Source organism: Vicugna pacos, unplaced genomic scaffold (assembly GCF_048564905.1).
Source record: "Vicugna pacos unplaced genomic scaffold, VicPac4 scaffold_19, whole genome shotgun sequence".
Classification (NCBI taxonomy): domain Eukaryota; kingdom Metazoa; phylum Chordata; class Mammalia; order Artiodactyla; family Camelidae; genus Vicugna; species Vicugna pacos.
The window spans coordinates 36,995,418-37,115,855 of record NW_027328740.1 but is presented as its reverse complement, the minus strand read 5'-3'; the positions used below and the strand labels follow the sequence as shown (position 1 = coordinate 37,115,855).

General features: G+C 44.2%; 1 protein-coding gene and 1 long non-coding RNA gene across 2 annotated transcripts; both read right to left on the bottom strand.

Moving 5' to 3' along the window:
* Nucleotides 1-3,388: 3,388 nt before the first annotated feature.
* LOC140692925 (uncharacterized) lies at nt 3,389-31,773 on the bottom strand. Its single transcript, XR_012068557.1, has 6 exons — nt 31,739-31,773; nt 28,381-28,554; nt 4,940-4,998; nt 4,590-4,742; nt 3,930-4,053; nt 3,389-3,669 (listed from the first exon to the last, which is right to left on the bottom strand). It is a non-coding gene; the product is annotated as an uncharacterized lncRNA (long non-coding RNA).
* A 7,669-nt stretch (nt 31,774-39,442) lies between these two features.
* Nucleotides 39,443-118,562, bottom strand: LOC140692914 (uncharacterized). The gene is made up of 18 exons (XM_072957123.1): nt 118,287-118,562; nt 113,631-113,849; nt 90,283-90,404; nt 89,028-89,252; nt 82,796-82,995; nt 82,366-82,492; nt 72,204-72,330; nt 54,182-54,302; nt 53,719-53,917; nt 51,494-51,608; nt 51,224-51,315; nt 47,914-48,000; nt 47,420-47,579; nt 44,391-44,508; nt 43,904-44,036; nt 43,463-43,516; nt 41,114-41,223; nt 39,443-39,717 (listed from the first exon to the last, which is right to left on the bottom strand). Exons 14-17 carry the CDS (start codon nt 44,431-44,433, stop codon nt 41,220-41,222), a joined length of 234 nt encoding a protein of 77 aa, XP_072813224.1. The 5' UTR covers nt 44,434-44,508; nt 47,420-47,579; nt 47,914-48,000; nt 51,224-51,315; nt 51,494-51,608; nt 53,719-53,917; nt 54,182-54,302; nt 72,204-72,330; nt 82,366-82,492; nt 82,796-82,995; nt 89,028-89,252; nt 90,283-90,404; nt 113,631-113,849; nt 118,287-118,562; the 3' UTR covers nt 39,443-39,717; nt 41,114-41,219.
* Nucleotides 118,563-120,438: the final 1,876 nt, after the last annotated feature.

Genomic DNA, 120,438 nt, shown 5'->3' with positions numbered 1-120,438 from the left:
GCAGGGCCCAATAACACTACACTTGGGTATTTACAGAAGTGAGAATCCCATCTCCAAACCACAAGGCATCCCTTCAGAGCACTGACAGTCTACATGGGGCGGTCATAAAGCCATCACCGCAAAAGCTATGCTACCCTGCACTTACGAGGAATGAGCAGCTGTGCTCAGGCTGCCCACGCGCATCATTTACACCCCACAGCACCTCTACGGGGGGGACGCCTAGCGAGCCCCGTCTCTGCAGGACAGAAAACCAGTTCTGGAGAGGCTAAGCCGACTTACCAGTTCTCCATCTCACAGGACTGGTCTCTCCAGAGCAGGACACGAACTCGGACCCACGATTGTAACCATGGTACTACAGTGCTTTGTGTGCTGTTTGTGTGTATAATACATTTGTTTCTATCATGAAAGGTTATTTAATAAATGATCGGTTGTCTTGTCTATCTCATTAGCTCACAATCAATCTTTATACTGTTGAATTGTACTCTTTTCCCCTGAAGAAAGGAACGGAAACAGCGGGGGTCAGAAAGAGGTGGGGCTCCATTCTTTATCTGGGATCTCATCTCATCGAAGTCTCCAAACAGGGAAAAGGAGCAAATGTTCTCTTTATCTTTTAAAGAGAGGGCTCCAGTGATGGTGACTTATTCAATTACAAAATCAAGGCTGGGGAAAGGGCACATGCAGCAACTAGAGCAGTATCAGCTGTAGGAAGGTCAAAAGTGCTCACGGGAGGGCTCAGGGGGCAGCCTCATTTAATTTCAATCAATAAAACAATAACAAACTCTAAAACTACTGGCCTACAATGGATTAGCTCTTTCTTGACATCTAGCAAGTTTCCACAGCCCACATGTAACATTATCGGGAACCAGTGAAAGGAAGAGTCCACAGACAAGGAAAATCAATGCCACAGGCAGGCTGAAACCCAGGCTGGAGTTTAGGAAGAGAAAGGGCATAGTTAAGAACTGGGGAAAGGCTGGGGAAAAAAATCATCACAAGGACTCTCAAGCATCATCCAACAATCATATAATCATTCATTCAAGAGAGAGTTACTGAGGTCGTATTCTGTGCAAGATTGTACAGCGGGTGAAGCAAGAGCGCAGCGTCCATGGTGGCAGCAAGTTGCGGGGCTCAAATACACTTCTGATCCCGGTACCTTGCACACTTGTCCTCAATATAAAGGCAAAGATAATTAAAGTAAAATAATACTCTGTAAACTCAAAGCATTGTTGAAAAAAAAAGTTAAAGAAGACCTAAATACCAGGACAGACACTCCACACACATTCCCCTATCAAAAGAAAGTGCTCTTGGAATGGCAGTGCTCCCCAGAGCGATCCGTATATTCAACGTGGTCTCGATCACAATCCCAGCGGGCTCCTCTGCAGAAACTGACTATCTGCTGCTACAATTCATATGGGAATTCGAGGATCTCAGTAACCAATACGTACTTGAAAAAGAAAAATTTGAGAGGACTTATAATTCTCAATTTCAAACCTTACAACTGTATCTCCAGGTGAGATTAGAGGCCATTGTGAAGTTATTACTGTGTTAATCCTTATTTACTAAATTCTCTACAATGAATATTACTGTTACAATAAGAAAAATAAAAAGTAAGTTATCCTTTAAAACATGCACACCGATTCGTTCATTGGGAAAAAATTATTCTATCAATTAAGAGATAAATATCTATTGAAAAAGGACAACTTAAAAACAAGAGTGCATTTGCATTTTTCATAAATTGAAAACTGAAAAGCACAAAGACGTCAAGTTTCTAGGGAGACCAATGCAACATATTAATAGTTATTTTCAGAAATTCTAATTTAACAATAAAAACTCTGGAAAGGGAAAATCGTGACTGAGAGCCAACTGCAAACACATGGAGAGCAAAGGCCTAGAAATCACAGTTCCTTTAACTCTGCTCCTAACACAATAGGAGAGGAAATTCCTCACTGAGGGGACAGTGGAATCCCATGCATAAGACAGGATACACAGTACAAACTGCACTAGAATTGGGGGTGATTTCCATAGAAGAATTCTAAAGTTACAAAATTGCTGAAAAACTATTAAAACACTGACAGAAAGATTAAAACACACAGTCATATATATTATATAGAAACATATGTAGTCTGCTCCCATGTTGCATTTAAATACAAATATATTTGTTCATTTATGGGCACTTATGACTTTATCCCTGGTAGAATATTTCAACTAAAACAAATAATCAATATAACACTCCTTTTGTCAAATCTACTTGATAAGTTACTCTGCTATGTAAACATAATGTGTCTAAGATAGATCTAAAATTAGTGAAAAAGAGCTTTGTATGGCTTCTTGAACTATTCTCAAAATTCAAAGCTTAATTTTAAAACAGATCTGAACAGTAATTCTATATTACCTTTCCCGTCGTGAAATGAACAACACAGTCTATTGTCAAAATTCTGTCCTTACAATGATTCACGAGCACCGTATCCTCACAAAACTGCTGGACAGCAAGGCACTATCCAGACACTGTGACCCAACAAATGAAACACAATGAAGACTGTGACCCTATTCTGGAGGGCTTATAGTCTGTGTCAACACCAGGGTTTTATCTGATTGGTTTGATTTGTTGGCAAAATAAAATCAATCAAGTACTTTCTTCTTTGAGCATTCTATAAGTCATGACTCTGCTGTTAGTGTCATGAGCAGGAAAGACTTAAGCATGACTTGATTAGATCAACTAGCAACAATCATCACTGGAGAGTGAGTAATAAAGAAGTTAACTGATAGCAATGCTTCTCCCTACATGAGACCTAAAATAAATCGACACTGATATCCGAAAAGAAAATGAGAATTTGAGGTCCCCAATAAGAAAAAAATCTAACAAGAAATCAAAAAAGTAAAGATTTTTTCATTAACGTTTCCTGGAAAGATTGGAGCATGGTGGTGTTGAGCTCAGATGCTAGGGAAAAACATGAGGGTCTGAATTCCCACAGCACTAGGTAGCTTTGACACTAATATGTCAGTCAAATTCTCTGCATCTCAGTCTCCGATGCATAGACTGGGGACAACAACCGCACCCATCTCCTAGAACGGTCCTAAGAATTAAGTTATTTTATATATACAAGTTTTAATAAAATACATCAGATATTAAATATTACCCCAAAAGCACAAGGAAAAATGAAAACAGAGATAAATTGGAGTTCATTAAACTTCAAAACTTTGCTTCAAAAGACACCATCCAGAAAGTGAAAAAACAACACTCAGGAGAAAATTTTTTCAAATCATTTATCTGATAAGGAATTTGTGTATCAAAAAAAAAATTCCACAGCTCAACAATAAAAAGGCAACTCAATTAAAAAATGAAAAAAGAATCTGAAAAGATATTTTTCAAGGAAAATATACAAATGGCCAATAAGCACAATGAAACGGTGTTCAATAACATTAGCTCTAAAGGAAATCAAGTCAAAACAACTAGGAGAAACCGCTTCACATTCACTACAATAGGTTAAAATCAAAAAAAGATTAACAAGCACTAATGAGGACACAGAGGAAGCAGAGCCCGCAGCCATTGCTGGTGAGGATGTAACACAGCGTGACCACTTTGGAAAACATCCTGGCACGTCCTCAGAGAGTTGAACATTTGGCTTCTGAATGATCCAGCAATTCTGCTTCCTGGGCACACAAGTAAGAGAACTGAAAACAAATGTTAACATAAAAACTCCTACAGGAATATTCACCATTACTTTTCGCCATTAATTTTCAGAGCCAAAAAACAGAAACAACCCAAATGACTATCACGTGATGAATGGGTAAATAAAGGGGCCCAGCCATACAGTGAAATATTATTCAGCAATAGCAAAGCATAGAGTACTGACTCAGGCCACAACATGGACAAACATTGAAAACGTTACTCAGTGTGAAAGAAGTCAGTCAAAATAGACGGTTCCACTTACATGAAGTGACTCGAATTGCATGAAATGTTCAGCACAGGCAAATCCACAGAGACAGAAGAGTGGCTCCCTGGGGCTTGGGGAGGATGGGGAAGTTGATAATGTCTGCTTATGCGTACTGGGTTTCCTGTTGGGGGGAAGAAAATATTCTAAGATTGACTGGGATGCACATTTCTGGGCATAGAGTAAAATCCGCTGTACATTTTAATGGGTGATTTGTATTAAAACTGTTAAGAACAAAAGCACCTCGGATTAGTACCTTCCATAGTAAATGCAAATTGCTAACATTTATTACAGGAAGAAGAAACTGCCCTCAGCATGAAAGCAGGAGATCAGCAAATATTAGTTAACCGAAATTGGACAAGAGCATTTCACTTGAAACTGTTGCTGAGTGTACAAGAAATATTCAGACATGACAAGGAAAATCAGTTTGACATCACGAAGAAGCATTCTGCTTCAAATGCAAATCAAGGATTCGGCAAGCCCAGCTGCTACAAATGACCAGAGAAGAAACCTGGTTCTTAAAACAAGCACCAGAGCCAACAAGGAAATGGTGGTGAGGAAAGCAGGCGGCCTAAAATCTGGAACAGTGTGCTACAAATAATTTCTCCACTGAAAATTCAAAAATAAAATGAAAGTGATGTAATGCTGTGTTGAACTCACGTGAATGGGCTTCCTGCAGTGCTTGACAGTTCTGTAACCCCGAATGACTCAGGAGAATCAGCATGGCTCCTGGGAGTCCCCAAGTAACTGCCCATCAGCACGCTGACCACCATCACACGTGCCAGGGTTGAATTGCAGAGAAGAGAGCAACCTCTGAAAGGCACAGGGAATGTTGACAAGGGAATAAAAGGCTGCGGTCAATCCTGGGACAGAGGCCCTGTGAGCAGAGGCCAGAAGGCTGCAGGTGAACTGGAGTGGCCCTGGGGCAGGAAGGGACCACAGGGGAGCATATCTCAATTATCTCCTCTCTCTCCCTCGGGTAGGAGGGATAAAGCCTGCATCCTTCTCACCTGGAACTGTGGGTTCTGGCTGGCGGAAGTCTTACCGACACGGAATGAATTTCTCAAGACTGCGGAAAAAGGAAAGAAAGCGAGAGGGATTAGGGAGCCAAATCCACGAGTCTCTCAAATGCTCCCATATTTATTGTGTATAATCAAAGTAAAAAGTCAATAACAGTTGTGAGATAGTAGGCAGGAACTTGGGGAAAGAAGGGATGAGACAGAGATTGTAGACTCCACCATGAGTACTAAGGCTTAGTTTACCTTTAGGGAAGTCATGGGCTGAGGGGAACAAGATACATTTTTTAGACATGTTCATTACAAAGCAGACCACCAGACCAGCCTGGTCCCTGTTTTGGGGTTAATAGACTATCTAACACCACGCAGGCCTGGCGTTTATAGCTGAGGGCCTGGGTCATTGCAGTGCAATAAGCAGTGTGCTATCTATAACCTCAAATATGCAAGCAAGGCATTGTCTCTGCTTTTTATGGCAAGGAGACAGGAGTGAGGATGCACAGGTGTTTGCTTTAAAGCAGTTAATAAGCACTTTTTTTTCTTAAAGTTGACAGGCGGCTGGGAAGTGTTACAACTTGTTAACTCAATCATGGGCTCCCACAGGGAACCATTATGGAGGACATCCTAGGATGAAAAATCCTGGCTCTGGATCTTTTCCTGCCAGCTTCAGCCACTCCAGCAGGGTCTAGACACATCCCTGAATAACGATCCCACAGAACCACCTAAACTCTTAACTCCTGGTGCTTGAAACTTAATTTTAGCTCTACACAACTTAATGTAGAAAAGTTTCAGAAATAAAAGATATTATATTCTTTTTATATCTCATCATAAGACTGATTTTTCTGATTGCTCTAAGCTGCTTCTACATGGTAAAGCACCTAATTCTGCAGGTGAATTCAGTACTTTCCTTTGGGTATAACTAGACAGTCTGGGCTGTCTGACTTCTATTAGTCAAATACCAATACACTTAATTGATTTCTTTGTTCATCAATTTCAGCCTGGAGGTGAGGGTCTATCACTATTTTCCTCAGCCCACCCTCTACTCTTTTCTCATCAGCATCTCAGGCCTCCTGAAAACAAAACAAAGCATTTGTTTCCCTTCATCTACACTTTCCACAAAGGCAACAGGAATCATCATGCCTAGAGAATGAATTCAACACAAATGTTAAAACAAAAATCTATAAACCTGAAGCAACTCCATCTCCGACTCATGATACACAATGACATGAGAGTAAGTGTGTCAGGTACAAAGCATGCGTGAGCCTGACCACCTCATTTCTATTCTTCAAAGGAAGGAAGGTTTTCGTATTTTTTATTATCATTCTTTGTCATTGTTTCTGATTAAGCCAAAAAATTTTTTATGAAATAATTAAGCACTGCAATAACAGATTTTCGCTGTATCAATTACAGAAGGAATTCAGAGGGGATAGGAAAACCCACCTCTGTAAAAAATGCAAAATTCCTTCCCCTGTTAAGAACACGAATACAAAATGCAACAGAATTCAAATTCTTGTGGAGAGGACAAAAGCCACAGAATCAAAGCAAAGTCATTATTATGACTCAATCCAAAATTCACTGGACAAACATGCTCAATGCATTCAAATAATTTTTAAGGCACACTGCAAACCATTCACTTAATTATCTACAGGCTAGAGGAAGAATTTTCCTCTATAACAGACAACATAAATCAATAGGTTGCCCCACCAAACAAGGAACAAACATCAGGTTTTTTGCAGTTCTGATAAATCAGCAAGTTTTAAAGATCAAAATCCAGAAATTTTAAACATTCATTCACACCAGAATGAATCAAGCACTTAAAAAAAATAAATAACCCAAAGAAACTAAACACATTGATCACGTACCTGGATCAATGAGAAATTCTTGTACAGCTGGAAAAAAAGAACAGTCTATAGACTTATACTTGAAAAATAAAACTACTTTTAAAGATAACTGCTAAAACACATTTCATCATTCATGTTGCCTTGAAAAATCTGAGGCACTTGTCTCTGATCAGAAAAGCAATTCTGAGTATTAGTATGTTACAATTCAGTGCCAGTTTGCTTTAGAAGAAAAAAGAAAAGCTACTGTTTCTCATCTTGCACAAAGTTTAAAGAACCTCCCTGCCTCTATCTCCTCCCATTTTCTAAGCTCATGCTCCCCAACCCTTCTGAAACAATTATGAGAACCTCTTATTCCCACCAATATGCCAAATCACAAAAGAGTATCAATTTATTTGTGTAAATATATACCTACACCTTGAACTGGAGGAGAAAGATTTCAGAAGGCTATATGGAACTTATTGCTACATTCCTGAAATCACACACATACACGTTCACAGAGACACAGACATATACAAACTGAATTACTGGGCACTTCACAAGCTAAGGACTTACAACTTCTAGAAGATAACTTTGTAGTTAGTTTAAAATACAAAACGGTCAAGGCTTTTGAAAGCCTTGAACATTGCAAAATCATCCAAATATCAATGAGATCCAATTAGCCTTCTCTGTAGAATGTAATTCCCCATGATGGCAAAGCAGACCCTAAGAAGTAGTGGATCCAAGACTCGTGTTTTTCACTAGCTATGATCGTTTTAAAACATGTAAACAGATTTAGAAAGGTATGTCCCTATGACATTTATTCTTATTGAGATGGCATATGTATTCAATTGTCTATGCAGAAAATAGGACCCATGATGGTGTTTAAGAAATATTTTGTGTATTGAAATATTTATTTTTAAGTGCAGACAAGGAGGGTGGGTATTACTCCATTGTAGAGCACCTGTTGTGCACGCACATGTTCCTGGCTTCAATCCCCTGTACCTTCATGAAAATAAATAAATACAAGTGCTTACTTAAAAATAAGAATAAATTTATATAAAAACATAAATGCAGACTAAAAACCACTGCAATCTAGGAGCCACAATTATAATAAAAAACAAGAGTTTCTATCAAATATTGACTATACGCCAATCACAGAGACAACCACAAATCACACCTGACAACCATCACGTGTGATTCTCAGCAATCCTACTAAGTAGACACGGATGAGAAACCCGGCTCTGCGGATGAGGAGACGGAGCTCGGAGGAGCCGGGGACACTGACCGTCCTGCTCCCCGTGACACCGCGTCAGCCCAGGGCAAGCGCTGACAGAGCTGCACTGAGGGGACACCCAGCTGCATGGAACCATGGGGGATTGGGGAGTCCTAGAAAATACTCAAAAGTGTTCAATGAAAAACCAGCTCAAATATGTTACTCTGTGCCCCATCCTCTAAACACAGAACATGTCTGGGACCTTTTTGATGCCTCCGTGTCCTTTCTGCCATCATCAGTTACGTGCCCTCTCAGCGCGACCAGTCATGAACTGGACCCCATACGAAGTGCACTCAGATGGAAGAGCTTTAAAAGCTGTTTTATGAAGTTTGTAAGACTCTGTCTATTCCTCACACAGGCGGTCATCCGGCACTACTCACCGGTGCGGATGTACCACCTGAAATCACACCTTTCTGCTTTTTAAAATCCCTTCATGTAATACAGACTTTTAAACAGCAAAGAAGCAGCTCAACCACAGACAGTGGACATCTTTTCACCAAACGGACTCAAACAGCCCATCGGACTACCTGGAAGCCCTTTTCTTCTATTAAACCCACTTCCAGGTACTTCATCTGATTGGTGGACTCGGCCTCTGAATGGCCTACTCAGAGAGATCCCATCCTCACATCCGGGGGTGGGAGAGGACCCTGCTGCTGGGAGAAATCAGTGAGGAAGTTGGACATCCTCCAGCCATTTCTGCACGGGTAGAAATGCCACATGCTCAGAAATTATACCGTCAGCACCCCTCGGCTCCCATGGACTGGTTTCACATTAAGCAAACTTATGACACACTGATGCAAGAAAACCAGAAATTCAATTTATTAATGTAACAGGAGATGTGAAACTACAAACCAGATTGAAATATCAGAGTTCAACCATGAGTACAGATTCTCCTCCACGGCCCAATCTCGGGCAGGCAGTCACATGGCAAGCGTGGACAGAAGCAGAGCAGGAAGGGTTTCTAGATTAACTCAATGGACTAAATTTCTGTTATAAGAACAGATCTACTGCCTGGAAAACAATTAATGCCAATCACGGGGCACACTCCATGGACAGTGGCTGAAACACGACTGTGAGTACCTGTATAACTCCACTTTCCCTGTCCTTTCTGGTCTAACTGATGCAGAGGTACAGAGATCCAGGGATGCAGATACCTGTAAACACCCAAAGCCCATCCCTGGGAGCCTGGAAACCAGATAGCCAGGATTTAATCAGCTCTGCCACTTACTAGCTCTGTTACCTTGGCCAAATTACTTACCCTCTGTGTGCCTCAATTTCCACACTGTAAACCTGGGATAACAATCAAATCTTTCTTACTCACTTGTTGTGAAAATTGGAGGATTCATTTCTGTAAAACTCTCAGAAAAGAATGTAGCACATTTTTGGTGCCCAACAAATTTCAATTTAATAAGAAAGTGATTTACAAGTCTCCCATCTAATCATCTTCTGTGTTTCATGACTATTCTGAGTCCCAAAGGAAATCCTTATTTCCCCTCTTATAAACTCTTGAGGAGCACCCTTCTGTTTCAAGCCACCACCTGTTTAATCTGAGGGGGGATTCCCTCCTCCCCACTCCTCTGGTCCATGGGAGACTGCTTCTCCCTTCACACCCCTGACCACTGGCCCACGGCTAGCCCTCCTCACACTAACAGATTGAGGTGTGAGTCCGGGGAGACAAGCAGGGCATATGAAAGCTTTCCTTCCCCTCCAGTGTTGGCCACCCTTAGGAAGCAGCCGGGATGCTCAGTTCCATGGCAAGACAGTCCTGTGCATTATGGGTCAGAATCTCTCAAGGGAATGCTCGCTGTGGACCAGAGTTACCTGGGACTGCGTAAGTCTCTAATTCTGGGACATAGTGTCATGACACTCACTCTCCCACAGCCCTGAATTTCATGGAGAACGTGGCTTCATCAGTAATAAAGGAGACATTTATCGCCTGCCTGTTCTTCTTTGTCATCTCTCAGTTGGCTGCTGGACACAACATGTGTATAAGTATTGGGTCCCCTTAAGCCCCAACTTATATGAAGTAACAAAAATTCTGTGGCTTAACATTGGTTCAGGGCGACTGTGTAACTGTCCTGACTCTGCTGATGCTAAATTATGTGTATAGGAACTATGGAACCTCCTCAAATATCTTTCATCATAAAACCAGCTTTTCTTATTTTCCTGTTTCTCAGTAATTGCCAAAGACTATCAAATGATGGCTTCACACCAAACAGCAGTTAAGATTATGAGCCCTCTTGTCATACACACTGTGCTAAACACTTTACATAATTTCTAATTCTCACAATTCTACAAAGCAGAAATGAGTGTCCCCATCTCACAGACGAGGGAAAAACTCAGAAAGAACTGACTCAGGATCACGTAGCTCAGTGGCAGCGCGTGCACGCAAACCCAAGTCAAAACACCACACCCCTTTGTATATGTACCAAATCTCCTACCACCCATTGACACACAGCGGTGGGGATAATACTTAGGGAACTCAGTACACTTTTCAGCTTTAAGGTGCTCCAGAGGCCGCTTCTAGCTCTTTTATAAAATCCCGGCTCACTGGTTTCTAACACTGCAAGAAAAGTCCGATGTTGCAACTGTTTGCACAGGAAGTCTGAAATGTTCACAGCGAGATGATAGAATAAAACTAAGACATAAGCAGAATAATAGTTCCAGGTAGTCAGACATAATGGACATTGTGCTACCCTGAAGCACTAAGCAAAGGAATCAAAAAAAAAAAAAAACGTTGTTTAAGACTTCCTTTACAAACAGGAAAGTTAAGACTGTAAGAAGGTGTAACAGCGCCACCTATGGCTTAAAAGGCCTTCCTGGTTGCCTGGAAAGGTGCAACACAAAAATTGCCTGTGGATCAGAAACAAGAATCAGATAACTAAAAGCTTATGTAGCACATACTGCTCTCCTAGTCCTCATGTCTTGCACTGTAGCAAAAACCAACAGAACTGTACTAGGCCTATATTCATAAAAGTCATGTCTGTATTTTTCCAACAGGAGGTAATCTAAGTATCTTGCAAAATACTTCTCAAAGAGCCAGGAAATCATAGAAGTGTATTGAAATACAAAAACATTTATTTACATATTAAAACAGCATGAGCTTTTTTCTATTAAAAAAGCTGACATGTCAAATCAATGTTTTGATATTTTAAAACCTATTAAGAGTGCAGAAAAATAAATCAAAATTTTCTTTAATCACAAAAGAGAGAAGCTTATTCCCTGAAAATGATCAATGTGGATTTTTCTAAACTTAATGCTTCTGGTCAGAGTCCTACGAATTTAAATGTCTGAGTGTATAGTTACACGGCAGCATGAACACTGAGTTGTAACAATACACATTCTGTGTAAATAATCTTCAAGGTCGTCTGCTTAAGTCAATTTAACTAGTCCCTGTCTCAATAGAATGATACAGATTTCATTAAAACTTCATACTGCACGCACACACACACACAAAACCCTGAATCCTTGTTACTTTAAGCCATATTCATATATATCCATATTGAATATGCATCAGAAACAAGCCACCCTCTTTAGTATTCACAGTTGATCCTTCTAAACTATCTGTCATTGTGACAGCACATTTTTACTAAGCAGCTCTTGGATGCTTTGTATACAAGGCGTCTACCTCTCACAGTCAGACATGGTAAATGGCATCACTCAAATTTCACAAATGAGGAAATATACTTAAGCCATGGAAACAACGTACATATTTATCATCAGGAAAGAAAAGAGTAAAGATTTTACTTTCAATATGCACTGACAAACTTTTCCTCCATACTAAGACTACATACATAAAACAAATTCAGTCATTGTAAATTATTCTGTCAATAAGCACCACTAGAGAAAAACAAGCAACATCATTAGCAATGATTGGACTTTCAAAGCCCACTCCTATTTTGCACTATAATCATTTTTAATGTTTTGTTTTTAGTGCTTACATAGCACTAATATAAAGAAAACATAAACTATTTAAGTCATTACCTGAGAATGCAACATTTGTGAAAATGTACAATTTTAATTTATGCCGCTCTGTCTCACATTCTCACTGGTGTCTCTCCTTTGAAGGCCTCATCAGGCTGAGATCGCCAAAATCGGTCATTTATGGACTCACAGGAGTTCGGGAAACCACTCAACGGGAGGCTGATCAGAGGAGAAATTGAGAATGCATCCTGTGCAGCCTGGGTTCCAGCACCGAGCTAGGCACCGCCAGCTGCGTTTGATTTGGGACAAGCTGCCCACCTCTCAATCCCTCAGCTGCAAAAAGGAGACATTGATACCTACCGTCAAACACCTGCTTTGAAGTAAAACATGAGAAAAACAGTTTAGCCTTTGGTAGGTGTCCACTCACAGCAAGCTTGGTCATTATGATGATGAGGATTACTTTTAATAAGTTAAGCTAGACCAAAAATTAGAAATCACCATAAAGGAGAAACATTTTAACTCAATAAGCATTTCCTTTTGAATGGATTGATAAAAGTTCTAATGATTTTTTTAATAAACCAAATTTTGTCCATTAATTTTAGATTTACCGGTTTATGGACAAGTCTCCAAAAAAAGAATTAGAGGCCTCTAACCTCTGAATACTAAGAAAGTAAAGTTTAAAACAATTATGGGGGAGAGTATACCTCAGTTGAGAGAGTATGTGCTCAGCACGCATGAGGCCCTCAGTTCAGTCCCCAGTAACTCCATTTAAAAACTTTTATTTAAAAAAAAGGAGAATTAAAGGAAAAAGATGGAGGACTACAGAATTTTTTTAGAGAATCCACTCAGATTTAAGATGGGGAAAAAATATCCATTTCTCACAGGAAATCTTGAGAACTATGTAAACCGGATCTGAGTTGTCTAGTCTTTAACATTATTCATGAATTCATATTACCAAGTCTTAAAACTACCTGATAACCCACAGTGGTGATAGTGATCATAAAACCTGCCAATGCGGATCGAACTCTGGCTAGGACTGCTCTGTTCTGACATCTCTGCCCCTGAGGCCTCACCAGGCTGAGAGCACTAAATTTTGTCATTCATGAGCATCTCGTGTAAGTCTTCCATTTGTGCTTCTCAGTCTCCTCTCACCAGCCCCTCTGAGGGAAGCACTGTTATCATCTTCCCCACACGCAGATAAGGTCACTGAGGTACAGAAACTAAACCTGCTCCAGGTCACATCGGCATTAAAGGACGTCTGTATTTCTGCTGTTTTGCGATTGACAAAGGAATCTGAGATATCAATACAAGATAGACTGTTAAATAATCAAGTCTGTCAGCTCTTCACCTCAAAGAGCAGATACTATAAATTCCTGATGTAGGATGAGGCTGCCGCCACAAAATGACTCAGCTAGAAATTAATATCCAAGATGAAGCAGCGGATACACATAAATATTCATGACTGTCAACTCCTCTCACGGGTCTTGGCCCTTCACTGCCTGAATGGGGGTGAAATCCCCACCCGTGTCTGGGAGGGTAGCGCGGCTCTTCCAAGTCTCACCCAGGCTTCACAGGCTGTTTCCCCCTACAGACTGTCCTAAATGATTAAAAAGCTCACAAGATTTTTACACCAGCCAAAACTGAAAGACATTTCTGCATATGGAGCACTTTCTCAGGCTTAAACCATTTTTGCCTACACTCAGCAAGGGGGAAAAAAGAAACATGACTCTGCAAAGTCTCTTAGCCTTACCACTCACAGGAGTTGAATGGTCTCAGCACAAGATGACCCTTCACATTACAGGATGAGAACAAAATAAAGCCGCCCCAACAACAAGCACTCCCAGAGACAGCGCTCAGCAGTCTTCTGCACACTCACGGTTGTGCAGCCCTCACCACCATCTATTTCCAGAACACTTCATCACCCCAATAGAACACCCCTGTCACTAGCAGTCACTCCACAACCCCCCTCCACCCAGCCCCTTGCAACCATCATCTGCTCTCTGCCACTGCATGAGCCAATTCTGGGCATTTCTAAGATCACTGAAATCAACAATATGTGGCCGTTTGTGTCTGGTTCCTTTCAGTTAACGTGCTGTTATCAAGGCTTTCCCATGTTGAAGTGGTATCAGCATGTCTCTTTTTTTTTGAAAATGTTAAACTTTATTAGAAGGTGGTAAATACTATCAAAAATAGTTAGAGTGGGGTATAAGGGGTGGGGTTTCAAAGGGAAAAGGCCGGGTTGAGCAGTCAGGGTGGACTACCCAGAGCAGATGGCTTTTTTCATATTCCCCTTTATTTATTTTTTCTGTTTTATTCACTCTTATGTCTGAATAATATTCCACTAAATGGAGATACTACATTTTGTTCTTTCATTCAGCAGCTATATATGGACGAGGTCCAGAAGAATGAGTGTAAGTGGTGGCTAGCAGGGATGGCATTTAAGCAAAGGGCAAGATGTGCTTTCAAAAAAAAAAGTGAACAATCAGAGGCACAAGGAAATTCAGCGCGTTTCTGAGAAAGTGCATGGTTGCTTCAGTAGGACTGCCATGCAGGGCTGTGGGGGATAGTGACAGGAGACACAGTGAGGGAGTCACCTGAGAATATTCCCCACTGTAAGCAGCTCAGCCAATTCTCCTCCCTCATCCTGTATTTTAGAGACATTTTTGCTAGCTTTTCTCTTATTTCAAGTAACAGTACTTTAGTTACACATCTGATCATCTGCATCAGACCACATTAGCTCCAAGCCACAGAAAATCATTCACTGACCGGAGCAGCTCCAAGACATAACATTGATGGACCAGGGAGTCCTGCAGCATCCCATCCTGCAGGCACAAACCACACATGTTCCCTGGTGATGTCCGGAAAGTAAAATGCATGGAAATATCTCACTGCTGCTGCACGACATCTGCCCACAAATTGCCCCCAAATCATGCTGGCACAGCACTACTCAACCCTCGCACTACCCAAAAAAAAAAAAAGAGAGGGAGAAAAGAAAAGAAAAGAGAAGAAAAGAAAAGAAAAGAAAATATAAGAAAAGAAAAGAATAAAGCTAAGAAAGCAAATTTAGGCTCTTCCATTGAAAACCAGCAACCATCACTGCCAGTATCTGAGCTGGAATGATCCTGACTTCAAAAACCACTGTGCAGTTACTATTCAAATGTGACAGACATATATGTATTTCACTTAGATGATATTACAATAGGATTTTTCTTTTCAAAATTTCCAGTTGCAACAATAGCACAAGAAAGTTTATGTTTCATTTTTTTTAAAAAATCAATTATTTTCCACTTTGTTAATTTTGAATCTATTATTATTTTATAAAGGGAGCTATGCTGCAGATTATAAACCAAATATCTGGCTTCTGCAAACAAGACCTATATGACTTCACTATTTCAGAGCAAGCTTTAATGATGCTTTCAAATTGGGGGCGCTCACTAACAGCTCTTTAAATACTGTCAAAGATGTGCTATTATGTAATGCAAAGGGTCTACCTACACATCAACTCAGAAACCAAAGAAACTACACGAAAGCCTTAGTTTATCATTTTAAAATATTCCTATTATTTTGAATATTAAATTTCTTAAAAGATAAGATATTTTTTTGAGAAAGACATCAGTTGTATTAAAATTCCTCTCACCAAGAAAGCAATCTTTATCAAGAATTACTACCCCTATGAAAATCCAAAAGACAGGACGTTTCTAGATAAGTTAACTTACAGATCTCAACACAAGCCTAAATCCTATCTGCTCTCACTTGAACGAGCCCAGCAAAGTCCTGGGCTACTCTGGAACTTAGCTCTTCTGTTCCATATGTTGGCAGAGCTAAGATCATCACACAAGGCAGGGAAGGAGAGAAGAGGTAAGTCCACCTGGCGGCCTCCATCTGTTTACTTCCAGCCACAAGGTGTCGCTAGAGCGACCCCGCTAACAAGCCCTCCACATAAGGAAACCCGGCATCCACTCTGCCCCTGCGGTCCCCAAGCAGCCCCGACGCCCCTCTCCCACTGGTGGCCTCCGAGCCTGTGAATGGTCTTCTAATGACCCTCCCAGTTGGTGACACTCTCCCCCTCTTCCCCGCTACACACACACACACACACACACACACACACAGCCAAGGCAGCCTTCCCAAAGCACAAATTTGATTACATCTCCCCCACTTCAAACCCATCAAAGGCTCCCTGGTAGAGTTCTAGCCCCACCCCCGAACCTGCTTGTCCATCCTCACCTCAGTACCAGGTCCCCAGTGACCTCAGGGGCCCCGTGACCTGCTGCTACTTCCCACTAGCCTCCAGGCTCATTTTAACTGTTTGTCAAGGAAGTCTTCCTTCCCTCCAACCTCCGCACTTTGGATTAGGTGCCCTGCTGTGTTAATAAAACATTTTAATCTAAGTCAACTTCTGACACTGCTAAGCTCTCAAGAAGCAAGTACATTTTGCTTACTACTGTGGGTCCACCCCCTCTCCCCTAGACACTCAGAATTGCGTGTGTTGTGAATAAAAGAATGAAGGGGTGGGACTCAAAAGGACAGGCAGAGCTGCTCTCCTAAGGGTCACTTCCTGCTGACACCCTTCACTGCCTCTTCTGTGTCAGTTCTAGTAAAACCAAGCTCCTCCAAAGCCCTCCACCCCTAGGCCCTCTCCAGTGTCCTTCAAAGCAGGATCACCCACCACCCTGGACCACACAGGGCAGTCTCCCCGAGTCCCCACCCCACAAGCCTCCAGGCCTCTACCCGGGCTGCTCCTGCCACCTGAGTCACCCTCTTGATTCCTTCCCCTGGCTGACTCTTACTCTGTCCTCAGAACTGAATGTAGAGCCAATTTCTTCCAGGAAGTCCTCCCTGATGATGTCCTTTAGCTCTTGGCTGGGCTCCATCTACAGCAGCACTGCTTGGTGACCAACTGGTATTTGTCCACCTGCTCCTATGAGACCATGACCTCTTGGAGGCCACGTGGGAAAAAGGAGTGAGGTGACAAGAGGGGTGGGAAGAGCAAACAGGAAAGTCGCAGCTCAAGTCCCAAATTCAAGGATTCTGTCTCAGATAAAAAGAATAAACTGTTTCATACGTGTGTCATTTGGCTATGATTTTTGTGGCTCATGGAAAACAAGAGCTTGGTGTTCAAGCCTGAAATCCAAGTTACATGCAAAGAAATGTATATATTCATATCCAAAGGAAACCAGAGCTGCTCAACAACACTTTGCAGTTAAAATCCAAAGGAACTTTGATAAAGGCAATCTCCCTCTCTCTCTTTATTTTTATTTATTTATTTTTTTTGGTATCATATAGTTTTAGAAGTATTTGTATAACTAAGTGATGGCTACAGCCTATGATTCTGCACTGGAGTGTTTGGGGCTAAGGAAGCCCAGATTACATGCACTGTGTAAATGCAATCACACCAACACAATGACAGGCGCCCTAGTGGCTGAGCTGAAGTTCCAAAGCAGAGAACTTTATGTTGGAAGACAGCTCTCAGTAGAAAGTAAGAAATGCAATGTTCTGTACTCAATTTCATTAGCTTTATGAGCCATTAACAGATAGTATGTCTTGTCTAATGAAACCCCAAAATATATTGTCATCTTCGATTTTCTCCATCTGACTGTTTTATGCTAAATTTGGATATCAAACCCTCACTCCATACGGAAAGCTCAGGCCTTAGCTGCAGCACAGTTACATCCCGTGGAAGAAAGCCGATCAAGGGAGAACAGGAGAGTTTCCCTTCAGAAGCTGCTAAGTGTGGTTTTGCACCTGTATGTCATTTACAACCACGCCATCGTCAAAGGAGTAAGACCTTACATCTGTGGGGCAAAAAGCACTGCGGTGGTTCCGAACCATGAAAGAACACTGAGCTTTGTGCAACAGTCCTGAGGCACTTAAAGCGTACTTTCTCTGAAAGGCTCCGAAACTGACTCACTTCACCATTTCAGGTACAACCGGAATTAGTAGAGAGAACATGCCCTTGAAGTCTGACAAGGCCCTGCTGGAATCCTGCTACAGCATTTACTAGCTGCTAAATGAACCAATTCCTTAAACCTCTGAGGAGGCTTCCCAATCTTCAAAACGGGGCTGCCACCGCCCACTTGGGAGGCATGGATGTGAATGCAACACGCAAGTAGGGCGGCCGACTGGTACGTGACACGGGGCCTGGCAAGTTTCCCTCCGCTGCCCTTCTCCCCCTTTAAACTTGCACTGTTCCCCCTGGTAAGGGTGAAGCCCCAGGAACAGACTGCCCGATTCTTCTGTATATCCCCGGATACATACCTTACCCTTAGGAGGTCAGAAAAACAACTGCCTCCTCCCCAGTCACTATCAATATTCTTAAGAGTCTGGGTTTTTTTAACTCTATGTTTCAGGGAGACTATTCAAGAATTGTTCAACCACCGTTCTCCAGGATGGCTCCTCTCCCAACGCCCATCCCTTCTTACCTCAAATCTTCTGTCTGATTGCCTTTTGTTCGTGGGAAAGAGAGTCCGCTAGGGTGCGGACTCCCTAGGCCTCCCTCCCTTCATCACAGGAGAGTGTGACTACATTCTCCCAACTCCCCACTCCGACTCCAGCTTCTGAGGAGTTTCCCCTTCTGGACCCTGCAGCTTCTGGATCGTCCCAAGACGCGCACACGTGGCCAAAACCCTCTCTTCAGATTTCTTCCTGTGTGGCCCTGCCCACCCCCCAGAACCTTAAGGATAAATGCCATTGCTCTGAAAATCACAAACGCCGCTGACTGACACACCAAAGCTGCATGGTCCGGGCTTTCCTCCAAACCAGGCACAGCCCTGCCCCCCCTCAGACACAGTCTGCACCTCTTGAGATGAGCTGATCCACTTGCACGGCTGTGAACACCAGCTAAGAATGACGAATTCCAATGTGTATCTCTAGTCCAGCTCCTTCACCTGAGCCCCAGGCTCATAGACACGAGTGCCTCTTGGAAGTCCTAACTTGGATGACAAATGGCATCTTAAAAATGCCATATGTCAAAAAAAAAGGCCTTATGTCCACCATTTACTCTAGACTTCGATTCCTGGCAGGTACCTCCCAGGCTCCCCATTTTAGTAACAGCCCCAGCACCCACCTAGGTGTTTGAGGTCACATTCAATTTCCACTGTTCCCTCCACCTGGCCCTGCCCTGGAATCAGTCTTGTTATTTCTGTCGCTAAGCCAGTCTCAAGTCTGGTTCTGCAGGGAGCACGATGGAAACCCACAAGCTCACAGCAAGGTGCACTGAGTCACAGTCCTCCGAAGGGAGTTCCCTGGAGGGGGAGGCATCTCCTGCTGCCAGCCACCTCAGAAGGCACTGGATTCTCACAAAGAAGGACCAGAAGAAGGGACTCAAGGATCTCCCGTGATCTGAGGTTTGAAGGGCCCGAGGTCTGGGGGAGCTCCTAGTTAGCTGACACTCCTGTCAGTGAGCAGATGAGGATGGTAGGAACCCAGGCAAGTCTGTTCTCGCTCCGACCCCTTTTCTCTCGGGAGCCACGGGAAAGGCCAGTTTCCAGGGCACAGACCGGCCATCACAGATCCCAGCCTGCATTTGCCAACCCAGACAGCCTAGACTCCTACTTGCGACTCTTACTTCTGTTCTGTTCCCCCCCAGAATGTGATGGACTCTTTCAGAAAGTCTGGACTGTCTCAAGCGAGACCAAGTCAGTGAAGGATGAAGTGTCCACATTTGGACCAGAGCATGAAAGGAGAAACAAGGCCTCATGTCCAGCATGACGGTGGTGGCCAAGCCCTTTCCCTGGGTGAGATGAACCAGGGTCGGGGTGAGAATGCAAGGTCCCTTCACGGCTGACAGGGGTGTTGGAGACTCACTACCGCAAAATAACCACACGGCCGTCAGTGGTGGACATCAGCTGCAACAGACACAGAGTCAGCTATTTACTGCCAAAAAGGGGTAAAAGTAAAGGCCGGTGCAGGGAGGCCTGCACGGCTGCTGAGGCAAACCACAGACCCGGCTCTGAATGCCCACTGGCTGAAGCAGAGAGGAAGCTATGGTCCCATTTAGGGGTCCCTGTGTCCACCAGATCCAAGTGAACCAGCTCCTTAGGACAAGGCAATGTTTTCCTGATACTTAGAAAAACCAGCCTCATAAAGGGAACAAAAGAGTGGCATGGTTTTAGGCCCGCGCCTGCCCCTCTATGAATGCAAAGTAAAGTAAATGGCACTGGGAAGGTGAATGCAAAAAAAAAAACCAAAAAACAAAAAACCGGTGACTGCTTCCTCCAACAGCGTCCCCTGCAGCTGCTCACCCCCGAGCCGGCCACTTCCTCACCAGTGACCGCCGGCCAGGAAGCGCCGTCACGCACGTCACACAGCGACAGCCAGGAACCGTGTGCCGAGCACGTTTGTGTAAAAGCCAGAATCAAGCAAGGTGCTGCAGATTTTGACTTTCCAAGTTTAAATACTCCATGAAAAAAATCCCTCAGCAGCCGCCTAAATCAATTCGCATCTCACTTCTTCAAAACAAATAAACAAAATTAGTAAGAGAGCATTTGTTACCAAATATAAGGACGAACTAACAGGTTCCTCAAAGCAAGGACTTTAACAGATATCAAACTCCAGTGGGTGATGTGCTAACATAGCAAAAATTCCAAAAAAGTAGAAAATAAGATGACTAGGATAATATACGAATCATGGCAACTGTTAAGTTTTTGCTTTTTATAGCGATGGAGACGGCACAGAGGGCGATCTGGCTATTCCAATGCAGGGTGTGCACAGCCCACATTTTCAGACCGAACAACATGCTCACGGGGTGGTATAAGGGATAAAGGAAAATAGAAAAAGGAATAGAGGAACAGCCAAAATTAGAAACACACGAGAACAAAAATGAATTTGACAGCATTTACAAGAAATTACGTGAGTGTGATGAGGACAGGGACGCGGGGACGGTGAGACCCACCCTCACCTCCTGATCCAGGGAAGGCAGGGGCCTGAGGGGAGCGATCCTGCCGGGGGACCCCAACGTGGTCAGCGCCCCAAACCAAAACTTCACCTAGATGCGTGTAGACAGCTTTTGAGCTACAAAATGTGGTCGCATTTCAAGCTGGACAACTTTACTCACTCCCACCAAGAGGAACAGGGGAGAATTAGGTTCTGCTCCTGAACCAAAGCATTGTTTAAAAAATTAATGACTGTGTAATAGTAAAAGCAACAATGGAGTAAAAGTCACTGGAGGAGAACGTGCTTGACCCGAGCTCACTGGCCACGTTATCTCACTGACGTTCAGATGCTGGCTGAGCCCTTATGGTACCAGAACAGACAGACCCACCAGGAGGGAGGTTTAATGTGCTGCTGTATTTTGATGCCGGCAGCCATGCCTGGTACACGAGGTTCTGGGTAAACAATGGTGACAGTGTCAACCACTATGGGCTAAGCACACATCCAGCTACTCCGCCAAATCCCAAGGGCAGACTTCAAAAGGCAAAAACAAGCTGGCATTCTCTGTTGGCTCTGCAGAATCAGAGCCAAGCAGTTGCTGAGCAAAAATGTCACCAGTGCCTCCTATGACAAAATAGGAGGCACTGGCGTGGGGCTGGGGCAGGGCTCCAGGCTTCCACTGATCACCCACCAGTCTGTCCAGGGGGTGAAGGAGGTCCCTGCTTTCATTGCACCGATGCACCTACCTTGAATGACGCCTTAGGACTCAACAGGAGGTGACAGGTGAGGTGAACGAAGCCAGTCTTGGTGTAGCACGGTTCTGGCAGCTATGCCCTCAGCAGTGCCCAGTTTCCTAAACCTGACACCTCATCTCCAAGGAGCAGAAGTGTAGTGTGGGCATGTAGATCACAGGGCCCTGTGAGGACAAGTACAGATCATGGCCACGACATGCCTCTCCCCTTCCTTAAGCCATAGAGGAATGTCCGGGGAGGAAGTGAAAATTATTCCAGAGCCTGCCAGGCACCACACGCAGGTGGGACACGGATCCCCTGTGTCTGTCATTCACAGGACTGGTGTGGATTTTCTTTTTATCAATTCTCTGGCATCTTCTCCTCCATCTTACCAACAACAAGAAAGTAGAATCTGACCTTAGAATCACAGAGAATCACAGAGCCCCTCCTGCACAGCGGGCCCGGCAGCACGTGCCATGTCCTCCGACCGTCACCTGTGGGACCGCCATGAGCGCTCTCCAGACTCAAGGCCCGAGGCCGTAGGCCGGGGGGACACAGCTCACCTCACTCTCCCCAGTAAAGGGGGACCACCTCTCGGCAAAGACGTCTCACCCTCTTCTGCCCGAGGGACAGCTTGAAAGATATACAGGGAAACATAGTAGAGGGTGAGGGGTTAGGCAGCCCAGAAGAGATCATCTGCACTTCCAAGGCAGAGTGGGGTCTTTGACCTAATCACAGGGACAAAGTGAGGACGAATTTTTCCCTGCTGTGTCCCATACACCATGACATGCCTTTCCCTGCGTAAGGAGCTAATTCGGAAGCCCCTGGCAGTGTTTCTGATGCCCTAACTTGGCATGGTGGCTGTCAGGCAGGGGAGAGGGCCTGAGACGTGCTGGTGCTGGGCCTGGGAGGCAGGAGACATCGGCTCCACCCTGAGCTCAACCAGCACCTCGTTCTGCGTCTCGGGATTCAGAGTCTCATTTACAAGCAAAGGGATGAAACTGTCCCAGGACAGGCTGTCCAACAGGAATGAAATGAGAGTCATGTAAATAATGTTTCTCAGTTGCCACGTTTAAAATGTAACAACAAAAAAAAAAACCAAGTAACTGATTTTAAGAACAGACCTTACTTATTCTACTGTATGTAAAATACTATCATTTTGACGTGTAATCAATATAGAAAGTAACAAGATAGTTTATATTCTTTTTACTAGACAAGTTTCAGCGTCTGATGTGCATTTGACCTACAGCACATCTCAGCTCAGACCGGCCTCCTCCCCAGCACTACTAACAACAGTAGCTGTGGCTACTCTATTGGACAGCAACTCCAGGGGTCCCCCCAAGTGTCCTGGCTGAAAGAGGGGAGTAAGTGTCCACACTAACCCTAAAAGGATCTCTCTGAAACAAAGGCGGATTTAGTTTTAAACGTCTGAAAACCAGCGGGCTACACCTCCTTCCCGCCTTGGCTACAAGAAAGCCCTCCTCCTTGATGATCCCATTCTGGATGTAGGGAAGCAATCTGTCACACAGCCAGGGTGGCCCGGCCTTCAGGTTGACTTGCCTGCTGTCTGTGTCCAGTCCCACGAAGTCCTCCTTCTCAAATAGGATGTAGAGGAGGGGGGTCTTCTCCCCAGAATTTTCGGGGTCCCCATCCAGCCACTTGGACTTGGGCAAGATGAAGAGTGACTCAGTGAAGTCGTCGATCCTCTTCTCCACCACCCTGCAGTCCTCGTAGATTGAAGGCCACGTCGGTGTGCGGCTGCTCGGCCACCTCCCCATACAGCATAAAGACAAAGAGCTGAGAGTCGTAGAGCGTGGTGCCATACAGCTCCTCTGTGCGTGGAGCTTCTAGAAGGTCTTAGCCAAGAGGCAGTCAGTAATGGTGACAAGGCCCATGACATTGCGGTGGGTCTGGAAGTCACTCCATCCATTCTCGGGCGCATAGAGATACCTATAGTAGATACAGAGTGCCCACTGGGAGCCGCACAGTCTGATCTGGCTCACCAAGGAGATTCCATTATAGATGCAAAAGAAATTCTCTAAGATGATCCCCACGGGTTTGACCACAATCGGGAGAGTCTGGCGGTCCTCAGCGCACTGCATGTAGTCAGGGGCGTTCATGTTGCAGGCGCTGCCGAGAAGGGAGGGTAAATCGATGTACATAATGTGCTGTGGGCTGCGGGCCTCACTGGGATGCGGCGACCTGGTGTGCACCAGCCAGAAGGCAAGGGAAGTCCAAGCAAATCGGGGATAATTTTGTCCTCAGCGTCTGCACATGTCTACTGAAGCTCAGATCACATTACCCAGCTTTTGGTCTAGGCTTCCATCCCCTGCAGAAAAGGATCATTTCTTGTTTTCTGTTTCCAAGCACCTAGGCAGGCCCTGATGCAAAGTCGGTGCTCAAAACTGCTGAATAAATGAATGAATAAAGGAACTGCTTCCCCACCCCTCAGCAGGATATAATGCAAAGAACCATAGTAGGATCAAAATATCTGGATTTCAACGCCAATTTATTTGAACTCCTAAGGTGCAGAATAATGGGTAAGAAAACTTGCTTTGGGGAGGAGGGTACAGTTCAGTGGTAGAGCACGTGCTTAGCATGTTCAAGGACCTAGGCTCAATCCTCAGTACCTCATTTTAGAAAAATGAAACAAATAAATAAACTTAATTAACCCCCTCAAAAAATATTTTCTCCATTCAAAATTCAAAAAAAAACCACCTTGCAATTGACACAACATTGTAAACTTGACTATACTTCAATTAAAAAAAAACTACTTGCCTTACAAGAATATATCTGGATTATGGAAGTTTGCAAATGTAAAATGCCTAGGGTACCATTTGCATAAGAAGAAGGAACTGTACAAATGTACTATCCCTCATTTATGAGCTATTTTTCCTTTGGGGAGATTATAACCTCTCAGAGATATTTTTCTCATATTAAAAAAAAAAAAAAGGAAAACATTACCTGATTCTCCATATTGCTGAAGAATCAGATAACCCTATGAAAGCATCTGACCCACAGAGTTTATTCAATAAATGTTTGTTGAATGAATGAATAAACAAGCAAAGTGAATGCTGCTCCCTGCCACAGACCATCATAATGGTACTGCTTGGAAATGCCATGCCCACGTTCCACCCAAATCTTCACTAACCACGTGGGTGACCTGGGCAGACCTGTGTGCTTCTCTCAACACCAGTTTATTCATAAATAGAAATGAGGGCAATAACACAAACCTAAAAGGGTTAGTGAGTCACGAATGAATAGTACCCCAACTTTGCAAGATGGAACTATTAAAGAAAATTGGGCAAAGAGTCCATAGGCCCTCTCCATATTATCTCTTACAACTACATGGGAATCTACATTACATCTAAAAATAAAAAGTCTATTATTTTAAAGAGGCTATTGAGTTTAAATCAGCTCACCATCTCAAATAAGGAACACACAGTACAAATAAGAGAATGCGCAGCCCATGAGATGCACTCAGTAAATATTCCCACTGAACCCACTGGTCCCTCCAAATTCAGAGCATGAGGATGTGTCCTCGTGGCCAGAGGCCACTGCACCTGAAGCTAAAAAAGCTAATGGTCCCCACTTTCAAAAGCCCCTGCCACCAACCTAGGTCTAATTTTGTATTTGTAATTTTTTTTCTTTTTATAAAATAGAAATCCCCAATTGCATAGCCTTCAGGTCACCAAAACCTGACCACAGAGATCATGATGGCAACCCTCCTTGGTGAAACAATAAAATGAAAAGCCATTTCCACAAGACCTGTGTGTAAATCTACTAGGGAACTTCATCCTGGACTGAGAGGAAGAGGACTGGGGAGGAGGGGGCAATCTGAGGCACACAGACCCATGGGCCACCTGTCCCACGATGGACATTACACTCAACCCTCACCCTCCAGGAACTTCAAAATACACACAGAGTGATGTGGACAATATATATGTATTTTTAAAGAAATTCCGACTCTCTAGCAGGTCTTGTATCTACCGAGACACAAATGGCTTATGTGTATAATGTTTCACAAAAGCCTTAAAACATTACCACCCCAACTTGACACATTAAGAAACTAGGGATAGAGGTTTATCACATTGTGCAAGATTAGAGAGATGCCACATCAGACACTGTATTTAAACCCAAGCCTTTGCTCCAGTGCTCACACAAGAAAGTGTGACATACTGCCCCTTTCCTGCCCTCTCCCTGCAATAAATCTCTGAAGAGTCTTTTCTGTGCCACGTGGAATCACAATCACATCAATTTACCACAAAGAGCTATGTGACTCCTTGGAGGACGTGTCAAAATCTAAAGGGTTGTGATGGGAGGAGAGATTTGAATTTTCTGTTTCTCAAAGGAAACATGGCTTTAAAAGAAACTGAAAAGCACTTATCTAGTCTAAGCCCTCATTGTGTAGAGAAGGAAATGGAGGCTCAGAAGAGATGAGGAAAGGGACTTATTAACAAATATTGCCTCAGTGCAGCACCAAGCCAGCCCTGGGCCCTTCTGGGGGAGTACCTGGAAGGCCCAGGAAAATGATTGTTAGAAAAAGGAAAGAGAAGAAGCATACAAGGCCCTGTCTCTACACCACCATACCATGAAGTTCCACCAAATTATCCAGTATTGGGTGCAGCCAAAATTTAGGTGGGCTAAAGAGGTTATAGAAACCTGGAAGTCTCAACCATAGTGGAAATTCCAACATTTACTGTTTTTTTCCAAGTTCAAGCATCAGTTCAGTGGGCGCTCCATACGAGGGACTACACGAGGCCTGGAGTTCTCCCAAATACAGATCTCTATTATCACGTGTGCAAACCACACACAGGCCCACCAGAAGAAAAACGCCCACACATAAGATGGAACTACTGAAACAGAAAAGAGCCAACCAGCATATATTGCTAGCAAAAACGGTGCTGCTAGAAATAGACTCATGGACATAGAAAGCGAACTATTGTTAGCAGGCAGGAAAGGGAGGATTAACAGATACACATTAATAAATATAAAATAAATGACAAGGACCTACTATATAGCACAGGGTACTATTTTCAATTTCTTGTAATGAGTTGTACTAAAAACAATCTGAAAAACATTTATATACATATGCATAAGCTTATAACTGAATCTCTGCTGTACATCTGAAGCTAACATGGTAAATTTACAACACTTCAATAAAAAATAATTTTATATAATAAGTAAAAATAAAAGCAACGCCATAAAAAAAAAAAGTAAAAGAACACGGTAATCCCCTTAGCTGTAGGTGGTGGAGAACTCTGCAAGCACCAAGTCCACTCGAATACTCCAGCACTGGCGGTCTCTCATTCTAACCATCAGAGAATCACTTGGCTTCTACGAGGTTACTTTTCTCTTCAGTGAAAGGCTACAGTTGCATCTAATGATGTATTGAATCTCATCATTCACAAACCCAAGAATTAATGAGGATTTCCCATAGGCCTGGCTCTGGACAGATGAAAATATAGGGTCCCAGATATATTCATGTGTAGAAGAAGTTTATGCCATAAAGACATTAATTCTTCCTGCTTTGATAGACAGATTCATTGCAATTCTGATTAGAATTCCTCCCAGATATTTCATGGAATGTAACAAGTTAATTTATGGTCAGGAACAGCCAAGAAACTTCTTTAGAACCACCACTGGGAAGGGGTGGATAGGTCATGCATTTCAACTGGTCTTTCTGATGTGATGAAAACGTTCTGGAATAATAATGGTTGCACAAATGTGAATATGCTAAAAGCTGCTGAATTGTAACATTCAAGTGGGTGGACTTCATGGTGTGTGAACAATATCACAATAAAGCTGTTATATGAAAAAATCCTTCTTGCCAATTATTTTTCCCTCTATACTACTAGTCTGTCCCACAATTTAAGTAAAACAAACAAACAAAAAAAACAAAACAAACCAGATTTTGCCAGGAGCTCTTTAGGAGTGCAATGTCCCTGGGTCTCCAACGCCTCGGGTTGTGCTGTTCCTGTTAACACACAATAGCTGGGCTGGACTAGTTAGGGACTATAAGTATCTTTTTAAGATCGACGGTCTCACGTTTCACCCTGGGAGAGTGAATGATGGAGGATGAGACAGCCTCATGCCTTCAGCTCATTTTTAACTGAACCAAGCCCTGCTTTCACCACTGTAATCCCTCTCAGTATAAAAACATGTGACATCAACAAGCACCGCCATCATAACACCTGAAAGTGTTCAAGGTACTTATCTGGGGCAGAAATCCTGATCAAGGAGACAGAAGCTCCCTCAGCACTGCCGCTCCCTTTTCCCGACTCCACCAGGAGAAGCTGGGAGTTACAGCCGCGGGCTCTCAGCCTGGGGAGCAGCGCCCACGCCGCTAATCTGGACCTCAGGGATCGGGAAAGGGAGAGGAAGGCAGCCCCGGGGTCGCGGGGCAGGGAGAGCGGGGTGGGGGACGCGGGCTGCTGCCCCGCTCGGAGGCCAGCCCCAGCCCCAGCCCAAGCCGCCCGCCCCGTCCGGGTGTGCAGACCCCGCCCGCCCGGGACACAGCCCGCCCAGTGGTGGGGACGGGTCGGCGGCCTAGGAGAGGAAGCCCGTTAGGGGAGGACTCGCCGGCGGGAGAGGGGAAGCGGATGCCAGCCGCGGACTGAGGGGAGCCCGGCTGGGTCAAGAGGCGGCAGGGGCACACCTGGCCCTGGGCAGCTGTGGCCGGTGCGCCGGGGCAGGTGGCGCGGGCAGAGGGGTCTGGCCCGAGCAATCCAGCTGAACACACGCTGACTGGCGCCCTGGGGGGCTGTGACACGCCGACCGCCCTCCCGCAGCCGCCTCACCCCTTTCCCGATATCCCCTCACCTTGCACTTCCACAGCCAGAGGCCCCGGCCCCAGGCAGTAGCCAAAGGCCTACAGGGCGACAGAGCTGAGAAGCCATTGGGGCCGATCCCCGGCTCGGAGCTGGAGCTTCCAACCCGCGGTCCAGCTGGCAGCAACTGCGCATGCGCAGGAGGGCCAGCGATCCCCTCTGGGTCCTGAGAGAGAAGGGGAACCGAGGGAGGGAGAATAGGGGAGGAGGAGGGGAGGCGGGGAAAAGTGGAGGGAGACACATGGACAGGAGGAGCAGAGGGAAGGCAGTTATCTGGAATTGGGAGGGGAGTAACAGAGATGGGGAGAAAGCGTTTTACCTCTTGTGGCACCCCGAAGGAGGCAGCAGTCCTGCCTATACACCCTTCTCTTACCCGTCATTGCCCACAGCTCATATTTTACGTCCCTGGCCCAGCCCTCCAGCTAAGGTCTCTGCAGAAACCCTACGGGTATCATACCCGTTGCCCCCACAAGGAGCTAGGTTTACTGTTGCTCAGGGAACCAAGCACCCGCAGGTGTTGTTTCTCAGAACTACCTTGGGAAGAGTACATATTCCCCTTTTACACGCTGGGAAACAGGCAGGCACGATCTCTGCCTTAGCTCCACTGTCCCAAATGTTGGGCTGGCAGGGAGCGGGAGGTAAAATGTCAGAGCCCCAGAAGGAGCAGACTGCCTGAGTGTTGGTGTAGAGTCCCCATCCCTCCTGGGTAAACCACACCCCAACCTCGGGGAATAATCAAGGGCTCACCGTAGGCCCCTGTGTGTGGGAGAGCTGCCCTCAGTCCCAGTGTCCAACTTGCTAGGTAGGTAGAAGTGTTATTGAGTCCAAATTCATTCTCCTCAGTGCAGGACAGGCCAGTAAGTTGGGAGACCAAGTGTTGGGGCATGGAATAGCAAGTTTCTGTAGACCTAGATGGCAAACTAATGTCCTGGAAAACCATCTCCCCAAGTCAGAATTCAGGCTGCTTTCCTATGTGCTTGGTTTTTGCAAACTTCTTGGTGTAGGAATTCCTTCTTGTTAGAATCCTTTGTTCTTGCAGCTATCTCCCTGGGTCAGATCCCTGTAAACCTCCAACAAAACAAACGTTATTTTCTATTCTGCAACGTGTTATCTTTATATGATTGGAAAAGTGTTAAATACCCTTAAAGGTCAGAGCCTTCAGAATAGGCTCTCCTGTATATTTTAGGCTCTAGGCAACATTGTTTTACAAGCAAGAAGAAGCCTAGGAGACAGAGCACAGGGTTAAAGTCAAAGGAACAGATCTAATATGGAGTCAGATTTCTTCTTTTCTATTACTGTGGCAGAAGCCACTTGAGGATTTAAATCCCTTAAAGTTAAAAATAAGTAAAACTTTAAAGGAATTTACATACATTGGTGGGAACTTGCATAGCATATCTGGAAAAGCACACAAAGGATTGTAAACATTGGCATCTCCAGGGAGGCATGTAAGAACAGAGGATGAGGGAAAACTTCTTTCACTTGAGTATTTTTTGCTCTGTTTGAATTTTTTTAACCATATGCATATATTTCTTTTTCAGTTAAAATAAATGTGTAATGGAGCAAAGGAGTAACTAGCTCAGCAAATACAGCAGCCATAGACTCACTGAGTCATCATTTTCGATTTAAGCCAGGAAGCATTGATTGTCTCTCTCCTATGTGCCCAGTGCTGTTTTAAAACTCTTTTATATATTTTTTTAATAAAATAATAACATGCTATCCCTCACCCCTGCTCAGGGCTGGTGGGAAACCAACTGAGTTTTTATTGAGTTGTTTTCCAAGGAGTAGAGATGAGTTATAAACAGAACACAACTTCAGGGCAAAACAGGCGGATTGGTTTTCCAGCAGGCCAGATAGCGATGACGGGTTTTCAATAGAGGTGCACAGAGGCTGAGAGAGAAAGCCTCCAGGACCCTACAGAAAGCTGCCCACAGTGCCTTCTCCATGGCACTACTGAAATAGGAAAGAACAAATCTGACTCCATATTAGATCTGTTCCTTTGACTTTAAACCTGTGCCCTGTTTCCTAGGCTTAGTCTTGCTGTTTCTGCACCTTTTGTGAAACAATGTTGCCTAGATCCTGAAATATACAGGAGACCCTATTCTCAAGGCTCTGACTTTGAAGGATATTATCACTTTTCCATTCGTATAAAGATAACAAGATACAGAATAGAAAATAACATTTGCTTGTTGGAGGTTTACACGGATCTGACCCAGGTGAAGAGCTGCAAGAACAAAGGATTCTAACAACAAAGAATTCATACACCAAGTTTGCAACAACCAAGCATTCCCGCTTCCCCTTTTTAATATAAGAAGAGCCTGAATTCTGACTTGGGATGATGGTTCTCCAGGACATTGGTCTACCATCTTCTCCGCTGGCTTTACAAATTAAAGCCGCTATTTCTTGCCCCAAATCCTTGTCTCCTGATGTGTTGGCCTATAATGCACGAGTAGAACAAGCGTGGACTCGGAAACACAAACATACATTGAAAGTACGCATTTGGTATATTAAATGACCTGCTTCCACTCGTATTCCTGAGGTTTTCTTCTCTTGACCACTCCTACTATATTTATGAAAAACCTGTCATGTGGACACATTTCCTTCTCTAGCCACTACCCTTCCATGTAAAAACTGATGCCAAGAAGGCAATGGAAGTTGCTAGAAGGTATTACCTGGCCAAAAAAGAGCAGAAGTGGGTTCTGGCTGATGTTCAGGAGCAGGCCGGGGCACCTGACAAGATGTCATAAGTATGGATAGACAGCTGGGCACCAAAGGAGAAGCTTCTAAACTTCCATGAGGGAATTGTTGGATAGGAAGGAACAGTCCCAGACTATAGCTCTGATCCCACCACGAGCTTCCTGGGCAAGGCTGGGCAAGTCATTTAAATTCTCTAGACCCGTGCTGTCCAACACGGGAGCCACCAGCCACATGCAGGATTATGATGTTATTCTGTAGCCAGACAGAATTATAAATAAACACTTTATTGCAAAGGGTCAGCAGGTATAATATTTAAAAACATTATTGGTTATCTTGCCCTAACAAGTTATTTTTGTATGTCTAGCTTTCTGTGGGTTGTAATGCCTGCAACTAATGTTTCCCTTACAGTGAGGTATTTTGAAATTATAAGTTACTGGACACAGTACACTCATATCACAGTTGAAAAAAAACTGATCTAAATAAGCAAGGTGATCTGACTTAGTAGTTATGAGCAGGGGCTCTGGGGCCAGCCTGCATAAGTATTAATTCTCACTCTCCCTCCAGGGAGTTCTGTGTGAATCTTGGACAAATTATTGTTGCTGTTGTTGTTGTTGTTGTCATTGTCATTGTTATTATTTGTGCCTCTTTTTCCTTACCTTTTAAATAGCGAGGAAAATGTAGACTCTATCCCCTACAGTGTTGGCAGGATTAAATGAGTAAACGTCTGTGCTGCCCACTTCCCTGGGTTTCAGCATTCTCCAGGCAATCAGTGCCAAACGCAGTGGCATTCTCCACTGTCTTCGTCAGTCTGGGATTCTGTAACAAATTACCGTGTGTCGGGTGGCTTAAACAACCAGCATATTCCTTATGGTTTGGAGGCTGAGGCTTTCAAGGTCAATGTATCTGGGAGAGGATTGCCAGCTCGAAGATGGCTGTCTTCCCACTATCTTCATGGCCCAGAGAGGAGAGAGAAGCAAGCACTTTGGGGCCCTGTATAAGAACACTAATACCATTCATGAGGGCAATACTCTCATGACCTCATTTTATCCTACTAATCACCTCCCAAAGGCCCCGCATCCTTATATCATCAACCTGGGAGATGAGGTTTCGACATATGGATTTTGAGGGGATGCATTCAGTCCACACATCGGCTAACTCTCCCAAACATGCAGTCATCAAACCTGTAGCTAATTTCAAAATAATGTTTATATCTCTCTGCCCATTTCCATTCCTACATCTACTAACACTGAAGCCCTGCTACATTTTATTTCTTATTTTCCTTGTAGAGGTTTAATTGATTCCTCTAACTCCAAGGATTCGCTCACTCCAGTCTGCTTGACAGCCCTGCCAGGTAGGACTTCCTTAAAACACCTTCCCACTTCACCTGGTTGTTTTTTAGGTGTAAATGTCAGAATTCTCTCCACACCCCATCCTAGACCTTTAATCCCTTACACTACCGCTCACTATGTTATTTTCCTATTACCACTGTAACAAATTCCATTAAGCTTAATAGCTTAAACCAGCACAGACTTATCAGCTTATGGCTGTGGATGTCAGAGATCCAACACAGTTCTCATTGGGATAAATTCAAGATACCAGCAGGGTTCCTTCCTTCTAGAGGGTCTAGAAGAGAATGTTTCCTTTTTTTTTTTTCCAGTTTACAGAGGTCACCCACCTTCCTTAGCTTGTGCCCCTCAACTTCCTCCATTTTCATGGTCAGCAGCCTTTCTGAACATTGCTCCATCGCTACACCTCCCTCTGATTTTAAACTCAGCTGGGAAATATCCTCCATTTTAAGGACCCCTGTGATTACATTCAGCCCACCTGGACAATCCAGACTACTCACCCTATTGTCTCATCTCAGGATCCCCTTGTCCCATCCCACTCAGGCAGTATGTATGTGGCTGTGACATTCACCTTGTGTAACATTTCCTCATGAGCAATTTATGGTTCAAGGCACTTATAAGTGACTTTTTGTTTTTCTTCCTTATCCTTTCTACATTCAGTTTGTCTGGTGAGATTATATGAATCCTTTTTATTTGTGCCCCTGCACTAATCTATAATAATGTATCATGGGTTTAAAGGCTAACTAATAGACAATTTAGGAGACAGAAATCCTCTAAGATTTTTAATCCTAAAATATCTGTCATCCCTTTTGCCATGTACAGTAACATGTCACATGTGGCTACCCTGTGGCCGGGGAGGGACATGATTCTGCCATCACACTCCCCTCATTCTTACCAATGTGCTGATCAACTAACCAAGGATCTATGCTCTCCAACTCACTCACTTCCTCCTCCTTTGCATTGACTATCCTGTTCCCACCGCTTCCTTCATTCACCACATCAGGATTTCATGACCACATTCTCCCCTAAATGAAATGGGTATCTTGCATCTAATGCCTGACAGCTGTTCTCATTGTACATGCACACACTGACCTACACATAATCCCGTCCATCTCTTTATTTTCCTAGAATCTTCCAGAAGAATCAGTTCCATGATGATAATGATGATACTGACAATGATGACAGGGGCCTCTCAAGGATTCTGATAAAGAGGGAATCGATAAAGGGAGGGAATCATTGCAAAATTGCCCCAGAAACAGGCTTAAAGGTAAATAACTCTTATAGTGTTTAATGAAATTGACTAATATTTAACTATTTTTAAGACTTTATATCACTGAATTTAAAATTTTAACGGGAATTTTCATTCACCACTAACCAAGATTCAACTCTGGGACCAAAATCTAAGGATTTCTGTCTTCTAAAAAATTGTCCACTAGCCTTTTAAACACGTGATCCTTTTAAAAAGTTTAGTGCTGGGCTGAAAATAAGCAGGATTCATATAATCTCACGAGACACAGTGAATGTGGAAAGACTAAGAAATAAAAATAAAAAGCCATTCATAACGTCTTGAACTTTACGTTGCTCACAGGGGAAAATGTTTGCCAATGTGTGTGTCACATCAACATGACGACTGAGTGGGATGGGGAAGCTGATCTTCCTCATCAGTCATTTATGCTGATTTGTTAGATGCCAAAACAGTTTCCTCATTGAAATTGCTTCTAACAAGTATGGAAGAATTTAGGTTCTACCAAAAGCAGGCTGAACATTTTCCCCTGCTTTCAGGTCTCTGGACTGAATGTCCCCACAAGAAGGACATGATTATGTTTCATAGGGAAGTCTTCCTGAGAAGCAACAGGCTTTTCTAGGGCAGAACTGCAGGGCCCCCCATGGAGGGCTGGAGGAGGTCTAGAGGGGACACTGGAAAAACAGCAGGAGTGAATTCAGATACTGCTGCTCAGGTCGCCAAAGACAGCATTGCTATCTCTAAGGATATGACATTCTCCCAAATTTTCCATGAGTGAAGGAGCCTGTGAACACTAAGCAGGTTGTTAAGACACAGCAGCACATAATTTGCGTGACAACACAATTAGAGTATGATTTGATATTTGGAAAATAACTAGCCCATTGTTCTTTGAAACTGCAGCAGTAGCAATAGAAATAAAAAAGACTGAGCCGTCTTGGAGACAACAATCAATAAACAATTCTAAATCTGCAGAATTCCTTGACAATATTCAAGCAATGAGCTAGATGTGTGCTGCAGATACCTCTTACTGCAGGGCTCACTCCTGCAAAGCATAGAACTAGTTTCTCAGCACACAGAGGGAACCAAGTCAAGATTCCTAATCTTTTGAGATTTACTAAATGGCTGGAAAGGTCAGACAAGTACATACAGGCAAATATGATTAAATGTAATCAAATAATATCAAATGTGATTTGAGCACAGACGAAAGAGAAATTCCTTTCACCTGGGATCTAGAGAGACTTCTTCAGAAAATGTGGCTCTGGAGACGGCCAAAGACATGGGTGGAATTTTGGCAGAACAGGATGTAAGGAATTTAAAAACTTATTCTATAATTCATATAAAAATTCAAAGGATCCCAAAAATCCAAAACAACTTTGAACAAGAAAAACAATGTTGGAAGACTTGCACTATCTGATTTTCAAACTTTTTTTTTATAAAGCTACAGTAATCAGAAATTATGGTGTTGGTGTAAAACAGGAAAATAGAATAATGGAACACAATAGAATGTTCAGAACTAAACCAAGACTTATACAGACAATTGATTCTCAAAAAGGATGCTGTGGAGAAAGGATCTTTTCAGCATGTAGTGCTGGAACAATTAGATAGTGATACGCAAAAAAAAAAATGAACTTTGATTCACACCTCACAAAATATACAAAATTTACCTCAAAATGGATCATAGATCTTAATAGGAAATCTAAAACTATAAAACAGCTAGGAGAACAAGCATAGGCTTAAGCTTTATGGCCTTGGGTTTGGCAAATTTTTCTTTGCTTTGACACCAAAAGTATCATCTATTTTAAAAAGAAACTGATAGAGTGAACTTTATGAACATGAAGACTCTTCAATGCTCTTCTAAACACTGCTAAGCAAATGAAAAGACAAGCCATAGACAGAAGCTATTTGCAGATCATATATCTGATAAAGGTCTCTCTTTGTATCTGATCCAGAATAAAGAGGTCTCAAAATTCAATAATAATTCAAACACCTGAATGAATGAGGCCAGAAAACACACTTCAGTAAAGATATCCAGATGGATAATAAGCATATGAAAAGATGCTGATTAAAGGTGTCATTAGTCATTAGAGAAATACTTTTAAAAACCACAGTGAGATACTAGTTCACATACATACTAGAATGAATACAGTTAGAAAGACTGACCTTACAAGGTGCTGGCAAGGAAGTAGAGCAACCAGAACTGATACACACCACGAGGAATTTACAATAGTACAACCATTTTGGAAAAGTCTTTAACAGATTCTTTTAAAAAGGTAAACACCTGTGTACCATATAATCCAGACATTCCTCATCTGGTGCTTTAGAAAGGAAAAGCATATGTCCATACAAAGACTTGTAACCAAACATTCACTGCTATTTTATTTATAATAGCACAAGTTGTAAATAACCCATGCATCCATCAAGAAGTAAATGCAGAAAGAAATGATGGTCTATACAAACACTGCTCACAATAAACTCTTCAGTAAAAACTCAGCACTAAACAATACTCTACTATAAGACAAACAAGCTATTAATACAGCAACACAGATGATTCTCAAAATAATTACACTGAATGAAAGAAGTCAGACAACATAGAGTAGATACTGCATGAATCCATTCATATAAGGATCTTGAAAATGCAAACCACTATGTTGTGATAGAAAGCAGATCAATGGTTCCCAGGGGAAGAGACGGGGAGGGAGGGAGGGACAACAAAAGTCAGGAGAGAAGCTTTGTGGGTGATGGGTATGTTCACTGTCTTGAGTGTGGTCATGGTTCCTTGGGGATATACTTACGTCAAAACGTATTAAGCTGTACACTTTAAACGTGTGAAAATTATTTTGCCAAGTATACCTCAAAGCTGTTTTAAGAAAAAAGGCACTTTAGTCCTGATCCACCTCAGCGCCTGATTGGAGTGACATGATCAGTCCCTCACACTGTCTGCCTAACGGGAAGGTAGAAAAGCTCTCACGGAAGATAACATGGATTTTTCATTTGCAATGTCTGCCATGTAATAAAGAATTTCTAGACATGCAACATGTCCAGACTATATGACAGATAACATGAGAATAAGGAGCATTAGACAAAGGATGCAAACCCCAGGTGATGTAGGCATCAGAGTTACCAATAAAGGCTATAAAATACTTTTAATATATTCAAGAAAATAAGGAAATGATGGGACAATAGATAACAGGGTAGAGACTTTCACCAGAGAAATATACTGGAATGTATTTTTAGGAAAAGTCAAACTGATACTCTAGAACTGAAGCTTTCAGCTCTGGAAACAGGTAAACAGAGCTAATTAGGATCCCTTTTAAGTAAAACTTTCAGTAATTCTGGGTAAAATATAACAACAAATTAACACAGAGCTAACTATGGAGAGAGAAGTTCCCTGATGACAATACAAAGAGGACACTTAAAGCCCAGAGTGGTCATCTTGTGAGCTGATGCCACCGCACCCTGGAGGGAAGGGGTTTTCATCTGCACATAAATAGGGATACAATGTCCATGTAGGAAAAAGGGTCCATACCAGATGTAGAAGACTCTTCCTCTATATCTATATAGTCAGAGACAGAGATGTAAAGTGGCAGCAGAGGTCACAGTGACACAGGGCCCTGGGCCAAGGAGTGTGAGCACCTCTGCAAGCTGGGAAAGGTAGGATGACGAATCCCTCCCAAGAGCCTCGGTGTGGAACTTAGCCTTGGCCACTCGTTGGTTTTAGCCCACTGACATTGACTTTGCACTACTGCACCCTAGAACAGTGAGAAGATGAATGTGTATTGCTTTAAGCCACTGAGTCTGTGGTCCTTTGTTACAACAGCAATAGGAAAGGAACTCAGGAACCAATATGAACTTGAACCACAGGCTGCCTGCTGTGCTGGCAGGAAGTCCTTTGTCTCTGATCCTGGGGGAGTGTCCTGTCCTCTGGCAGCATCCACAAACTACCTCATGCTAACTTGGCAGTTTGCAGAGGGTTAAATCTTATCCCTGCACAGTTCTTGATATTTAGTTAATAAAAATGATGGTGTCATCATGGGTATTTTTCCATCTTTTAAATACCCTTCAGTCTTCTAATAAAGCTACTTCTAATTAAGAGACCGTGTAAATAGTTTTCAATCTTCATAATAAATAACTGTGGTTTTATCTGGTTACTTAAATTATGAATAATAATGTTCACATTTGTAAAAGTTATTAAAATCAACATTGTTTAATGAAAATATCATTTCTTTTCGCATGAACATGTATTAACTACAAGAAATGTTCCATGCTTTCTTCTACGATTTACTGTTAGAGCCTTAAAGAATAATATTTTCCTCAAAAGATATTACGGCAAAGGGATTTCTTTTGGTGGAACTGTTCCGGCATCAAATCTGGTGCATGTCTCAGGCCACTGGCAACATAGAGATGATAGAAATTAGGAGGCATTATAAACACAGAATCATTTTTAAAGGAATTAAAAAAACTGGATGTGTGTAAACAAAGAATCAGAGAATATTCTGGTGAAATAAATGTATTTTTCAGCTTAAGCAAGACATGGGGTGAATAAATCTGAAATGAAAAAACCACCCAGAGATTAGCAGCGAGTCATGCACGCAGTGTGAATGATCAAAACCAAGTTGTTTCCAAACCAGTGTGCAGGCTTGATGCCTTCATGAATCAAATCTGTGTGGCACCAGGCCACCTCGAATACATGTTGATGAGGTATTTATAAGCCCTTCACCATCCCAAATCAAAGCCCACGCACGAGCCACAAGACCATCACCTACACATTTGGAAAACACACAACATGGTGAATAGCACTTTTCTTGTTCAGTAGCCGGTGGCAGCGAACTGTCAGCAGACAGAGATACAGGGACACAGAGGCACCTCCCCTCACTCAGCTGATAAACTTCCGTGCATCCCTGGGGACAGGATTGTCATAAAATGCACCATGGATTGATTCTCCTCCTAGGAAAGGAACCGTAGTGCTGTCATTAGGTTTGAGCAGGGGTGGGTGGAGGATCTCAGAAGAGTTGTTTCAGCACACCAATAGAATTCTTGGCCACCGTGACCACGAAAGACAAGTCCCCTGCCATCCCGGTAGGCACTTGGGCTCCTGACAAAAGCTGGGCTCAGTAAAGGGTTGAGTAGAAGGCACAGACCTGAGGGATGCCCCAGCAATAGGCAGGAGGTAGGGCCTGGTTTATACTGCTCTGGGTGTATCCCAGACTCATCCGAATACGAAATCAGAAATTTGCAAAACAGCAGAGCTGGGGTGGATCATCTACTCCAGACTCCTCACCTTACAGTTAAAAGGGTGGCAACCCTGACAGGCAAAGCAACGTGCTAAAGGCAGAGCGTGGAAGTGGCAGTGCCAGATGAAACGCAGCGTGCAACCCCCGTTCAAGGCCGCTGACTCTGACGACGGGGCCAAGGTTTCCAATGAGGAGAATAAGACAGTGTAAATACTTTGTTCCCCCTAAAACCCCAAATGTTTTTTAAAGGCACAAAAACTCACCTTAACTAGATCTCTTCTGAGGGGCTCTCTTCTGCTTCTTCATCTTTCTGTCTCCATTTCCCTCTCTCAGACACAAACACATTCAGTTTTGTGAAAGGGGACTTCCTTCCATACAAAGACAGACTTCACATCTTCAGAAAGATACCTGAGAAAGCACGTTTCTCAATTCAAGTCTTTGTGTGAGTTCTGGGCAACTGGCTTATTTTCTAGAACAATCGGTAGTTACAAAATCAGGAAATCATCTTCCACAAAGGCAGAGTTCTGGTCCGTGTTGATAAAGTTGGGGATGTCACATTTCATGAGTCTGTTCGGCTCCTCCTCTGGCCACCTGCTGCATCTGATGGCTTCCTGGAGCCGAATAACACTGTAAAGGGCTATGGTAGGGATACCAGCTTTGGCCTTGTCCAAGTGGTCCACTTCATTGATGTAGCAGTGAAAGAGGGACCTAGATTCGTCATTGCACTGCCAGAGAACACCTTGGGCAGCAGCGGTCTTCCAAAGTCTGACACAAAGCTGTTGAGTCTAAATCTCTTCTCGGGAGACTCTGCATTGCTACAAAGAAAACCAAAATAAAATATCGTTCACAGTGTAGCTTGGTGACCTGAAGAATCATAGTTTTTGCCATCTACTGAGAGTAAATCCCTGCACAGAGCATGCTGACATGCACTGGAATTGAAAGACATCACTTCTGAACACATACAATTAAACCCAAGGCAAAAGTCTAAAGTGAGGGCCCATGGACCATCCTAAAAAGACATCGTTCCCTGAGAATCCTCAATATTGGTGCCTCGCACACCAGTGTTTCTCCGTGGGACACTCAGATCTCTTCATCAGGATTCGTTAAAGTGCTTCTTAAAATGCAGAATCCTGGGGTGCACACCCTCAGAGTCTCCAGAGGTAGCGACTGGTAGTCTGTATTTTCATAGCCACCAGGATAACTAAACATGCTCAGGTTTAGCACCGCAGTCTACATCGGGTCACCTGAGCATCGACAATTCTGTCTCACGGGATGGGGGGTGCCATGTGTGTCAGGGTGCTGTCCTACCCATGTGTCTCCCCTGATTCTCAGAACTGACAGTGCTGCCCCATTGGGCACGAAATACCACCGTTTCACAATGCATACGCAGGGCGCCCGACTGAAAAACAATCAGTGATAGGAGAGGGGACAAAACTCAGCTTCCTGTTACCTTGTTTCACTTACTGTGGGACGAGTGATCAATTCAAGGGTAATAAATCAGTGAATGAGTGAATAACATGACTCGCGTTAGTCCCACGAGTGCCTGGAAGAGCAAGCCTGGGCACATTGAGAACCATAACAGCCCATCTACTTAAATGTCATCCTACACAGATCTATGTAAAGGTTACTTCCACCCAGGCAGTGACTCCAGAAGGGCAAGAATCATGTATGAACACACTCTCAAATCCAGAACAGAACCTGACAACAATTAGGCTCTGGAGACTGTGTTTAGCGAGTGTGGAATCTCAGTGATTCCAGCTCTTACACCTTGCCTTCCCATCCCACCACACACGATATGGCCCTTATGTCCAGTTCTCCCGGGGCTGGGGCTACGGAACCCATTTATAGGACTGGAAGAATCTGATCATTTAAACCATCCCCCAGATTATCATCAAGAGTCACCTGCATTTCAGGGATCAGTAATCCCAGAAGCTTTGCAGTTCAGGCAGCTGAGGGATTTTTATATCAGCTCTGTCTTCTACTGTGACTGCCTGGGTGACATCAGACAAGGAATTCTGAAAAGCCTGAACTTTTCCTTTCAGGAATAATCTAATTAACAAATCTCGTTGACCACTCAACAAATGTGATGTGAAGATCAATGATTTTACACAGGAGTACAACATTCACTAGGTCGTGGATTTAGAATCAGAGGAAAATCATTTTAGAAAGATTGACAGAATGTAGCTTTAATGCGAATTTAAGTATTCTTACCTTTCAGTAAATCATCTTCCCCTACTTATCACTTCACCCAAGTTTAAAAGATGTCTGAGAACAGGGATGAGTGTGCCAGCAATCTGAGACCCAATAACCTAAAATGTCACCTAGGAAAAAGAGGGGAGTAACACATTTTTAAAAAGCATGGCGAGGATGGCGGGGCCATCCCCAACCCCAGACTAAGAAGCTCTGAGTAATAGCTTTCCTGCCTGCCTGGGGCATCAGCTGATGTGAAAATCCACCCAGAAACCTCACTGTCCAGCAGCTCTTCCATAACACAGGCTACACTTTCTCAGAATTAAGAATTGCGTCCAGTAACCACTTCGCTGAAGAATAAAGACAAAGGAGAACAAGAGAGTTCTGCCCCTCCCAAGGGAGAGCCCAGACCTCGGGCTGCATGCACTGCGCCCACCTCCCTGGAGAAGAATAAACTGGAGAAGGGCGTTCTGCGAAACTGCGGCAGCAAAGGTTGAGATGGGAACAAATTGACCAGCTGGCCAGGGACAGCCCCCTCCGTCGCTGCCTTGGCGGCTGCCTCAGCCCTCTCAGCCCATCCTGCCCACCTCCGGTGGCTAAGCTGTCAGGGAAATTGCTTTGCGATCTGGAGCAACAGAGGCTGCCCACAGGCCAATCTGCGGAAAAGATGGGCGCTAAACCCCCAGCTCCCGAGTGACAGGCTCCATACCCCCGCCAACACCCCGACGCCCCCGCACCCTACCGCAACCCCGGGGAAATATGACCCGAAGAAGTGTGACCTGGGAACGAGGGGCAGCAGAGGCCGCCCCCACGTCAGGCCTGCAGAGAGATTGGAGCTTATCCTCCAGCTCTCCAGGGGCAGCCCCTGTCCTCTCCACCTCCTGATCTCACCGCGCCCACCTTCCAGGAGCAATCAGACCAGGTGTGGGGTGTCAGGCGAATCTTGCGCCAGAGAGGACGTCCCCAGGCCAGGTCAGGGGAGAGGAGAAGAAGTGGCCCCATTAGGCGGGGCAGCCGGCCGTCGCAACTGCCTCTGCCCTTTGACCGCATCGGGCCCGTCTCCCAGGAGCAAGCTGACCTGGAGACGGGCATCCGGCTTCTTGGGCAGCAGAGGACGCCCCCAGGATTGTTCGCGGGGAAAAGGAGAGCAAATTGACAGGCTCCGCGCTGCAGGTCTTCTACCCCCGCCATCGCCACCCCCGCACCTTAAAGGCACCGCCCAGGGCGCCCCTCCCCCAGCAGGCTGAGTAGGACACGTGAGTCTGGTGACCTGGGGCAGGAGAGGCCACTCCCACACCAGGCCATCGGGGAGACGGGAGCCAATCCACCAGCTCCCCAAGGCAGCCCCTAACCCCGCAGCAGCCACCACTCTTGCCCATGACCTCACAGTGACCTCCTCTAGGGAGCAGGCTGACCTGGAGAAGGACGTCCGACGAACTTGGGACAACAGGGACCGCCCCCAGGGCAAACCATGGGGGGAAGTGGGAGCAAATGGACAAGTTCCCTGGGAAAACCTGCCGCTGCTGCCACCACCCCCAAAGTACCAAGTCCAACTCCCGGGGTCAGGCCGACTAGGATACACGCGTCTCGTAACACAGGGCAACAGCGACCGCCCCCAGGACAAGACGCGGGGAAGATGGGAGCAAATGGGCCGCTCCCCCGCTGCAGGCCCCCGACCACCGCCACCCCTGCACCCTGACTACCCTGCCTCCCGCCCCCAGCAGGCAAAGTGGGACAGGGGTGTCCCGGGACCTGGAGCAGCAGAGGCCGCCTTCAGGCCACGCGGTGCAGACATGGAGCTAATCCACAATCTCCTCCGGGGCAGCCTCCCTATGCCTGCAGCCACCACCTTACCAGCCCCCTGACCGCACCGCACCCATCTCCCAGGAGCAAGCTCACCTGGAGTCGGACCTCAGGCAAATCTCCGGCGGCAGACGTCGCCCCCAAGCCAGGCCGTGGGGGAGAGAAGAAATGGAGCAACTCCCTGGAACACATCCCCTGCCCCTGCCGCCTCCGCCGCCGCCTCCCAGGAGCAAGCTCATCTGGAGACCCGCGTCCCGCCTCTAGGGCAGCAGAAGCCGCCCCTGGCTCCGCCTCTGGGGAGAGCGGAGCGAATTGATCGGCTCCCCCGCGGCAGCCTCCCTCCCCCCGTGGGTCCCGCACCTTAACGGCCCCGCCCCTACTCCGCACTCAGCAAGCTGAGTGGGACAGGAGTGTCCGGCGACCTGGGGAAGAAGAGGCCGCTCCCAGGCCCAGCAGCCGGGACAAGGCAGCTATTCCACCCATTCGCCAGGGGTAGGCCCGCTCCGCCCCTCTGCCGCTGCCACCGCCCTCTGACCTAACCGCCCCACCTCCCAGGAGCAAGCTTACCTGGAGTGCAACATCTGGCGAATCTCCGGCGGCCAAGCCCCACCCCAGGCCAGGCTGCAGGGAAGAGAAGAAATCGATCGGCTTGCCCGGGCAGCCTCCCAACCGCCACCGCCGCCGCGGCAGCCCAAAAGCATTGCAATAGCCCACCGGGTTCAGGCTGACTGCAAGGATGTGCACTTGCCTTCTTATCCTGGCCAGGTCCCTGAGCACCTCCCTGCATCCCTACACTCCCTGCACCTCTGCACCCCTGCTACTCTCTGCAATTCTGCATCCCTCCACCCCCACATCCCCTGAAATGCCTGCGCCCTCCACAGCCCCTGCACCCCTGTCACCAGTTACACGTTTGCGCTGCTTACACTCCTGCACCCCTGCATGTCCCACACACCACCTCTTGGGCCTTTGGCAGAGTCTCTGCTGTTAGACCAATGCACAGTGACTCACTCTTTGCCAGTATATGATGCATCAGTGGACGTCAGGGGTTGCCTGCAGGAAGGTACATGTTCCCGGTCACTAGCCTGGGCCACTAGGGTGATCTCTGTGAGGTCACCCAGGACGGGTTCAGAGATGCTGTTCTCTGGGAAGAGAGGAGTTGAAACCGGTCTTGAGGGCAGAGCTGTGCTCACCAGGCCGTCCACGCTTCATGTTTTACACAGGGCTTCGGAGAAGTGAAATGGATCCGGCCAAGTAATACCGGCCTGCTGTGAGCCCACCTCAGTCCTGGGCTCTGAGTCAGACCGACTGGCTCCCTCAATCAGGGCCCAGTTTGGGCACCTGAATGGTCCCTTTGAGGCATCCCAACAGTTCTCAGGATGAAGTCTGGCTGCTTCCACCCCATGGCCCTCCCTCCTACTGTGCTGGCCTCAGGAAGGTTCCTTATATGGGGAAGAAGGCAGCCCACACCCTACCCCACCCCTCACCTTTCTCTAACCCAGGCTGGTGCTCTCTCTGCCCCTCAGAGTCTGGGAAGCCATCCCTCTTCAGTTATGTCCCTTCTGAGATGGACTTGCTTCCACTCAATTCTAGGCGAGGATGCACCATGGAATGCACTGGGTAAGAGAACCAAAATAAATAATTTCTTCTGTGAGGTTGTCTGTTTATCTACTGGGGCTGGGCTGTGTGTAGTTTGCTACAGCTATTGGTGTGAGAGGCTAAAACAGCCTGTGTGTCCTTGTTTTCATCTCCCCGCTGTCTTTGGGTTTTCCCTAGACACTCCTGAGACATTTACTTCTGTTAGTATTATTCCTGTTATTACACACGGGCCCTACTGACATGGAGGTAAGGTGTTGGGGGAGCGGGACAGAGCAGGGCATCTGCAGTCCTGTGATTAGTTCTCATTGAGCCTGTGCCCTGAGCTGTGACCTCCACAAGTGTGTCTCTTTCCCCCCACCCCAATTTGGGTGACACAGAAGGGATTTCCCTTCTCCCAGGTTGGTTAGGCTCTGGTAAAATAATTTCTCATTAAAAAAACAAACAAAAAACAACTTCCCCCAATGAAACAGAATGTTCTGGGTGTATTTCAATACAGTTATTTTCTCCTCTCCAGGCAGGAAGCATGAGGAGTTATCCTCTGACCTTCATTCTGAGAACAGGACATGGTCCTGGATGTAAAATACATGAAAAAGAGCATGGGGCCCCTCTGACTGGCCCCCTGGACTTGTCACACTCTGATTTCCCCACACTGAGCCTCCTGCTGGCCTCAGGGACCTGTTAAATCTGCCTGCCCCCAGGGTTCTTACAAAAGCAGGTTCTGCCTTGGGAGCTGTGACTCTCCAAGCCTGCCCGCTGTTCCCTTTGCAACCTCTCTGAGTTGGGAGCAGCTTTCCCTCTCAGTCTTCTGGGATCTAAGAAGAGCAGTGGGTTTGCAGCTCCCTCAGATCTGGTGTTATTTTCAGGACAGGAGGAAGAACTTCTGAGCTCCACACGAGCTGGACCAGAGGCTGGAATCCTCCCTTCCTCTGCCACCGTGCAATCAGTGGCTGTGGTTCTAGCCGAGTTTCTGAAGATGTGGACTTAAACACACATATTCCAGCCCCCACAGGAGCACACAGTCCCATAAATCCCCCTAGTTTCCACTGGTAACTATGGAGCGGATGGGGACACGGGTTTCGGGACCACAGAGGCCTGACTGCACGACTTGCTCCATGGCCTATTTACGTGGTTGCTCTGGGCCTTGTCTGAAGTGGCTTGCTTACCACACCTGGTACGTGGGAAACACAAAATAAGTACTAGAACCTTCACTTTTTCTCCCTCCAGGGCCTTCAAACGTAGAAAGTAATAAGTGAACTCAGACAGCCTAGTCACCACAATGAGGTCCGTCCAGCCTGGCTCTCCTGAGTGATGGGCACTGACTTGCACCTTAACTCGGAACAGTAGGGGAACTGCCTTCCTCTAACTGGGCCTCTCCCCACACCAGGCACGCCCGCAGCTCAGACGGGGCCAGCTCCCCAACTGAGGTGTGTGCTGGTGGCTTCAGTGTGACCTGGCCCTGCCGGGACATGAACCTGCAGTGAGTGAGGTGGAGGGTCGGGTGGAGGGGGGTCCCTTCTGGGGTGGCAGGGGGCCCGGTAGCACCCCTCCCAGCCTGGTGCCTGGGGCTCCCTAACACCTCCTACAGCTCCTGGGTTGGCTCCGGTCCTGGCCACTCCACACACCCTCCCAGTATCTTTTCATTATGTCCCTTTTCTGCTTTTATCAGCGAGAAGTGGCTTCTGTTGCTTGTTCAGTGAAACAGTACATCGGGAAACCAGACTACTTCTAACATCAGTAAAATACCAACCTCGGTCAGCTCGCCGGGCAGACCGTGCACCACAAAGGCCTGAACAGGGCTGTGCGAACGGCTTACGTGAAGGGTCCTCAGCATCTGTCTTCAGAGATACAGAAGCTGATGGTTCAGGTAAAACCTCAGGGTGGGATTGAGGAATCCAAAGCTGGTTGGTTTCAAGGCTAACTGGTCAGACCAGACCCCTGAGCTGTGGTCAGAAGCCTGGCTCAACGTCACGCAGACTCAGCGCCCTAAGTGCCGGGTGGGGCTGGTGCTGTTCCCTTTGCAGGCTTTCGTTGGGGATTCACTGTAGCCCCTTAAATACAGCAGAAATTCCAGCCCCATTAGCCCCCACCCTGAGTGTTCCATGACACAAATCCCGGGAGTGTTTAATTTTCATCTTTGTTTAGGAGGATGAAGGTGGTTCAAGAGAAGACATAAATTCACACTTAGTGACACAAGGTCACAGCCAGTACTTCCTCCACGGAGAGCTATGTGCTCCCACAGTGGTGGCTGGGGGCTGGACAGAGACCCTCTGCTGGTCCCAGAGGGACTCGCTCATCTGGCCACAACTCATGGGTTGGACAGAAGATCCAGAGGGTGACAGAGCATCTTTCCTGGGAATTTGGAACTGACACATAGAAATCAAGTTCACTCATCTGGAGTTTGGCGGAGGGGAGGGGCGGTGGTTGGAAATCAAATGAAACCAGAGCATGAGAGAAACTTAGAAGTGAAAGAGCGAGAGACAGAGAGACTGAGCTTGTGAGAGCAAATAGTCAGAAAGAAGGCAAACAATCAGGGGACAGAAGAATTCCAGCTCCTGACTGTGTAGTCTGTCCCAGCCCATCAATGACCCCGCGAGATGTTTAATAACATTCCAGTTTTGCAGATTAGGAAACAGGCTGAAAGAGGTGGGGGCTGGGTTTGGGTGCACAGTTAATTCAATTGCCACTGGACCCCACACTTCCCATTGCCTGAAGGCACCCTAATCCTCACTGGGACCCCTGTGGTCCCCTGACAGCCCAGCACCCTGATCAAAGGGACCCTGCGGGAGTGGGAACCCCTCTTGAGTGTGGAGAGTTCCCTGCCCCGAGATGCCATGCATCAGCAAGCTCCCGCTCACCCCAGGTTAACATCAGCCCAGCTGTACAGTCTCCCAACCCGCTTCCCTCCCTGCCAGGCACCCCCATCCTTACCACCGAGTGTACTGCAGGAATTCAGGCACAGGGATGCCCAAATCAACACGAGCCCATCGGCTATAGAAAAAGCAGACTCCCAGGCCCACCTGGGTTGCGAGGGGACAGAAGGTGTCCTCAACTTTCATGTGTCTAAGACAATCTTCTTCAGCTGGAGGTTCTAGAGAAAAATAAAAGGTCCAAAACATAGTTCGGTGAGGAATTCCTCCAAGGACCTGACTCCAGTGTCTACAACCATGTGTACCTACCCCCGGAATTGGGGTGAAGGTGGATTATTGATCAGCACAACCCCTGGTGGCCCAGCTCCTTGGCTTGGCTGCCCAGAGGGGGCTGGGGGAATGGGTAAGGCCAGGGCACTCAGGAAAAGCACAGAGGACCTGACCTCTCCCTTCTGCACTCGTAAACCCTTCCCCAAATCTCAAGGCATTGGACAGAGATCCGCCACAATAATGAGATGCTCCCATCTCTTCACTCACTCCTGTCGGTTCACTTACATGCTGAGCATCCACTGGGTCCCAGGACAAGACACATAGGATGGCTGATGGGACAGGCTTGGTCCTTCCCCCTGGAACCTGTTCAATCTGATCAAAGAATGATCACTTATAAAGAGTTTCTCAAAATTATTCAGAGACCAAAGACCAACTGCAGAGTGAACCAAATTTAAAAATATATATGAAGATCCCCCAGTCTCCCCTCCTAAGGTTAACAGCATAAAGCAAAAAGTTCTTGCCTTTAATCAGCAGGGAAGTTGTCACCCCCTCTCAGGTGGAAAGGAGAGTTATTCTTTGAGCACGTCACAGAAGTGCTCCATCGGATTGGACCAGGGCATCTACATTCATTCAGCAAATGTGTATAAGCTCCTACTACATACGGGAATCTCCTAACTAGACCGTTCCCAAGGCTCTCGGGCTTTATCAGTCAACAAAATAGACATGACTCCCCATCACTGGGGGCTCAGAATTTTAGCAGAGGAAACAGGCAGCATGTTGGGGTAGCAAGAGTTTGGATAAATTTTTTAAAAAGAGTGATATGAGCAAACTCGGGTGATGGCGGTGGGGTGGGAGGCAGGCAGGAGAGAATAAGGCAATCCTGGCAGATCTCACGGAGTAATGAACTTGAAGCAGAATAGATCCGGAGGAAGAAGGAAGAGCCGGAGCCAGAGGCCCCCAGAGTGAGGGGGAGAGTGTGGGCAGAGAGGCAGAGCACGCCGGGTCCTGAGGCCTTTGTGACGACTTTGGCTCCTAATGACATGGTGACCCGTTTAGTGAGTTTTGAGGGGAGGGGTGATGTAGTCCAACTTATGCTTTTGTGTTTGTGTTTTTTGGGGGGAAGTAATTTATTTATTTTAATGAATGTGCTGGTGATTGAACCCAGGATCTCAAGCATGCTAAGCATGCGCCCTACCACTGAGCAACACCCACCACCCCCAATGTATGTTTTTACAGGCTCCCTCTGACTCTGTGTGGATGAGAGATTGTAGGAAAGCAAAGATGGAAACAGAAGGCTATTGGTATCCAGGAAAGGCTGAAGGTGGCTCTTAGGAGGGCGGGGAGCAGAGAGCAGGTATTTAATTAAGACAGAATATCCAGAATTTTCTAACAAGCTGGATTTGCTGTCTGTGAGTGTAAAAGAAAGAGAGAGAAAGGACATGGTTCCAACATCTGGGCCTGGACAATGGGAGGGATGTCCTCTCCGGATGGGAAAGGGGATGGGAAAAGGTGGGGCTGAGCAGGTGGAAAGGGGCTGGTATCAGCTCAGTTCTTCAATGTCATGGTTAAGGGGTGTGTTACATATTGCCACAGAAGTGCCTAATAGGTAGAGGAATCTGTTTTCTTTTTCTTTTTAACATTTAAAAAATATAATTAAACATATTAATTGTATTATGTGAATGATTTGGGAATTTTGTTTCATGCCAATTATATGTTATATATAGCCAAATGGAGCATATATCAAAAAGGGGAGAAATGAGGGCTTTCACATAAACTGACTGTCCGTAACGTAGGTAAAACTTCAATAAAACCAGTCTTCAGGGCAAAAACCTCATCTCGGTGTTACATAAAAATAAATGAAAAACGACTATGTTGATGTACCATTATTTCATGTTACATAATAGCCCCAAACTAACAGTGTTTAACTATGAGGCTTGTAGAAATACTATTCGCTTTATTCACATAAATACAGAAGTGCAGAAATGTTCTAAGGTAGAATTAGCATCTTAGTGGAAATAATACATATTTGAGCATTTTACATGATATATATGTACTGATTCAAAATTTGGAAAAGTAATTTCATAGTAGAACATATGTATGAATGTGAAAGCAAGATGAATGAAAGGAAAAGAATGTGATGTGAGTCTCAGGGATAAAGGCTCAGATGGAAAGGGGAAATCAGGGAATTTTGGAGAAATCGAGAAATTGATGGCATGCCAATTTCCAAGGCTGGGTTGCTTCCACCAAAGGAATAGCAGAGAGAGAGAGGAGAGGCCCAGGAACCCACCCTGGGGAACACCCACAGTATATGTTTGGAAAAAACAGGAGACATTGGCAAAGGACCAGCCAGCAGGCCAAAAGCAGAAACAGACAGAGAGATGGGCTGGGGGTTGAGTGAAGCAGGGACACGGGGTAGGAGGGATGGAAGAGCTGGGTCAAATGCTGCCGAGGGGCCAAGCATGATGAGGAGTCAAAATTGACCACTATATTTAGCAACATGGGGTCACTGATGGCCTTGACAGGGCAGTTTCCATAGAGCGAGGGATCAGGCGAAAAGCCAGAATGGGTGTAAAAGGGGATGGCTCAAGAGAAGATGCAGACAGTGAGTTTAAACAACTCCTTAAAGATTTGCTGCAAAGACACAGGGTGGCAATTGGTGGGGGTGAATTAGGGTCAAGGAGTGCTGTTGGTTTAAGAGGATGGACGTTTATATACTGATGGTGCCAACTAGCAGGAGAACAAAATAGATGAGGCAGTGAAAGAGAGGATGGTTTTGGGAGTGACAACCCAGAGAAGATGGGAGGGATGGGGCCTCGGGGACTTTTGGAGGAACTGGCTTTCGATGCCACTTTTAATAAGCGGTGGGGCACCGAGAGTGAGGTCACAGACATCAGAAGGCGAGCGGATGTGCTGGGAGTTGCTTGTGAAATTTCTCTTCTGTTGGCTTGTTTGCTTGTTCAAAGTAGAAAACTAACCTTACCAGCTGAGGAACTAGGAGGAAGAAAGAGTTACTGGAGCCATGAGCAGAAGATAAGAAAGAGCCTTCCAGGGAGAATGGGACAGTAAAAAGGGCAGGGGGAGGCGGGGGAGTGCGCTCCCAGAAAGTTACATTTTCTCTTTGACGTCCCCAAATGTGTGACGTGTTATTACCCTTCCTGCTGTCTACAAAATAAAAATTAATTATGGTTCAGAGGAAATGCTATTTCATTCTAAGAGGCTGCCTGTTTCTCAGGAATGGTCATCTTAAACTGCAAATATTACAAACAATGTTGAAAAGATGAACCTGTGTACCTAAAATCCCCTATTTTCTATTAATCTGTTTACTACTTAGTTCCCCTATCAATAACACATAACAAATACTGCCATGATGGAGGTACACCGATGCTTAAAAGGAAATGAGATCTGTATCCTTTTGCTAAATTCCATGGCTTCCTTAATATGCAGTTCCACTTGGAATTTAGGAATGTCTGGTATAAGAAGTGAGAAACAGTTTGAGAAAATCCCGGCTCAGAATTATACATCACAACCACATCTCACAAGTATATACAGCCGTAAAAAAGTTTAAAAGCAAAACTCCGTAACTACTCTTAAAGACCTTTGCAAACCTGGGCCTGCCAAGATGTTTCCAAACTGGAAAGGAACTCCAATCTCTTGCCTGGTACCGGACCAGAGGCTGGACAGCCTTTTCTGTAAAAGCGAGAGAGTAAATATTTTCAGTTTTGCAGATCATTTTGTTGTAACCATGCAGGTAGGCAATAAGAAAGCTAAGAGCACTGGGAGATAGGAAACAAACGGGCATGCCCACACTCTCCCTTCCACTCAGGGCAGCTTCTCTGTGGTGGGGAGCTTGGCCACAATCACTTGCTTCTTTTTTCCATTGGTTTCTTTGTTTCCACCTTACTGCTCGAGCTCAGAACTTCAGGTGGGCCTGGTCCTTCAGCATCCATGCAGAGAAGGCTGAGCGGGGTTGGGAACCCCACCTGATGGAGAAGAGAGATTACTGGGAGGGACATTGTGGAGGCCACCATGACACGAGACAATCACACCTTCCGGGGTGAAAGGGAACGAAGACAAGGGAAGGACACAGTAGTGGGACCCCTAGGTCGCCTGCCAGGCTTGTTCTCCCTGCACGGCAACCATGGGGGCCTGGGGGGTGTTGGGCTTCAGCTACGGTGATTAGGATGAAGGGACTCAATATAAAGGACCCTCCAACTCCTCACTAGGTTCCAAACGCAGCCCCTCTAAGTCCACCCTCTGAGTTTCTGGAACTCTGCTGGAAGAATACATGAGCAGGCCAGAACCAGAGCCCAAGCCAAACATGACAGGGGCTCGTGGGGCTGTAACCCCATGCTCAGTGGTCGGGGACTCCTTGCAAATCTGCAGAAATCCCTGTTCCACCTCATTCCTGGGAGAAACCCCAGATCTCCTCCTGCTCTGTCTGTTCTTCTCTTGAGGCTATTGTCCTGGAGGGATGTTGAGTCATTGAACCTGGTCCTCGAAACGTACATAAGCAGCCTGTTCAATAAAACAAATTATGCACTTTTTCACATTTGCCAGTTTTTTGATTCCAGAAAGCCTGTGGGACTCATTCTCACAGTCTCCTGTGCCCCCACCACATGGTGGCCCTCTGCTCATGTAGACACGATTTCCCACAACTGCACCCTGCCTCCCAGCTTGTCAGAGGGGAGTGTCCCACAAAGACACAGGTGTTTGTGAGGATCCTGTCCCCCAGCAGAAAACCTGCTCCTGGAGCCACGGTCAGGGATCTGGCCTCCTAAGCCGCTCAGCTCTAATTCAAAGCCTAAAGTGGGGGCCCCGAACATTGCTGAATGACTTTCTGAATCACCTGGACTGGAGGGGACTGATTTTCTTTCCAGGAATGGAGGTAGCGCAGCCTCCATTTTCAGGGCTGACCTTGACGATGGATCTAGTTCCCCCGACTGCAACGCAGGAAGGAGTGGCCCTTCCATCCCACAGGTTGGAGACCCAACCCAAGGGAGTACTGAAGCAGTGCATTGCTGCCAGGTCCAGCATCCCTGCAGAGTGGCCTCTGCCCTTGAATGACCCCCTTCCCAGGGCCTTTCTTGCCCGGACACCACCACACCCCAGGCTGTGCCAGAGCTCTGGGGCTCTGCGTGTCCAGGGCACACAGGTGGCACCTGAGCCAGGTGTCCCCTGGGCCTCAAGGGAGAGAGGTCTGCTTCTGCATCAGGGGAAGGTGACCCCACAAGGCTGGCAGGACACTCTCAATATGGACCTCCAGGAGCCCTGGGAGCAGTTTCCCTGCAGGTGTTAAGAGCCATCATCAGGAGGGCAGGCCCCTCTTTGTGCAGACCATCCAGCAGTGCTGGGCCCACGTGCTGACCTCAGAAATCTACATGCCCCCACGATACCCCAGGCAACCTCACAACTTCGTCACTTGGTGACCTGGGTACCACGAGCTCCTTGGCCATCCCATGAGGGTGGTCCTTGCAGGCATGGTCTCCAGGTTCTCCTGTTGAGAAATCCCCCTGGGTTTCTGTGGTCACAGAGCAGACACCAGAAGATTCTAGTCCTGCAGTGACCCCCACAGCAGTCAGCTCCCCTGTGCATGTCCAGGGACAAATGACAGCAATTTATTGCCAGGAACCGTGATTCCATACTAAGTTCAGGATCCTGGTAACTCACTCTGCACCCCAAAAAGCTTCCATGAGAAATGTGTGTATTGGGATGTCTGTGCCCCTAGAAGAGCTGTTCCTGAGGGTTCCTGGGACCCTCCAGCCCCTCTCAAGGTTCTCAGATCCTGGGTCTAAATTTCTATCTGCCTCTTTTGGTGTACGGCCACCTGTGTCTCGTGGTCACGGGTCACTTTATTGCATGACTTGGCATGTTCTTAGTGCTCGTCCTCCACCCCTGCACTAGACTCCCAAGATGTTCCCACTGACCCTTGGCTCCCTGGGTGGCTCAGGGGGCCCTAAGTCTGCACCCTTCACTCTCCTCCTCTACCCCCACCTCTGGGGCCACCCCTAGGTGGACTTGGAGGTGTTTGTAAATGAGTCTTACACAAGGACATATCTGGACAAAGCAGGACCCCACCCCCGGAAAACTCACCTGCTCCCTTCTCAGAAGAGGACCCCACAGCCCCACATTGCCTCCCAGGGGTCTACTCAGGACACAGTCCCCCAGTTCTGGGCAAGGTGTCTCCCTGGAATCCTTGCTTCCAGGAAGAGTCTCTCTGTCCTTCTTCAGAGTTTAGAGGTGTTCCCATGTCCCTGACCACCAAGATGCCCAGCACAGTCCCTTCAGTGACCTGGAGAGACAAGGAACTTATGTGGCCACAGGTCTCACAGGACACACCTGCTGGGACCCCAGGCTAAAGGGCTGTCCTTTTGCCTTCTCAGGTGTGGCTCCCGTGGTATCTTTTGCAGGGGGCCCAAACGGGGAGTGTGGCCCAAAGCAGTTCATGGGGCTCTCTGGGCAGGGAAGACTTGGGCCAGGTGGCCTTGCCTGGTTTCCCTGCTGGGCCACTCTGAAAACCCCCGCTCCTCTGGCTGTGGCTGGAGGCCCCTCAAACCTCAGGGCGGGGCTCTTTCTCTCAGCCTCCACTGACTCCAAAGCCACGCTGGTGCTGGCGAGGGGAAAGAGCTTTCTTGCCTTCTTTTGGCCAAGTTGCCACAGGTGGATGCTGCGGGGAGCTGGAGAGAGAGGTAGCACTTGCTCAGATGTGAGTGGTTAAGCAATTTGACACCCTGTCAACTAGCCTTAAACATTGGAATGAGGTCTTTCCCGGTAAAGCTGGAAGTTACTTTCAGTAACTTGTCTAAAGATTTCTTTTTTTTTTCCACTTAAAGACTCATAAAACTTCTCCCAGGTCATTCCTGGTATGGACCATTATCCAGGGATCAATCAGGAAATGCAGGAGGAGAGGGGTGGGGGTGGGGGAGAGGGGAGGTTAGATCAGAGCCCACGGAGAGGAGATGCCCCTCCCAGGAGCCTCACACTGGGCAGTGGCTTCTGGCATCCAGCTCTCCTGTTCTCAGGCCCATTCCATCTGCGGGATTTTCCAAAAACCTAATGGTGGAAGGGCCATGGAGGACACCTAGAACTTCCAGAATAGACAGGGGGAGCAGAGTTACCATGCTGGCCCTGGGTTTGGAGACAGACCTGCAGTGGAGACCACAGGCTTCTGAGAAGCCAGTTTCGAAATAAAGGCAGTATGCACTGGAATACCCGGCTCGAGAGAGTGCTTCATCATAGACATGTAATTTACATAGTTCTCACCACTAAATTCTGTGTTCCCAACACGCTACATGAATGACGGCTTCAACACACATTCATTTCTGAGATGTGAAAAAGTGTAGAGCCGCTCTTTCATCCTGCATAATGGGCATGGCTACACTTAAGAACACTTACCAAGATTTCTCAGCAAGAGCCAATTTCGAAATAAAGGCAGTTTGTGCAGGAAAACCCTGTTGGAGTGAGGGCTTCCCCATACACATGTAAGTTATAGAGTTCCCCTCACCATGAAACGCTGTTCCCAACATGCTACATGCATGAAGGCTTCGACACACATTCAGTTCTAAGCTGTTAGCATGTGGAGAGCCGCTCTTTCATTCAGCACAAAAGGCATGGTTACACCCAGGAAGATTTACCCAGATTTCTCAGCTGCTTCCTTCAGCCAGATTCAAAATAAAGGCAGTTTGTGCTGGGAAAGCCTGTTGGAGCGTGTTCAGAGCTGTTTCGGGCTCTGTCCCAGCTGGAGGGTGCAAAGCCCAACCTCCAGAAAGAGGGACCAGGACCCCACCCGCCAGGTGGTGTTGCCTTTGTAGGGGAACAGTGATCTTTGGGTAAGATATATTGCGGCTCTCTCTAAAAACTGCTTTGACTTAAGTTTGCATCCTAGTCACCAGTTCCAGGACAACAGAAAAGGCATACCCTACATCCCTTTGCACTCAACTCTTCCCAAAAGAGCAAATATTTGTCCATGAAAATACCAGCTGCTCTTCTAAGGCCCACTAAATACCCAGCAGTGTGGGCGGTGCACTCTTGATCAGGGACAGGAGGAGAGGGAACAGCGGTCCTCCGGCAGGCTTGGCCTGGTGTGGCAGCTGCGCTGTGGGTGCGTGGTGGGGAGGGAATGCAGGGAATCCTGTTTGAGGGGCCTCTGTGCACGCCTGCATTATAGTCTGAGGCTTCATACAAAGGCTCCAGGCATCCTAACTGGTTAGATACAGCCCCCACCCTTGGGCTGGAACCACCAGGAGATAAGTACCTGTAACAGGGACGGTGCCTGGTGTGGGGAGAGGTCATGGGACACTCCGGGGGCAGGGGCGGTGGTGATGGGGAAGGCAGGGGATGCAGTGAAGGGTGGAGGGAGCAGGGTCCTTTGCTTGGGGGTGCGAGTTCTTTGGGAAACCACAGGGAATGGCACACATCATCCCCACCCTATACCCCAAATTCCTAGCCCCGCCAACACAGGGGCTGCTCTGCACCCTTTCAACGCGGCTCTCCTGTAAGACTGCACCCAACCAGGCATCTGGCACCCTGCCCTACCTCCCCTCTTGGGACAGATCCCGTCTTCTTGGAAACTGCCTAGCAGCGCGTATTCAAGGCCGGCAGCCGGCCTGGCGGATCTGCACTTCAGGTGCCCTACTTGGCCAGACGTGCCTGCCTGGGCTCAGTCCTCTATCTTGCCCACAGGTAGCCTGGGTCCACTTCCGGTGCAAGCGGAGGCCGCGGAGCCCAGGCTGAGCCCCGCACACAGACAGGTGAGGGTGCCCCCGCCCCGCTGCCCCGCCGCCCCGCCCACTGTTGGCAGCATTGCCCCAGCCTCCGGCCGGTGCCACCTGCAGCTGAGGACCTCCGCGCAGCCCCGCCCGCCCCGGCCCCGCCCAGCTGCCCCATAAGCCTCCCCCACCCCCGTCCTGGCCGCGCCCTTGCTCCCATTGGCTCCGAAAGTTCTGCCCTTGCACGTCTAGCCTCTGGAGGACGCAGAAGCAAGCGCTAGGGGAGGGCCCCGCGGCGTTGCCATGGATAAAGACGCCGCGCTCCTCGCGGGCTGGCGTGCGCTTCTGGGGCAGGCAGCGGGCTCCGGAAGTGTGCAGCTGCCCGGGGCCATGGCGGTGTTTGCTGCTGGGGATGGCGGCTTGCTTGGCCGGGCCACTAGTTCTGGCCGCGTCAGTCGGCGGCCGACATCCTTTCTGGGGCGGCGTCTCACAGACGGTAAACGTACGGCAGCGCCGTTGGCGGGGCCAGTGGACATGGACCGGGGTGGGATCCGGGTTGGTGTGGTGGCCGGGGAGGGCTGAGGTCATGATGGCAGCCCTTCTTGGTGAAACAATAAAATGAATAGCCATTTTCACAAGACCTCTGAGTAAATCTACTAGGGAACTTCATCTTGGACTGAGGAAGAGGACTGGGGAGGAGGGGGCATTCAGGGGCACAGAGAACCATGGGCCACCTGTCCCACGATGGACTTTAGACTCACCCTCACCCTTCAGGAACTACTAAATACACACAGACAGAGTGCTATGGACAAGATTTTTTTTTAAACAAATCCCTGAATCCCTAGCAGATCTTGTTTCTACCCATACACAAATGGCTTATGTGCATAATGTTTCACAAAAGCCTTAAAATATTATCACCCCAACTTGACACATCAAGAAACTGAGGTAGAGAAGTTTATCACATTCTACAAGATTAGAGAGAGGCCACGTCAGACACCGTATTTAAATCCAAGCCCCTGCTCCAGTGCTCACACTAGAAAGTGTGACATACTGCCCCTTTCCTGCCCTCTCCCTGCAATCAATCTCTGAAGAGTCTTTTCTGTGTCACCTGGAATCACAATCACATTCATTTTCCACAAAGAGCTATGTCACTCCTTGGAGGACTTTTCAAAATCTAAAGGGTTGGTTTGAGAGGAGAGATTTGCATTTTCTGTTTCTCAAAGGAAACATGGCTTTAAAAGAAACTGAAAAGTAGTTATCTAGTCTAAGCCCTCATTGTGCAGAGAAAAAACCGGAGGCTCAGAAGAGATGAGGAAAGGGCCTTATTAACAAATATTGCCTCAGTGCAGCACCAAGCCAGACCTGGCACTTCTAGGGGAGGATCTGGAAGGCCCAGGAGAATGAGTGTTAGAAAACAGAAAGAGAAGAAGCATACAAGGCCCCGTCTCTTCACCACCATAACATGAATTTCCACCAAATTACCCAGAATGGGTGCAGCCAATATTAAGTTTGTCAAAAGAGGTTATAGAATTCTCAACCATAGTGGAAATTCCAACATTTACTGTGCTTTTTTCCCAGTTCAAGCATCAATTCAGTGGGCACTCTGTACCAGGGACTACACGAGGCCTGGGGTTCTCCCAAATACAGATCTCTATTACCACGTGTGCAAACCACATTAAGGCCACCAGAAGAAAAGCGCCCACAGATAAGATGGAATTACTGAAACTGAAAGCAGCAAAAGAGCATATATTACTAGGAAAAACGGTGCTCCTAGTAATGGACACATGGACATAGAATGCAAACTGTGTTTAGCAGGCAGGAAAGGGGGGATTAACAGATACAAATTAGTAAATATAAAATAAATGACAAGGACCTGCTATTTAACACAGGGAACTATATTCAATTTCTTGTAGTGATTTATACTAAAAACAATCTAAAACATATATATATACATATGCATATGTTTATAACTGAATCTCTGCTGCACACTTGAAAATAACATTGTAAATTGACTACACTTAAATAAAAAATAATTTTAAAAAATAAGTAAAAATAAATGCAACGCCATTAAGAAAAAATAAAAGAACTCTCTAATCCCCTTAACTGTAGGTGGTCGAGAAATCTAGCTGCAAACACCAAGTCCACTGGATCACTCCAGCACTGGCTGTCACTCTTTCTGACCATCAGAGAGTCACTTGCTTCACTGAGGTTACTTTTCTCTTCTGTGAAAGGCTACAGTTGCAACTAACGATGTATAGAATCTCATCATTCACAACCCCAAAAAGTAGTGAGAACTTCACATGGGTCAGGCTCTGGTCAGATGAAAAGATAGGGTCCCAGATATATTCATGGGTAGAAGAAGTTTATGCCATAAAGTTATAAATTCTTCCTGTTTTGATAGACAGATTCATTTCAATTCTGGTTAGAATTCCTACCAGACTTTTCTTGGAATATAACAAGTTAATTTATGGTCAGGAATAGCCAAGAAATTTCTTTAGAACCACCACTTGGGAGGGGTGGATAGGTCATTCATTTCCACTGCTCTTTCTGAAGTGATGAAAACGTTCTGGAATAATAATGGATGCACCACTGTGAATATGCAAAAAGCTGCTGAATTGTACCATTTAAATGGATGGAATTCATGGTTTGTGAACTATATCACAATAAAACTGTCCTATGAAAATTATTTCTTGACAATTATTTTTCAGTTTATACACTAGTCTGTCCCACAATTTAAGAAAAACAAAAAACCTAAACAAGCCAAACTATACCAGGAGCACTTTAGGACTGCAATATGCCTGGGTCTCCAAGGCCTCTGGTGGTGCTGTTCCTGTTAACACACAATAGCTGGGCTGGGCTAGTTAGGGACTGTAACTATCTTTTGAAAATCGAGGATCACTCCTTTCACCCTGGGAGAGGGAAGGAAGGAGGATGTCACAGCCTCATGCCTTCAGCACATTTTTAACAGAACCAAGCCCTGCTTTCACCACTGCAATCCCTCTCACTATAAAAACACGTGACATCAACAAGCACCGCCATCATAACACCTGAAAGTGTTCAAGGTACTTACCTGAGGCAGAAACATGGAGGGGGGAGACAGAACCTCGCTTAGCAGTGACGCTCCCTTTTCCCGACTCCACCAGGAGAAGCTGGGCGTTAGAGCCGGAGGCTTTCAGCCCAGGTAGCAGCGCCCACGCCACAGAGCTGGTCCTCAGGGAGCGGGAAAGGGAGAGCAGGGCAGCCCCGGGGTCGCGGGGCAGGGAAAGCGGGGAGGGGGACGCGGGCTGCAGCCTCGCTCGGAGGACAGCCCCAGCCCCAGTCCCAGGCGCCCGCCCCCGTCCGGGTCCGCAGACCCCGCCCGCCCGGGACACAGCCCGCCCTGGGGCGGGGACGGGCCGCCGGACGAGAAGAGGAAGCCCGGGAGGAGAGGACTAGCGGGAGGGAGAGGGGAAGGGGACGCCAGCCGCGGACTGAGGGGATCCCGGCTGGGTGAAAGATGGCAGGTGCACACCAGGCCCTGGACACTGTGGCCGGGACGCCGGGGCAGGTGGCACTGGCAGAGGGGTCTGGCCTGAGCAATTCATCTGAACACGGGCTGACTAGCGCCCTTGGGGTCTGTGACAGGCGGACCGCCCTCCCGCAGCCGCCTGACCCCTTTCCCAGGAGCCCCCCACCTTGCACTTCCACAGTCAGAGGCCCCGACCCCAGGCAGGAACCAAAGGCCTACCGGGCGACGTAGTTGAGAAGCCTTTGGGCCCGATCCCCGGCTCGGATATGGAGCTCCCAACCAGCGGACCACTTGGCACTGACTGCGCATGCGCAGGAGGGCCAGCGATCCTCTCTGGGTTCTATGAGAGAAAGTGGGACAGCGAGGGAGGGAGAAGATGGGAGCGGGTGGAGAGGACGGGAAAATTGGAGGGATACAGATGGACAGGATGAGCAGAGAGAAGGAAGGGATCTGGAGAAGGGAGGGTCTTAGAGGAGTTGGAGAAAAAAAGCTTTACCTCTGGGGCACCCCTAGGCGGCAGACCTGCCTCTGTACCCTTCTGTTACCCTTCAAGCCCCGCAGCTCAATTTTACCACCGTGATCCAACCCTCCGTCCGATGCTTCTGCAGAAACCCTAGGGAGATCACACCCGTTGCCCCCACGCGGAGCTGGGTTTTCTGTTGCTCTGAGAACCAAGCACCCGCAGGTGTTGTCGCTCAGAACTACCTTGGGAAGAGCACATATTCCCCTTTTACACGCTGGGAAACAGGCAGGCAGGATCTCTGCCTTAGCTCCACTGTCCCAGGTGTTGGGCTGGCGGGGAGCGGGATGGTACAAGATCAGAGCCCCAGACAGAGCAGACAGCCTGAGTGTTGGTGCATAGTCCCCATCCCTCCTGGGTAAACCATACACCACCCTAGTGGAAACATCAAGGGCTCACAGTAGTTCCCTGGGTGTGGGAGAGCTGTCCTCATGTGAAGGAAAAGTCCAGCTGGGCTAACAAGCTAAGTCACAAATCTAAGTGTGATAAGTGTCAGTTTACTGATCTAAATTCTGCTGGGCTATCTCGTAAATCTGAAGTTTAGTGTCAGTTTATTGGCCTAACAACCTAACTCGTAATTCCAAGCTCAACAAGTGTCAGTAATGTGATCTGTTACAAATTGATAAGCTCCAGTGTACTTATTCCTTGCTTTGTGTTCTTTGAGCCTTATTGGCTAATCCCCCCTTACTTGTAACTAAGCCTTTAAAACCTCATGTGCACGTCTTGGAGGTACTCAAAACTTCGGAGCCGAAGCCCGTCTGAGCCCACCGGCATAATAATTCTGAGTACTCCAACACTCCGATTGGTGCTTTTGTCTTGGCTGGCCTGTTTCCATAACACTCAGCTCCAGTGCCCAGCTTTCTAGGTAGATAGGAGTGTTACCAAGTCGAAATTAATTCTCCTCAGTGCAGGACAGGCCAATAAGTTGGGAGACCAGATGTTGGGGCATGGAATAGCAAGTTTCTGTAGACCTAGATGGCAAACTAATGTCCTGGAAAACCATCTCCCCAAGTCACAATTCAGGCTCCTTTCCTATGTGCTTGGTTAGTGCAAACTTCTTAGTGTAGGAATTCCTTCTTGTTAGAATCCTTTCTTCTTGCAGCTATCTGCGTGGGTCAGATCCCTGTAAACCTCCAACAAAAGAAACGTTATTTTCTATTCTGCAATTTGCTATCTTTTAATGAATGAAAAAGTGTTAAATATCCTTAAAGGTCAGAGCCTTCAGAATAGGGTCTCCTGTTTATTTCAGGCTCTAGGCAACATTGTTTTACAAGCAAGATGAAGCCTAGGTGACAGAGCATAGGGTTAAATTCAAAGGAACAAATCTAATATGGAGTCAGATTTGTTCTGTTATATTACCCGGCCAGATGCCACTTGAGGATTTAAACCCCTTTAAGTTAAAAATAACTAAAATTTTAAAGGAATTTACATACATAGGTGGGAATGTGCAAAGCATATCTGGAAAAGCACCCAAAGGATAGTAAACAGAGGCATCTCCAGAGAGGGCTGAAAGAACAGAGGATGAGGGAAAACATCTTTCACTTGTGTATTTTTGTTCTCTGAGTTTTTTTTAAACCATTTCCTTGTATTTCTTTTTCAGATAAAACAAATGTGTAATGGAGCAAAGGAGTAATTAGCTTAGCAAATACAGCAGCCATGGAATCACTAGTCATCACTTTTGATTTAAGCCAGAAAGCATTTTTTGACTCTCTCCAATGTGCTCTGTCCTGTTTTAAGACTTCTATTAATATTATTATTATTATTATTATTATTATTATTATTATTACTATTACTACAACTACTACTAATATTACTATTACTATTATTACTATTATTTTATGAAATAATAACACGGTTTACCTCACCCCTGCCCATGGCTGGTGGAAAACCAACCGAGTTTTTCTTGAGTTGTTTTCCAAGGAGTAGAGATGAGTTTATAAACAGAACACATCTTCAGGGTAATACAGGCAGAGTGCTTTTCCAGCAGGCCAGAGAGCTATGAAGTGTTTTCAACAGAGGCGCCCAGAAGCTGAGAGAGAAAGCCTCCAGGACACTACAAAAAGCTGCCCAAACTGCCATCTCCATGGTACTACTGAAATAGGAAAGAACAAATCTGACTTCATATTTGATTTGTTTCTTTGAATTTAACAAAGCCAAGTTAATATCCTCCGGTCTTTTCATGGGTTATGATGTCACAGAGGAAACGGACAGGTCAACAAGGAATCACTCTGCCGTGATCCCGGAGCCGGGGAAAGGGATGGGCTGCAAGATGTATGAAGCAGCCGCAACTGTGCCCGTGCTTCTAGGCAGGTATCCAAAATCGCCTCGACAAGGTGTCAAACATTTGTGCCCATGCCCTCATCAACAGACATGTATTAAAGACAAATGGAAACATATAAAAGGCCAATACCCTTGCTGGGTACACCGTCCAAAGAACAAAGTCTCAGTTTGACAACTGGCCATCTCGGTTCCATGGGATTCATTCTTGGAGAACCTTAAAAACCACTCTTCTGTCCTCAAGAATTGCTGCATATTTGTCCTATCTTTGGCTCAGGGATGGAGCACGTTCAAGTGAACTTTAATGTCTGCACAGATTTGACTGTCTTTTTCCAGGTTCACTTGTCCATTCCAAAGAGGCTTGAGCTATGTCCATCTTCCGTAAGATCTATTCCCTCCAGTGACAGCTCATTGAGCCTGCAATTAAAAGCCAAGTGAACAAGACTGTCCTCAGCTAAAAAGTTCACCCACCCTTCACTGTTTTCTTAATCTCCTCTCCTGGCTAATTGCAACAGACTAACACCTCCCTCCACCAAGATACCCAACTATGTCATTTTTCTCCCCAAAGGGAAAATAAGGTCCATAAAAGAGGAGACAACTCCATAGTCACCTCTGAATTCTTAGCATATAGTAATGTCAATAAATACAACTCAGATTATTGTTAGTTTCCTTTAAAACCTTTCTGGTTATTTGAATGAGACCTTGGAAGAGAGGTGTTTGCTGTCCAGTATCTTGATCCACAAGACTCTGGAGGCCTTTTTCGGAATAGCTGTTCACTGATTCATTCAAAACACAACTTATCAATTAAGGAGTAGCTGTGGTTTTCTGCCAGGAGTTTGTGGTCACTCTCATGCCAGAACAGCTTTAAACTATATCCTTAATTTGGATTTGTTATTTTTCCCCTCTTCCACCAAAATTGACTTTTCTTACTTTCTTGTCTTGAGGAATTTTTTTTTCCTATTTCACCCTTTAGTAAAGCAAGATTCTCAGGATGGGCTTGGCCCATTATATGATCACCCATCCAACTCCTAGTGTCAGAGGTCTGGGGCTCACCTTCTTCCCTCCTGTCAAGGCAACTGAAAATCAGTTCAGGAGCCAACCAGCACACCACGGCTTCTAACGCTCACGTATCTCTCAGAAACCCTGCTTTCTCGTTTGTCTTGGCTTCTGAGAATTTTCCCTCACTTTCTTGACAATGAGTTGTGCAGCTTGAAAGATGAGGAAGGAAGGTTTTATTTCTCAATCAGCGTTTTAAGGAACTTGTGTAATGAAGGTTTTCAGGAGTTTCTAGAACCCTCCATTGCCGAGACAGAAAACACATTAGACATTTTCTAAATTTAGTTCTCATGTGCATTTTTTCTTTGCTTTTTTTTTTTAACTGCTAACAGACATTTTTTAATTAAAAAAAAAATAAGGCCCCAAAAAGAATAGAACACTGAAGGGGCAAACAAATTAACGGGCAAAGACAGAAAAATGATAACTACTCTACAAAGTTAATATAATACATACACTATGTATCAGATCAGCAATTCTCAGTAACAGCTAATTGAAACATGACCATGAGGTAAAATTTCTCTCCTGTCAGGACATGGCCAACAGAAAATACAATTAAACCAACAAACTAATATCCTAAGTCTGACGAGGTACAGAAGGCTACAAGCTAAATGTCTTATTCTAGAAAAGAGGGAGTCTCACCAGCTCTTTTCTGTGGAGCCTGAGCCCACGGGAGGACGGTGAAGTGAGCTCTGTAAGTACACAATTAGCAAAGTGAGTGATGAATAAATAGACGTGAGCTTTGATGACAGGGATAATACTACTATTCGTTTGTCCTTTAAAGTATGACTTCACGTTCAGTGATCAATACTTCAGCGTCCTTAGGAGTTGAGATTTTAGGAAAATGCACAACCTGGGCCCAGATCTCCTCTTTAAGCTCGTGACACTGCAGTTAGTTGTCTCAAAGGCAGCTCCAACTCCACATGCAAAGAGTTGACTTCACGGTGTTCCTCCCATAGCCGTCCTTACCAGGGTCCCTGGTCGGGGGGTAAGGTCTCCCTGCGTGTCCCAACTCAGGCCCATCACTCACAGATGTGAATGGACCCCTCCTTCAGGGACCAGATATCCTCAGACTCCGAGTCCCACTACCCTCAACTGACCTACCAGATACTCACTGGCACTCACTCAGCACTGAGTCTCTGCTGGAGACCACACTGCACACTGCACAGTGTATCTCACTGGATCTCCACAATAGTCCTGGGAATTGGGTACATCACTGCTTCAATTGATTAGATAAATTGTTTCACTTCCTTGCGTGCGTCATTCAAACTGACACGGCTACTAAGCCACAAGCCTGGGCCTGAAAACCACTTGAAAATTGGACACTGCTACACCTCGCAGCCACCCTACTCTGACTCATCACATCATCTCCTGCCAAGCCTTCTAAATGTTTCCAAACATTCTAGAAGACAAATATGAACTATGAGAGCACCCCACTCTCCTACTTAAAATCTGTCAATGATGGTTCACTCCCCTTAGGAGAAAGCCCAACCAGGCCTGAGCACAGCCTAAGGCCCCAGCATCCGCTTTCCCTGCACGGCCGCGCCGCCTCACCCACCACGCAGCTCTACACGTGCCGTGTCTAAGACAGGGATGCTGACTCCGCACAACCCAGGGCTTGTCTCACTCGAACAATGATCACCTTCTTCAGTGTTCATCTTCTTCATTGCTGACTCTCACAAAAATGTTTTCTCATAATGAATCAATATCTTTTTCCTTACAACTGCTCATCATTAATAATGAGCTCCTCCCAAAAGAGAGAAGACCTAATTCTCAGTCTCCTTATCTGTAAAGTGAGAATAACAAGGAAATATGTGAGGTTTCAAGAGAAATAATATTCATGTGAGGCTGAGGGACAATTCCATCATACAGTAAGCATTCAATATGTGCTTACTTAATATTAATAAGAATATATTGCATTCTAGCAACCTTCAATCAATGTTTTATGACTTTGTCCAACAGACTACTGACAAACTGTTGGACGAACCACTTTGAGCAGATCAGCACAAGCATACTGGGAGAGGTAAGTGCTGACTCCAGTTACAGCTGCAGCCACCCAGCACTACGGGGCGGGGGCAGTTTGCTCAAACTCTTACATGTTGCTTGAGCATTTAGTTCTCATTATAGAATAAAGACAGTTGTTCTTTAGTCAAAGCTCCTGAAACATAAATCTTCAAAGATAGATGCAAATTAGGTTTCAAGTACAACACTCTCACTAGAATTTATTTGAAAATTATAGTCTTAGCTACTCCGCACATCAAAAGGGCATAATCTTAATGTATCTGACTAAATACACTGAAAGGGTTGTTTAAAAGTAATTAAGAAGAAGCCATTCAGAATAAGCTCTCAGTATCATCTGCACAAAGACCCACCCAAGGGTCTCATTTCTCACTTCCACATAGGTGTTTTCAAGTAGCTTACCTTGGGTCTTGGTTTCTTATAACACGGGGCGGGGAATAGTTGTGGATAGATTTATGTAGCAAATATATACCAAGGGTATTTGTTGTGAAGGAATTCTACAAATAAGAAGATTGATACATAGTCCCACCCATAAGAAATTCAGCCTTTCCATTTACAACAGCATTAAAAATAAAGTGAGAGATACATTTAACAGAAATTTACAAGATTTGTACATTGAACTTTTTGAAGTATCACCAGAATAAATTTTAAAAGATCTACATATATGGAAGACATCCCATTTTCATGGAATGATTGACAATATTATTAAAAATGTTAAGAATCCTCAAAGTGAACTATATATTCAGTGGAATCCCTATCAAAATTCCAGCTGACTTCTATGCAAAATTGAAAAACTGGTCCCAAAATTCACATGGACGTGCAAGGGGCCCAGGACAGCAAAAACAACCTTGAAAAAGAAGAGTAAAGTTGGAGGACTCACTTTAAAGTGTACTAAAATGCTATAGTACTAAGTCAGTATGATACTGGCATAAGTTTGGATAAATAAGTCTAAGAGACACAATAAAAACCCACGGGGAAATCTTACATTTACAGACACTTTTCCACTAGGGGGCCAAAAACACTCCATTGAAAGAATAGTCTATTCAACTAATGGTTCAGGGACAGCTGGGTATCTGCAGGCAAAAGAATCAATCTGGAATCTGAACACCCATATTTTATATAACAAATAAAATTAATTGAAAATAGATCACAGACAGAAATGTAAAAATTAAACCTATAAACTTTCTAAAAGAAGACACAGTATAAATCTTTGTGGGCCTAGGATAGGCTTTGGTTTCCTAGATACAAAACCAAGAGCACAAGTGATAGAAGGAAAAAGCAGATAAACTGGACTTCATCAAAACTAAAACCTTTTTCTTACAAAGGACATCATCAAGAAAGTGAAATGACAGGGGAAAAGGGTATCTCAAGTCAGAGAGTGCGTGCTTTGCAAAAAAATAAAATAAATCTTTACATCAAACTACCTCCCTTGTAAAGAAATTGTTTTAATGTTTAAAAAAATATAGTTAAAGGACAATGTGCAGAATAGAAGAAAAATTTTGCAAAGCATGTATCTAATAAGAGAGTAGTATCCAGGATATATAACGAATGCTTACAACTGAACAATACAAAAAAATACACCCAATTTTTAATTTTACCACGAATTTAAATAGATATACAAATGGCCAATAATCATATGAAAAGATGCTCAGCATCACTAGGGAAGTCAAAAACAAAATGAGATCTCATTTTACACCCACTAGGATGGTTATAACCAAAACATGGACAATAACAAATGTCGTTCAGGAGGCAGAGAAACCTCATATGCGGCCAGGGGAAAGGAACAATGTTGCAGCTTCTTTGGAGAAGTCTGGTATTTCCTCAAAAGCTTAGAGTTATATGTCTCAGCAATTCCACTCCTACATATAGAGTCATCTCTCAATATCCTTGGGGGGTTGGTTTCAGGAACCCCACACCCTGGATACCATAATCCAAGGATGTTCGAGTCCCTTTACAATCAACCATCTGGATTCATGTAGTGGAAACTACAGATATGGCGGGGCAAATGTACAGCCAACAGAATGAAAACATATTCTCATAAAAAATTTCACATCAATATTCATAGCAGTATCATTCAGAGTAGCCAAAAGTTACTAACAATATCCATCCATCAATGAACGGATAAACACATTTACCAAGAATAGGCCCACAAACTTTTGGTCATTGAAACTTTGACAAAGGAGGTGAGAACATACAATGGAGTAAAGACAGCCTCTTCAGCAAATGGTGTAGGGAAAACTTAACAGCTGCATGTAAATCATTGAAGTTAGACTACTCCCTCACAGAATATACAAAAATGAATACAAAATGTGTTAAAGACTTAAACATGTAGACAAGACACTATAAACCTCTTAGAAGCAACCATAGGCAAAACATCTGACATACATCTCAGCAATGTTTTCCTAGAGCAGTCTACTCAAGCAATAGAAAAACAACCAAAAATATACAAGAGGGATCTAATTAAACTTACAAGCTTTTGCACAGCTATGGAAACAGTAAGCAAAACAAAAAGACAACCAACCTATGGAATGGGAGAAAATATTTACAATAAATGAAACTGCTAGGGGCTTAATTCCCAGAATATGTAAACAGCTTTTACACTTAATAAGAAAGAAAAACAAACAATTCAATTCAAAAATTGGCAGAAGTCCTAAAGAAACATTTCTCCAATGAAGACGTATAAATGGCCAGTAGCCACATAAAAAAATATTCAATATCATTATCAGAGAAATGCAAATCAAAACTGCAATCAAGTATCACCTCTCACCAGTCAGAATAGCCATCATTCAGAAGTTCACTGACAATAAATACTGGAAAGTCTGCGGAGAATTGGGAACACACCTACACTGTGGTGGGGATACAGTTTGGTGGAGCCATTGTGGAAAAGTGTATAGATGTTCCTCTAAAGACATAAAATTGACCTCCCAGATGACCCAGCAATCCCACTCCTGGGCATATATCCAGAAGGAAACCTAATTGAAAAAGACACCTACACCCCAATGTACACAGCAGCACTATTTACAATATCAAGACATGGAAGCAACCGAAATGTCCACTGAGAGATGACTGGATAAAGAGGTTGTAGCATATTTGTCCAATAGACTACTATTCAGCCATAAAATAATAATAAAATAATGACATTGGCAGCAACATCAATGGACCTGGAGAATGTCATTCTAAGTGAAGTAAGCCAGAAAGAGAAAGGAAAATACCACATGAGATTGCTCACATGTGGACTCTAAAAAAAAAAAATAGAAAGAAACAAAAAAATAAACTTATCTACAGAACAGAAACAGACACAGAGACATAGAAACCAAACTATGGTTACCAGTGGGGAGAGGGTGTGGGAAGGAATAAACTGGGAGTTCAAGATTTGCAGATACTGAGTATGTAAAGAATAAACAGCAAGTTTATACTGTATAGCACAGGAGAATATATTTAATATCTTATAGTAACTTATGTTTAAAAAGAGGATGAAAATGAATACAGGTAGGTTCCTATTTAGCGGAAGTGTTGTGCTGTACACAAGAAACTAACACAAAATTATAAACTAACAAGACTTCAATGAAAATATTTTTAAATAGACCAAAAACGAAAACAAAGGAAAAGGATATTATCAAGCAAAAAGAATAAAGTACTGATTCAGGCTACAATTATGGATGAACCTTGAAACTTTATGCTAAAATAAGCCAGACACAGAAAGCCAAATAGTGCCCTTTAAAGTGAACTGTATCTAAGCGTTTATTGTACTACTCCTGTAAATTTTCCAGAGGTTTGAAATCTATCAATATCAAAATAAAATGTATTATGCATTAAAAACTTAAAACGCTTCCTCACAGGAGGGCTTTAATTATTAAATGCAGAAACGCATATAAAGCTCTTGGAAAAACAATTTGCACGTCCACACACAGTCACTGCTGTCACTGCCACTCAGAGGGTGGTGACAGCGCTGATGAGAGCTGCCTCCACTCGCTCCCCTGCAGAAAGGAGTGAAGGCCTGAGCTCTGCCATGCAGGGTGAGCGTGAACCTGAGTCATACACAGCCACGTTCCAGACTCTGCGTTACCCAACTTTCTTATACAAACTGCAACATGTAATGTAAACACGCTAGAGGGATTTATCTTACAACACAGGGAATACAGACAATGTTTTACAGTAACTATAAATGGAGCATCTATTGTACACCTGAAACTAATATCATATTTTAAATCAGCTATATTTTTATGAAAAATTAAAAAATATTTTTAAAATGCTATCACTTTAATATTCAATTCGGTTTTTAAGTTACTACTAAACAGCTCAGAATGTATAAAAGCATTTAATTGTGCTGTTTGCTTACATATTTATTTACATTCAGCCTCTTGCTAAAAGAGAATTTAAACAATTCTGTTAAACACAGCTTAACAACCATAACAACAAAAGGCAAAACGGAGAGTGAAGAGAAAATGGAGATTCAATACTTAAATGAAACCAGGGGGAAGTAAACTCATAAAAATGGATTCCATGAAGTCAGGGCAAGTGTTAAGGCTGACTAGAAATTCAGCTGTAGGATTCTTGGCAGCGAAACCAAAAAGAAAAGATGATGGGGCGGGTGGTAGAGCGTGTGCTTAGCGTGCACGGGGTCCTGGGTTGAAGCCCCAGGGCTTCCACTAACAGGTAAATACATCTAATTAACTGCCCCCCTAAAAGATCACCAAAGAAAAGAAAAAGAGAAATTTCTTTCCCAAAGAACCCTGATATTAAATTTGGATTAAATATTAAAAAAAAGAAAAAAAGAAAAATTCAAAAGATAAGTGACACTGAAGGAAAACCACAGCTGGGCTAACAAGCTAAGTCACAAATCAAAGTGTGATAAGTGTCGGTTTCCTGATCTAAGTTTTGCTGGGCTACCTGGTATATCTGAAGTTTAGTGTCAGTTTACTGGGCTAATAAGCTAACCCGAAAATCCAAGGTCAACAGTTGTCAGTAACGTGATCTGTTCCAAATTGATAAGCTTCAGTGTACTGATTCCTTGCTTTTTGTTGTTTGAGCCTTATTGGGTATTAGCCCCATACTTGTAATTAACCCTATAAAACCTCATGTGCACGTCTTGGAGGTGCTCAGAGCTTTGGAAAAGAAACCCCTCTGAGCCCGCCAGCGCAATAAATCTCAGTACTCCAACCCTCTGTGTGATTCTTATTTCTTGGCTGGCCTTTTGTTTCCATAACAACACAAGCGATAATGCCCGTGAGATAAATCTGGGGAGGCTGCTGGTTAGTCGCCATGTCTCACGTGGGAAAATCTGAAACATCCTTCTCACCACTCAGAGTCATCATAAGCCCACACCACACCTCCTGCCGTTAAATGCAGGAGCACGGTTAGGGCCCGGCCTTTGCTGTCTTTGTGTCATCACAGTGAGACAGGATGGAAGGGGGAAGAGCACAGCCATTCAAGGAAGGCCGCAGCAATTGACATCAAAATGGTGAAGGATTCAACCCCCAATAGGCCTTGAGGCTCAGGATGAAGAGATTTAACTTCTAGCAGATCTTGAGATTCAGTAAACATCCATTGTAATAGTAACCTGGTGAATAACATGCCCCAGGCACCATGGCAGTCCCAATGATAGCCACAAAAGGTCAAAGGGTGGGAAATGGCCAACTCCCTGGGAATCCTAGCCCCTTGCCCTAAGGCTGGTCCTTCTACTTATTAGCATATGAAACCACCAAGCCCAAGAAAACAAGCAACACAGCGCCACCTCGCGGTCACCACTCTCTCTCCCTCTTTGGAGAAGACAGACCTTCTGTCTGTGGGGTGTGTACCTACTTCTAATCTGTGCATGAAACCCCCACACCTCGTGACGTTTCTCTTGCATTTCAATGTATCTGTCTGAATATATATACCTTTACTCAACACTGGCTTGCTCTTGAATTCTTTACTGCATGAAGTCAAAGAACAAAATCTGGTGGGGCACATCCCAGGGGCTCAACGAATTCCTGGGATACAGCCCTTCTCATGCCCAACGTTTTTTATTCTTGTATCAACAGGACTGGGCTGTGAAGTGACGTCTGAGGCCCCAGCTAAGGGACAGAACCAGCTTCCAGGGTTCCAATTTGCGGGCAGCCTCTCCCCCAGCTTGGGCCTTGGGGTCTGCCCGGTTCTCTGTGTTTCTCTGTTGTGCTGACTCCCCACCCATACAGCGTACTCCTAGGCCTGTCCCCACAAAACCCTTCTCTCCAAAATACAAGCACGTCATGTCACAATCCTCTTGTTCAACCAGGAAATGTTCAGCCCACTTTTTTCCTCCCCAATAAATTACCCAACTGTCCTCCCTCCCATCACATCACTTCTTTCTTTGTGAGAACTCTGCACTCACCACACCCCATCATGAACACAGGTGTCTTGCTGGCTGTGACCGAGATGTTTCTTTCTCACACAGCAAGCGTCCTTTCACTTTCCACTTGTTACCTTAAAAAAGCCTTTCCTGAGTCACCCACCCCTCTGATTATGAACTCACAATGTGCTGAAGTTGCAGTCACTATGTGCATACATCCCAGTTTTGGCTAGGTTTCCATCACAAGATCTTCATTAAGGAGCTGCATCAAGAAGTTATACAGGGTATTCTTACATCAGAGTGGAGGAACCTGCAAAAAATTTAAACGGCTTTGAAGAGAGTGTTAACCAGGGACAGAGATGTCGTGGGTCCTAGTCAAAAGTGTCATGAGGAAAAATGTTCTCCCAAGGCTCAGAGTGGCTTCTGAACACAGAATCCTCAGGGAGGAGGTGACAGGCAGTGATTAGGGTGGGTGATACAGGTTACGCTCCCCCAGCTGGGGAAGAATAGGTTTTTTTCTTGTTTTCCAAACAATTTCTTACTATCTTTTTCTCTTATTGCCACATACCATTTCCTACGAATTAAGCATATCAATGTCAGTCATTTGGGCCACTTGGGAGAAGCTACACGATGCCATTCACAGGGATGGGGCATGACAGCCACACCAGTCTAGGTTGAAAGACCAGTGGGGGTATTTGCAAGGTAATCACGGGCATGCAACAAACTCCCCAGCTTCAATGACCTCATCTCAAAGCTGGGGTCAATAAAACTACCAAGCAAATTGCGTGAAGATTATGGCCAATGTTTACTAGGTAAGTGCCCGTGAAAGCTGCCGCTTAATGGGGAATGAGTACGATCAACGAGGCCCTGTCTACCTGGCCACACGCGCCCTGCCTTCCTGCCTTGGTGCAGCAGTAGAACTTGTTTAGCTGAGATGAACACCCCCAGAGCAGCCCAGACGGGAAAGCTCCCAGCTCTGCACGGCGAGAAGTGTTCCTTTCCTTCTCAGAGCTGATCACAGTTTGCTGTCGTCTGTTTTTATGTTTATCCCTTTTGTAACTCCCTCTCCTCCGGAGTTTTTGCTCAAGCAGCACAGGGCCAGGTGTGTCTTGGGTCCTGCCGGATATTCTGGGCAGGGAAACAGCCAACTCCATATCTGGCTCTGGTGCTGAACGGAGAGAGCAGAAGGCCCAGGGGCCCATGCTGAACTGAGGCCCCTGCACCCAAAATTATGGTCTGACCTTGGGCAAATTACACAGTCTTCTTTACCCTGACATTCCTCATCTGTCCATGAAAATAACTGTCCATGTCACACAGAGTTACAAGTATTAAAGGAAATCAACAAATTCACAACCTAGCCAAGGGGCTACAAGTGCATCCTCAACAGACAAATGCTGCCTTTACGGCTCTGACGCACGCTAAGCGGGGCGGCCCCACACAGTGAACACTGCTAAGTGCCAGGGTGTTAAATGCTTCATGTGTGCTATAATACTCTTTAGATCTTACAACAATCCCAGGAAGAAATGAATATTATCATGCCCATTTCACAGATTCACCAACAGGTTGAGAGTATGCATTCTATTCCAAGGCCCTATGGTGAAGAAATGGCAATTTAAACCGGAATCTGGGCCCAGGCCTTGGCTCCATCTCTCTCACATCCACCTGACCACTTGCCTATGAATTCCATCTGTCCAATATAAAAGTTTGCAGCTGGCCATCTCTTAAAATCACTATATATTTATTTATATATATATAAATTGATAGGCATATGATGGATTTTTTAATTTGGAAAAACTTTTAATTGGTGAAAGTTTAAAGAGATCTCATTATAAACGGCTGTTTTATTGGTACCTATTAAAATAAAGTTTAAATGCAGAAAAATATATCTAATGGTTAACCTAAGAACTCAGATATAAAAATATAACTGGTTTGAAAAGCTACATTTTTGTTTTTCCTTTCTGATAAATGTTTCTAGAGATGCTAATAAAAACTTAGTATAATTAATGTTAATTAGGTTGAATAACTGGAAAAAGGATTGTAAAAATGTCAAAAAAACAGATAAGTGGCTTATCCCAAAAGGATAAATATTTTTATATGGTTATTTTGAATGAGATAAATAAAATGGACATTTTTGGATTTACATACAGGGTTTTGATACTACACTACGTAAAGTTAAAAAAAAAGGGCCAAAGAGTTCACCTACTCCCCCCCAACATTAAAGTTCAAACAAGTCCGTTTTATTTACCACAGTTTAAAATATATTTATATGTAGACTGAAATACTTGATCAAGGATTGGGACAACAGACCAATTAATGAAATTAAAAATCGAGAAGGGCCTAAGCTCTTTGGCTGAAACTTGGGCATCCTAGAGACTTCTATATAATTATATACAATGTACACCCACAAAAAAAAGGTTTCTGTCACTCCTTCTAGAAATAAGAATTATTGATTAAACTTAATAAATATAAAAATTAAAGGTATAAGATTTAATAAAATTGAGATAAAAGTTTGTGAAATTGGTATATTTAGATGGTCTTTATATAAACCTTTTGCTTATGTTGTGGGATAGATATGTTTCAGTGGAAAAAAGCTTCCCTTTCTTGGTATTATAAGGCTGGGCACATGTCTATCCCTCTGAAAATATTAATTGAACAAATTAAAGGAAACCAATATAGTTACTTGAGACGTCCAATATAACGTAAATCTAAAAAGTAATTTGAGTAGCTAAAAAAAAAAATATAGGTTTACCCTGGGTTTAACTTATAACTCAAGGAAAAGAGACCTTAATAAATGTCTTATGCAAGCTTTGGAAGACAAAATAAAGAAAACCTTAGTTTTAAAACATGGAATTCTTTGTTTACAGCTCTTCTCACTGATACAAAAATGCCAATTAAGGAGATAAAATTGGGTCTGGGTGACAGAGCATTTATCTGGGGACCTGGAAGAGAGTGTCTTTGTCTTGCAGATCAGAAATATAAATACAACAAACAGTGACCTAGGACTGAGCCTAATTAGCTCAACGAAATAAAACTTGAGGCCATGAAATTTTTGGCATTTTAGAACTCAGAACTCTGACGGGTCCTTCAGACTTTGTGAGGAAATCTTAATTATCTGTTTCATAAATAGTAAGCCTTAGTGATTTGAGCAAGCAAATTCAGCTTACTCCAACTATTATTATAAATATAAGTAAGTTTTAAAGTGAAGCTATGAGATCTCTAGCTTTTGTCTGTTTATAAGCCTGCATACAGATTATAGAAGTGAGATATTTCTACTGCTAAAAAAAAAAAATTTCGAAGTCAAAGAGCTCTGCTTAATTGATGTAAAAATATAAGAGCTTAAAAATTAAGTATTTTTAAAATAAAAACTTAACAAATTGACTTTCAGTGTCATGTGAATTGGAAAATATTCAATATTAAGGTAATATTTGATATTGTTTAGTTTAAGTATGTTCCAATAAATATAGACATCTTTAAAATCATCCATCTTAACTATAATACCTTTACTGTACCTAGGTTTAATGAAAGTCAAATAAGATCCTGTTATATCTGTTGCAGATTTGTCAAAAAAAAAATAACACTAATGTGCTGTGGTAAAATTTTAAGTAAATTAAATGCAAATGAGATGAGAGCTTTGGGTAAATATTTAAAATATATTTTTAAAATGTATGCTTAAAATAATCTCTAAATGTTTGATATCTTTAAATTCTAGAGTTGTGCTAAATTAAGTTAAATGACAAGATTTTATTAAATATCTATGCCATTTTCAGATAAAATAAGATTGAAATATGAATTACTTAACATTTAACTTCCTCTTACAGTGAAACTAAAGGTGTTTAGAAATATTAATAAATGGTTGGTATCACACAGAAATAGTCTCTATTAGTAAGGGAATGATCTCAGTATCCTAGGAAAGTAATATAAATGCGTAAAGGAAGATGTAAGAATGGAATAATACTTTGTTAATGAAAAATAGTGACTTTCTCCTGAAGCTGGTTACCTCTGAATGGAAGACAAAATAAGGGACACACTAATATAAGTATAGAAAGCTGTGGAAGGCTTGTGGAAAAGGAACCCTGAGGAAAGTTTTGTACGTGGTCATAATTGGCTAAGTTTAGAATCAAATTGGGCAACGTAAATGAATCTTAGAACTTAGCTGGAACAAGATTAGATTTGGTTTTCTCTCTGTTAAGAGGAAAAAATTTTCTTAAAATATTAATCCACCTTCAGTAACAGATTGTAAAACTTCTTATACCACTTAGCTGATCTGTTCTGCCTTTACATTTGATATATTTTCTTGTTAATGAATTAGTACTACATTACAGTGATCTATATGTTTATCTGATCAAGTGTTCTGAAATCTTTCAAAAAGCTCCCCAAATATAAAATTCTAATTAATTAAATAAAAATTAATTTAATTAATTAAAATTCTTTTAATCTCCAGTTAAGTTTGGGATGCTACAGAAGGCCCCTGAAACATCCCAAAGAGAGATTTTTAACTATAAAGTTTCATTTGGCATTTTAAATAACATGGAATTGTCAAATGAATCATAAAACTTCTAAGGTAATATTGAATGAGAAATATTATTAATATAGGTATTGTAGAAATTATATGGACTCCCTAAAATTCTGGTTTATCTGAAATGTTACCAGTGATAATTATGGGTATAGTGAACAGGTTTCTTTATTGATTATAGTGTAACGGTGTTTAACCATGCTTTTAAATCTTTTGTCATTTATAGACAGTTAATTGTTTTCTTCTGATGGTTTTGCAAAATGCTTTCTCTTCAAGGAGATTTACTGATTTCTAATAAATTTCAAACTACAGCACTGAACTAAACTGGGTAAGACATTTTAAAGTTCTAATGAAAACTCTCATTAAAAGAATTAGTTACATGGGACTGATTAACCAGCTGAATATGGTTATAATTTTTGATATTGTTTGAAATACTACTGCCTTTTAACCTGTTTCCCAGACATAAAGAATCTCTTCTCCTTAAGCTAGTTATGGTTCACAGCAATTTGATAAATTATAACTATGTATACAGACTTGGAACCGTTATCTTTTCTCTCTATCTGATCCCTCAAAAGACTAAAAATACTTAGGTCCCCAGATGCTCTATCAAACAAATTAGGGAGATCATCTCCTAAGAGATATAGGAGTATAAAGGTATTTTAAGGATTTTAAAGAGAAAAGAATTTACCTAAATCTGTAAGGCAAAAATCCATGAAAAGCCTTGACGTGGCTTTCTTGGCCTTAGAAAACCTTATTAACATTCTACCCTGAGACTCCGTATTAAAACTTCCAACACAGTCAATTTAAAAAGCCTATATGATCAAATAATCAGATTTAATTTGTAAAGAAATTAATCTTGATTTGGCTATATTTGAGAAAACTGAGGGTAACTTTAGAGAGAAAAAAATTATATTTTAGTCGATATTAAATTCTAGTTTTGTTAATTGAGGTCCATATTTACTAAGACACTTCCCAGATCATTCCTTGCTGTTATGTCACACTGCTGTACAGTTTAATTGAATTATGAAAAGAATACTCTAGGTTTGATTCTGAAGCTCAGTAATCTATCCTTGGGTAAAATTCCAATGAACCATGACCTGCAGCCAGGGGATTATACATACTGCAACAGGCATGACTTAAAGAACTGTCTCCAACCTGAATGGAAAGACCCTTTTTCAGATACTCTTAACTAGACCATACACACCAAAGCTGAAGGAAACGGAGTCTCGGATTCATTTCCTATCTGAAACAGCCCCTGCAGTGCACTGGCTTATAGAGCGCTGCTCACCTTAAAACAATGCCCAAATGGAGAAAAAGCTTCCATACTAGGATGAGAAGAAGACGACATCTGAGCTAGACTGCTGACCCAAGACACCGGACCAGGACTGTATACCAATTACTTTGATAATTTCTCCAACCTTTGATTATGAACTACTCCAATTGTTAAGTTTATGATAAATTACCTATGTCTAGTACTTCTGTGTTACCTTGGTGGGTTTCCCTAATACAAGGCTCTAACTAGGTAGCCCTCAGAAACATTATTCTAAAAAGAAATTATAGTTCTGTTTAGGCCACTGTTGATCTTACAAGGTGGGAGATTTCAACTGGCCAATTAATACCTGCTCTGACCCTGACCATAAATATGAACTTTCTCATAGGATCAAACTCAGAAACACAAGCAAAATTTTAACCCAAAAATACAACTTCTCGACTATTAAATTCTTACTCGTGACTTTATTAACGTTACTAGCTGTATTACTTATATCCTGTCTATTTTATAAAATTGTTGTCTGTTACATTTCCCAATGTGTAACTAGGCCCACAAGATTGATGATGGCTAAACATCTTGAAGAAACAGATAAAATTTATAACCCTGAATAAAATAAATATAATAGTGTGATTCTAGGTATGGGAATGAGCAAAGAAGGTTAAACACTTCCTGGATCATAATAGAGTAGTAAGACAGGTGATCCAGAGAACTTTTAGTATCAACAGGGCCTGATAAAAAAAACTAACACCTTGAATGGCAACTCAGAAGATTCTTCACCTGAACTAGGAATGAGCCATCCTAGCAATGTGGGACAAAATTGGTCATGAAATTTCTCTCAAAATATTGGTCGAATTTAGGACCAAGGGGGAACACTGTGAATGAAAATACTACAATGTGCATGAAAATACTGCAACCATGACAGTAAACAAAGAATGCTGAATCCGAGTCATCAGCGGCTGCTGCCAAACCCCAGCGAGTACATGCCTACAGCCCGGCCTCTCAGCCACTCACAGTGGTGCCCTCTGAGCAGACTCAGAGTAAGAAAGGACAGGATACTGGCCCTAGATAGCCAGGGGCTTGCCAAAGGAATGAATTCAATGACCCAAATGTTTGCTTCCCACCATACATAGAAAAGCAGTAAATACTTGAACTTGAGATATCTGGTTTTCTTTAGATAACAAGCAATATTTTATTGTTCCAATTACCTGATCTTTGTTGTAAAGATTCTATTTATCCTAGCTCCTCCCCTACCTCTTGGGAGCAGTCCCTCAGAGTGATCTGAGAGGCTGTCATCCCGGCTCGAGTCCTCCAGCCAAATAAACCAAATCCCTTAACATTTAGGCTGAACGTTTATTTCAATGAAGTCCCAGAATAGACACAACTCATCAATTCTGTAATGGAACACACTGAATCAGGAACCAAAAGCGTGTTTTAGTCCAGAAAATCTCCAGGTTCCTATTTCTTCCTGTCATTATACAATCCCTCCAGAACTCATTACTTTGCTGTCTGCTCCTCTGGCAACCAAACTCAGAGAAGAGTCAACTCAGCAGAGCACCATGCTGGGGAGAACCCCCCGCAGAAGCACTGCAGGCTGCCTTCCCTCCCGCACGCTCTGCTGACCCTTGGTGTCCTCCGTGGAGACCAGGCCAACACAGCTCTTCCCAACAGCTGCAAAGTCGCTCACGTTAAGTAAATCATTTTATTTTATATGATATTTTACGTATATACCCATCTCTGAAAACAGCTTTGCCAGAAGCCCAAATCTTCAACATTAATCTGCAAAGGCAAATCAGGTCCCCAAGGGAAAACAAGTCTTAAGACGACGCTAAGGCCTCCAAAGTCCTCTCCACGACCATGAACCAAACTGCCTGCAGGTCTGCAGCTGCAGGAGGCTACATGTCTGCTTTTAAAGCAACCCCTTTCTGCCCTCGGGTGCTACAATGCCCTTTTATGCCCTCCCATCACAGGGCAAGAGCAGCCGCTGCAGAACCTTGCAGGGCAGCACTGACAGGACTGGACAAAGGGGATCAGAGCTAAACAAAGCATTCTGATGACACGAGCTTGTCACTGTGTCTCTTTACAGATGTAGATATATATAGAGAGAAGTGGGGTGATATTGCTCAAAGTCACACAGCTAATAAGTGGCAAAGTATATAACTCTGCTCCTCCCTCCTGTGTGACGCCCAACTGGGACAACCACAGGGTTCTCTCGTGGCTGCCTGAACAGTCTTTTCCTATCACTCATGACACACAATAGTGTCTGAACTTAGCCTGCATTTGCAGCATCTTTTCCCTCCAGTTTCTCAGGAACAAGGCTGTTCGGGCCTGTATGAATTCCGGCTTCCTGAAATCTCCGTGCTCAGGCTGGTCTTGCCTGTGCATCCGGCCCGCTGCTCAGAGGCTCTTCCTCCCCTGCAGGAGGACGTTTCTAATCTTCACAGGGACACAACCTCAGGGGAGCTCTCCTCTCGCCCTCAGCATGGCAGGTGTCCCAGGCCTCATCCCGAGCAGCCCCGTTAGGACGGTGTCTGCCCAGCTCTGCTAGTCAGATCAGCAGCCTCACTGCCAGGGATTATACCCAGGTCACACTGCAAACCTACTGCCCGCCTCACAGCCCCCAGCCAGCAGGTCACCTGGAAGTCACAGCAAGTGCCCCACCCAATCCAGAAGTCTCTTCTTTTGCCAGCACCACTGATGAATGGTTTCCAACCTTCGGTCAGTTTCGCACAAAACAGCACCTTCAACTGTGAAACGGGTGGTTTTTCTTCTGCACCTCATCCTTACTGGAAACGTAAAGGGAAACCAAAAGGCCTTTTCTCAACCCTTTTCTGATGAAACCCTCCCACCCACAATACTCATATGCTCAAGAGCTTTGGATCCACATGATTTTCTTTCTCTTAGGCTAAGTGGCTCAAAAAACTAAGGGATTCTTTCTCCTTTGAGGGTATTAGCACTCAGTTTCTCGGCTTTAATCTGTTTTTGTCTCTCTCTTCAGTGACCCTAGCAGTTGCCACCTCTTACTCCCTTCAGCAGCCTCCCTCCCAACTTCTAGTCTAGGAAATCAGCTGTGATGAGGGGCATGGGGGCAGTCACAGAAGATGCAACTAAGGCACAGAGAGGCTACATAATTTGCCCAAGAAATCACCTTGAACCACCAACAGAGTGTGTCACGTCCCTCTGTTTAACTCTAATGCTAAGCAAGTTAACTTTTTGTAGATTATGTTTATAAACAGATGAGGTATGAAAATACATACAAGGACACACATCAACTCTAAGATATTCATTAACTCCACTATTTTGTTTCTATTTATTTTATTTCTTTTAAAAAATTAAGAACCCCTGCAGTCAATATAGCAAAATGTTACTGGGTTTTAAATCCAGAATATACAGGGGTTGTGTCATTACTCATTCTTGTATGTATTTTCACAAGACAAAATGATTTGAAAGTCTCTCTCCCCGCCCCTACTCACTACTGGCTCTCACCAGAGCTCCCAGACCACACATCTAACAGCCTTTCACTTTACCCACAGCTGAACTCATCAGTTTTCCCCCAGAACTCCCTCTGCTGCTTTCCCTCCTCAGAACACAGCAGGACCATTATTTAACTCATTAATCCACCCAGAAACCTGGGCCTTACTCCATCCTACCTTCACAGAAATCATTGATCCTTTCCTCTTTACCATCTAAACATGCCTTCAATCTGTTCGCTTTTACCCACTGACCGTCCCACCGCTCAAGTGGAAGCCAACAACACTGCCCACCTGGACTCATGAGTCTCCCAAGTGGCCCCACAGCCACTCTCCCCTACTTGAGACAAATGTGATTGTGTCTCTCCCACGCTTTTGGACTCATTTCAGACCCACTGTTCTTAGAAGAAACTTCAATTTCTTCACCTGGTGAAGGTCTTTGCCATGAAGCTGTCAGCTCAGGAAGGGCAGGACACACCCTCGTCCCTCGGCTCCACCATCTGGCAGAGCATCAGCTTGGGAGGATTGAGTTCTTAGCAAACTACTTCACTTATCCATACAAATCCATGGTAGATTAGAAAGATTTTAGATGTTGAGCTTGACTATTAATTTGGGGATTTTGCACTGGCAACCTGCAAGTATATATTCTAATTATTGTGTCTTCTTAAAACCATACCCAGATTAAAGGAGTATTTGTGGAATGTCTTCGGAGTAAAAGGGACTGTACTTTTACAGATTTTATGTTTTAAAATATGAACAACCCGGACAGGGTCAAAAATAGAACCGCCTCACAAGTGACAGAAGACAGGTGAGACGCATATAGCAACAGGTCACAAAGATGGTAAGAGCAAAGTTGTTTCTCCAACCCCCGAAAAAATTCCTCCAAGAACTGAAAACTCAGAAATTTGAAAGTAAAATACTATCATATAAAGAAAGAAAATAAATAATCCTCTTCATCAGGGTTTCTAGATCTGACTGCAGAGTTATTAGCAGGCCATACTGAATCCTAGCACAGAAAAATCAGATGGACTAGTGATGAGTAAGTTCCAGGAAAACGGCAGTAACTCCTCCACTTGAAAGAGGACACACACTCACTTGTTCAAGGTGATTGTAAACCACATTCTGCAGAAATTCAGAAGATTCAGGCACCGCTTCTAGATGGTGATGACACGGAAGGACGGCTTGGATGCATGCTTCTAACTGAGTCACCGGCATTCTTACACTGCAGGGGGAAATGGAGGCCCTCAGCCAAGAGCACAGTTGTTCCTGTCATGTATCCCAGGCCGTGCCTCGGGGACTCAGTGTACTGTAGCAGTCTGGCCCCAGGTGAGGACCCGCAGCGTGGCCCAAGCAAGCAGGAGGGGCACTGTGCTTGAGAAATCCCATCCCCCATGGGGGCAAGAGGGGCTGGTGGGGTTGTGTGAACCTATAAATGCTCATAGAAATACACCTGCATACATTGAAGTGATAAAATTAAAAGTAGCAGGCTATTTAACAAAATTTCAATTGTCAGTGTTAATTTTACCATTCCATTCCGCTTGTCCCCTGCACTCTGAGACAGGCTTAGGCTCTCTCACACATGCAGCTCTGATGCAATAGTTGTGAAGTTATTTTACTTTGCTGCAAGTGTCTTCGCTCCCAGTGTCACTGTGACTGTCGTCTCTTAACACAGTCAGATATCTTCCTGGATCTCTCCCTGAGTTCCTTGCTCCTGCTTCTCAGATCCTGAGATAAAGAACAGGTGAAGGCACTTGACTGGAAAAGTCAATGTGGACTTGACCAAAGTCCTCAGTGACCCCCTAGGTGAGTGCTGCCCACCCCTTACCTTCGATTCTCAAGGTTCTGCCCAGGGTGACATCCAGCCAGGAGAGAGTCCTGGGCCCTATTAAAAGCTGTGTGGCTTGGGTGCAGGGAAAGCTGCAGGAGCTGGTTCCGTAGCCGGTCCCATCCACACCTCTGCTCCTGTCTCTCCCGAGGCAGCGCTGCCAAGCCCCCAGGCTCCCTGAGCTTCTGTCTTTCTCTTCTACTCTACTTCAAGCCCTTTTCCTCTTCCTTTATTCCCTGATTATCCCTAGCTGGAGTGATTTTTCTATCATAGAATCTGAAAAAATTTCCTGCAGCTGAAAAAGAGGTGCCAGAGGTCAACGCGCATATGGTGGTTCCTGAATAGAGCCCCTGGTTAGGGGGACCCTCACCAACACTCATGGGGCATCAGGCATGTTGCACCACCAACAAGAGTTTGCTGTGACACCAAGGCACGCACAGCATCCCTGCTCACTAAATTGTAGTTGTAGTCCTTTATTATGAAGCAAAAATAAAAAAATTGCTCATGTTTCTTACTAAAATTATTTATGAGGGAGAAAAAGAAATTGTAATAGAAAGAACAAATTTCACTCCATGTTAGATGTGTTCATTTGGCTTTAATCCTGTACCTTGTTTTCTAGGCTCAGACTTGCTATCTCTGCACCTTTTGTAAAAGAAAGTTGCCTTTAGCCTGAAATATCCAGGAGGGTCTATTCTCCGGGCTCTGATCTTTAAGGATATTTGCTCTTCTACACTTATGTATAGATGGCAAGTTGCAAAATAGTGAATAACCTTTCTTTTTTTTGGAGGTTTTACAGGGGCACCATAATTTGACCCACATGGACAGCTGCAGGAACAAAGGATTTCAAGGACAAACAATTCATACAGCAAGAAGTTTGCAACAACCAGCCACATCCCCGCCACTTTTTAGTATAAAAGGAGACTGAATTCTGCCCTGGGGAAGAGAGTTCTACTGGATAACAATATGCCATTTTCTGGGTCTGCCAGCTTTACAAATAAAGTCTCTTTTCCTTACTCCAACATCTCATCTCCCGATTAATCGGCCTGTCATGCAGCAAGCAGAACGAGTTTGGACTTGGTAACAAATTGACTGCCTTAGAGGTAGTATGTCTCCACTGTTTCCTCATTTCCAGTATTTCACAACCTATCAATTTTATATGCTTTTTAACAACATGAACAAAAAACCTATTACAAGGAATTGATTCCACAGAAATAAAATTATTTCTACTCCTTCAAAACTTTTTTCTTTTCTATTTTATTTTGTTTTGCTTATTGAAAAGAAAATAAATTCAAATCTTTTTATTTCACGTATTTTTATAACTAGATATTGTAAATACTACAAAGATATTTAAATTGCAATAAAAATTGTTCATATATTAGTATAAAGATATATACACAATCAATGCAGATTAGGAAAGGAGTAGATATTTACTAAAAATCCACTGCACATCCAGTCTTTTACAAGCATATCCTGGAATATAAGCTCTATTATCCAGGGTCCCCCACCCCCAATCTCACTGCGGAGTCCCTTAGTAATCAACTACCAAGGCACCAGCATAGAACCATGAGATCACTAGTTTAGGTATAAATGAGAGTATTAGCTCATTCAATTCTAAAACAGAAACCTTAAAATAAATACTGAACTTACTTACAGATAAACAAATTTGGACACAAAAAAGTACAGTTTCTCCCCAAATTCACAAAGATAATAACTGGTAAAGGCAAGATTTGAACTCATCTGCCTTGAATATAAAGCTAAGTTGGAAATCCCCTTCAACTGTGGAGGACCAGCAGCACAGCCTGTCACCCTATCTTTGTTCAGATCTGGCTTTAGACAGCCTGAGACAGCACCCCTTCCTATGGAACTCGAGGGCAAACAATAACAATAAGGATTTTATATTCAGTAGTTTCTTAGGTCTCAATTATATAAAGTGTCAGCAGGTCAGCAGAAAACTCTGGGAAATATGAGTGGGTCCAGAGCTTTTTGCTGATAAGAAACTCAATCTATCAGGACAGAGTGACCTTCCCATGAGAGGCCTCATGGACATAAACTAAAGGCAACTGAGCAATGAAAACTAGCAAGAACATGGAACTCAAGCAAGAAGGATCCCTACCATCCCCTGCCCAGTTGCCTCTTCACCTTTGTGGACAAGACGGCAGAAGGTCCATGTTCTTGTCCAAGTTACAACATCATGGATTCTCACCCATATAATATTACGACTCTATGCTGTCTTAAGTCCTTTCCAACTAAAATATGATGACACCAATATCTCAGCGGAATGTCTATGTCTCCACTTTCTCTCTTCTATTAGGAGACTATATCTATGGCCACAAAGCCGAAATTCAATTAAAAACACCATGCACGAAGCCTGGTGAAAGTCTGTGTAAGAGACATTGTTCTCAAGCTCAGTGAGTGAAAACTCAGAAAAAGTGGTCCTTATCCCTCTGCAAGTGGAAGGTAGCCTGATTGTGTGTGTGTATGTGTGCACACGTGTGTGTGTAAATCAAATACAATGTATTGTGGGATGTGCACAGATTTTTTTTATGTTACTCTCATTTCATGAGGATGAGCCAACCTTTAAAGTAATTTGAATCTACTATTCTGAGAGAGTCTCAGGATCTTTTGGTGGAGGATGGGAAAGGGGAAAGGAAAGGAGGAAAGAAGTAAATGAAGCAAAGCTGTAAGTATACTGCTAGGGAAAGGCAAGACATTAATTTTGTTCCTACTTGCATCACACACAAATTAGGGACTGGCTTTCCCACATGTCTTGTCAAGCACTGAGTTGCAGAAGAACAGGTGACAGCCCATTTCTCACTGAGCTTGTGACTGTACGTGGCATCTTATAGACACTAATTATTTAACCTGATCAAACAATCTAGCAGCAGGCTGTAATTCTCCTATTTTGAGAGATAAGAAAACAGGAAGTGAAAGAGGGTATATAGCTTGACCAAAGTCAGAGGACAAGTAAACTAAAGAAGATGAATTCAAACTCAGATCTGAATGCAGAGTCTGATCTTCCCACTCCGAGGGCTGGAAATTCCTTAACACACAGGGTCCCCAGCTCCTCTGCTTTGTTCCTGGCACCAAGCATTTCCCATGGCGATATTCTCCAGTTCTCAGACACAGCGCTCTGTGCAGCCAATAACCTCCATTCGACCTTGATCATCTACCTGTCACGCCCACCAGGCTTCACCAGGCAAGAAAGCTGGCTTTCAACTGCATACAAAGCCACCCGTTTTATCCTGGACTCTTCAGCGGCTTTTCCAGCGTAAACGCAGCCATGAAAGTGCTCACAGTTTGTACATGAGCCACACTACCTCTCTCCATCTCTGTCCCCACCTATACTACTTTGCTATGACCATTTTGAGAATCTTGGAAACAAATTTTTAAAAACAGAAAAGAAAGGATTCTGTAACAAGTACTTAATACTTACAATTTTAAATGAGAAGTTACAAAGTGAGTATTTACAAACCGAATCTGCCTTCCTAGGTGTCAGTTTTAACAGTTAAAATATACAATAGCAAAAAATTCTGACTTAAATAATTAACAAAAACATCAACAATAATCTGGAATAAACTCAAAAATAATGCCCATGTTGTACATGGTGGAAGTACAGGACTGTACTGTGGGGTAAAGTAAGAGGTGTGAAAGTAGAGACATCAACATTTTGTATGGAGGAAAGCAGTTTTGTAAAAATGTACGTTCTCCTAAAGATAATTCAAAAGTACTAAAAAATCCCACGACAGCACTTCTTTTTTTTTTAACTTGAAAAATTATATTAGAATTCTTCACGAATAATAAAGTCATAATACTAACCAAGAAAATTTGGGATCGAAAAGAGAATCAAAAAATCGCACTGTCAGATATTAAATAAATGTTTACAATATGTAAGATATAGTGCTAGTGTAAGAAAGTAAGATTGATAAAAATAAACCATGAGCTCAAAAAGAGACTCTAGTGTACATAAGTATTCTTTACAGGTGGGATTTCAAGTTAAAAAGCAAAGTAGGAATTCAATAATTGTCTTGGGACAATCAGAGAATCCCCTGGAAAAAACAAATTCTATTCCAGTCATAATGACCGCAAGAAAAATTACAGAATGTGATGTGAATATTAGAAAGTACTAATAACAGCGAATATAATTCTTTGCTCATATTAATTCAACTTCTCTTCACTATAACAAGTACCATCATCATCTCAATCTTAGAGATTAAAAAAACCTACAGAAGAAATTTATACCATTATAAGAAAGTATTTCTAAGAATAATATCAGGAATAAAACCCAAAAAGAAGACATTTACAATCTTAAGATTATTTTGGGCCACAACAAAAATGAACCTACTGAACAAAATGAAAGGCAAAATATGACAAGGAAAAGCTCTCTGATACATGTTGATGAAGACAAGGGGTTAATGTTCATAATATACATAGAGCTGTCACAAAGCAACAAGAAGCTGCCTCACTTAAATGTGTGCAAAGGACAAAAGAGATCATTCACTTTTTAAAAGTCAGATGGCTAATGAGTGAAAAATGCTCAATACCTCACTGGTCATCAAGTGCAAATTAAAACAATGAAAAAGTACTTTTGCTCATCATATTGGCACATATTTTTAAAAGATATTCTAGCTAGTGTCCATCTTTGAGAGAACAAACTGTGAGCGATCTTTTGGAGGATGACATGTCAATGGATATGTAAACTCTGAAAAACGTGTGTACACACAGGCTGAACTCCACATTTTGGAATCGTTTCATTTAGAAAAATTCAGTTCAAAAAGATGTACTTATCAGAGCATTTACACAGCACTGTTTACAATGGTGAGAAGAAAAGCTGAAGTGAAATCATATCCAGCGATAGAGAATTGGTTACATAAGTTATTCTACATCTTTTCATGCCCCACAGGAGAAGGAATTTCTTGATTCACTTGAAAGGAGCCTGTGATTTATGTAGTTGTCACATCCAAGGACTAAATTTCCAGAAAACTTAACGAAAATAATACTCATACAAGATCACAGGAATGTTTGTATAAGAAGTATGCCAGTCAAACACCCTTTCTGACAGTGGAAAATGGAGAAAACTTAAGTGTCCACCATCAAGACAATGATGCGGTAAATCACGGTGAGCTGTGGGCACTAAAGTTCCGGTGTTTCGGCGTGGTCCAAGGCCTTGTCCACAGTACGCTCCCACGAAAGGTGTCCTTACACAAGAGACCAAACCTGCATATCAGGAAAACCCTCTACTCTATCTGAAAGGACCGGGTGAGTCTGGAGAGAGAGGACGTCTGTGATATATACCTGAGTGAATAAACCGAGCTGCAGAAAACATATAGTATGGCCTTATTTTTCAATAAAGCATATATACACACACATAGACATAGATTTCTCATATACGTGTATGTATGTGTTTATTTATATGACATAGGCATAAAGGTCATGAAATATATACTCCACATTGTCAGCAGTTTTTACTCTCAGGAAAAAAGGGGAAGGGATGTAGGGGACTTTCGGTACCACAACAGATCTCTTTTCAGAATTTCAGTTAAGTATACTTGGAATTTAAAAGTTTATTTAAGTCCAAAGTAAAATGGACGAGGACTCCACAAGACAGAATGCTATACTAGTCATTAAAAATCATGCCAGGGGAGATAGAATATTGTAGAAAAATGTGTAATAAGCCGAATGGAAAATGGAGGTCTCCACACAGTATACAGGCACACATTGCTCGCTGGTTTTTATGACAGAGGTAATACACACTGATGAAAAGAACAGAAAATAGATGTTAATGTGTTAATTATTATCTCTGAGTACTGGCACCAGGATAGATCCATTTGACCCTTTTTTCATACATTTATATTAAATACACACTATTTTTCATCTGAAAAATGCATTTTTAGATGTCTAGTACCACACATTGGAAAATTACACGAGTACTTACAGAAACAAATAACTAGGAGACACCGCAGCAGCGTCACAAAGTGTAGAAAGGGCGATCCTGAATAACACCGCGCAGTTACATAAGGACCCACAAAGTGAGAGCACCTGCTGTAACAGGGCGCGGCCCCCTTCCATTTGTCAGATGTGTCTTCAGGGCTGAGGCAGTTCTGAGCACGGCCAGTGTCAGTGCTGGTGTCTGGATGGATGCCACTGGAGGTGAGGGCACCTGCAAGCCGAGAGGAAGAACAGAAATCATCCTCTGCTTTTTCTGTCTTGTTTCTTTGTTACTTTTAAAGAGAGGCGGAAATAAGATAAACTGGATCTTTCCTACTGAAATTTCAGTAATGAAACCATTTCTAAAGTGATCACAACTTATATTCTGCCTATGACTGTCTTTTCAACAAAGCATCATATTTATAAAATGTTAATTAACTCAGTTAATTAACTCCCTGTTGAAACATTCTAGTAAAGAGCATGAACTGCAGTATGTAAAAGAACCACACCTGCAGTGACTAGCTCAGCTGTCTTGACGGCAGTGCAGTCAGCCCCCACCATCCCGTGGCCCTGAGCTCCTGATGCTGGTAAGAGAGCGCGCTGCTGCCTCAGATGGAAAGAAAAGGTGAAAGCATTTTCTGAAAACTACAGCACTGACAAAACATAACTGATAAATCCCAGGCTCCTTTGAGGCTGTCATTTTCCGTTTCTGGCCAACACCCGTCAATGAGCAGAACCACCACATTCCCGAGTCATGGGACTCACGTGGGCAGCAGTTTTGGAGAAATTTCCAGGTATAGAATGTAAACCAACTATACATAAAACTCTGAAAAAGAAAAGATGCAATAATCTGATTTTGGAAGACACTAAAATATTCTCCTAAGCCTTAGTACTTGGAAAGGCTAGGCTTCTACTAAGCCACTTATTTATTTCACAGCCAATGAGCATCTCCCACAAACCCTGTTTCCCTGTGTCTGCTGGGAGCTTCAGGCACATTGATGTTGTCTATCTTATAAGTCACAAGGCAGAGGCGTGTGTCTCACGCTGGCAACTCTCACACAGGCTCAACTCCTAGCCTCACTGTATGAACTTGGCCCCATTTTCTCACCTGTTTATTTGGTACCTGTTCTTCTGTAAGCTGCCTGAAATGCTTATTGAAACAAGTCAGAAGAATGAGTGGGTAGAGAAATGGACAGATGGACAGGTGAGAGATGGGCAGAAAAACAGAGAGTCTCCAAGAGAAGGGGATCAATCAAAATTACCTATGCAAAACCCTCTTCTAGTCAGGGAAGGAAACCACCACGGAGAAGTGTGAAGAGGCAGGTTGCTTAGGACTGTTTCCTGGATTCCATGAAAAGTCACACCAAGAGATGAGAGGGTAGAACTATAAATAATAAAAGAAAAAATCATGCATGTTTGAAAAATATATCTACATTATGTACTTTCTAAAGAATAGAGTCAAATTAGCAAGGCCCAATAACACAATCCTTGGGTATATACAGAAGTGAGAATCCCATCTCCAATCTGCAAGGCATCCCTTTGGAGCACTGAGAGTCTACACGGTGCAGTCATAAAGCCATCACCGCAAAAGCGATGCTATCCTGCACTTACGAGGAAAGAGCAGCTGTGCTCGGTCTGCCTACACGTGTCTTTTACACCCCTCAGCACCTCTACGGGGGAGGGACGCCTAGCGAGCCCCATCTCTGCAGGACAGAAAACAAGTCCAAGAGAGGCTAAGCCGACCTACCAATTCTCCATCTCACAGGACTTGTCACTCCAGACCAGGACTCGAACTCGGACCCACGTTTGTAACCACAGTACTACCGTATTTTATGTGCTTTTTGTGTGTATAATACATTTGTTTCTGGCATGAAAGGGTATTTAATAAATGATCGGTTGTCTTGTCTATCTCATTAGTTCACAATCTTTATATTTTTGAATTGTACTCTTCCCCTGGAGAAAGGAATGGAAAGAGCGGGGGTCAGAATGAGGTGGGGCTCCATTCTTTATCTGTTGCCTCATCTCATCCAAGTCCCCAAACAGGGAGAAAGAGCAAATGTTCTCTTCATCATTTAAAGAGAGGGCTCCAGTGACGGTGACTTACTCAACCCCAAAACCAAGTCTGGGGGAAGGGCACATGCAGCAACGAGAGCAGTATCACCTGTAGGAAGGCAAAAAGAGCTCAGGGGATGGCTCAATGGGTCAGCCTGATTTCATTTCAATCGATAATACAATAGCACACTCTAAAAAAACTAGAATGCAATGGATTTCCTCTTTCTTGACATCTAGCAAGTTTCCACATCTCACATGTAACATTATCACGAACTAGTGAAAGGAAGAGTCCACAGACAAGGAAAATCAATGCCACAGGCAGGCTGAAACACAGGCTGGAGGAAAGGAAGGGAAAGGGCATAGTAAAGAAGAGGGGAAATTCTGGGAAAAAGACATCATCACAAGGACTCTCAAGCATCATCCAGCAATCATATAATCATTCTTTCAAGAGAGAGTTACTTAGGTCCTATTTTGTGCAACATTGTACAGTGGGCGAAGCAAGAGCACAGCGTCCATGGTGGCAGCAAGCTGCGGAGCTCCAATACACTTCTGATCCCGGTACCTTGCACACTTGTCCTCAGTATAAAGGCAAAATATATAGTAAAATAATCCAATGTAAACTCTATGCAATGCTGAAAAAATTAAAGAATACCTAAATACCTGGACAGACACACCACGCACATTCCTGAATCAAATGACAGCATTCTTGGGATGGCAGTGCTCCCCAGAGCGATCCATATATTCAACGTGGACTCGATCACAATTCCAGTGGGTTCCTCTGCAGAAACTGACTATCTGCTGCTACAATTCATATGGGAATTCGAGGATCTCAGTAACCAAACCGTACTTGAAATAGAAGAACAGTTTGAGAGGACTTGTAATTCTCAATTTCAAACCTTACAACTGTATCTCCAGGTGAGATTAGAGGCCATTTTTAAGTTATAATTGTGTTTATCCTTATTTTCTAAATTCTGTACAACGAATATACCTGTTAGAATAAGAAATTTAAAAAGTAAGGTATCTTTTAAAACATGCAAACCTATTCATTCATTGGGAAAAAAATATTTTGACTATAAAGAAGTAAACAAATATCTAGTGAAAAAGGACTATTTAAAAACAAGAGTGCATTTACATTTTTTGTAAATTGGAAACGGAAAAGCACAAACACATCAAGTTTCTAGGGAGAGTGTTGCAACATATTAATTGTTATTTCCAAAATTCTAATTGAACAATGAAAACTCAAGAAAGAGAAAATCTTGATTGACAGCCAACTGCAAACACATGGAGAGCAAAGGCCTAGAAATCACAGTTCCTTTAACTCTGCTACTAACTCAATAGGAGAGGAAATTCCTCAGTGAGGGGACAGTGGAATCCCATGCATAAGACAGGATACACAGTACAAACTGCACTAGAATTGGGGGTGATTTCCATAGAAGAATTCTAAAGTTACAACATTGATGAAAAACTATAAAAACACTGACAGACAGATTAAAACACACAGTCATATATATTATATAAAAACATATGAAGTCTGCCCCCATGTTGCATAGAAATACAAACATATTTGTTCATTTATGGGCACTGATTACTTTATCCCAGGTAGAATATTTCAACTAAAATAGATAATCAATAATACACTCCTCTTGTCAAAACTAGTTGATAAGTTACTCTGCTATGTATGCATAATGTGTCTAAGATAGATTTAAAATTAGTGAAAAAGATTTTTGTATGGTTTCTTGAACCCTTCTCAAAACACCAAGCTTAATTTTAAAATAAATCTGAGCAGTATTTCTATATGATCTTTTCCCTTGTGAAATGAACAACACAGTCTGTTGTCAAAATTCTTTCCTTACAATGATTCACGAGCACCGTATACTCACAAAACTGCTGGACAGCAAGGCACTATCCAGACACTGTGACAAATCAAATGAAACACAAGGAAGACAGTGACCCTATTCTGCAGGGCTTATAATCTGTTCCAACACCGGGTTTTTATTTGATTTGTTTGATTGGTTAGAAAAATAAAATCACTCAAGTACATTCTTCTTTGAGCATTATGTAAATCATGACTCTCTTTTTAGTGTCATGAGCAGGAAAGACTTGAGTATGAATTGATTAGATCAACTAGGCACAATCATCGCTGGAGCCTGTGTAATAAATAAGTACATGAGATCTAAAATAAACCTACACAGATCTCTGCAAGGAAAATGAAGAGGTGAGTTCCCCAATGAGAAAACAAACAATCAAGAAATCAAAAAAGGAAAACTTTTTCATTAATGATTCCAGGCAGTAGTGGAGCATGGTGGTGAAGATCACAAATGCTGGGGACAAACATGAGGGTCTGAAATCCCACAGCACTGGGTAGCTGTGACACTGATATTTCAGTGAAATTTTCTGCACCTCAGTCTCCTATCCATAGACTGGGGACAGCCACAGCACCCATCTCCTAGAACAGTCTTAAGAATTAAGTTATTTTTTATATAAAAGTTTAAATAAAATACCTCAGATTTTAAATATTACCCCAAAAGCTCAAGGAACAAAGAAAACAGTGATAAATTGGAGTTCATCAAATGTTAAAAATTTGCTTCAAAGGACACCATCCAGAAGGTGAAAAAACATCAGAGAGGAGAAAATTTTTTCAAATTATTTATCTGATTAAGTATTTGTATCTTCAAATAAAAGAAAAAACTCCTACAACTCAACAAGAAAAAGAGAACTCAATTAAAATGTGTATAAAGTATCTGAAAATGTATTTTTCAAAGAAAATATACAAATGGCCAATAAGCACAATCAAACGATGTTCAATATCATTAGCTGTAAAAGAAATCAAGTCAAAACCACTAGGAGAAACCGCTTCACACTTACTACAATAGGTTATAATAAAAAAAATGTGTAACAAGCACTAATGAAGACACAGAGGAAGCGGAGCGCGCAGCCCTTGCTTTTGAGGATGTAACACAGGGTGGCCACTTTAGAAAACAGCCTGGCAGGTCCTCAGAGAGTTGAACATTTGGTTTATGAATGACCCAGCATTTCTGCTCTCTGGTCACACAAGTAAGAGAACTGAAAACAAATGTCCACATAAAAATTCCTACAGGAGTATTCACGGCGCCATTACTCTTCACAAACAAAAAGCAGACACAACACAAACGACTATCACCTGATGAATGGGTAAACAGTAGGGCCCAGATATACAGTAGAATATAATTCAGCAATAGCAAAGCATAGAGTACTGACCCAGGCCACAACCTGGAAATACATTGAAAAAGTTACTCAGTGTGAAAGAAGTCAGTCACAATAGACAGTTCCATTTACATGAAATAACTTGTTTTACATGAAATGTCCAGCACAGGCACATCCATAGAGAGAGAACAATGGCTGCCTGGGGCTGGGGGAGGATGAGGAAGATGGGAATGACTGCTTGTGCATACAGGGCTTCCTGTTGGGGGATGAAAATATTCTAAGATTGACTGCGATGCACAATTCTGGGCTTTGAGTAAAAACCGCTGCACATTTTAATGGGTGAATTGTATTAAAACTGTTAAGGACAAAAGCACCTAGGGCCAGAACCTTCAAATAGTAAATGCAAATTGCTAACTTTTATTAGAGGAAGAAGAAACTGCCCTCAGCATGAAAGCAGGAGATCGGCAAATATGGGTTAACAGAATTGGACAAGAGCATTTCACTTGAAAGAGTTGCTGAGTGTACACGAAATATTCAGAAATAGGAAAATCAGCTTGACATCACGAAGAAGCATTCTGCTTCAAATGCAGATCAAGGATTCGGCAAGCCCAGCTGCTAGAAATAACCAGAGAAGAAACCTGGTTCTTACAACAAGCACCAGAGCCAACAAGGAAATGGTGGTGAGGAAAGCAGGCAGCCAAAAATCTGGAACAGTTTGCTACAAATAATTTCTCCACTGAAAATTCAAAAATAAAATGAAAGTGATGCAATGCTGAGCTGGCCTCACGTTAAAGGGCTTCCTCTGCTGCTCGACAGTTCTGTAACCCCGAATGAGGGACTCAGGAGAATCAGCATGGCTCCTGGCAGTCCCCAAGTGACTGCCCACCAGCACGTTTACCACCATCACATCTGCCAGGGTTGTATTGCAGAGAAGAGACCAACTTCTAAAAGGCACAGGAAATGTTTACCAGGGAAGAAAAGGCTGCTGTCAGTCCTGGGACAGAGGCAGTGTGAGCAGAGGCCAGAAGGCTGCAGGTGAACTGGAGCAGACCTGGGGCAGGAAGGGACCACGGAAGAGCAGATCTCAATTTTCTACTCTCTCTCCCTAGAGGTAGGAGAGATAAAGCCTGCATCCTTCTCACCTGGAACTGTGGGTTCTGGCTGGCAGAAGTCTTACGTACAGGGAATGAATACTCAAGACTCTGTGGAAAAAGTCACGAAAGAGAGAGGGCGTAGGGACCCAACTCCACGAGCCTCTCAAATGATCCCATATTTATTGTGTATAATCAAAGGAAAACGTCATTAACAGTTGTGTGATAGTAAGCAGGAACTTGGGGAAAGAAGGATGAGACAGAGATTGTAGAATCCACCATGAGTACAAAGGCTTAGTGTATCTTTAGGTAAGTCATGGGGTGAGGGGAATAAGATACATTCTTTAGACATGTGAATTACAAAGCAGACCACCAGACCAGCTAGGTCCTTGCTTGGGGGATAATAGAGTATCTAACTGCACACAAGCCCAGCCTTTATAGCTGTGGGCCTGGGTCATTGCTTTGCGATGAGCAGAGTGCTATCTAAAACATCATCTACGCAAGCAAAGCATTATCTCTGCTTTTTAAGGCAAGGAGACAGGAGTGAGGATGCACAGGCACTTGCTTGCAAAGCAGTTACTAAGCATACGTTTTCTTCTTAAATTTGACAGGCGGCTGGGGTCTGTTACAATTTGTTAACCCAATCATGGGCTCCCACATGGAACCATTATGGAGGACACCCTAAGGTGACAAATCCTGGCTCTGGGTCTTTTCCTGCCAGCTTCAGCCACTCTAGCAGAGTCTAGGCACATTCCTGAATAATGATCATACAGAACCACCCACACTGTTAACTCCTGGTGCTTGAAACTTAATTTTAGCTCTACACAACTTAACGTAGAAAAGTTTCAGAAATAAAAGATATTATATTTACTTTATATCTCATCATAGGACTGATTTTTCTGATTGCTCTAAGCTGCTTCTTCTTGGTAAAGCACCTAATTCTGCAGGTGAATTCAGTACTTTCTTTGGGCATAACTAGCCACTTTGGGCTCGCTAACTTCTATTGGTCAAATACCGATACACTTAATTGATTTCATTGTTCATCAATTTCAGCTGGGAGCAGAGGGAGTGTCACTCTGTTCCTCAGCCCACCCTCAACCCTTATCATCAGCAACTCAGGCCTCCGGAAACCAAAAAAAGCTTTTGTTTCCCTTCTACAGTTTCAACAAACCCAACAGGATACATAAGCCTGGAGAAAGAATTCAACACAAATGTTAAAACAAAAATCAATAAACCTGAAGCAACTCCATCTCCGAATCATGATACACAATGACATGAGATTAAGTGTGTCAGGCCCAAAGCATGGGTGAGCCTGACCACCTGATTTCTATTCTTCAAAGGAAGGAAAGTTTTCCTATTTTTTATTATCACTCTGTCATTGTTTCTGATTAAGCCAAAAACTAGTGTATGAAATAATTAAGCATTGAAATAACAGATTTTTGTTGTATCAATTACAGAAGGCATTCAGAGGTGTTAGGAAAAACCACCTCTGTAAAAAATGCAAAATTTCTTCCACTGTGAAGAACACGTATACAAAATGCAACAGAGAATTCAAGCTCTTGTGGAGAGGAGCAAAAGCCACAGAATCAAAGCAAAGTCATTACTATGAGTCAACTCAAAATTCACTGGACAATCATGTTCAATGCATTCAATGAAATTTAAAGGCATACTGCAAACCATACACTTAATGATCTGCAGGCTAGAGGAAGAATTTCTCTCTTTAACAGACAAGAGTAATCAATAGGGTGCCCCACCAAACAAGGACCAAAGAACAATCAGGTTTTTAACAGTTCTGATATATCAGCATTTTCTAAAGATCAAAATCCAGAAATTTTAAACATTGATTCACACCACAATGAAACAAGCACTTAAAAAAAAAGAAAAGAAAATAAGCACATAGAACATGTACATAGATCAATGAGAATTTCTTGAGACGCTGGAAGAAACAGGCTATAGTCTTTTACTTGAGAAATAAAACTACTTTTAAAGATAAATGCTAAAACACATTTCATCATTCATGTTGCCTTGAAAAATCTGAGGCACTTGTATCTGATTAGAAAAGCAATTCTGAGTAATAGTGTGTTACAATTCAGAGCCAGTTTGCTTTAGAAGAAAAGAGAAAAGAAAAGCTACCGTTTCTCATATACTGCACAAAGTGTGAAGTGTCTCCCTGCCTCTTTCTCCTCCCGTTTTCTAAGCTCATGCTTCCCAACCCTTCTGAAACAAGTATGAGAACCTCTTATTCCCGCCAATATGCCAAATGACAAAAGAAAATCAATTTATTTGTGTAAGTATATGCTTAAACCTTGAACTGGAAGAGAAAGATATCAGAAGTCTATATGGAACTTATTTCTACATTCCTGAAATCACACACACAAACGTTCACACAGACACAGACACAGACACAGACACATACCCCCTGGATTACTGGGAAATTCACAAACTTAGGATTTCCATCTTCTAGAAGATAACTTTGTAGTTAGTTTAAAATACAAAACTGTCAGCTTTGGAAAGCCTTGATCACCTGCTAAACCATCCAAATATCAAAGAGACCCAATTAGCCTTCTCGGTAGAATGTAATTTCCCATGATGGCAAAACATACCCTAAAAAGTCCTGGATCTAAGTCTCGTGTTTATCACTAGCTATGATCGTTTTTAAGCACATTAACAGATTCAGAAACGTATGTCTCAACAGCATTTATTCTTATCGAAATAGTATACGTGTTCATTTGCCTATACAGAGACCAGGTCCCATCATGGAGTTTAAGAGCTATTTTGTGTATTGCAATATTTATTTTTAAGTGCAGAAAAGGAGGGTGGGTATTACTCAGTTGTAGAGCACCTGCATAGCATGCACAATGTCCTGGCTTCAGTCCCCAGTACCTCAAAAAAAAAAAATAAATAAAATAAGGGCATATTTAAAAATGAGTAAAGTTATAAAAAAATGCAGACTAAAAACCACTGCAATCTAGGAGACACAATTACAATAAAAAAAAACAAGAGTTTCTATCAATTATTGGCTATTTGCCAATCGCAGAGACAACCAGAAATCACACCTGATAACCATCACGTGTGATTCTCAGCAACCCTACTAAGTAGACACGGATGGGAAACCAGGCTCTGCAGATGAGGAGACGGAGCTCAGAGGAGCCGGGGACGCTGACCGTCCTGCTTCCCGTGACACCACATCAGCCCAGGGCAAGCGCTGACGGAGCTGCAATGAGGGGACACCCAGCTGCATGGAACCTTGGGGCACTGGGGAGTCCCAGAAAACACTAAAAACTGTTCAGTGAAAAACCAGCTCAAATATAATACACTGTGCCACATTCTTTAAACAGGGAACATGAGTGAGACCTTTTTGATGCCTCCGTGTCCTTTCTGCCATCGTCAGTTACTTGCCCTCACAGCGTGACCAGTGATGAACTGGACCCCATATGAAGCGCACTCAGATGGCAGAGCATTTGAAGCTGTTTTATGAAGTTTGTAAGACTCTGTCTGTGCCTCACACAGGCGGTCATCCATCACTTCTCACCGGTGTGGATGTACCACCTGAAATCACTCCTTTCTGCTTTTTAAAATCCCTTCATCTACTCCAGACTTTTCAATAGCAAAGAAGCAGCTAAACCACAGACAGTGGACAGCTTTTCACCAAATTTCTTGAACAGCCCATCGGACTACCTGGAAGCCCTTTACTTTTATTAAACCCACTTCCAGGTACTTCATCATTTTCGGATTGGTGGACTTGGCCTCTGACTGAGCTACTCAGAGAGCTCCCAGCCTCACATCCGTGAGAGGACCCTGCTGTTGGGAGAAATCAGTGAGAAAGGCGTACATCCCCCAGTCATGTCTGCATGGCTAGAAGTGCCACAACGTGCTAAAAATTTATACCATCATAACCCCTGGGCTCCCATGGACTGGTTTCACATTAACCAAACTCATGAGACACTGATGCAAGAAAACCAGAAATTTAACTTATTAATGTAACAGAAGATGTGAAACTATGAACCAGACTGCAATATCAGAGTTCAACCATGAGTATATGTTCTCCTCCACGGCCCAAACACGGGCAGGCAGTCACATGGCAAGTGTGGACAGAAGCAGAGCAGGAAGGATTTCTAGATGAATTCAATGGACTAAATTTCTGTTATACCAACAGATCTGCTGCCTGGAAAACAATTAATTCTAATCACGGTGCACTCTTCGTGGACAGTTGCCGAGACACGACTGTGAGCACCTGTGTAACTCTCCTTTCCCTGTCCTTTCTGGGCTAATTGATGCACAGACGTACAGAAATCGAGGGATGCAGATACATCTAAACACCCAAAGCCCATTCTGGGAGCCACAATACCATACAGCCAGGGTTAAAATACTTGCTCTGCCACTTACTAGTTCTGTGACCTTGGTCAACTTACCCTCTGTGTGCCTCAATTTCCACACTGTGAAACTGGGATAACAATCAAACCTTCCTTACTCGCTTGTTGAGAAGATTGAAGGATTCATTTCTGTAAAACGCTCAGAAAAGAATGTAGCACATTTTGGGTGCTCAACAAATGTCAAATTAATATTACAGTGGTTTACAAGTCTCCTTCCTAATCATCTTCTGTGTTTCCTGGCTAGACTAATACCCAAAGGAAATTCTTATTTCTCCTTTTATAAACTCATGGGATGAACCCTTCTGTTCCATCCCACCACCTGTTTAAACTGATGGAAGGGATACCTCCTCCCCACTCCTCTGGGCCATGCAGAGTGCTACTCCCTTCACAGCCCTGACCCCTGGCCCACAGCTAGCCCTCCTCACATTAACAGATTGAGTTGTGATTCCGTGGAGACAAGCAGGGCATGTGAAACCCTTCCTTTCCCTCCAGTGTTGACTACCCTAGGGAAGCACCCTGGATGCTCAGCTCCATTGCAGAACAGCCCTGTGCATGATGGGGCTCATTCTCTCAAGGGAAGGCTTGCTGTGGCCCAGAGATACCTGGGACAGGGTGAGTCTCTACTTCTGGGACACAGTATCATGACACTCATTTATCCACAGCCCTGAAGTTCATGGAGAACGTGGCTTCATCAGTAACAAAGAAGACATTTATCGCCTGCCTACTCTTTTGTGTCATCTCTCAGTTGGCTGCTGGAGACAACATGTGTATAAGTATTGGTTCCCCTTAGGCCCCAACATATATGAAGTAACAAAAATTTCTGTGGCTTAACGTTGGTCCAGGGCGACTGTGTAACAGTTCTGACTCTGCTGATGCTAAATTATGGGTGTAGGAATTATGGAACGTCCTCAAATATCTTTCATCATAAAATCAGCTTTTCTTATTTTCTTGTTTCTTTGTAATTACCAAAGACTATAAAATGATGGCTGCACACAAAACAGCAGCTAAAGTTTATGAGCTCTCTTGACATACCCACTGTGGTAAACATGTTACATAATTACTAATTCTCACAATTCTACAAAGCAGATATGAGTGTCCCCTTCTCACAGACGAGGGGAAAACTCAGAACGAGCTGACTCAGGATCACATGGTTCAGTGTCAGCACGTGCAGGCAAACCCAAGTCAAGAAACTACACCCCATCATATATGTACCAAATCAACTCCCACCAATTAACACACAGCGGCGGGGTCAATACTCAGGGAACTCAACACACTTTTCAGCTTTATGGTGCTCCAGAGGCAGCTTCTAGCTGTTTTAAAATATCCCGGCTCACTGGTTTCTAACACTAGAAGAAAAGCCCGATTTTGCCATTGTTTGCACAGCAAGTCTGAAATGTTCACAGCGAGATAAAAGAATAAAACTATGATATAAGCAGAAAAAATTTTCCAGGTAGAAAGACATAATGGACGTTGTGCTATTCTGAAGCATTAAGCAAAGGAATCAAAATAAAATCACATTGTTTAAGCCTTATTTTACAAACAGAAAAATTAAGACTGTAAAAAGTTGCAACAGCGCCACCTATGGCTAAAAAGACCTTCCAGGTTGCCGGGAAACATGCAACACAAAAATTGACTGTAAGATGAGAAACGAGAATCAGATAACTAGAAGCTTATGTAGCATATACTGCACTTTGCTTCGGGGGGATGGAGGGGTATTCAGTATTTAATCTGATATTGCTAATACTCCTAAATATAAACAAAAGACATAGGCTCATGGAAGCTCATCTTAGAAGAGGAAAGAATCCAGTCCAGCCACTTCATTTTACACCAGGGGAGACTGAGACCTGAGATCTGTCCTCCTGGCAATCAGCAGCAAAGCTCTCCTAGGTCTCATGTCTTGCACTGTAGTAAAAACCAACAGAACTGTACTACGCCTATATTCATAAAAGTCACGTCTGTATTTTTCCAACAGTAGGTAATCTAAGTATCTTGCAAAATACTTCTCAAAGAGCCAGGAAATCATAGAAGGGTATTGAAATACAAAAACATTTATTTACATATTAAAACAGCATGAGCTTTATTCTCTCTATTAAAAAAGTGACATGTCAAATCAAAATTTTGAAATTTTAAAACCTGAAGAGTGCAGAAAAAAATCAAAATTTTCTTTAGTCACAAAAGAGAGGAGCTTATTCCCTGATAATAATCAATGTGGATTTTTCTAAACTTAATGGTTCTGGTCAGAATCCCGAGAAATTAAATGTCTGATGGATGGTTACACGGCAACATGAATTCTGAGCTTACATTCTGTGTAAATAATCTTCAAGGTCGTCTGCTTAAGGCAATTTAAGTAGTCCCTGTCTCACTAGAATGACACAGATTTCATTAAAGCTTCATACTGCACTTAAAAAAAAAATCCTAGTTACTTGAAGCCATATTAATGTATATCATATATACACATATTGAATATGCATCAGAAATAAGCTACCCTTTTTAGTATTCAGAGTTGATACTTCTAAACTATCAGTCACTGTGAAAGCACATTTTTATTAAGCACCTCTACGGTGCTTTGTATACAAGGCGTCCAGCTCTCACAGTCAGACAAGGTAAACCATATTACTCAAATTTCACAAATGACGAAATATACTTAAGCCATGTAAACAACTAAGATATTCATCATCAGGAAAGAAAAGAGTAAGGATTTTACTTACAATACTCACTGACAAAGTTTTCTTTCATACTAAGACTACATAAAACAAATTCAGTGTTTGGAAATTTTTCAGTAAATAAGCACCACTAGAAAAAACAAGTAACATCATTAGCAACAGTTGGACTTTCAAAGACCACTTCTCTCTTGCACAATAGTTATTTTAAATGTTTTGTTTTTAGTTCTCACAAAGCACTAAATTAAAAAACTATTTCCTTTACAGTCATTACCTGAGAATAAAACATTTGTGAAAATGTACAATTTTAATTTATGCCACTCTGCCTCTCATTCTCACTGGTGTCTCTCCTTTGAAGACCTCATCAGGCTGAGATAGCTAAAATCGGTCATTTATGGGCTCACAGGAGTTCGGGAAAACACTCAACGGGAAGCTGATTAGAGGAGCAATTGAGAATTCATCCTGTGCAGCCTGGATTCCAGCATCGAGCTAGCCACTGCCAGCTGCGTGTCATTTGGGGCAAGCTGACCCATCTCTCAATCCCTCAGCTACAAAAAAGGAGACACTGATACCTACAATCAAACACTTGCTATGAAGTAAAATATGAGCAAAGCATTTTAGCCTCAGTTAGGCGTCCACTCACAGCGAGTTTGGTCATTATGATGATGAGGATGGCTGTTAACAAATTAAGCTCGACCAAACAGGAGAAATCACCTTAAAGGAGAAACATTTTAAGTCCATGAGTATTTCCTTTTGGGTGGACTGTAGAATATTCTATAGATTTTTTTTTAATAAACCAAATTTTGTCCATTAATTGTAGATTTACAGGTTCATGGACAAGTCTCCAGAAAAATAATTAGAGGCCTCTAACCTCTGAAAATTAAGATGTAAATTTAAAAAAAAAATCAGGGAAGAGATTATACCTCATTTGGGAGAGTATGTGCTTAGAATGCATGAGGCCCTCAATTCAGTCCCCAGTAACTCCATCTAAAAACTTTGTTTTTTAAGAAATAGAGAATTAAAGCAAAAGGATGGAGGAATACGGAAATTTTTAGAGACTCATCTCAGATTTAAGATAGGGAAGAAACCATCCAATTCTCAGAAGAAATCTTGAGGACTATGTAAACTGGATCTGAGATGTCTAGTCTTTTAACATTATTCATGAAATCATATTACCAAGTCTTAAAACTACCTGATAACCCACAGTGGTGATACTGATCATAACAGCTACCATCACGTATCGAGCTCCGGCTAGGACTGCTCTGTTCTGACATCTCTACCCCTAAGGCCTCACCAGGCGGAGAGCACTAAATTCGGTCATTTATGAGCATCTCGTGTAAGTCCTCCATTTGTGCTTCTCACTCTCCCCTCACCAGCTCCTCTGAGGGAAGCACTGTTATCATCTTCCCCACCCGCATACAAGGCCACTGAGGCACAGACACTAAACCCGTTCCAGGCCACATTGGAATTAAAGGACGTCTGTATTTCTGCTGTTTTGCTTTTGACAAAGGAATCTGAGATATCAATTCAAAGCAGACTGTTAAATAATCAAGTCTGTCAGGTCTTCACCTCAAAGAGCAGATACTATAAATTCCTGATGTAGGATGAGGCTGCCGTCACAAACTGACTCAGCTTGAAATTAATATCCAAGATGAAGCAGCGGATACACGTAAATATTCACGATTGTCAAGTCTGCCCACGGGTCTGGGCCCTTCACTGCCTGAAAGGGGGTGAAATCCCCACCCGTGTCTGGGAGGGAAGCGCGGCTCTTCCCGGGCTCACCCAGGCTTCATAGGCTATTTACCCCCACAGACTAGCCTCAACGGTTAAAAGCTCTCAAGATTTTTACACCAGGCAAAACTGAAAGACATTTCTGTAGATGGAGCACTTTCTCAGGCTTAAATTTTTTTGCCTACACTCAGCCAGAGGGAGAAAAGAAACAGGACTCTACAAAGTCCTGACCCTCACCACTCACAGGAGTAGAATGACCACAGCAGAAGATGGCCCTTCACATTGCAGGATGTGAACAAAATAAAGATGCCCCAACAACAGGCACTCCCAGACACAGCGCTCAGCAGTCTTCTGCACAATCACGGTTGTGCAGCCCTCAACACCTTCTATTTCCAGAACACTTCATCAGCCCAAAAGAATCCCCCTATCACTAGCATTCACTCCGTAATCCCCCTCCACCCAGCCCCTTCCAACCATCACCTGCTCTCTGCCTCTGCATGTGCCTTTTCTGGGCTTTTCAGATCACTGAAATCAACAATATCTGGCCGTTTGTGTCTGCTTCCTTTCAATTAACATGCTGTTAGCAAGGCTTGTATATTTTGAAGTGGCATCAGCATCTCTTTATTTTTTATTTTTTTTGGAAACGTTAAAGATTATTAGAAGGTGGTAAGTACTATCAAAAAGAGTAGAGTGGAGCATAAGTGATTGTGTTTCAAAGGGAAAAGTGTGGGTTGAACAGTCAGGGTGGACTTCCCAAAACAGGTGGCATTTTTCATTTTCCTCTTTTTTTTTTTCTTTTTTATTCACTCTTACGTGTGAATAATGTTCCACTACATGGAGATACTACATTCTGTTCATCCATTCAGCAGCTATGTATGGACGAGGTCCAGAAGAATGAGTGTAAGGGGTGACTAGCATGGATGGCATTTAAGCAAAGGGCAAAATGTGTTTTCAAAAAAAAGCCAACAAACAGAGGCGCAAGGAAATTCAGTGCGTTTCTGAGCAAAGTGCTTGCTTGCTTCGGCAGGACTACCGTGCAGGGCTGGGGCGGATATTGGCAGGAATCACGGTGAGGGAGTCACCTGAGAAGACATCCCACTGCAAGCAGCTCAGCCAATCCTCCTCCCTCATCCTGTATTGTTAGAGCAATGTTTCTAGGTTACTCTTATTTCAATTAATAGCATTTAACTGCACGTCTGATCATCACCATCAGACCACATTACCTCCAAGTCACAGAAAATCATTCACTGACCGGAGCAGCACCAGGACATAATGGTGATGGATTAGGGAGTCCTGCAGCATTCCAGCCTGCAGGCACAAACCCCACATGTGCCCTGGTGATGTCCAGAAAATAAAATGCATGGAAATATCTCACTGCTGGAACACGACATCTGCCCTCAAATTTCCCGAAAATCATGCTGGCAAAGCACTACTCAACCTTCTCAGTACAAAAAAAAAAAAAAGCTAAGAAGGCAAATTTAGGCTCTTCCATTGAAAACCAGCAGCCACCACTGCCAGTATTTGAGCTGGAATGCTCCTGACTTTGAAAACCACTGCGCAGTTACTTTTCAAACGTGAAACTCATATATATATACCACGTAGATGATATTGCAGTAGGATTTTTCTTTTCAAAATTTCCAGTTGCAAAATTAGCACAAGAAAGTTTATGTTTAGGCTTTAAAAAAAATCAATTATCCTCCATTTTCTTAATTTTGAACTTATTATTATTTTATAAATGGAGCTATGGTGCGTATTTAAAACCTTTTGATTTCTGAAAACAAGACGTTTATGACCTCACTATTTCAGAGCAAACTTTAACGATTCTTTGAGAGGTGGGGCCTGGGGTGCTCACTAACAGCTCTTTAAATACTGACAAGGATGTGCTATTAAGTAATACAAAGGCTCTAAGTCCACATTAGCTCAGAAAGCAAAGAAACCACACCAAAGACTTCCTTAAATATTTTATATATTCCTATTCTTTTGAATATTAAAGCTCTTAAAACATATGATTTTTTTTGAAAAAGACAACAGCTGTAATAATTTTCCTCTCACCAAGAAAGCAATCTTTATCAGGAATAAAAACCCCTATGGAAATCGAAATGACAGGACGTTTCTAGCTAAGTGAACATCCAGATCTGAACACAAACCTAAATCCTATCAGATCTCACTCGAAGGAGCTCTACAAAGGCCTGGGCAACCCTGGAGATTAGCTCTTTTGTTCCAAATGTTGGCTGAGCTAAGATAATCACACTAGGCATGGAAAGAGAGAAGAGGAATGTCCCCCTGGCAGCCTCCATCAGTTTTCTTCCAGCCACAAGGTGCCTCTAGGGCAGCCCCGCTAACAAGTCCCCCATAAGAAAAGCCGGCATCCACACTGCCCCTGCCGTCCCCAAGTAGCCCCGAAGCCCATATCCCAGCCTGTGAATGGTCTTCAAATGATCCCCCAGTTGGTGGCACCCTCCACCTCTTCCCCGCTACACACACACACAAAGCCACGACAGCCTTCCCAAAGCACAAATTTGATTACATCAACCCCACTTCAAACAGTTCAGAGGCTCCCTGGTAGAGTTCTAGCCCCACCCCAGACCCTGCTCGCCCAGCCTCATCTCAGTACATAGGTCCCCAGTGACCTCAGGAGCCCCCTGACCTGCTCCTACTTCCCACTTGCCTCCAGGTTCATTTTGACTGTTTCCCAAGGAAGCCTTCCCTCCCTCCAACCTCCACAATTTGTTCCTCTCTTCCTAGAACATTCTAGGCTAACTGACAACGCTAAGCTCTCAAGAAGCAAATACATTTTGCTTATTTATGTGGCTACATTCTCTCCCCTAGACTCACTGAAGTGCACGTGTTATGAATAAATGAATGACGGGTTGGATCTCAAAGGGACAGACATACCTGCTCTCGCCCGTCCCGACCCTTTTGTCTGTAGTATATCAGAAGCAAAACCAGAAGTACCTTTCCTGAGGGTCACTTCTGTTGACACCCTTCACTGCCTACTGTGTCAGTTCTAGTAAAACTCAACTTCTTCCAAAGCCCTACACCCCGGACTCTCTCCAGTGTCCTCCCCAGCAGGGGCTCCCTCCACCCTGGACCGCACAGGGCACTCTCCCCGGGTCCCCACGCCAAAAGCCTCCAGGCCTCTGCCCGGGCTGCCCCTGCGATCTGAGACACATTCTTGACTCCTTCTCCTGGCTGACTCTTACTCTGTCCTCACAACTGAATGTACAGCCCATTTCTTCCAGGAAGTCCTCTCTGATAATGTCCTTTAGGTCTTGTCTGGGCTCTATCTATAGCAGCAGTACATGGTGACCAACTGGGTGTTTGCCCGCTCCTTTGAGACCACGAACACTTGGGAACCACGTGGGAAGGAGTGAGAGATTACAAGACAGGTGGGGGAAGCAAAAAGCAGAAATCACAGCCCAAGTCCCAAATTCAAGGATACTTTCTCAGAAAAAGGTATAAACTATTTCACACGTGTGCAATTTGGCTACTATTTTTGTGGCTTGTGGACAGCAAGAACTTGGTGTTCTAGCCCAAAACCCAGGTTACATGCAAAGAAATGTATATATTCTTATCCAAAGGAAACCAGAGCTGCTCAACAACAGTTTTCATTTAGAACTGAAAGGAAATTTGATAAAGGCAATCTCTCTCTCTCTCTTCTTTCTTTTCTGGAATCATATAATTTTAGAAGTATTTGCGTGACTAACAGACGTCTACAGCCCGTGATTCTGCACTGAAGTGTTTGGGGCTGAGGAAGCCCAGATTACATTCACTCTGTAAATGTAATCACACCAACACACTGATAGGTGCCGTGAGTGGTGGAGCTGATGTTCCAAAGCAGGCAACATTATTCTGTAAGAGAACTCTAAATAGAAAGTAAGAAATGCAATGTCCTGTACTCAATTTCATTTGCTATATGGGCCATTAACTGATAGTATATTTTGACTAATGAAACCCAAAAATAAATTGTCAACGTCGATTTTCTTCATCTGACCGTTTTATGCTAACATCGGATATTAAACTCTCACTCCATATGGAAAGCTCAGGCCTATGCTGCAGCACAGATACATCCCGAGGAAGAAAGCCGACCAAGGGAGAACTGGAGAGTTTCCCTTCAGAAGCTGCAAAGTCTGGTTTTGCACCTGTACACCATTTGCAACCACGTCATCATCAAAGGAGTTAGACGTTACCTCTCTGGGGCGAAAATCACTGCGTGCTTCAGAACCATCAAAGAATGCTGAGCTTTGTGAACCAGTCCAGAGGCGCTTAAATCATACTTTTTCTGAAAGGCTCCAAAACTGACCCACTTCACCATTCCAGGTATAACAGGGAAGTACTGGAAACAGTAGAGAGAACATGCCCTTGAATTCTGACAAGGCCCTGCTTGAATCCTGCTACAGCATTTACTAGTCACTAAATGGACCAATTCTTTAACCCCTCTGAGAAGGCTTTCCAATCCCCAAAAGGGGGCTGTCAGCGCCCACCTGGGAGGCATGGATGTGAATGCAACACGCAAGTAGGGCGGCCGACTGGTACCTGACACGGGGCCTGGCTAGTTTCCCTCGGCTGCCCTTTTCCCCCTTTAAACTTGCACTGTTCCCCCGGTAACGATCAAGCCCCCGGAACAGACTGCCCATATCTTCTGTGTATCCCTGGATACATGCCTTACCCTTAGGAGGCCAGAAAAACAACTGCCTCCTCCCAAGTCACTAACAATGTTCTTAAGAGTCTGGGTATTTTTAACTCTATTTTTCAGGGAGACTATTCCAGAATTTTGCAAGCACCATTCTCCAGGTTGGCTCCCCTCCCAGTGCCCATCCCTTCTCACCTCAGATCCTCTGTCTGACTGCCTTCTGTTCATGGGAAAGTGAGTCCGGTAAGGTGGGGCTCCCTAGACCTCCCTCCCTCCCTCACAGGTGATTGTGACTAACTTCTCCCCATTCCTCACTGCAACTCTAGCATCTGAGGAGTCTACCCTCCCGTACCCTGCAGACTCTGCACCTTCCCAAGACGCACACGTGGCCACGACCCTCCCTTCAGATTTCTTCCTGGCTGGCCCTGCCCAGCCCCTGGCCCCTTAAGGATAACTGGCATTGCTTTGAAAATGGCAAACGTCACTGACTGACACACCAAAGCTGTATGGTCTGGGCTTTCCTCCAACCAAGACACAGCCCTGCCACCCCTCAGCCTCAGTCTGCAGCTCTCGAGATGATCTAATTCACATGCAAGGCTGTGAACACCAGCTAAGAATGACGACTCCCAACGTGTATCTCTAGTCCGGCTCCTTCACCTGAGCCCCAGGCTCATCGACCCGAGTGCCTCTTTGAAGTCCTAATTTGGATGACAAATGGCATCTTAAAAATGCCTCATGTCCACCATTTACTCTAGAATTCCATTCCTGGCAGGTATCTCCCAGACTCCCCATTTTAGTAACAGCCCCAGCACCCACCGAGGTGTCTGAGGTCACATTCAATTTCCACTGTTCCCTCCCCCAGGCCCTGCCCTGGAATCAGTCCTGTTATTTCCATCAATAAGCCCATCTCAACTGTAGTTCTGTAGGGACCATGGCCGGAAACACACAAGCTCACAGCATGGTGCACTAACAGTCCTCCGTAGGGTGCTCCCTGGAGGGGGAGGCATCTCCTGCCGCTGTTCACCTCAGAAGGCAGTGGATTCTCACACAGGATGTCCAGGAGAAGGGACTCAAGGTTCTCCCATGGTCTGAGCTTTGAAGGGCCCGAGGTCTGGGGGAGCTCCTAATTAGCAGACACACTTGCCAATGAGCAGATGAGGATGGGGGAATCCACGCAAGGCTGTTATCACTTCAACTCATGGGCTCTCAGGAGCCACAGGAAAGGCCTGTGTCCAGTGTACAGCCCAGCCATCACAGATCCCAGCCTGCATTTGCCAACCCGGACAGCCTAGACTCCATCTACTTGCGACACTTACTTCTGTTCTGTTCCCCACCCAGAATGTGATGGACTCATTCAGATATTCTGGCCTGTCTCAAGCGAGACAAATTCAGTGAAAAATGAAGTGTCCACATTTGGACCAGAGCATGAAAGGAGAAACAAGGCCTCATGGTCAGCATGATGGTGGTGGCCACACCCTTCCACCGGGTGAGATGAACCATGGTGAGGGTGAGAATCCAGGGTCCTAGGTCGGCCAAATCATCTTCCTTCACGGTTGTCTGGGGTGTTGGAGACTGACTACCACAAACTAACGACACGGCTGTCAGTGGTGGATGTCAGCTGCAACAGAAACGGATTCAACTCTTTACTGCCAACATGGGTTAAAAGTAAAGGCCGGGGCAGGGAGGTCTGCACGGCTGCTGAGGCAAACCACAGACCCAGCTCTGAATGCTCACTGGCTGGAGCAGAGAGGAAGCTACGGCCCTTTTAGCTGTCCCTGTGTCCAACAGATCCAGGTGAGCCAGCTACTTAGGAGAAGGTCATGTTGTCCTGATACCCAGAAAAACCAGCCTCGTAAAGGGAACAAATAGTGTCATGGATTTTAGACCCAATTCTGCCCCTTTATGAAGGCAAAGTAAAGTAAATGGCACGGGGAAGTTGAATGCAAAAAAAAAAAAAATTAAAGAACCAAACGGTGACCGCTTCCTCCAACAGCGTCCGCTGCAGCTGTCACCTCCGTGGCGGCCACTTCCTCACCAGTGACCGCCGGCCAGGAAGCGCCGTCATGCACGTCACACAGCGACAGCCAGGAACCGCGTGCCGAGCACGTTTGTGTAAAAGCAGGAATCGAGCAAAATGCTGCAGAGTTTGACCTTACAAGTTTAAATACTCCATGAAAAGAATCCCTGAGCTGCCGACAAAATCAATTCGCATCTTACTTCTTCAAAACAATCAAACAAATTTAATAAGGGTGCATTTGTCACCAAATAAAAGGAGGACCAAACATGTTCCTCAAAAGCAAGGATTTCAACAGGTATCAAACACCAGTGGGTGATGAGCTAACAAAGCAAATATTCCAAAAAATTAGAAAATAAAAAATGACTAAGATAATAGATGGATCAAAACAGCTGTTAAGTTGTTGTTTTTAAAGTGATGGAGACTGTACGGAGGGCAATCTGGCTATTTCCAATGCAGGGTGTGCACAGCCCACATTTTCAGAAGCAACAACATGCTCACTGGGCAGTACAAGTGAAAAAGGAGTAAAGAAAAAGGAAAAGAGGAACAAGAGAAAATTAGAATCACACAAGAACAAAAATGATTTTGACTGCATGTACAAGAATTTATGTGAGTGTGTGAGGCCAGGGACACGGGGATGGTGAGGCCCAACCTCACCTCCTGCTCAAGGGAAAGCAGGGGCCTGAGGGGAGCGGCGCTGCCGGGGGACCACAACGTGTTCAGCTCCCCTAACCCAAATTCCACCTACAAGCGTCTAGGCAGCTTTTGAGCTACAAATTTTTGTCGCATTTCAGTCTGGACCGTTTTACTCACTTCCACCAAGAGTAGCAGGAGAGAATGAGGCTCTGCTCCTGCACCAAAGCATTGTTTAGAAAATTAATGACTGTGGAATAGTAAAAGAAACAATGGAGTAAAAGTGACTGGAGGAGAATGTGCTTGACCCTAGCTCACTGGCCGCGTTATCTCAATGACGTTCAGATGCTGGCTGAGCCCTTATGGTACCACAATAGACAGACCCACAAGGAGGCAGGTTCAATGCGCTGAACCACTGTGGGCTAAGTACACATCCAGCTACTCCGCCAAGTCCCAAGGGCAGACATCAAAAGGCAAAAACAAGCTGGCATTCTCTGGTGGGGCTGCAGACTCAGAGACAATCATTTGTTGAGCAAAAATGTCACCAGTGCCTCCTATGACAAAAGAAGTGGCACTGGCGTGGGGGCTGGGGCAGGGCTCCAGGCTTCCACTGCTCACTCACCAGTCTGTCCAGGGGGAGAAGGTGGTCCCTGCTTAGGTTTCGCTGATGCACCTACCTTGACTAATGTCTGGGGCCTCAGCAGGAGTTGACAGGTGAGGTGAACAGAGCCAGACTCTGTGTAGCACGGTGCTGGGAGCTATGCCCTCAGCAGTGCCCAGGCTCCTAAACTTGTCAACTCATCTCCAAGAAGCAGATGGGGAGTGCGAGCATGTAGATCACAGGGCCCTGTGAGGACAACTACAGATCATGGCCACGACATGCCTCTCCTCTTCCTTAAGCCATAGAGGTATTTCCGGGGAGGAACAGAAAATTCATCCAGAGCCTGCTAGGTGGGCTCTCGCAGGTGGGACTAGTGTCCCCTGTGCTTCTCACTCACAGGGCTGGTCTAGACATTCTTTTTATTAATTCTCTAGCATCTTCTCCTCCAACTTACCAACAACCAGAAAGTAGGATCTGATCTTAGGTAAGTTCAAGAATCACAGAGCACCACCTCCAAAGCGGGCCCGGTAGCACATGCCAGGTCTTCTGACCGCCACCTGTGGGACCACCATGAGCCCTCTCCAGACTCAAGGACCGAGGCCGTAGGCCGGGGGGACACAGCTTCCCTCACTCACCCCAGCAAAGGTTTCCACGTCTCGGCAAAGGCATCTCACCCTCTTCAGCCCGAGGGACAACACGATAGATATATGGGGAAACAGAGCAGAAGGTGGGGGTTAGGCAGCCCAGAAGAGCTCATCTGTACTTCCGAGGCAAAGTGGGGCCATTGACTTAATCACAGGGACAAAGTGGGAATGAACATTTCCCTGCTCTGTCCCATACACCGTGATACGCCTTTCCCTGCATAAGGAGTTCATTAGGAAGTCCCTGGCGGTGTTTCTGATGTCCTAACTTGGCATGGTGGCTGTCGGGCAGGAAGAGACGGCCTGAGCTGAAAAGGTGCTGGGCCTGGGAGGCAGGTGACAGCGGCTCCAGCCGCAGCTCAACCAGCGCCTCGTTCTGCCTCTCGGGGCTCAGCATCTCATCTATAAGCAAAGGGATGAGCATGTACCAGGACAGGCTGCCCAACAGAAATGAAATGAGAGCCATGTAAAGAAAGTTTCCCAGTTGCCACGTTTAAAATTTGAAACAAAGAAACAAACCAACAAACAAAAAACAAATACTAGAATGTGATTTTAAGAACAGATCTTACTTAATCTACTGTATGTAAAATACTATTATTTTGACATGTAATCAATATAGGAAGTAAAGAGATAGTTTATGTACTTTTACTAGACAAGCCTCAGCGTCTGATGTGCATTTGACCTACAGCACATCTCAGCTGAGTCCAGCCTCCTCCCCAGTGCTCCTAGCATCAGTGGCGTTGGCTACTTTATTGGACAGCAACTCCAGGGGTTCCACCATGTTCCTGGCTGTAAAGCGGGAGTAAGTGTCCACACTAACCCTAAAAGGATCTCTCTGAAATAAAGGCGGATTCACTTTGAAATGTCTGGAAACCGGCGGGCTGCACCTCCCTCCCCCCTTGGCTACAAGATTGACTTCTTCCTTGCTGATCCCTTTCTGGATGTAGGGAAGCAATCCAGCACACAGCCAAGGTGGACTGGCCTCCAGGTAAACTTACCTGCTGTCTGTGTCCAGTCCCATGAAGTCCTCCTTCTCAAACGGGATGCAGGGGAGGGGGATCTTGTCCCCAGAATTCTTGGGGCCACCATCCAGCCACTTGGACTTGAGCAAGATGAAGAGTGACTCAGTGAAGTCCTCGATCCTCTTCTCCACCACCCTGCAGTACTCTTAGATTGAAGGCAACGTCGGTGCGCGTCTGCTCGGCTACCTCCCCATGCTGCACAAAGACAAAAAGCTGAGAGTCATTAAGCGATGTGCCATACAGCTCCTCTGCATGTGGAGCTTCTCGAAGGCCTTGGCAGAGAGACATTCGGTAATGGTGACAAGGCCCACGACCTTGGGGTGTTTCTGGAAGACGCTCCACCGATTCTCGGGCACATAGCGGTGCCTGTAGTGGATACAGAGTGTCCACTGGGAGCCACAAGGGCTGATATGGCTAACCGAGGTGAGTAGCTGATAGATGCAAAAGAAATTCTCCTCTGAGATGATCTCTATGGATTGGACCACAACGGGACGAGTCTGGTGGTCCTCAGCACACTGCACGTAGTCAGGGATGCTCATGTTGCAGGCCCTGCCGAGAGGGGAGAGGAGATCGAGGTACATTCTCTGCTGTGTGCTACGGGCCCATCTGGGTTGCGGTGACCTGGTGTGTACCAGCCAGAAGACAAGGGAAGCCAAAGCAAATCCAAGGGTACAGTTTGTCCTCAGAGTCTGCATATGGCTACTGTAGCTCGATCACATTACCCAGCTTTTGGTCTAGGCTTCCTGCCTCTGCAGAGAAAGGTCATTTCTTATTTTCTATTTCCAAGCACCTAGCAAGGCCCTGATGCAAAGTCACTGCTCAAAAATGCTGAATAAAGAAATGAACAAAGGAAATGCTTCCCCAACCCCCTTCAGCAGAATATAAAGAAAAGGACCACAGTAGGATCAAAAGATCTGGATTCCTATTCAATTTATTTGAACTCCTAAGCTTCATAATAATGGATAAGAAAACTTGCCTTGGGGTAGAGGGTACTGTTCATTGGTAGAGCATATGCTTAGCATGTACGAGGTCCTGGGTTCAAACCCCAGTACCTCATTTTAAAAATGAAACAAGTAAATACACCTAATTACCCAGCTGAAAAAGTATTTTTTAATTCAAAAGTCAAAAAACACCTTGCAATTGACACAACATTGTAAACTTGACTATACTTCAATTAAAAAAAAAAGCCTTGCCTTACAAGAATATATCTGGATTACGGATGTTTGAAAATGTAAAATGCATAGGGTACCACCTGCATAAAAGGAGGTGACTGTACACATGTTCTATCCCTCCTTTATGAGTTATACTTCCTTTGGGGGGGTTATAACCTCTCAGAGCTAATTTTCTCAGATTAAAAATATAAACATTACCTGATTCTCAGTACTGCTGAAGAATCAGATAACTCTATGAAAGCATCTGACCCACAGAGTTTACTCAATAAATGTTTGTTGAATGAATGAATAAACAAGCAAAGTGAATGCTGCTCCCTGCCACAAACCATCATAATGGTACTGCCTGGAAATCCCAAGCCCACGTTCACCCGACTCTGCATTAACAATGTGGGTGACCTGGGCAGGCCTGTGTGCTTCTCGAAGCCCCAGTTTAATCGTGAATAGAAATAAGGGCAATAACACAAACCTCAAATTGTTAGTGAGTCAGTAATGAATTGTACCCCAACACTGCAAGATGGAACCATTAAGAAAACTGGGCAAAGGGCCCATAGGCCCTCTCCATATAATCTCTTACTACCACATGGGAATCTACATTACATCTCAAAATTAAAAGTCTAATATTTTAAAGAGGTTATCGAGGTTAGGTGAGCTCACTGTCTCAAATAAGGAACACACAGTACAAATAGGACAATGCCCAGCCCATGAGATACACTCAGTTAACATTCCCACTGAGCCCACTAGTCCCTCCAACTTCAGAGCAAGAGGATGGGTCCTCGTGGCAACAGGCCACAGCACCTGAAGCTAACAAAGCTAATGGTGTCCACTTAAAAGAGCCCCTGTCACCACCCTTGTTCTAATTTTCTATTTGTAATTTTTTTCTTTTCATTAAATTGGAACTCCAAATTGCATAGAATTCTTACCAGATATCATGATGGCAGCCCTTCAAAACCTGACCACAGAGATCATGATGGCAGCCCTTCTTGGTGAAACAATAAAATGAAAAGCCATTTCCACAAGACCTCTGTGTAAATCTACTAGGGAACTTCATCCTGGACTGAGGAAGAGGACTGGGGAGTAGGGGGTAAACTGGGACACGGAGAAATATGGGCCACCTGTCCCACAATGGACTTTAGACTCACCCTCACCCTCCAGGAACGTCTAAATACACACAGACAGAGTGCTATGGACAAGAATTTTTTTTTAAACAAATCCCTGAATCCCTAGCAGATCTTGTTTCTACCGAGACACAAATGTCTTATTTGTATAATGTTTCACAGAAGCCTTAAAATATTATCACCCCAACTTGACACATCAAGAAACTGAGGTAGAGAAGTTTATCACATTCTACAAGATTAGAGAGAGGCCACGTCAGACACCGTATTTAAATCCAAGTCCCTGCTCCGTTGCTCACACTAGAAAGTGTCACATACTGCCTCTTTCCTGCCCTCTCCCTGCAATAAATCTCTGAAGAGTCTTTTCTGTGTCACCTGCAATCAAAATCACATCAATTTTTCACAAAGAGCTATGTCACTCCTTGGAGGACATACCAAAATCTAAAGGGTTGGGTTGAGAGGAGATATTTGCATTTTCTGTTTCTCAAAGGAAACATGGCTTTAAAAGAAACTGAAAAGTATTTATCTAGTCTAAGCGCTCATTGTGCACAGAAAGAAACGGAGGCTCAGAGGAGAAGAGGAAAGGGCGTTATTAACAAATATTGCCTCAGTGCAGCACCAAGCCAGCCCTGGGCACTTCTGGGGGAGGATCTGGAAGGCCCAGGAGAATGAGTGTTAGAAAATAGAAAGAGAAGAAGAATATAAGGCCCCGTCTCTACACCACCATATCATGAATTTCCACCAAATTAACCAGTATGGGTGCAGCCAATATTAAGGTTGTCTAAACAGGTTATTGAAACCTGGAATTCTCAACCATAGTGGAAATTCCAGCATTTACTGTGCTTTTTTCCCAGTTCAATCATCAATTCAGTGGGCATTCTGTACCAGGGACTACACGAGACCTGGAGTTCTCCCAAATAAAGATCTCTATTATCACGTGTGCAAACCACATAAAGGCCACCAGAAGAAAAGCGCCCACAGATAAGATGGAATTACTGAAACTGAAAGCAGCCAAAGAGCATATATTACTAGGAAAAATGGTGCTCCTATAAATGGACTCATGGACATAGAAAGCAAACTGTATTTAGCAGGCAGGAAAGGAGGGATTAACAGATACAAATTAGTAAATATAAAATAAATGACAAGGACCTGCTATATAACACAGGGAACTATATTCAATTTCTTGTAATGAGTTATACTAAAAACAATCTAAAACATATGTATATACATATGCATATGTTTATAACTGAATCTCTGCTGTACACCTGAAACTAACATTGTAAATTGACTACACTTAAATAAAAAATAATTTAAAAAATAAGTAAAAATAAAAGCAACGCCATTAAGAAAAAATAAAAGAACACTCTAATCCCCTTAGCTGTAGGTGGTGGAGAATTCTGGTTGCAAACACCAAGTCCACTGGATCACTCCAGCAATGGCTGTCACTCTTTCTGACCATCAGAGAGTCACTTGTTTCACTGAGGTTTCTTTTCTCTTCTGTGAAAGGCTACAGCTGCAACTAACGATGTATAGAATCTCATCATTCACAAGCCCAACAAGTAGTGAGGACTTCCCATGGGCCAGGCTCTGGACAGAGGAAAATATAGGGTCCGAAATATATTCATGGGTAGAAGAAGTTTGTGCCATAAAGACGTTAATTCTTCCTGTTTTGATAGACAGATTCATTGCAATTCTGATTAGAATTCCTACCAGATTTTTCTTGGAATGTAACAAGTGAATTTATGGTCAAGATTAGCCAAGAAATTTCTTTAGAACCACCACTGGGGAGGGGTGGATAGGTCATTCATTTCCACTGCTCTTTCTGAAGTGATAAAAACGTTCTGGAATAATAATGGTTGCACAACTGTGAATATGCTAAAAGCTGCTGAATTTTACCATTTAAATGGATGGAATTCATGGTGTGTGAACTATATCACAATAACGCTGTTATATGAAAAAATATTTCTTGACAAATATTTTTCTTTTTATACCACTAGTCTGTCCCACAATTTAAGAAAAACAAAAAACCAATACAAACCAAACTGTGCCAGGAGTTCTTTAGGACTGCAATATCCCTGGGTCTCCAAGGCCTCTGGTGATGCTGTTCCTGTTAACACACACTAGCTGGGCTGGGCTAGTTAGGGACTGTAACTGTCTTTTTAAAATCGACGGTCACACGTTTCACCCTTGGAGAGGGAAGGAAGGAGGATATCACAGCTTCATGCCTTCAGCTCATTTTTAACAGAACCAAGCCCTGCTTTCACCACTGTTAATCCCTCTCACTATAAAAACACGTGACATCAACAAGCACCGCCATCATAACACCTGAAAGTGTTCAAGGTACTTACCTGCGGCAGAAACACTGAGGGAGGAGACAGAAGCTTGCTCAGCACTGATGCTCCCTTTTCCCGACTCCACCAGGTGAAGCTGGGCGCTACAGCCAGAGGCTCTCAGCCCGGGGAGCAGCACACACGCCACTGAGCTGGTCCTGAGGGAGGGTGAAAGGGAAAGGAGGGCAGCCCTAGGGGGGAGGGAAAGGGGGGGTGCGGGCTGCAGCCCCGCTCGGAGGCCAGCCCCAGCACCAGCATAAGCCGCCCGCTCCCGTCCAGGTCCGCAGACCACGCCCGCCCGGGAAACAGCCCGCCCATTGGTGGGGACGGGCAGGCGGCCGAGGAGAGGAAGCCCGGGAGGAGAGGACTCGCGGGCGGGAGAGGGGAAGGGGACGCCAGCCGTGGACTGAGGGGATCCCGGCTGCGTGAGAGGTGGCAGGCGCACACCTGGACCTGGACAGCTGTGGCCGGGGCGCCGGGGCAGGTGGTGCTGTCAGAAGGGTCTGGCCAGAGAAATTCAGCTGAACACGGGCTGACTGGCGCCCTTGGGGGCTGTGAAAGGCGGATCACCCTCCCGAAGCCGCCTGAACCCTTTCCCGGGAGCCCCCCACCTTGCACTTCCACAGCCAGAAGCCCCGGCCCCAGGCAGGAACCAAAGGCCTAACGGGCGACAGAGTTGAGAAGCATTTGGGGCCAATCCCCGGCTCGGACATGGAGCTTCGAACCAGCGGACCACCAGGCACCGACAGCGCATGCGCAGGACGGACATGGATCCTCTCTGGATTCTGCGAGAGAAGGTGGGACAGCGAGGGAGGGAGAAGATGGGAGCGGGTGGAGAAGAGGGGAAAAGTGGAGGGATACAGATGGACAGGAAGAGCAGAGAAGGGATGGGTCTGGATAGGGGAGTGTCGTAGCGGAGTTGGAGAGAAAAAGCTTTACCTCTAGGGCACCCTGAGATGGCAGACCTACCTCTGTACCCTTCTGTAACCGTTCAAGTCCCGCAGCTCATGTTTTACCTCCCTGATCCAGCCCTCCATTAGATGCTTCTGCAGAAACACTACGGGGATCACACCCGTTGCCCCCATGCGGAGCTGGGTTTTCTGTTGCTCTGAGAACCAAGCACCCGCAGGTGTTGTCGCTCAGAACTTCCTTGGGAAGAGCACATATTCCCCTTTTACACGCTGGGAAACAGGCAGGAAGGATCACTGCCTTAGCTCCACTGTCCCAGGTGTTGGGCTGGGGGGAGTGGTGTGGTACAAGATCAGAGCCCCAGACAGAGCAGACTGCCTGAGTGTTGGTGCATAGTCCCCATCCCTCCTGGGTAAACCATACCCCACCCTAGTGGAAACATCAAGGGCTCACAGTGGTTTCCTGGGGGTGGGAGAGCTGTCCTCATGTGAAGGAAAAGTCCAGCTGGGCTAACAAGCTAAGTCACAAATCTAAGTGTGATAAGTGTCGGTTTACTGATCTAAGTTCTGCTGGGCTATCTCGTAAATCTGAAGTTTAGTGTCAGTTTATTGGCCTAACAACCTAACTCGTAATTCCAAGCTCAACAAGTGTCAGTAACGTGATCTATTACAAATTGATAAGCTCCAGTGTACTGATTCCTTGCTTTTTGTTCTTTAAGTCTTATTGGCTAATATCCCCTTAGTTGTATTGAAGTATTTAAAACCTCATGTGCACGTCTTGGAGGTGCTCAGAACTTCGGAGCAGAAGCCCCTCTGAGCCCGCCGGCATAATAATTCTGAGTTCTCCAGCACTCCGATTGGTGCTTGTTTCTTGGCTGGCCTGTTTCCATAACACTCAGCTCCAGTGCCCAGCTTTCTAGGTAGATAGGAGTGTTACCAAGTCCAAATTCATTCTCCCCAGTGCAGGACAGGCCAATAAGTTTGGAAACCAGATGTTGGGGCTTGGAATAGCAAGTTTCTGTAGACCTAGTTGGCAAACTAATGTTCTGGAAAACCATCTCCCCAAGTCACAATTCAGGCTCCTTCCCTACGCGCTTGGTTGTTGCAAACTTCTTAGTGTAGGAATTCCTTCTTGTTAGAATCCTTTGTTCTTACAGCTATCTGCGTGGGTCAGATCCCTGTAAATCTCCAACAAAACAAACGTTATTTTCTATTCTGCAATTTGCTATCTTTTAATGAATGAAAAAGTGTTCAATATCCTT

Excerpts from the sequence above, each read along its gene's own strand:
- LOC140692914 (XM_072957123.1), bottom strand. The coding sequence starts at position 44,433 with ATGGCTTCCCAGACTCTGAGGGGCAGAGAGAGCACCAGCCTGG. Across the intron at positions 44,037-44,390 it reads CAGAGAGAGCACCAGCCTGG|AGAACAGCATCTCTGAACCC; the intron begins GTTAGAGAAAGG and ends CTCTCTTCCCAG. Across the intron at positions 43,517-43,903 it reads GCATCATATACTGGCAAAGA|CCTGGCCTGGGGTGGGGCTT; the intron begins GTGAGTCACTGT and ends TCTTCCCTGCAG.